This window comes from Macrobrachium nipponense, chromosome 1 (assembly GCF_015104395.2).
Source record: "Macrobrachium nipponense isolate FS-2020 chromosome 1, ASM1510439v2, whole genome shotgun sequence".
In the NCBI taxonomy this organism is placed as follows: domain Eukaryota; kingdom Metazoa; phylum Arthropoda; class Malacostraca; order Decapoda; family Palaemonidae; genus Macrobrachium; species Macrobrachium nipponense.
In genome coordinates this window covers 115,755,527-115,860,526 of record NC_087200.1, presented here as the reverse complement: position 1 = coordinate 115,860,526, position 105,000 = coordinate 115,755,527, and the positions used below count along the sequence as shown (strand labels likewise).

General features: G+C 39.1%; 2 protein-coding genes across 3 annotated transcripts; both read right to left on the bottom strand.

Annotated features, from left to right (window-relative positions):
- Nucleotides 1-4,029: 4,029 nt before the first annotated feature.
- LOC135218917 (uncharacterized) lies at nucleotides 4,030-6,540 on the bottom strand. Its single transcript, XM_064255360.1, has 3 exons — nucleotides 6,462-6,540; nucleotides 4,480-5,815; nucleotides 4,030-4,381 (listed from the first exon to the last, which is right to left on the bottom strand). Exons 2-3 carry the CDS (start codon nucleotides 5,805-5,807, stop codon nucleotides 4,030-4,032), a joined length of 1,680 nt encoding a protein of 559 aa, XP_064111430.1. The 5' UTR covers nucleotides 5,808-5,815; nucleotides 6,462-6,540.
- An 11,141-nt stretch (nucleotides 6,541-17,681) lies between these two features.
- LOC135219571 (sialin-like) lies at nucleotides 17,682-81,796 on the bottom strand. 2 transcript variants are annotated; one of them, XM_064256446.1, is made up of 7 exons: nucleotides 81,334-81,796; nucleotides 79,871-80,079; nucleotides 53,981-54,220; nucleotides 38,721-38,870; nucleotides 35,883-36,015; nucleotides 35,433-35,674; nucleotides 17,682-18,070 (listed from the first exon to the last, which is right to left on the bottom strand). In XM_064256446.1, exons 1-7 carry the CDS (start codon nucleotides 81,533-81,535, stop codon nucleotides 17,879-17,881), a joined length of 1,368 nt encoding a protein of 455 aa, XP_064112516.1. In that variant the 5' UTR covers nucleotides 81,536-81,796; the 3' UTR covers nucleotides 17,682-17,878. The 2 variants fall into 2 exon arrangements, with proteins under 2 accessions (XP_064112516.1, XP_064112517.1); XM_064256447.1 differs by lacking the exon at nucleotides 53,981-54,220.
- Nucleotides 81,797-105,000: the final 23,204 nt, after the last annotated feature.

Below are 105,000 nucleotides of genomic sequence, written 5' to 3'. Positions count from 1 at the left end.
ATCATATCATTATTTATATTATGATAATGATATTTTTTTTATTTCTGATGGTTGCATACTAAACTTCAGGCAATGACAAAAAAATGAGCCAAAAAGAACTCTTAATCTTGAAAACTAAACGCGCTGTGATTTTTTGAAAAAAATATTTTTTCCGCTTAGGTGCTCACTCCGAGACCCCCTCGGCATACGGGAGACAATTTTTATTATACCCCTTCAGCGTAAGAGGGTTAAAGATTTCTTATAGCATATATAAAGAAAGATGGTATCAATATGGCAGCCAAAAACCTTAATCAGATCTCAGGATCCAGTAGGATGGATGGATGGATTTATGAGATGTAGGGCTAAGGTCTGGGACTAGGACCCAAAGGGTCATACAGCCCCATCATGAGTTATGATTATGAGCAATGGTTATAAGTGTATTATATATGGGGCAACTTAAGGCCATTTAGCGCTGAAACGGAAAATTACAGTAAAATTTTTGAAAGGTGTAACGGGAGGTAAACAGCACCTCAGTGGCGTGGTTGGTTTGGTCTTGGCTTGCCACCTTGGTGGCCAAAAGTTCAATTCTTGGGCATTCCATTGAGAGGTCGGAGATGTGTATTTCTGGTGATAGAAGTTCACTCTTGACGTGATTCAGAAGTCACGTAAAGCCATTGGTCCCATTGCTGAATAACCGCTGGTTTCGTGCAATGTAAAAACATCATACAAACAAACAGGAGAAAAACCTCGCAGTTTCACCATGAAACAATTGTTAGGAGAGGGGAGAGGGTGGACAGTAAGATGGATGAAAATATATAAATGGAGATACAGTAAAAGGAATGAAAGTAGTTGCAGCTAGGGGCCGAAGGGATGCTGCACAGAACCTTAATGAAAACTGAAGAGATAAAGAAATATATAATTAGGAAAAATATTGATATCAATTCTTAAAATATTAGATTTATATTAAAATGCTAAAAATCTATTATATCTTATTAAATAAAACTATTTCATTCAAAAACTTTAATACAGCTTCTACATCTGTAGGGTAGTGTGGGGGTGTACCGTACTATTAGTGGAAAAATATTACTGAAAAATCAGATTTAAACCTTTAAGATAAGGCTGTGGGTCAGAAATATTCCCCAAGGTATGGGCTACCTACGACACACAACTAAATTTATCAATACAAAACTAGGGACCTTTTTTGGCCATTTAACCCTTAAACGCAGACTGGACGTATTTTACGTCGACATTTTTTGTCTCTCGGGTGCCGACTGGACGTATTTTACGTCGACATACAAAAGTTTTTTTTAAAATTCACGGAAAAAATACTTTTAGGCCTACCAGCCAAAACTCTTGAATCACGCGCCTTGGGGGATGCTGGGAGTTCACGGATCAAGGTGTTGTTTTGTTTACAATCGTTACGCAGGCGCGCAAGCGCGAATTTCTTTCTTGCCGCACTAAAAAGTATCGGTGACACATCTCGGAAATTATTTCGTCACTTTGACATAATTTTTTTACCATTTTAAATTAGCCGTACATGGACTATTATGATATTTTGAAAATGTGCGCATTTTATGTAGAATACAACAATAAAATACTCATGATTGTAGCTTTTATCAGTTTTGAGATATTTTCATATAAATAACGATAAGTGCCAAAATTTCAACCTTCGGTCAACTTTGACTCTACCGAAATGGTCGAAAAACGTAATTGTAAGCTAAAACTCTTATATTTTAGTAATATTCAATCATTTAACTTAAATTTGCAACTAATTGGAAATCTCTAGCACAATATTTCGATTTATGGTGAATTTATGAAAAAACTTTTTCCTCACGTCCGCGCGGTAACTCTTCCGAAAAATAATCATACATGCGATTGTGGACATGTGCTCCATTTTAAATTAGCCGTTACATAAGTTTTATATATGAAAAATGTGCGGAATTTCATGCACAATACAACTAAAAAACAACCCATGGTTGTAGCTTTTTATCAATTTTGAAATATTTTTCATATAAAAAATTGATAAGTGACAAATTTTCAACCTTCGTCAATTTTGACTCTACCGAATGGTCGAAAAAACGCAAATTGTAAGCTAAAACGCTTATATTCTAGTAATATTCAAGCATTTACCTTCATTTTGCAACAAATTGGAAGTCTCTAGCAAAATATTTCGATTTATGGTGAATTTATGAAAAAAATAACATTTTCTTAACGTCCGCGCGGTAACTCTTCCGAAAAAATCATACGTGCGATTGTGGTAATGTTTGCACCATTTTAAATTAGCCGTTACATAACGTTTTATATATGAAAATGTGCGCAATTTCATGTATAATACAACTAAAAATAGTTGAAGGTTGTAGCTTTTCTCATTTTCGAAATATTTGTATATAAATCACGATAAATAGAAAAAAAAAACCACGTTCGGTCAAATTTGACTCTACCGAAATGGTCGAAAAACGCAATTGTAAGATAAAACTCTTACAGTCTGGTAATATTCAGTCATTTATCTTCATCGTGAAACAAATTCGAAGTCTCTAGCACAATATTTAAATTTATGGTGAATTTTAAAAAAAACTTTCCTTCCCTCCGCGCGCGGATTCTCCGCCACAAATCTCCGAAATGCGTAAGTCCCATTCTCGGAATATTTGCTCCGTTTCGTATTAGGGATTTCATAGAGTTTTATATATGAAAATGTGCGCAATTTCATGTAGAATAAAACGAAAAATATTTGAAAGTTGTAGCTTTTCTTATTTCCGAAATAATTGCATATAAAAAAATATATATAAAAAAAATTCAACATTCGGTCACTTTAACTCGTCAGATATGGTCGAAAACTGCATTTGTAAGCTAATATTCTTACAGTATAGTAATATTCAATCATTTGTCTTCAGTTTTGAAAGAAATTGGAAAGTCTCTAGGACAATATTTTAGATTTATGGTGAAATTTTGAAAAAAAATATGTGTTTACGTCTGCGCGTTACGAATTCATGCATTATTTTGTGATAATATTTTCTCTGTGTTGCTTTTATCGTTTTACAATTTGTTATATACCAAATGATCGCAATTTAGTGTACATTACAACGAAAAAAAAGTAACTTGTTACCTTCAACCGTTTTGCGCACAGCGCGATTTGAATACAATTATATATGAAATTTCGTTTTTGCGCTATCATATATCGCATTATTTATATACGATAATATAATTTTTTTCATTTCTGATGGTTGCATACTAAACTTCAGGCAATTACAAAAAAAGGAGCCAAAAATGAACTCTTAATCTTCAAAACTAAGCGCGCTATGATTTTTTGAAAAAAATATTTTTTCCGCTCCCGTGCTCACTCTGAAACGTCTCCGGCACACGGGAGACATTTTTTTTTTTACCGCTTCGGCGTTTAAGGGTTAACCAAAAATTTCCATTTTGTATGGATCACCCCCATAGTGGGGGTGATCCATACATACTATGGGGGTGTTCCATACATGCTATTTTCACCCCCAAAAAATTCATTACAAATTATAATGAATTAGATATTGCTGTCTAAAATTAAACAAACACATTATCTAAAGTGTTCTATTAATGAACGAGCAACAGAGAGGAGTTTTTTTTGGTCTCATCTTGGCGATCAGTATTACATTTATATTTCATCCCTGCAATACCAATAAGAAGTTTTATGAATGATATTTTGCTGTGTGAAATAAAACAAATAAGCATCCAATATTGTTTATTTAAGAAACCAGTGGAAAAATAAAGTCCTATTATTTAAGAAAACTGGAAAAATAAAGGCCTACCTCATTTCATGTTAAATGAATACAATGGAACATTTAGCTTTACTATATTTGAAAGTCGTTGAGTACGCCCTTGCTGGGGCTTCAACACACCTTTGCAGGATTCTTTGGACACCTTTGCTGTGTCCTCTATTAGAGGGAAACAAAAGTTGTCTGGAATACCAAACTTAGACTTGATCCGGAGAAAACTTACATTATAGCTGGTGTCGTCCTCATAGAGAGGATTTTACCAACATAATGCACCTTTTCCCCAGTATTTCGACTTCCTCTAGTTCCAGCTCCACCAAAATAAGTCCCCTATTTCTGCCTCCTTCTGCACAAATGGATAGGGCTGGTCTTCTGTTTCACCATCCGCTTCATCAGAATATTCAGACGAGTCATCCAAAACCACCTCAGGGTTGTCCTCATCTTCACTGCTGGATAGCTCTTGAGGCCTTTTCTTTGTGGTCTTGCTACTTTTCTTTTTCTTTGCCACACTTTTCTTTTTGCCCTTCTCTCGGAGCTTCTCGATGGCTTCCTCATCTGTGAGGATGCATGCATGGACCCTCTTCCTTCCTTTCCCTCGAGGTCGTGCTGCAGCCTTAGGATAGGGACGAATGTCTTCTGGTGACAGGCCCGCGCTGGAGGTAGATGGAATGGCAGCTGTAGTAATACTACTGTCCCTAGAGGGTAATGGTGGAGGACAGTCAAACGTAGTGGAGGAAGAAGCTATGCTTACTGAAATGACAGGCTCCTCAGTGCATTGCTTGGCTGGTGGCTGGTAGGGCTGGTTGTAGCAGTGTGGTCTTCCCTATCGTTGTCCTGTGGTGGTTCTGGCTGGTCACTGACAGCTGCTCTCATGTAGACCTCATCAGGAAATATGTTTCTATTTACTGGCCAGATGCCAGTAGCTGAAAATCCACTCATCACATTTGAGGGAGTGCAGGCTCTAATCCATGCTTTGGAGGCAAAATCTGGGAGAATGTGCTCTGTAATGTGGGTCTGAGGATGCATGAGGGAATAGTCATTCAATAGTCCTCGCATATGCAACTTAAAGGGCCCAAAGACAGCAACATCCAATGGCTGTAATTTATCAGTGGTATGGGGTGGCAGAGTCACAATCACTATGCCATTGTTCATTGCATATTCAATGACTTTGATGTTCATATGGCATTCTGCATTGTCCATAATTAAAAGGATCTTGTTCTCTGGGCTGCAGAATGTCTTCTCTTGAATATGCTCTAGTGTTTGAAAGAAACATTCCCCATTCATCCAGCCATTGTGATTGAGGACACCTTTAGATCCTGCAAGTGTCCCTCTCATAAAGGAGTCATCCCAGCGCTTTCTTGGAATTATGAATACTGGAGGAAGGAAACTACCTCCAGCACTTATAATTCCTACGAAAGTCATTGATTTTCCTCTTTCACGAGAAATCTGCGATGCTACTGGCTTGCCTTTCTTACAGACAACCTTTAAAGGTTTCATTACAGTATTTAGACTGCTCTCATCAAGATTGAATATCCTGTCAGGACTAAATCTGTATTTTTCCATAGCCTCAATATAAGCATAAAAAAACATGCCCACACTGTGCTTATTGAAGCTTACAGCCCTGGCAATGGACATTCCTTCCGAAGCCTTCAGAGTCAGCTGTGGGTGGCGAGCCATAAATGCATAGTACCAGTCCCTGGTGGCAGACTGTTCCCTCTCCCAGGCTGACGGGATACATGGTGACTTACAGGCAAGTGCATACTCGTAAGCCAGCTTACGGAGCTCCTTGACTGGGAGGCCGTGAAACATCTTTGCAATCTTGATAGCATACTCACAAAGCTTTGTCTCCTCCCCCTCTGTGAAGACCTTGTGGGGACTGCCATGGAGAGGGACAAAGGTCTTACCATCAGATAACTTTCTGGATCTACTGACTGCATCCTGTAAGGTCATCACTTTCACTCCAAACTTCTTGCAAGCTTCCCTGATACTGCATCCTGTTTCCACACGGTACTGAAAAGCCTCCTTCAAAGCTGTTCTATCTGTTTGCCTCTCCCCCTTTGGCACAAACGTCCTCGGCATGTTTTAGTCTGTAAGTGAAATTACAAGTCATCAAATAACTGGTAACTACCAAAATGAACAGGATGTGTCAAGTGTGGGGGTGCATCGTACACCATCGTACGTTGCACCCCCATACCTACAGCTGTTTTTGAAAATAAAAAAAAAATTTATCCAACCACCCTACACGATTATAAACTTCACAACACACGTACAATACCGCAAATGCGCACTAAACATCATTACATGAGTAATATCACATTTCAATTGCATTCAGAAAATATTTATTTTCCCTTACCATTTCAACAATGTAACAGTTTTTTTTGGCGCCTATTATACACCTGGTACTTGCATTTCTTCATATTGAATGTAAGTAAACTATTACATAGGGGTTTTATCTTGATTGAACGTAAAATATAAAGTATGTAGAAATTTGTGTACGCTACACCCCCTCACAACAATGTACGCTACACCCCCTACAAGCCATATTGCCTTCAAACCATTATCACAGCAACAATGTTGGATAAAACCTAGATATATCTTCATATATCACCTACATCTGCCTAATATTCATATTCAATACCTTACCAATAGGATCAGGCTGCATTCAAGATTAGGAAACGATATGATATGGATGTCTCAAATTAAATCGGATGCTACAAAAATAAAAAATCTTACCTCCAATCCATACCCGTCGAGCTAGGAGAAATGAAAGCAGCCATCTTGGTTCACTGATGACGCTTCACATCTCAGTGCTGCCAACAGAACTCTTCTTTAAATTCTCTAATTTTAACAGAGCTTGTACGGTCCAACCCCGTGTACGCTAATCCCCCACATTACCCTATCATCTAAAATCTTAGCTAAGAGCTTGCCTGCAAGCCCATGCTTATGCTGCACAGCAGCATACTGTTGACACTGGACCGAAATGTTCTCAATCAACAAGGGGCTGTTACAATGAGCACACACTGGAACTTCAGAGCCTTCTAACAAAAATTTATGAGTCAGGTGAGAGTGCCCAATTCTCAGCCTGCATGAAACTATCACACTTCAGTTTTTATGGAACGCTGATGACCAGAAGGGTACGTTGAGTCGAATAGCTCTATACTTTGTGTTATTTGCAAGAAATGACCATCGGGTCTGCCACTTCTGCCAGATATAAGAATTAATCTTACATGAGCAGTTTCAATATAATAATTTACAGGTTCAATATAATAGTTTGCAAGTCTATATATATAATTTAGGTGGTGGTATACCTTTAGCTTTAGTTTAAAAGAGTGAATTTCATTGCACATAGAGGGTATTAATTCTTAGTGCTTGCTCTTAAGCACGAACAGGCAAATGCAGTCATTAAGGAAAGTAAAGGTAGGAGATATTTGTGAGAGGCTTCGCTGATAATCCAACCTCATTCTATGAGCCCATTAGGAAGAACAGGCTTGACTTCTCTCAAAATAAGCCTGTTACAGAACCACCAAAACAGGAACAGCTGAAAGATGAATGTCAGCTTTTCTCCTAGCTATTCATTTCCTGTCAAAGCAGGAAATGCGACCTGCAGAGATTCCTTAAGCACAAGGATCAGTTGTTCCCTGCATCTTTGAGTGAGGGTGGAAAGATTTACAGCTGTCAGAAGTCCCAACTCTCCTCCATACTTGAGAAACACATCTCACTTTCAGACCAAAAGCCACCCAAAGATCTAAGACTTTAGCAGACTCTGCAGCCCTTGGTTTTCTGCCAAGAATTAGTGCCTATGCTTATGTATACAAGTCAACACAAGGTCCAAAAGGGGACATGGGGGAAAATGCAACATGACAGAAAAGAACACCATTCCTTCAAACTGGCAAAACTTCTTGAGGCACAATGACAAGAAGTTAGCTGTATCACTTCCTGGAAGTCAAGATTGCTCAGATGTCTGCACCAAACTTTATTGTGACCAAGGGAGCCCAAGCACCTAGCACTCACAAAGCAAGTCTACTTGGACTGGACAAATGTTCTTACAACTGCATTTTTGTCCATGTCAGATATGCTGCATGACAGGGAAGCAAGTCTATCATGGTCCAAGCCAACGACACAGATGTCCTTGTAGCTGAGTGTCCCCAACTCTGCAAAGCATGGGTCTGCAGCAGCTGTGGCTCGCATTTGGCCAAGGAAAGAGCCTTTATGGATCGTCATTCACAACCTGTGCAGTAACAATGTTGGTCAAGAGAAGGCCAAAGGCATGCCATTCTTCCATACATTTACAGGTTGTGATGATGTCTCAGCCTTCAGACATTAAGGAAAGAAAACAGCATGGCAGATATGGGACAATTTTCCATAGGCCACTCCAGTTTTTTCCAAACTTGGCAAGTACTCACCAACCATCAAAGATGGTAATTTGAAGATTTTGGAGAAGTTTGTGGTCCTCTTGTATGACAGGTCAAGCACAGTTAACAATGTGGATGAGGCCAGACTTTACTTGTTTGCCAGAAAGCAGAGACCAGAGCAACTCTGCTTCAACACACCAAACAAAAAGCACATCAGGCCAATTGTTCGTGGGGTTATGCAATTCTGTGCCAGCCAGAAGCACAGAGTTCAACTGACTGGGGTTGGGAAAATGATTGGTGAAGACTGGAAAGTCTCCTGGACAGCCAACTCCCCCATTGCAAAGAGTAATGAATAGCTTACAAAACGTGGCTGCAAGTCTGGTTGCCATGGCAGGTGCAAATGCTACAGGCTTAGGCTTACGTGACAGCTTATGTGTAGCTGTAAAGGTATGGTGTAATCATGTGAGGTTTAACTATAATGTTGGATAGGGAGGGACAAGTACAGATTTAAGGTTACACCCTTTAGCATCACACTGAGAATCTTCATAAAATTAGGAACAATATTTGTCTAATAACCTGGAAAAGAAGGAATTCAACTGGTAGCTATTATTTGGACAGGTAGTTGTTCTGGGGTTCCATCAGTGAAGATTGCTTACAAAACTTGGGAGTGGTAGTCAACAGGCTCCAGTTGAAAGATTTCTTTATAAACGAACAAGCGCCACCTCACACCCAGCAAGCATTTTGCGTGGCTTGAATTTTAGTGGGATACTCTATGTGATAGGTTGTCTCTTCTTACTTTGATTGAAAATAGAACACTGAAGGACCTCAAAAGGTTCCTAGTCTAGTCCAACATTTCCTGATCTGTGGGGTAGATCCTATCATCAAACTCTAAATTTAGGACAGGAACAGTTTATCTCTTGCATGCTTGGAAATGGAAATGGCTTTGCAATAGTCTCCAGGGTGAGATGTTTCTTTGCAGGAGACTTTTGATTTGTACTGTCAAGCATGAAAATGAAGTGCCCTAGATGTTTATCTCCCTGTTTCATGATATCATTCAGAGGCAAACAGTACATCTTTGGATATGTCTTCTCCCCCACCTCATTTGAGACCTCATGAATCATGAAGTCAGGGGCATGGGCTCATCAATCACTATCTTTAAAAACTTCTTGGTTTCCTAGGTAATGAGGGCAGCAGTTTGGTGTAGACAGACTACCTTTACCTCATCCTTTCCAAGGGATTTCACTCACTAGTCCTTGGACATCTTTTCCTTGGCCTGTGATAGCTGCTAAACAAGTTTTGTAATCTCCTGAGCTTTTTTGGTCAGAAAAGTTATTTGTCTGAGTACTTTGTGTGTGTGTTTTTTTCCTCTGCCTTACCTTTTGTTTCAAAGCAATAACTAGGTTGTTGATGCTGAAATGAAGTAGAGTTTTAGGCAAGTTCTATTTAGTCTAGAATGTACCTATCTCAGTCTCCCATTACTTTGTATCTACTTGAATTTTCTTGCTTTCAGGATCTCATTACATACTTAGAAATTCTCAGGGTGTGCTGCTTACCAAAATCATTCCTTATGGAAAATGACCTGGTTCTTCAGGATTCCTCTCCTTTCTTTAAATATTTTTTTTTTTTTTTTGCTTAACTTCAAAAACATTTCCTTAAAAAAAAAGGTCTCCACTTAAAGGCATCACTTTGTATTCTTGTGTTTTTTTTTTCTTCAAAGTAACTTGTTTTCCCTAGGTATACAAACCAAAGCCATATATGTACTAATATATATATCTCATCTCTACCACCCTGCTTAAGCCTTGAAGTGATCCCTTATGTGATGGAAACTTGGCTGGAACCCCTGCTCTTGCACTGGCTTTGCAATTACATTCATTCAACCGTTCAGCTACACACAAATACCTTCTAAGTCTCCACTTCAAAGGCTTAGGTTATATATCTAGGAAAAATACAAATTTTTAAATTGTATATTTTTTATAGCGATAATTCGTAAAATGTATAAAACTGCAACTTTTTTTCTTTTAAATAAATATTATACATGTTATAGTGTTCCTTACCATCCAACCTAGCATGTCTATCAGATCTTCACACTTAACTAAGAATTCTTTCTTTCTTGTATATTTTATGGCTGCCTAATGGCATAAGGCCAGTCAAATTTAGAACAGCTCATATTCACGAGCCTCACGATGAATAGTAATTTATATTCACAGACCATTTTACTCTAATATTGCACCCATATTGATGTATTTACTACACAAAAATAGAATTGTCCATAAAGATTTTTATGTAACATTTGTTTAATAATGTGTTTACATCTTTGTCATTTTGTTAAAATAACTTTTGAGAGAGTTGTACATTATAAAAAATGGCCTAGGCTACACATGTCATTTATTCAGCTTTTAATTTGTACAGTACAGTAATTATTTTTTTTAGTCATACCTTTGGCTGGAAGCAGTAAGAAGAGTAGCTTCAAAAAATGTTCATAGGCATAACAAAAAGTACTGTTTTCCATTTATCCATGAACAGTAGCATTTACAGATTTCGACTTCCTTTAGTATCAATGCAGTGATGGAAGTTTTTTATTGTTATGCAGTTTTTACGTATACAACTTACCTGGTAGTTACATATAGCTATAGTCTCTGATGTCACGGCAGAATTTCAAAATTCGCGGTAGCGCTAGTTGATAGATCAGGTGATCCCTTCCCCCCTGGCCCCTACCGGGGTACTAGGAACTATTCCAGCTAAGCTCAGATTTTTTTTGCCGTGGAGTAGGTAACTCCTGCTCCCTTTCGGTTGAATTTCTTCGTCGGTCATACGATCTTTGTCAGGATTTTTGGTGAAGTATTCTGTATGATTATGCGGTTAACGGTGTTGATTTACAGCTAGTTAGGCATTTTCGCTAGGAATATGTTGGATTCTAGTTTAATTCATTATAGGTTTTGCAGCAAGGGCTGTAAAACAAGGTTGTGTAAGGCTAGTGTGGATCCTCATACCATTTGTGTGTCTTGTAGGGGTCAATCTTGCTGTGCAACCTTAACCTGTGATGAATGCAAGGAGCTAACTGAGAAGGAGTGGAAGGCATTTAACAAGTATGTTAGGAAACTGGAAAGAGACAGAATTAGGAGAGCGTCAGCTAGGACTTCTTCTTTGGTGTCTCAGGAATTAGTTAGTCAGGAAGAATCTGTCACTAACATTCCGATTTCTAACATTTCCCCCAACCCAGACTCTGTAATTCCCGAACCCGACACTGTTGCCAATCTTAAAGTCCAAATGGACTCTAAATTTAGTGTAATTCTCACTGCCATGGAGAAGATAAGCGAGACAGATAAGTCACTGTCGGAGAAGGTGTTAAGTGCAGTGCCTAGTGCGAGTGTTGTGGAGGAGGTGACTGCTCGGCCCTCTCGTTCTCCTAGACCTAAGCCTCTGCCAGACTCCCCAGCCCCTGGGAGGAGACATGCTGACAGTCCAAGGGAGGCGAGAGGGACTTGCTCCTGAGCAGTTGCCCCCTCAAGCAGTTTTGTTGCTATTTCCCAAACTGCTGCTGAGCGCCACCGAAAAGGCGACTCAGGGAAGTGTCTTTCCTCCGTTTCTAGTTCGGAGGACTCTCCACGCAGGGGATGGCGTTTTCCGGACGAATCTTGCCCGTTGAAGAGAACACGCAAGCTTTCTCCGGGATAAGTACCCAAGAAGAAACCTTCTTTCAGGCAACAGGAAGGTCCTTCGTGTAGTTTTTGGGAATCTCCTGAGAGGTTTTCGTCTTCGCAGGAAGAATTTTCCAAGCGCAAGTCTCCCACGCTCAAGGCAAAGTGTAATAAGAGAGCTTCTAGACTAGCTTTGTCTTCGACTGCCAAGTGTCATGATTCACGCTCGGATTCTCCCGTTTTGTCTTCTCCTGCTGCTTTTCGTCGAGAATCAGCACCTCGAGAGGTGTTTAAGGGAGCGCTCAGTTGACGCTTCCGCGTCTATTCCTGCCGCTCCTACTTCTGCCAAGTCGGATGCCGCCGCTTTTTCGTCTGCTCCCTCTGTTTTCCTTCAAGATATGCAGTCTAAGTGCAGACAATATCTTGGGGCTGCTAGGTCAATCGCAAACATTGACGCGTAATGAGACTTCGCTCGCTTTGGCACCAGACTCTCAGCTCGCGCTCAATCCAGTTGGCGTACACTCGTGCGTGACAGCTCACGCTCCCCAACGTCCACCCGCCCCACCCACCCTGCCGCCGACCCTGCCGCCTACTGTACAGCCGGGTACTCAGCAGATGCAACCGCAAGTTTCTTCGTTGCCAAGTGCGGATCCAGTCCACGCTCCCCTTGCTGGAGCAGTGGATAGCAGAGTGGATATTTTGTCAAAGGAGGAAGAACTGGGAGGACATTGTTCTGTCGGCCTTTCCCCAGTCTCTTCTAAAGAGAATCTCTGCGAAGAAGACTTTCCGGAAGCAGAGAAGGAGTCTGTACAGTCTAATTACAAACTCCTACTGAAATTTTTTGCCGACAACCTCTCGGAAGATTTCACTCCTGCCGCCCCTCCTTCTCCAGAATCGCAGTATGCGAGGGATACCAGGACGAGTTCCTCGAATTTCATGAAGCTGGTGCTTTTGATTTCAGCCAGAAAAGCGCTAAAGAAAGTGGATGATTGGCTTAGTGTGAAAAGGGATCAAGGGAGGACAGTTTTTTGTTTTCCTCCCTCCAAACTCTCTTCCAAGAGTAAAGTTTGGTACGAAACTGGGGAAGCCTTCTCTCTGGGAGTCGCTGCCTCCTCCCAAGGGGACTTCTCCAGTCTAGTCGACGCAGCTCGGAGATCCGCCCTTAATTCCGCCAAGATCTTTTTTACCTCGTCGGAAATGGATCATTTTTCCAAGAATGTTTTTAGGGTACTGGAAGTGATCAGTTTCCTTGATTGGGTCCATTGGTGCTCTCGGGAGGAAGGTCAAGAGCTTTGGCCTGTCGGAATTTGCGGGAGTGATGTCCTGTATCGATAAAGCCATCAGGGACAGTGCATTGGAGCTGGCTTTGGTATTTGCGATGGGAGTGCTGAAGAAGCGACAGTTGTGGTGCTCCTTCACTGCGAGAGGAGTATCACGTTCTCAGAAGTCGGCGTTACTGTTCGCTCCTTTAGATAAGCGCTTTCTGTTCCCACAACCCTTAGTAGCGGAGATTGCGGAGTCGCTAGCGCAGAAAGCCACTCAAGACCTTCTGGCACAATCAACTAAGAAGCCAAGGACAGTACAAACTACGGTTTCGCGTCCTGCAACGAATCCGGAACCCGAGAAGCCCTTTCGGAACAGATCTTCCTCACACCCTTTCTCCAAGATGCGAGGAAGGACAAGATTCGTACCCAAAGCAATCAGACCTTCTACAACCAAAAACTGAGTGTGTGTACCTCTGCACACCAGTAGGAGCCAGACTGCAAGAGTTTTGGCAAGTCTGGGAGGAGAAGGGGGCGGAACCATGGACAGTTTCTGCCCTTTTAGAAAAGAAAGCCATAGAGACGGTCGCTCTTCCACCTTCCCCAGGCTTTTACAACCGCCTCTCTATAGTCCCCAAGTCATCGGGGGGTTGGAGATCAGTGCTAGACATAAGTGCCTTGAACAAATTCGTACGCAAGACAAAATTCTCTGTGGAGACCACCCAATCGGTGCTAGCCGCTCTTCGACAGGGGGATTGGATGGTCTCCATAGACTTGCAGGACGCATACTTCCACATCCCCATACATCCAGCTTCAAGGAAGTATCTGCGTTTCATGTTCAACGGAAGAGTGTTCCAGTTCAGGGCGATGTGCTTCGGTCTCTTGACAGCACCGCAGGTGTTTACAAGAGCTCTCACACCTGTGGCCAGATGGCTTCATTTGAGAGGAATTAGGATTTCTTTATACCTCGACAACTGGCTTCTTCGTTCGCAGTCGAAGGAGAAGTGTGCGGAGGATCTTCAAGTCACGCTTCAGTTAGCAAAGGAATTAGGTCTGATCGTGAATAACCAGAAATCACAATTGATCCCGTCCCAAGTCAGGACTTATTTGGGAGTACGGATGGATTCAGTAGTTTTTCGGGCTTTTCCGTCCGATCAGCGGGTCAGTACGGGCCTCAAGAAAATACGAGACTTCATGAGGAAGTCGCAATGCTCAGCCAACGACTGGATGAGCCTGTTAGGGACGCTGGCTTCGTTGGAGCAGTTCGTTTTTCTGGGAAGATTGCACATGAGACCTCTCCAATTCTATTTGAGAGAGCACTGGGAACGGAAGAAGGTACCAGATTCTATCGTTTTTCCAATCCTGGAAGGAATCAAGCTGCAACTGAATTGGTGGAACTCGGAGGAAAGACTGTTACAAGGGAAATCCCTCCATCTGTTGAGCCCGAACCTCGAACTGTTTGCTGATGCATCAGATCGGGGATGGGGAGTGACGCTACAGGACAAGGAGGTTTCGGGCCTGTAGTCTCCAGAAGAGAGGGATTTGCATATCAACGTAAAGGAACTGAAAGCAATTCATCTAGGTTTGATGAAGTTCGAGTCAGTCGTCCGGAACAAAGTGGTCCTTGTGAACTCGGACAACACCACGGCCCTGTCGTATATAAAAAAGCAGGGGGGGACTCACTCCTTTTTGTTATGCGAAGCGACGAAAGAACTACTGCTGTGGGCGGAAACGATCCACGTAACTCTCCTTACGAAGTTCATCCAGGGAAAGCTAAACGTCAGAGCAGACCAACTTAGCCTGAGGAATCAGGTTTTAGCGACCAAATGGATGTTACACGACCATTTATGCCATCTTCTGTGGTCTCTTTGGGGCCAGCCGATGGTGGATTTATTCGTCACCAACAAGAACTTCCGACTTCCTCTTTACTGCTCTCCGGTATCGGACAGCCAAGCCCTTTCGGTGGATGCGATGATGTTCAGTTGGTCGGACCTGGACCTATACGCTTTCCCACCGTTTAAGTTAATAGGAGCAGTTCTAAACAAGTTCGTGAACCATCGGAACACAAGAATGACTCTGGTGGCCCCATTCTGGCCAGCGAGGGAATGGTTCCCAGGACTCCTACATCTCTTAATAGATTTTTCGAGAAGACTACCCGAACGAGTAGATCTACTCAGACAACCGCACTACAGGAGATTCAACGAAAACCTATCCGCTCTACGGCTGTCTGCATTCAGACTATCCAACGCCTCCTCTGAAACAAAGGATTTTTGAGGGGAGCTGCGAAGTCTATTGCAGCAGCAAGGAGATCCTCGTCATCCAAAGTTTATCAGTCCAAGTGGGCTAATTTTAGAGACTGGTGCAAACGATCTGGAGTCTCTTCTTCTAAAACCACTCTAAGTCAGATCGCGGATTTTCTCCTTTATCTGCATCAAGCGCGCCGTCTTTCTCTTTCAACAATTAAGGGATACCGTTCTATGCTTGCATCAGTGTTTCGCCATACGGGCATTGAGGTTTCAAGCAACCAGGATTTGATGGATTTGCTTAAATCTTTTAATACATCCAAGGCTCAGTCTCCAAAACTAATAGTGTATCATGGAATTTGGATGTGGTCTTAAAGTGGGTGATGTCTTCCAAGTTTGAACCTCTGGGGTCTAGTTCTCTTAGAGACCTTACGAGGAAGACTATTTTTCTGGTTGCGCTCGCTACAGCTAAAAGAGTCAGCGAACTGCAAGCACTAGACAAAAGAATTGGCTTTGCGGAAGGAAAAGCAGTATGTTCCTTCATTTTAAACTTCGTAACGAAGAATGAGGATCCTTCTCAACCATGGCCACGCTCTTTTGATATTCGAAGCCTTACGGATTTAGTGGGAAGGGAACAGGAGAGACTTCTCTGCCCAGTGAGGGCGCTTAAATATTATTTAGAACGCACCAAGACTGTCCGAGGCCCGTCTTGTAATCTCTGGTGCTCGGTCAAGGATTCGTCAAGGCCCCTTTCCAAGAATGCTATGTCGTTTTTTTTTAAGGGACTTAATTACAGAGGCGCACACGCATCTGCAAGAGAGAGAAACAACCATGGCGAGAGTAAAAGCTCATGAAGTGAGAGCAGTGGCGACTTCTCTAGCATATAAAAAGAACCTGTCTCTAGAGGCGATACTCCAGGCCACATACTGGAGGTGTAAATCAGTGTTTGCGTCATTTTACCTCAGTGACGTGCAAACGACTTTTGAAAATTGCAGTACCTTAGGTCCCTTTGTAGTGACTGGCACAGTGTTGGGGGAGGGAACGTAGGAAGTCATTCCTTCCTTACTTTTATTATTGTGGTGGTTTGGTTTTTACGGTTGCCTGAGAGAACGGAGACTATTAGAGTTCTTCTCAGTCAAATTAGGGTAAAGATGAAGTGTGTTCTAAGGTTAGTTTTTAATCGTTTGGGGTTAGGTGATCCCTCCTTATTTCTTCGTTGTGGTACTGCGCCCAGAGAAGGGGCATTTTGGATGTCGTGTCGCACTCCTGTAAGCAACCAGCGACCAGGTCCATACACCCCGCTGTTGCTCTAAGGTTAGCGGATTACAGAGGCAGTAATCGCTAATTCGGCTACCTTAGCAGGTAAGGAACTATTTCAGTCTTCTTATTCAATTCTATTAAGCAGTAGTTAGCTGTCACTGACCCACCTCCTAAAGGTGTCAATCAGCTATATGTAACTACCAGGTAAGTTATATACATAAAAATGACATTTTTATGTCAAAATAATGTTTTACGTATACTTACCAGGTAGTTACATAACAAAAGCCCACCCTCCTCCCCTTTGTAGACAGGTAGGCATAAAAAATCTGAGCTTAGCTGGAATAGTAACTAGTACCCCGGTAGGGGACAGGGGGGAAGGGATCACCTGACCTATCAACTAGCGCTACCGCGAATTTTGAAATTCTGCTGTGACATCAGAGACTATAGCTATATGTAACTACCAGGTAAATATACGTAAAACATTATTTTAACATAAAAATGTCATTTTAATTTCTTAGCAGAAAACAACTGTCATGTCCATTTTTGCATTTTTAATTCCTGGCAGGTCCAGTTTTTGCATTTTTAATTCCTGGGAAGTCCAGTTTTTGCATTTTTAATTACAATTTACAGATAGAAGATCCATTCAAGTCACAGATTTTCTCTGGATATTTTCCTTGTGTATTTTTATGTTATGTTTGAATGAACACTTTCTTAAAAGTGACATCTTTACCTTTCAGAATGTTTTTGCAGACAATGCATATAACTTCAACATTCCCTTTACTTATAGCAAAAATAAATAAATAGATAAATTTTTATAGGTTACATGTCATATTTGCTAATCACATTTCCAGTACAACATAATCATTCCAGTTTTAGACTGGGTTAAGGAAACTTCTTTCATAAGATATTTTTGTAGGAGTTAAATGGTTTCATATCTGATAAATAATGTAAGATCTCTGCCACCAAGACTACTAGATCGCCACTTAAACTGGTTTTATACTTGCCAAAAAACTTGCCTATGCAGTGACTTGCCATACAGCATATATGTTCAAGTACGCTACACTTCATTGGTGACTCCTTATGGCCTAAACAACCTTTTTAGTTCTAATGCATGATGTTTGTCAAGAAATTATTCTCTAGATTCTACATGGCCAAGTGGATATTCTCCTGACATATGTAGTCTTAAGTTTCTAAAAATAAAACCTGAGATAATGGGAAAATTCTATAATAATTTTTTATTATCATTGATTTTTCATTTATTTTTCTGATTATTCCTACACTTACTTTTCTTAAACCATGTACATATGCAGTAAAAAAACAAAACGGGTTTTCTTTATAGCTTGCAATATTATATTTACAGTTGCTTTCATTATTATTGTTTTATCTTCAGATTTTTTAATATTTCTGTAGTACTGTATCTGCTTTTCCACCCGGTGCCTCTGAATCTTGTTTCTTGCGTGTAGAATTATAGTCAACTGCATTCCAAGGTTGGATTTGGTTTGTTGCAAAAACCACGTAGAATGTTGTGCTGACGAATAAAACAGCAGACGAAATAAGGAAAACAAGTCTCCATGCATCCAGGTTTTGCTGCAAGACAGGGACAGACTATGATTATTATAATTCTGTTATGATTACTATTACAGTATTACAGTTGCCATTATTATTCTTATCCCTGACATCATCATCATTATGTGCATCACTGTTATCATTACTGAGTCAGTTTTGCAAATCATTATAAACAGTAAAATCAGCTAAGCCAAAACTATACTAACTCGGGTGCTTTAAAGCTTCATTAAAGGAAATAAGTATACATCACCATGAAATACATTTTCATATAAGTAACTTGCCAAGTAATGACTTAGCTATATTCTACCCCTAAACACAGCAGCTTTTAGAATTTAAAATCTTGGTAATGCACTATTGTTTAAGTGTACTACTGGTATGGATAGGTATAATGCTGCTGACATGCTTAATTCACTTCTGCCACTCAGCGATTGAACATTGCTTGTGTTCTGTGCAGCTTTGGTTTGGATTTGTATGCTAGCTGGTTGTTCTGTCTCCATTCAGTGACGTACTAATTCATTAATATTATTAGCGTGCACGCTATTTTCATTTTAGTTATTAGAGTGCGCATTATTTTCATTTTATTTGTTTTGATTTTGATTGGCAGCTGGTTACGTATTGGTTAGGATGGATTTATTTGACCCTAGGCTACATTATTTTAGATTTGAATTATGATCACGGCTTTCTCGACATGTCTGACAAAAGTAGCTCTAGTATACATTACTGCAGGAAAGGCTGCAAGACTAGGATAATGATTGTAGAGAACAGACTTGTTCGATTGACCTGAACTGTGGTGAATTTAGGGACTGGGATAAGGGGAAGTGGAAACATTAAATCATATCTGGATAAGTTAGAGAGACAGGAAAAGGAAGGCTACTGCTGGGGCAGAAGCTAGGAATGTAGTTAGCCTGCAATGTTCTCTTACCTGTTATTCCTCAGACTCCTTTTACTCTTTTCCCTATAACCTATCATCCCTGTACCTTTACCCAGCCCATGTTTGAACCGTGCGTTGATCAAAGAGTTAATCTTATGGTGAGTACTATGGACCAGTTAGGTGCTTCATTTAGTCCTGATGGACAATATGATTAAGAGTGCAAGTTCAAGTCAAAGTGCAGTGCTAGTGGAGGACGTACGTATATGGAAAGGCTTCGCTGTCATTGAGCTCTCCTAATTCCACCTTTGTCATTTCTATGAGACGTCCTGTCCTTTAAAGAGACGCATAGTAGTTGCTGACCACTCTTCTCCACCTCCTTGCAAGTGTCTCAGGGAACTGGAGACTAGTCCATGTCCATCTTGTAGCTTTTGGGTAAGCCCAGAGGGTCTTTCCCCCATCCAAGTTTTGGAAGAGCCCTTCATTGTTGTGTAGGAGTGTCCAAGTGGTCGGCTCCTCTCCCAGTATTCTCAGCACCATATGACAGGCACGTCACCATGTCTGGCACCCCTTAGGTGCCCTGCCTCCCCTGGGTACCAGGCATCCTCTGAGCGCCTGCTGCCACCCGTGATCCTGGCGGCCACTGAGTACCCAGAATTACATAACAGAGTATTACCCGATTCTTCACTGGATCCCCAGAGTCATCTGGATGTAATTACGGGCCTTCATAGAGTTCCTGTGGAATCAGAGGACCCTGTAGACACACTTCATTTGCCGATTTATTCAGATGATGAGGTTTTGGATAAGACACCCACTTCTTCACCTTAAAACAGTTTCCTTGATATTTTTTGAGCTATTTTTTGTATGTTTTTCTCTCTTACTGCCCCAGCTTCTCCTGCATCTGCGTTCTTCGTGAGGAACCAGCCTGTCGAGAGTTCCAGGCCTCCAAAGATGGTTCTGTCCTCTTCGTCCAGGAAAGCCTTAATGAGATTGATTGTTTGCTCTCAGACAAAAGAGAGCAGGGCAAGGCAACCCTTCAACCCTCCTACATGCCTTTCAAGCCAAAGATATCACTTAGACTACAGGAGAAGCTCCTAGCTTTTTGGACTGGACCGTGGGGGCGGGGGGGGGGGGCCGCTAGCAAAGAAAGTCGAAGACTGCAGTGATCTAGCACAGGACGAGTCTGTGGACTGGCTGGGGGTTCTTTCTTGTGCAGATAAAGCCATTAGAGATGGCTCACTAGAATTAGCTTTGTTGTTCTCCATGGGGGTGTTGAAGAAGAGAGAACTTTGGTGTTCTTTCACCTCCAAAGGCATCATTCCTCATTAGTCTGCAGTCCTTTTCATCTTTAGATCACTCTCATCTGTTCCCACTATCCACGGTGTGAGATAGCATCAGAGGTTCAAAAGAAATCAATAAGATCTGCTGGTGCTGTCCTCCAAATGCCCCAAGGATCCACTCCTTTCCTTTCAAGACTGTCTCCCCTCTTCGGCAACATCCCTTTCAGGGCAGTAAAATAAAGTTCCAGTCCAGACCTTGCTCCAATGTATGTATGACCCGTCCAGTCAAGAAAGCTCCCTCAAGACTGTCCTCTCGTAAATGAAAGTCATGTCCTCTGTGTGCCTGTTGGAGCCAGGCTTCTCCACTTTTGAGAGAAATGGGAAGCCAGGATTGTAGAGCAATGGGTCTCTCTGGTTCTAAAAGAGGGAGAATCCTCCCTTAGTGTCAACACCCATTGTATTGACAGCCTGCTCAGCAGGTTCTTCTCCAGAAGAGAGTTGTGGAGATGGTCGAGGATGTCAACTCCCGGGGTTTTACATCCATTTTTTTGTGGTCCTTAAGTCTTCCAGATGTTAGATACCAATCCTTGACATTGGTGTCCTGAATTTCTAAGTTCAGAAAACAAAATTCTCCATGGTAATGAACCAATCAGTCCTGTCCTCCATCTGCCAGGGCAACTGGATGGTGATGATCGACATGCAAGACACATTTCACATCCCAGTACATCAGGGTTCCAGGAAATACCTCAGGTTCATATTTCAGGGCAGAAATTTTTCAATTTTGAGCTCTGTGCTTAGGCCTCTCCACATTTCCAAAAGTATTCACTCGTGTTCTCGCTCCTCTAGCTAAGTGGCTTCTCCTTATGGACATCAATGTCTCCCTTTACCTAGACAATTGGCTTCTATGCTCCACATTGAAGACAAAGTGCATGGAGGACCTACAGAAGAATCTCTTTCTAACTCAGGAGCTGGGCCTACTTATCAGCGTTGAGAAATCTCTAATGTTCAGCCAACAGTTGGATAAGCCTTCTAGGAACCCTCTCATCCATCGTGATGGCGCGAGGGTTTGTATTACAATTCTTCCTGAAAGTAAGTTGGAACAGGAAGATGAATCCAGACTCATTTGTCTTCCCGATAACTCCAGAAATAAAGGAGGATCTGTTATGGTGACTTTCCGAAAAAAAGACTTATGGAAGTGAAGTCTCTCCTTCCTCTTGAGCCCCTAACATTTTACTCAGATGTCTCGGATTTGAGTTGGGGAGTTCTCCTGGAATACAAGGAAGTTTCTGGGACTTGGATCCCATAAGAGAAGAATCTCCATATAAATGTGAAGGAATTGAAGGAGATTCATCTGGGCCTGCTATTCTTTGCAAAAGAAACTTTCAACAAGACATTAGCAGCCCATTTGGACACCACCACCACTCTATCTTACATAAAGAACCAAGGGGGCACTCCTCTTCCATTACAAGGCAACAAAGAACCTCTTCTGGGCAAAAGGAAACAAGACCCTACTGACTACAAGGTTCATCCAGGCTAAGCCAAACATCTGGGCAGACAAGCTAAGTTGTTGCAGACAGATCTTACCCACAGAATGGTCTCTAGTACATCTACAGGTTTGCAATGGCCTGTGGAAACTGTGGGGAAAGCCTTTAATAGATCTCTGCAACGTCCTAGAACCATCACCTCCTGCATTATGCTCTCCTGTCCTGGACCGACTGGTATGGGCAAGGGCTGCCATGCTTCAGGAGTGGACAAACCTAAATGCCTCCCTGCCATTCAACATGGTCTGGGAAATTTTAAACAATTCATGACTCACCACAACTCTTCAATGACTCTAGTGGCACCAGTGTTGCCAAAGCGCGGAGAAACGACCAAAAGTGCGGAGAAGATTCGAGGGGGAGTCATTGAATGCAGAGATGAGGTCTGCACTCCTCACGTATGCGGCGCTGTAGGTCCGCATATATATTTATGCTTTTAAAATTTTTTTTCATTAATAAAAATGATTGAAATTATATAATATTTTTGAAAATACTAATATTTTTGAAAAATGAACCATTTTCACTAGTCTCGAGTGTTCACGCGCCAATATCATATACGAACATACGATTGTCAATTAAGAACCGATTTTGACAACAGTAGATGATGCAACCCAAACGTGATGCCTTACAATGCATTCATTCTTTAGGTCCAGCAATCTTCAATTTGCCTTTGTAATTATATATATATATATATATATATATATATATATATATATATATATATATATATATATAATATATATATATATATATATATATATATATATATATATATATATATATATATATATATATATATATATATATATATATATGTATATATATAGGTTAGTAAAATTTGGTTAATTTGTGAATTAATCTTAGGGTGAAGACTGACTTACATAATTGTGAAACTTAGTCATGTTTAATGAGTTTTTGATTTGATTTTATTTTTATTTATTTTTTTTTTTTTAGAAAACAACTGCAAATATGTATTAGGTAATTGCATTAGTTGAAGTGATTCAACTGATTATAACCGAATAAAAGTTTCGATATCAGTATGCTAGGAAGTGGTGCGTTATAATCGTGGATTTTCTTTATATTAATGTAGCTTATTGATAAAAAAAGGACCAATTATGATGTGCTTTTCCAATTTTTCTAAACTTATAGCCCTGAATAGGGCATTCGTTTGGCTTAGGATTGCAACATGTATATCATAAATCATGCATAATATGCTGTCCATTCTCTGGGGGCAATATCTCATTTCAAAATATCCGGATCACAAAAGGTGGTATATAGACCTATATGTTTCATATCGTTTTTGTCAGTTTACAATGTTTATGACATTGATTTTAAGCCTAGACCTAGTTATATATTAGGTTGTTTATTATCATTAATACTTCAGCAAACGTTTGATTTAAATTATTTATGAATATCGAAGGATTTATGGAGCTTGTCAACTTACTCTGTGGGAAACGCAAAGAAATGAATGCAAAACCAACCGTTTTTAGTAAAGAAATACATTTTAGTGCAGTTTTTTGTAACTTCCCGCTTTTTGCTGAAAACTTTATGAATAAATTTACTTGCCCCTGTTCACTTTGTAGCCTAATTTACGCATCAAATCATATACAACAATCATAACTATAAAACAGTAATCACACACACACACACACAACTCACACACACACACACACACACACATATATATATATATATATATATATATATATATCGAATGTAATAAACCAGTTTCAAGATCGAACATTGTCCGCGTTCTCGTTCGATTCTAAATTTTACTATCATTAGAGTTACGTCATGTTTCAAAATATATGAAGCACCTGCATTTCGGAAAGGGGTAAATTTAACTCTAAAAAGGTTTAATAAGTAAACCCAACTCATATACTGATAAAGATACGGTTATTATAATATAAACGGGGTGACTATTTCGTCTAGTTAGTGTAGCAACATAACATTGCTTGGCAATTAACACTACACCTCACGGTGCGGAGCTAGTTTCTCGGTGATGTGCGGACTTCGCGGCAACCCTGAGTGGCACCGTTCTGGCCTCTGAACTTTCCCAGACTCATTCTGCAAAGGACAAGTCTTCTCAGACAGTCACACTTCCAACATTTTTATCAAGGCTTGTCCGCTCTTGCTCTGCCAAGATTTAGACTGTCATCAACGGACTCATCAGAGTGAAAGGATTTTCAAGACTGGCTGCAGAAACTATTGCAAGATGTAGACACCGGTCTTCTAGAGTCTGCCAAGCTAAACGGGCAGTCTTCTGCAACTGGTGTAGAAGGCATAATATTTCTTCTACTGAAACCTCTGTGACACAGATAGCAGACTTTCTCCTATTTTTAAGAGCTTCTAGAGGCTTATCTTCATTGACCATCAAGAGACATAGGGTTATGTTGGGCTCTGTTTTTTGACATAGAGGTCTAGATCTGGGATCAAATCAAGACAATAGCGACTTGCTTAAATCCTTTGATATGACCAAGAAAGCTAAGTTGAACTCAGTTGCCTGGAACTTAGATGTCGTCCTCAACTGGCTGTCAGGCCCTCCTTTTGAACCTTTTTGGCTGTCAGGCCCTCCTTTTGAACCTTTTTGGCTGTCAGGCCCTCCTTTTGAACCTTTTTGGCTGTCAGCCCTGGAACCTGTTTTTTGGCTGTCAGGCCTCCTTTTTGAACCTTTTTGGCTGTCGGCCTCCTTTTGAACCTTTTTGGCTGTCAGGCCCTCCTCCTTTTTGACCCTTTTTGCTGTCAGGCCCCCTTTTGAACCTTTTTGCTGTCGGCCCTCCTTTTGAACCTTTTTGGCTGTCAGGCCCATCCTTTTGAACCTTTTTGGCCCTGTTCCAGGCCCTTTTCCTTTTGAACCTTTTTGGCTGTCAGGCCCTCCTTTTGAACCTTTTTGGCTGTCAGGCCCTCCTTTTGAACCTTTTTGGCTGTCAGGCCCTCCTTTTGAACCTTTTTAGCTGTCAGGCCCTCCTTTGAACCTTTTTGGGTGTTAGGCCCTCCTTTTGAACCTTTTTGGCTGTTAGGCCCTCCTTTTGAAACATTTGGTTGTCAGGCCCTCTTTTTGACCACCTGTTTCATTTGATTTCCTTAAGGGATTTGACAAGGAAAACTCTCTTTCTTGTTTCCTTAGCAACAGCCAAGAGTGTCACTAAGCTTCAGGCCATTGATACGGGAATTGGCTTCTCCCTGGGAGATGCAGTCTGCTCATTCCTTTTGGGGTTTCTGGCCAAGAACAAGAATCCATGTAAGCCCTGGCCACATTCTCTCAACATCAAGAATTTGATGGAAATTCTCAGGCCAGAATAAGAGGAGTGAACGCTTTGCCCTGTAAGGGTGCTGAGGTATTACCTAGATAGACCCTGTAGGATTGGAGGCCACTCTAGTAAACTCTTGTGTTCTGTGAAGAATCCATCCCAGCTGTTTTCTAAGAATGGTGTGTCGGTCTTTTTGAGACATAATCTTGGAGTCACACTCAAGAATTCGAGAAGACCTTTTACCCATTGTTAAAAATAGAGCCCATGAAGTTTTTAAACATAATACGTATGTCTGTGTCATCAATCCTCCAATCAATGTTTTGGAAATGTAAATCGGTGTTTGTAATCTTTTATTTGAAATTTGATTTGTTTAGTTGAGAATAGTTATCTTTCAATTTGAAAAACAACTACTGTATCCGAATTCTTAATTCACATGCGATTGTAACTATCACATTTAACTTGTGTCTGTTCCTACAGGAATAAAAGCAAGCCTAATCTTTTTAAATGGAGAACATCTTTTGTGCACAGCTAAACGACTTGATGAACACAGTTACTAGAAGGTGAACCAAATAGTGACACTAGTGAGAGAGCAGGGTTCCAGGAAAGTGCCCCAGCATGCAAGGTGTCACTTACTCTTTCAAAATTGTGTAAAGTGCTACTGTTCTCACATCTCCTTAGTTTACATTCCTTTGTTTCTTTGGTTTTTATGCTTGTTTATTATTGTATTTGTTTTTTTGTGGTCTCTGTTGCTGTTTTTCCTAATGAAGAATAAATGATAGTAACTGATGTGAAGGTCTAGGGTGACCTCAGGGCTGCTTCATTTCTCCCATACCTGTAAACCCCATTTTGTCCACATTGGTGAGATAAGGTCTGTGCCTGTTTCCTCCAATGTCTGGATTGGGCTTTTCTTCAGTGAAAAATGTTTACGAAGAGGAAGAACAAGAGGCATTCACCTTCCATGTCAGATTACTTAACCAGTAAAGTTGGTGGATTATGTAGGACCCTTTCTTTTGTCATGTTTGCTTACCAAGTCTAAGTGTGCAACTAGCATGCCATGGCTTAGCTCTCCCTTACCCAAGATTTTACGCCATTCTTTGTCTGATACTGTAGCCTCTTCAGGAGTTGATGGTTCCCACTGATGTCTTCCTCCTGGCCCCTCTGATAATGGTGATGAGTTACTTTCTTTATATATAGAAAATTTTACCTAGACCGAATGTTCCAGGTAGCCCATCCTTTACTCCTCTTGGTTGTTTGGTGAAGAACATAGAACCATCATCTCCCAAAATCATCTGTGGTGGTAGTTTTGTGATGGGATCATGCAAAGCAACAAAGCAAGCAATCTTCCTACAGTTACCGTAGTCATACGGGCTGCCAAATAGTTCCCCCAGCCACACTTCCCCCTTTACGTTACTAATTACGTGTAGGACAATTGGTTTACCGAACACAGAACACACAAAACACAAACACATGTACTCACCTCAGACTCTAGATACTCAGGGCTAGGCTGTGCAGTCCGCTGGACATAGGCTAGTCAAGACACAACTACTGCCGAGATTTTCATTAACCAAGACAGACAAACACCAAAACCGTACAACTCAAACAACCACCCCAATCACCATGCAAACAACCACCAACAGCTCGAAAAAAACACGACAAATCATATGCCAACTCCAACACTGTCCCCAACCTCAAACTCAAAGACACCAAAATGCACAACCAACCTCTTCAACTTAACAATCACCAGACAGACACACACACACAGCACTTTACAATATCAAAATCAATCCAATCACATAATATCAACTGACTATCAATGGAAAAGACTGCTGACAAACCAATTCTATGACTTCACAGACTTTCTCACTTCTTCCCACTCTTGTAACACTGCCAAACCAATTCTATGACTTTACAGACTTTCTCACTTCTTCCCACTCTTGTAACAGACGCTCGCCGCTGATATACTGGGCAATCGCCACAACAGACAGTGCCTATGCGCTTACGCCCGCCATCAAACCACTCCCATTCATCCCTTCACCAATTTTGCTCTCTCTCTCTCTTTCACGCAATCCTCGAAGATGTCAAATTTAATCTACCATTATCTCTCCTCCATATTACCTCCTCCGTTACATTTGACAACGTCTCCTTACAAGTACTTGCAACACCCACACTAAATTGTTTTCCGCAACACCCAAGGCTGCTTGGATGCAGGCCCCCTGGATCTTGTTTAAGGACCCTCGTACATTCTCTCAGTTACATCGCCATTCACTTCTTCCAAACCACTTTCATTCAAATTCCCATTATCTCCCTCACTACTATCATCCAAATCTCATTCACTACTTCATCGACATCTTCTAGCTCTGGTCCTAATATCTCCCCTGTTTCTGCTACCAAACCACTCAGTTCATTCATACTTCTGTCAAACTCTTGCAAAGATTTATCCATCCTATCAACTACCTCCTTACTACTCGGTTTCCTTACCACTGAGGTCTCACTTATCCCTGTTAACTCAAACCCACATACACTATAAGTATCATTTATTCCCTCAAAGTCATCAGTATACACGCTTTATCAACCGTTTGCACCCTACCATTAACATCCTTATCATGCCGTTCACGCTTCTTCCTTCCACTTCATTTCTCTACACTTCGGCTATCTTCCATACTTAACCAACACTAACTGTCGATCTCCCAGACCCATCTGTTCATTGACACTTGGCTCATACTTATGCACCCTCAACCATTCACTCATCGCATTCTCCCGAACATACTGTGGTACTTCCCTCCACTTCGGAGCTGTTTATGGTGTGCCCTAACCTGATCCATCCTCCCCCCCACCTACATGCAATTTCCCCAAAACATAACTCAATCTACTTGGTCCCACTTCCAAAATCTCAGAAGGCCCTTCAAATTTCTCCCTTACCTTATTCACATTCATTCTTCCTATCTCAACCACCTCTTTCAACATTTCCCCAATCTTAAAACTTTCAAACCTTTCACTCGCTTTCTTCCACAAATCTCCACAATCTTAAAACTTTCAAACCTTTCACTCGCTTTCTTCCACAAATCCCGATCACTCTCTTTGAGACCCAACCGTGGCCTAACAATCCTTTCAAAATTCAACACATTTACAAAGGATACATACCCATACTCTTCTGCAGTGTTACAAGGATACATACCTATACTATTCTGCAGTGTTGTATTACATATACACACTGCATGTCCTACATACATATCCCAATCATTGTCGCATTTACTCATCATTCACAAAATCTCAGTCATCGTTCTAACAGTCCTTTCATCCAAACCATTCGCACTGGGCATATAAGGAGTAGAATACACATGCACAATACCCCATTCCTTCAAATACCCATCTCACAAACTCAGGTCCATTATCACTCAACATTTTTGCTGGCTTACACACACACACATAGGCAACATCACTTGACCCACCATTTGCACAACAGTTACACTCCTCTTATCTTTGTTGGGAACCACATAGGCAAATTTACTCATGTGATCCACCATCACAATCATCCCCAAGTGTCCTCTGTCATTCCTAGGCAAAGAAACACAATCAATCACAATTTCAAACGGCTCTTTCATTTGCAATTGCAACACAGGTGGACTCGCATCCACACTGGTACTTTCCCTCTGATAGTCTTCACATGTGACAGCTACATCCATACAAATCTTATTCAACCTAGGCACATACAATCTCTCTCTTATGCATTCCCACAACTTATTTTTCCCCATATGCCCAAACCAATCATGCACCAACAAACACATGCTCACAGCTGACTCAACATAAAATGCCGGCACATACACTTCCCTGTCATACACCCCTTTCCTAATGTCAAAAGTACACCATGTTTTTGCACACTACAAACCATTTAGCAACCCTCTTATACACATCTAACTCACATGGCCAATCTTCCACGCACTCCTCTCAAAACACACTTGTTTCAACATACTTGTCTCCAGGGACTTATCTTGCATTTCCTCAATCTCTTCCTCACTCAACAAATTCTCACTCCTAGCAATATCAATCATACCCACAAAGTTTGCTACAAATACATTACTATCTTGAATCCTAGTTATTTTTTAATTCCGTTTCCTATATCTACGTTTACATCATGCATCCTCAAAAAAATCTATCCCTATCAAAAAGCAAGCTGGCATATCATTTTTTCTCCTATAATTATAAAGTTATGTATCTGGCATATCATTTTCTCCTATAACTATAAAGTTATGTATTACTTCAAGATCTAACCATTAACTGTACCTCTTCTCATACTAAAACACTTCCTCCTAACCCATGTACAGTGGACCCCCATATTCGCAGACTCACACATTCACAGATTTCTCTCTGGAACATTTCCCTGCAATATTCGCGGAAAATTCACCTATTCGCGGTATTTTTCTATGAGAAATATCCACAAATTCCTGGGTTTTTTTATCATATTCATCAGAAAATGCACTTTGTGATAAAACTATTAAAAAAACCAGGTATAAAAATTATTAGTGGTTTTTTCTTGAGTTTTAACTAACAAAATAGGAGGTTTTAAGCAATTTTATAGGGGTTCCAACTATTCGCTGGTTCTAACTATTCACAGGGGTCTGGTACGTATCCCCTGCGAAAACGGGGGGACCACTGTATTCTTACACTTGTACACTGCCTTTTCATTTCCCAATTGCATCTCTCAAGTTCACTAACTACTGACCCACCCACTAAAGATACTTGTGCCCCCATGTCAACTAAACTACAATACTCACTATCATTTATTCTGACAAATGTCCCCATTTTTACTTGAGTCCCATGCATACACAAATAAACTGCTACGTTCACCTGGTTATCCATATCACAATCATCCTCAGTTATTTCCCCATTTCTGCAACTCTGACTCAAATCCTCTTCACAGTCCCTTTTTGCAACCAACCAATTACAACCATGTTCCACACAATGAATCATCAAAACCCCATGCTCACTACCTGTGCTTAACCTCCCTCAATACTCAACCGGTTGTACCATCCAAAATACAAAAACACTTTCATTCAAAACAACTCGGCTACTACTGACAACAATTTACGCAACATCTCCTCTTCCCCACCTTGTTCTTCTGTATTTGCCACTTCCTTCTGCACATCACTCATCAACTTCACTAGCAACTCATTCGCACTACTGGGTACCTCTCCAACCAGACCCTTACCTTCCAAGTCTTTCAATGCTGAAAACAAACATTTACGTACTGTCACCGCCTTCACACCTCTCTTTTACAACTAAACCCTCAGGTACCATATTCGGATCCCAGTCACTTTTCAATATACCATTGCCCTTACCATGCATCCCAGACATCGTATCAGCAATCACATATTCTAATCTAAAATCAAACTCCCTCAAATCCTCAATCATCTTCGTGATCTGAGAATTCACACTTTCCTTCTTGATTATATACACTAATGGCGGTGGTCCATCCTTATGACAAATTTTACCCTATACAAAAACACTTTCAACGCTTTCACACAAAACCTTATTGCTGTAAGCTCCTTCTCAACCACTGAATACTTCAGCTCTGCTTTATTAAAAGCTTTACTCACATTCACAATTACTCTCAATTGTCCCTCCCCATTCACCTCTTGCATTTGGACCAAGCATCCTCCCATACTAAACTAACTCGCATCAGTATATACAATTCAAGCTTACTCGCATCCTCACTATAATCTGGAAAAGCCAAGGTGACATCTCTAGCAGCCTCATCTTTCAATCTCTCAAATGCTCCCACCATTTGCTCATACGAGGTGAGATCTGGTCAAAGACCGCGTCTATCCCCATTATACCCAGTCTTTTCCTAACTGCCTTGGAGCGTAGATGCTTACGCTTTGCTCTCCTCCCAAGTCGCTTTTGTTTTGCCTGTGTTCTTTCTTTCCAGTGTGACTGAGTGTTTGTGTTTTGGATTATGGCTTCCTCTGAAACTACTCATCCTCGCCAGCGTATGTGTCCAGCCATCTGAGGATTTCCTTGCTCAAGGTTTTTAGTGTCTTTGGTAACGGAACTGCACACCACTTGCAGTAGGTGCACAGCTAACTGTTGTACTGTAACGAATCCTTGTCCGAAGTGTTTTGCCTGGCCTCAGGATCAGTGGAAGCTGTTTTACAGAAAGAGGGAGCATTGGAGAGTTCTACTCTTCCTACTTGGGAAGGCTTAGGCTTTGCTTCTCTACGTGTAACAAGTCGTCGGCTCCTTCTCCTTTGTTTGTAGCTAATTCTGTTGTTTCTGTGTCTGCTTCCTTTTCTTGCACTGATTCGTTGATGGAAGTGTCGGTAGTGCCACAGGCTGATGTTTTGTGTAATGTTACCTCTTCTCCTTCGGGCTCCAATGCTTGTCCCGAAGATGGGGAGGCTTCCTCATCATGCTCTTGCCTTTCAGATTTGGAGTCTTCCAAATTGGCAGCGGTTTAGGTATTGCTTGGGCTACGGGGCGCTCCCTCCTTGGAAGGCTTACTGACATTTCATGGAGTCCCATTCCCACCCCCCTCCCCAAGCTCCCGCTGTTCTCTTGCCTACTCCTGGCCTCTTCTGTGCTGGGTCGCGCAGGCAGCCATCTTGAGAGTCAACTCCGCTAGCGAGGCCATTGATTAGCTCTGGTCATATGGAGAGTGTGACATCACTCCCAGGATCCTCTTGGTCCATGACATCAGTAGTAGCAGCCACTCACCATCCCGTCCCTGGGACGTCATCGTTGCCTGTTATGACGCCATTGTCTACTCTTGCTGATCAGTCATAGGCCTTTTTTCAGGTGGCCTTCAAGTGGCTGGACTCTGTTTTGAACGATAAGTTATTGGTGTTCACCGTGAAGGAGACTGCAGAAGCAGAAGGTCTCACCTTCTCCCCCTGCCATGAAGAGATCTCTAGGAGAAGAAGTCTCCTCTTCTTTATCTTCATCATCTTCATCTTTGTCTCACACTTCATCAATTCATTGTCATCGCATCAGACGGAGAGTTAAGGACTTTGCAATTTCTCCTTCTCCAAGCAGAGGGAGTGGTTCGCCTTCTTCTCCTCGAGTCCGTGTTTCTCCTCTTGTCTGTGATTGTCCTGCCAAAAGATTTTCTCCTGCCCCTACATCTCGGACCAATGTTCAAGATTCTGGTAGGAGTTCCTGCAGGATGTAGTCTCCCTCATCGTGTCTGCTCGACAAAGTAGCCTCTGTTCAGGCTAGTATCCCAACATCGTTGTCTATTCACGCTCGCGTACCTACACTTGAATGTGTTTGTGACTGTAGGAGTCTTGAGCCTTCGTCGTCTGTACACAATTGAAGCTCTGGCCTACTTATACGTGCAGATGTGGTTGAAATTCCTCTCACATCATTCTTCCCCGGTTCCTGTGCGGCGTCGTGAGGATGATAAGGCTCCAATCAAGAAGTCTAAGATTGCAGAAGTCAGGTGCTACAGGACAATGAAGTAATCCAAGGACAGGTTACTCGTTCTCTTGGGTGGATGCTTGTCCCTGAGGCTTGTTCTCCAAAGAACTCTGTTTATTCTCGTTCACTGTCTCGTGACAGGGCACGATCGATGTCTCACGGACACGTGCTGTCACAAGATAGTGTACGCTGTCCCTCACATGAACGAATACACGTTTTGCCTGAAGTACATGTATGTCATCACTTCACTGATGGTGTTCCTGGATCGTTACACGAATCTGGAAGGAGTTTGAGTAGGCATCGGTCCTTAGTGTGTCTGTTGGTCCAAGGGCAACCTAACAATCTTTGGTAGCTGGTTCTTCTATTGTGAGAGATGTCTCTCCGGCCCTGGAAGTTAGACCCTTTAGAAAATGTTGATCAAACCAACTTCTTCTCGTCATTGGTCTCAGGAGGAGGGAGAAAGTCAGGAGTTTATGTCTTCCTTTTTCGGAAGTTGCTGAACTCATTCGTGGGTTCAATAACCTGGAATGTAGGACTCAGACTCAGTTGTCTATTACAGCTACATGTTTGGAGGTCTTACAGTGATCCAGCCATGACCCAAGATCCTTTGAACTTCCTCTGTCAGGCCATGCTCAGGCCATCTTACAGCATGTGAATGCGTTGGTGTTGGATCAGGATGGCTCTCTTCGTTCGAGGGGGTCATCTAAGTTTCTTCCTCCACCTCTCACGCGGCATAGGAAATATTATTCAATAAATTCAGTCCATCTGATGCCTCATCACCTTAACCCAAACATCATTCATCTCGGACCTGGTTAAACCTTGGAGCAGGTTGGATCTGTAACCCCTTCTCTGTTGTCTCAGGAAACTCTGGCTATGGAATCTACAGCGGCTTCCATTTTTCACACAGTCTCCTGCTTAGACTTGTGGTCAACAGCAATATCCAGGATCACGTGTGATAAGTCGGCGGAGGGGTTAGTGAGTGCATCTTCCCTTGCTAGGGTATTGCAGCCTCCCCGGGGGTAAGGCATTCTCCTATTTGTCCCAATTTATCGGGGCTGATAATCAAGTACGTATTACCACCAATACATACCTAATAGAGGCACCGATAACCAAAAATTGGGGATTTTATGTGCTTATTGGTGCCAAAAAGCCCCCCAAATCACAGATTTTTGGTTATTGTCACGCCATCAGAACAAAACCCCCCGCTAATAACCGGGGACTGCCTGTAGAATACACATTATTTGTGGAAAATTCGCCTGTTTACGATATTTTACACTGAGAAATATTCACTAATTACTGTATTTTCATATACGAGGGTTGTCAGTAAAAGAAGGTTCCCAAAGATTTTTCACAATGAAAAACATGATTATTGGCGTTGAATAATACATTTTTGGAAAGCTTAGACTTTTTCCTATTTTTCGACATAATCTCCGTTGAGATCAATGCATTTTTGAATGTGGTGTACCATCTTCTTTGTGCCTGAACCGTAGAACTCTCCTGCCGCTCCGGGAAGGTAGCTTAAAACCTCTTCTTTCAGCTCCTCTCCGGTTCTGAAATGCGTTATGGACGTCTGTATGTCCGTCTTTGAATTCTCTGCACCATTTGCGCATGTGTTGTACGCTCTTACACTTTTCTCCGTAGACTTCACACAGTTGAGAATGAATGTCCACTAGTGCAGTGTTTTTTTCACACAAAAAACGAATCACAGAGTGTAATTCGCACCTGGCAGGAGAAGCGAGTGGGAGCTCCATCTCTATCGGCTGCCAAGCCAAGGCTGAGCGTCGCAGACAGCTCGCCGGGATGGGGGACTGGGAGAGGGGGAACCAAGCTACACGCCAGTGTCGTTGGATCCCACGAAAGAGTGTTTCTCATGACTGCAGTTCCCTGGGAACCTTATTATACGGACAACCCAAATAATTTTCATGACTAAATGCACTTTTTTGTGATAAAACTATTAAAATAGTAAGGTTTTGTCATGAAACTATGAAACTATTCAGGCATAAGCGTTTTTTGTGCTTGAGCTATCAAAATATCTAAGCAATTTTAGAGAGGTTTAAATATTTGGGGGTTTGCTGTATACTGATCTATTATTGTAATATGTGTAATAAAAACAATTGACCCGACATTTTAATTGTTTAACCAATGTAAACATAACTCGTTGAACCCTCTCTCTCTCTCTCTCTCTCTCTCTCTCTCTCTCTCTCTCTCTCTCTCTCTCTCTCATGAAATGTGAATTACTGGATCTTAAACATAATAAAGCCATCAAATGAGCACATGCATACATATGTACGTTACAATTTTTTTATTTGCTTTGACTCGGGCTTCATGATGGCACACTATTGGATGGAAGGGTTGGAAGTAGCTAATCACACAGCAGGGCACCAGCTTTCCTGGTTGCTGATTGGCTTGTAGCTCAAATGCTTCGTGTACTATTGTCACTAGTGTATAGTTGCATTTTTGCTCTCTCTCTCTCTCTCTCTCTCTCTCTCTCTCTCTCTCTCTCTCTCTCTCTCTCTCTCTCTCTCTCTCTCTCTCAATGAAAAATTAGAAATATTAATTACTGTACCATAAATATAAAAATACAAAACTAAAACTTAAAACTGTGTGAGAGAAATTGGCTGCACCTGAATAGTTTTCACACGTAGTTATAAGCCATATATTTTTAAGGGTATGTAATGTTGTAAGATGATTGAGATGATATGAAAGTGTTTTAGGTTGATAGTATAAGGTATATTTGGTGTTTGAACTAGTAAAATATCCAATTATAAGCATCTTATTCTAAGGTATATTTGGTGTTTGAACTTATTGCGGGTGGTTGTGGTCCCTAACCCCCATGAAACTGGGGATCAACTGTATACTTAGATTTTCTTTGGTGTGTAATATCTATTTTATACTACATTTATGGATTATTTTTTATTTTATCTTTTCAAAATTAAGTCATGGTAGAGACAAATCTAATAAACTCATTATTAAACTATTCACTGGTAAAAAGGTGGAAAGTAAACATATATAACAATGAATGTCAGCACCTACGTTTCCTTGAGTGATAAGACCCATGATTCCTGGAGCCAAGAATCCAGTGGATGCTCCTACGGTGTTTGTCAATCCCACCAGTGTCCCTGACAGATTTGGGGCGATGTCTTGGTTAGAGACTGGGTAACCACAGAAACTCGTGCCTGAAAGGATCACTGCCATGCATAAAATCCCAAGTGCTGATAAGGTGTCTTGTCCCACGAAGTACATGGTGACGAGTCCTATCATAGGTCCATAACCACCTGAAAGTTGTATAATTTCAAGCTCTTGAAAATATAAAACTAGTTGTTAAAATTTTTCAAAATTACAAAATGATGGTTTCTCAATTTAAAAGAAATGGTTTGCGTACTGAACCTATCCATAAGGCAGTCACAAGTGACTAAGTTTTTCAAAGAAAATATACAGGGTGTTTTACAATGTTAAATACTTAAGTGATGGACGAATACTGACCTACTCCTGTTGATAGCTTTCTGGTGGCTTTAATAGAGATTATACTTCTCTGTGTGCATAAGTCCATCAAGATTCCCCATAAGAAAATCATGATGGTCATACTAGCATAAGGCAAAGCTGATAATAATCCATTCTGTAAGGAAAGTCTGTTATAACTCTACATCTACAAATTAAATTTTAAAAATGTACACAAAAAATACACATTGTATGTCGAGTAAGAACATCCAAATACCAAGTGCCTTTTTATTTCGGCTTTCCTTCAGCAGAAGTACATATGGAGTGAGAATTTTCGAGTGCTTTTAAATGTAGAGGATAGAGAGGCCACAGTGAAAGAGGTTACTGTAAATTCAAGTATCTGGTGCTTCACATACCTACACAGGGCTTATCAGGACCTTGTAGACATCATGCACAAATTCTGTCACTCTGTCTTGCAACAACTTTTGTTCTGTTCAAAAGCCTTTCCATTTCAATAGCCCTTTTATTCTATCTAGCTACTGCTGTAAGGCTTCAAAAGCTTTGCTGCTGCAATTGGGCTTAGCCACAGCCTGTCACTAGTTTTTTGTCTACATGCCTTGTGAAAACATTCCAATTTCAAAGAATAAATCAGTTTTGCTTTACTACCCCTTTGTGTCCCTTTCCTTCCCACTAGTGACATCTGATTAACTGGTAGACCACCTAGCCTAACAGAGTAAATACTTCTCTCAGGTTGTGATTTCACTGTCCCTTGAGAGCTCAAGGTTGTTCTCCACTAAAATGGTAGACCCAAATGGTATTTGCACCAAACCCCTGCCATTCATGCCTGCCTCTCCAGAAAGCTACTAACAAACTCACACATTTTGGTTCACCACATCTCTGCTGTGTGGTATTTTTGTCAGATCCACAATATGTATATACAGATGTATTACAGCAATTTTTCCTTATCTGTCCATACTTACTACAGTTTTTGCAAAGTAGTGTTTCAGTTCTCAGCCTTGACCGATGATTTTAATTTTTAAGGGTAATTCATGGCCTTCAAATTTTATCTTTACTATTTTCAGTGTTGTCCCATTACTCTGTTTACTAGTTATGTGATATATTTAGCAATCTTGTAGACTGTTGTAACTTTTTTTAAGAGTATCCAGCAATATGCTCCTTTCTATTGTTGTACATCATTATCAGGGAGTACAGTACTATGGTACACTGTACACTGTCAATATGTTCATGTGGTTTTTTCATATACCTTTATATAATCAATATTTTTTATAGTTAATTAATTTTCCGATTGATTTTTTGTGGTTTTTATCAACCACATCTGGTCTTTTATTTGTCTAAATGACATTTCAGTAGTTGAATGTCGATTCAACACGAAGTTTAATTATTTCAAAGCTGACATTTTATTTTCAGTTTCTAAGATCAGGAATCTTGACCAGCTTCCATTCAAAAAGAGGGAGTCGAAGTGAATCAAGGTTGGGTCAAGATATTTGCTTTTTTTTTTTTGCTTGCTTTTTACTGGAGCATACATTTCCAGTGTAATTCCATTAACATTTTTATTTGATTTTTCTAGAGAAGGTTGTCAGAGGAGTTTCCAGCAGTTGTCAACTGTTCCGAGTTGCTAACATCAAAGGGCCTAGGGTTACTTGAATTTTTAAAACTACTTGACGAAGATTGAAGTATGAAGAAAAATATAAACAAACAAACCTGAAAACCTTAAAGTGATATAATCAGCTTTTCATGGAGTTTATTCTTCCACCAATGGCATAAGTGAGAACCAACTCCAAAATGTCTGCGTCCCTATCCTGCCCCATAAGGGATTGCACAAAATGGTTAGAGTGGCCAAAGTGTAAGCAAAACCTGCTTGCTAGGACTGAGAGTATTAAAGAATACAATCATCCCCACCCTAATCATGTTATGGGCGAACTGGATAGAATGCCGAAAGTTCTATCCCCCAAAACCAAGCTATGATATCTCTTTCTCTTTATCAGGTCCAATATATTTTAGCAAAAGTGGAAAATTTCACAAAAATTAATCCAATTAAATATTTAATGAAATATGGGACCCTTGGGTTTGAACCCACAAACAAATTTTTGGGGTTCAAGAGGACCCTTCACCACGTCAAAGTGGTCCCGAGTTGAGGGGGAGTTCAGGCTAGGACTATTATATACAGGCAGTGCCCGGGTTATGTCGTTCCAGAGTTATGGCACTTGCCTTGTGGCGCTGTTAACCACAATTTCCATCGCTGTAAATGGATTAATGGCGCCGATACCTACTTTACGGCGTTACAACCTGGACTTAGGCACTGTAATAGCACTTAAGTGCTATTTATTCCCATTATAATTATGATGATTCGGGTTATGGCGATTATGGCTTACAGAGCCCTGCCAGGAATGGAACCTCTGCTTTAACCCGGGGACTGCCAGTATATTATACATAATTGCTACACTTAAAAATGACAGTGAATTTATCTATTTTATGAGAATGGAAAGTAGAAAATTATTTATAAAACCTCGGTAGCACGAGTCTTCAAAGGGAGAAACAAATCCACAGTTTGGTAATTGTACATATATTTAAATTTAAAACTTTAGGGATTGATTCACAAAAGCTATCCTTAAATGTTTGAATATAAATAATGTACAATTACATAACTGTGAATTTGTTTCTCCATAAAAATTGTTATTATTGTCTTGACATGTTAACACCAGGGTAATCCTACAATAAAAATTTTTGTTTTTCTTAGAGTAAAAATTAAAATGGTTCATAGCCTCAAAAAATATATTAAATTTTCTTCTTTTCAACGGTACTGAGATTAATTATAAAATGTCTGCAGAAAAGCATAATTAATTTTGTAGGATTGAAACTTACCTCTTTTAAGTCAAATAAGAGTATATTAGAAAAGTACAAAGGGAGACCACTTAGTAGAGTATAGAAACCAAAGCTGTATCCAAAACTTGCTGCAACAATCGACCAAAAAGGCAGAGACTTTGCTATGTCTTTCCAAGGTATTGAACGTACCTGAAAATTAAAAACAATACAAATAGGTAGTCAGAAAGGAATATGAAAATGAATCGGGTAAACAGCAAAATGAAAGACAAAATAACACAGTTATATTCAAGTTAATTAAAGAAGAGCAGCAATGACATCAAAGAATAAAAACTAAAGCATACAATATAATAAACAAAAATAAGAGATGACGATGAAGAATGTAACAAAGTAAGACGTGGTTCGGAAGTCACGTAAAGCCGTTGGTCCCATTGCTGAATAACCACTGGTTCCAAGCAACGTAAAAACACCATAAAAGCAAGCAATAACAAATTACGTAGTATATGTAAATCAGAAGAAGAATAGTCAACAAACACATCAGAAATGTAGGAATTCTACACTTTACTTTCATAACAAATAGTTTAAATGAAAATTTGTTTAACAGCCATATCTTGGAGTAAAAACAAAACTAGGAAGACGTCCATTTTATAACCAAGATTGAGTTAGCACTCTTGAAGTCACGGAAAAATTACACTTTTATAATGAAATAAAATTGTATACTTACCAAGTAATTACATTGCCTAAAGTTTCACTCGCTGGCAGCTTAAATTTTGAAATTCGTGGTAATGACAGTTTGTTTTAGGTTAATTGGCCCCTCCCACTTTCAGTGTAAGGAACGAACAGCGCAGCTGAGTCATTATTTTCTGTCTTTACGTCCATATGAGGGAAGGAGGGAGGGCTTGGATTCAAAATTACTTGGTAAGTATTATAAAAATATAATTTTTGGGTATGTAACTTATCAATAATTACATATACCCTTTAGTGGCAAATGAGCACCACTGCTCCCGTTTCTTTGCAATATTGCAAAAAAAAAAAAAAAAAGAGGCAATCTCGTCTGACCTGTCTGTAACATCAGTGCATGACAGGACACTAAACCAGTCTGCAGCAATGTCCTCTGGACCACACTTTAAGAAACACTGAGCTTATCAAAGCTAAACTAAACTAAAAGCAAAGTAAAATAAAACACACACACACACAAGAAATAAGTATTTTACTAAATACTTGGAGAGCGAAACAACCACCCAACTAGATGAAGAGAAAAATGGTCTGCACAAACCACTGATGTTACTCAGGAGCCGACAGAAGACTAATTGGAAATACCTGGCCAGTGGCCAGTCATACCTGTTACTCCCGAAAGTGGGCGGATCCCGTCACCTGTACTAGTGATGGGAGTGCCACCGTGAAGTTTGAATTTTGGTCTGCCGCGTAGGAAACCTACAGCTGTGTAATTTTTTGGTAAGACACTGAAATAAAATAAGTCAATTCTGGTAATAAAGTCTTTTTACCAAAGAATCTACCGGAAAACTTCACAAAATACTAAGGCAAAGCTACCAATACATCACCAAAGGGGGAAAATCACTGATGGAGAAATAGACGAAAATCAAAATCAAGCTGACCATTCACAACTGAACTTCAGTTGAGAGCCGGCAGAAAACTTTATTATTTTCAGCTGTGTTGTTCCTTCCTTACCCTGAATTCAACTGCTTTGTTCCTTCCTTACCCTGAATTCAGCTGCGTTGTTCCTTCCTTACCCTGAATTCAGCTGCGTTGTATCTTATTTACCCTGAATTCAGCTTTGTTGTCCCTTCCTTACCCTGAAAGTGGTCGGGGCCAATTAACCTACACATACTAGCATTACCGCGAATTTCAAAATTTATGCTGCCGGTGAGTGAAACTTTAGGCAATATAATTACTTGGTAAGTTACATACATAAAATCTGACATTTCCATAGCAGAGACTAGATTTTGTTTATGGGACAAGAAACTATATAAAAAAAAACTATATTCATTTAATCAAAAGTGTGATCTTGAACCGTGGATTTAATTAAAGACTTGATGATTCATATAAACATTATCAGGTCGCTGTGATAAATTTTCATTCATCCAGCATGAAAGAAATGCGTTTGTTGGTAATAAATTAATTTTTCTATTACTATGGTACCTATCTTATCTTGGTAAATTTAAAATTTTTATATTTATTGTACTACAAGTTATTCACCCCATAACCATTCAAGTCGAATAAGAGCTGATTTTCTTCATTCTGCAACGATACATATGGTCTTTAAATCGCTGCAAGTTGCTGCAAACAGTGGCTATAAGGGCACACAGTCAAACTAAAAAATTCAAAGGTAATCTGCGAAGATGCAACGGCTGTCAGATGTTAGCTCTTTTGAAGATTTGTCTGACTACTATAGCACTATGGACTAACAAAAACCAAGGAATTCCACATACAAGGCCCAAAATACCAGATATGTAGAAAATAGATGGCCACCCTCCAAAGAGACTTGAGCTACACAACCATCCACCACATGCCATTGCCATAACTGTCCCCAGATTGCTGCCTGAAAGAATTATGAGGTACTGAAAAGTGCAGATTGAGCATTTGAATATGTATATTTCAAAGAATAATTTTCAAGTTTGTTTGAATTAAATCTACATTTTCATTACAACAGTTTAAATAAATAAACTTTTACTAGAGCCAATTTATGTACTACATAGGTGAAATTCAACTAGAATTTCAATTTCGTCTAGTATAGATTCTTAATCTTCTGAATTTAAATATTGTGGACAATATTAGTTGATTATCTTCTGGTTGTTTAATCCTACAGAAGGTACGGTTTTATACTTTCCAAACTTAAGCATAACAATCTAGAAAAAACATTTGTCCAGGAATGTAGGGGAAATGATTCCTTTGTACCATTTTCCCAATGTTAATGATTCCTTTTCAAAGCTAAGTACTGAAGTTTTCAAAAGGGAAATAACAGGAGTTTCATCAAGATACAAGTAGCCTTACCTGCATAAATGAAACTTGTGAATTTTGACCGCTCTTTTGGTACCACCCAAGTACTTATAAGAACAACTAAACCTGGAATTGTTCCACCCTGCAAAAAGGAAAACTGCCTAGTCATCTTGATACACATCTTATTTTGAAGAAGAATTTACTTAGTGCCTTACACATTCATGAATGTAAGTGCTAACAATTAAATCACTTAACATAATTTGCAAAGATGTCTTAGCACTGAAAGGCCTTAGCTGTGTGACATTTTAAAATATTACCTTTATTATTCTGTACATCTCCAGTGCATCTTGTAAGTCTGATTTTCCATACTAACTGGAACATTGCAAGAGGCTGGTCCATAATAAACCATTTTTGACAATTTTAACCTCCATTCTTTAGAGAAAATCAACCACATACTGTGGAAATTTTAGTAAATTTTTTCATAATAAAAAGAATTGAATTGTGATTAATGGAACAAGTAGTGAACAATTCTATTTAAAGTGAATTACTAAAATTTAGTTGAAATTGTCTTAAACTAGAATTCACAGCGTAGCTGAGGGGAACTATGAAAACAATAATGATCTAAGATTACAACAAAAAATAACTGACCCATCTTTGGTGGACCTCTTTGGGCCCAGCATACTTAACACCCATCCTTTCTCAGTGATAACACTACGATGACTGTCCAACTATACTGTAATTAGATACTAATATGATGCTTTGAAAATTATCTGATTAGTATAATGATTTTTTTGGATGAGACTGTAAGTGATGTCACAGTGGACAAGGACAGTTTTGCACATGTACTGGATACCTTGAAACAAAGCAATATACATGTATAGCAGCAAAAGGGCGGTTAAGGGAGAACATTTGGCAAGCAATGATGACATGAACTAGTTCATGATTCATTGTGACTGTTACAATGGTTGGTCAGCTATTGGATTGAACAGTGTTATTTGTAGGGTGAAATTTGGTAGCATGCATGCAGTATGTTGTAGCTGCTATTGTCAACCAATAATGCATAAGAGACAGTATTAGGCAAAAATCCATGTCAGAGGACTGCTATGAAGGTTCCATAAACATTAATGACTGAATCAAAAGTCACTTAATTGTTCTTTACTTCTTTGCTTATTTCACCTACCATAGTAATATTTTAGCAATTAAATATTACATAGAAAATTTTCTTCTTTTTTTTCTTTATCTTTGTGACATATTAGTTATTTAGCTAAACCTTTTCCTTGTAAATGATGGACAAGAATACACAGGATATGTTAACATCTGAATCTGGAATAAATTTTTTATTCTTAGCCTCAGCATTCTAATTTCGCCACTGACATTATCATCCAAAGATGTACAACCAAGGGGCCACTGTAATTTATTATAAGTATAACATCTTTGAAAGGAATATTATTTATTGAATATTAAATAATCTGGCACCTACATATGGTAATATTTCCATAAGGAATAGTTTATGGGACAACTGTATATCAACATTACTAGATTGAGGCATTACAGTCTGGCTTTAGCAGCCACCTTTCTCTTTCAGTCTCTGTAATTTAGTTAAAATGACATTTTTATAATAAAGTTTTATATATACATACTTACCCAGTAATTAAATAGCTATTAGTTTTCCACATATGGCAGCCTAAATTCAAATTTTGCGGGTAGCGCCTGATTGCTCGGTTTGGGTGGTCTACAGTGCTGCCCCCTAACAGCAATATTTGGAATGACTTGGCTAACCAACTCATTCTGCTTTATGCCTAATGTCCATCAGAGGAGAGGAGGTAAGGCTCTGATCATGTAGTTACTGGGTAAGTGTATATGGTATTTATATTTTATTATAAAAATGTCATTTTGACTTACCAAGTACAGGCAGTCTCCGGTTTACGACAGGTTCAGTTTATGACGTTCTGAGGTCATGACGCTTTTCAATTATGTATATTTATCAGAAATTATTTTTGGGTTTACAATGCCAATCTAGTGGAATAAATATGACTCCAAAAATGCAAAATAATCAATATTTGAAGATTATTTTATGAAAAATGCAGTTTTCAAAATTCTTAATACAACCAAAGCATAAAAGTAAGGTTTCCTTAGGATTTATGACGATATTCCGACTTACAGCGATTTTCGACAGAACCCCCATTGTAAGCTGGGGACTGCCTGTAATTACAAAGTTGATTCCAAACTGATATGCCAGCAAATCTTTACAAAGTCATAGTTATTGATGTTACTAGGGCTAAGTTCAACTTGGAACAGTTGTAGGCCTATGTCTACAAAGTTCACACATATGAAGAAGATGAAACATAGATTGTGAAGGCGTTTGGAGATGAAGATATTAAAACATAAGAATGGTGATGACCTTTGAATTAATATAGGAACATCCTTTAATTAGTAATATCAGAAAAACCTTGGTTTAAGGGAAATTGCAGGTAATTTCTCTGAAGCACCAGTGGTGTCCGAGTTGTTTCAAGCGCTTTCAACTAAGTTGCCAAATAGCACCAGATATCACTATTTAGCAGTTGTCTGAAAAGTTTGGAAGCATGTTGCAAAATATTGTTGAGTGACTTTACTTCTTCTGAAGGATATCTAATACCGGGTCCTGGCAATGTTGTTATCAAGTCCAGGGATTCGACAGAGAAACCTTCTTCCAAGCACCAGCAGTAGGAGAATGTCTGTTACGAGCATTCTTTCCTATCTCCTTCCTTCTGCCCACTTCCTAACTAGAGAGAAGGTTGAAAGAGATGTGTATGTGCACTCTCTCACATGAAAAAGAAGGCTAAGCACCAACCTGATGAGAGCGGAAAGTTCATTTGAACAGAGCTGTGCATTTGAATCGGCAGATTGATCTAAGTAGGTTGAGCTGAATCAAGGAAGCCGAGCAGATCCCTTAAAACCAATCGGAACTAAGAGGCAAAGGAGCCAAGCCAGCTGAGCTGATCACGTGAAAGCAACTGAGCTGAGCCAAGACAAGCGAGCTGAGAGCTACGCCAGCTGATCGCGCAAATGCAATCAGGGTCCTAGCTTGGTGAGCAAGAGGAGACATGAGCAGTACTCATCTGCTAAGAATGATTGCTTTCCTCACAAATGCTCTAGTGTCCTTAAAGGCCGAAGCCCCTCGAGAACAAAACTCACAGGGAAATTCTGTGCCTGCTATTCTACAGGCTTGAACACTAAGGTTCAAGACACGAAGGATGGGACCTGACCAGGCAGAGCCATCAGGTGTTGTCGAAACACCTGACATGTCTCAGCAACTACTCTCGTTCTGTGCCTAAACCAGACCAAAGAGTAAACTCTGTGGCACTGGTTTGGAAAGTGCTTGAGATTCTACAGAATCCCTGGCACTCAAAAACCTGCCAGTCGAGCGCTTGTGATTCTTGGAATCCTAGGGCCTGGTGAAACTCCCGAATCTTGTAAGAATAATCATCGGGCGCAGTCTCCTCTTGGCTTCCTAAGAAACTGAGAAGGGACAAGCACAGAACCAGTCTTGTAGACATAGAATACTAAAACTGGGACCGAGAGCGTGGCCTCAGGAGGTCATGCCCTTGGCTCTCAAAATGCAGGACTCCAGAGGAGAATGCAAACCTATTTTTGCCTTACAAGTAGGAAGAGCCAACGATAGAACCCTGCCTCCTTGAAGAGAGGCAGTTCCCTAGAAGCCCTGTAGGACTTGTGAAGGGAATCTGCTTCCTGCTTCTCCAGGTGCTCGGTAGGAGACCAAGGCACCTGGCTGTGCTCTGGCCAAGAACTGATGCAGTACTGGCAGGGTGGGCCTAGACATATGCATGTCTTGGTTCTATCTCTCACCCTGTGGCTGAACCGGGAAGGTGAGAGTTCACTCCGACACCTGTTTGGGATGCTTGAGATTCCATAGAAAATCAAGCACTTAGAGTGCCTCAACTAGGCCCTGACACATGACCATTCTTTGAGGTGGACTTCATAGAACTGGCCATGGAAGACCAAACCAAAGTCTGCATGCTCAATGGCTCTCGAAAATGCAAGGCCCTGTGAATGTGATTCGGTTCCTGAGCCCCAAAGGCCTGGAAGAGCAAACAAGAGAACCCACTGCCTCCTTGAAAGGAGGCAGCCCCTTAGTAATCCCATGAAGGAACTTCTTGATGGGGGGAGAAGCAGCCTCATTCTTCCTTGACCAATGAGCCTTGGAAAGAAAAGGGGTATAGGCAGCAGAAAACACAGGTAAGGGTAAGTTTGAAGAAGGTGTTCATCTCACAGGACTTCTTCGAACTCCTCCCTGAAATTTTCTACAGGAGGAAGCACAAGCATTGCCAAGGCAGTTAGGGCAGGAGCACAAAAGGAGTGGCCCTATCAACACGAATATCAAAAATAACAACAGGAGCAACCAGGGCAGCTGCAGCAGAGACTGGTCGCCAGGAAGACATGAGCAATCAAGACAGGAGGCACAGCAGGATTAGATGGACAACAGGTAAAACAAGGCAGTGCCACGCCATACAGGAGTGCCAAAGTTGAAAATCCTAAAGGAATGGAAAATAAAAAATGGCAATCCAGCCATCTACTTCTGTGCCTATGATGCTCGCAAACATGATTAGTAAAGAAGAATTCCTCTTGCTTCGAGGGTAATTATCTTATGAAACCAGAGGAGGCCCTTGTGAAGAGGATGCCCGACCACCCAACACCTGCCCCCACAATCTTTGCCTGACAAGTGAGTGAAGGGGATAAAGGAGAGATCTGTCCCTGAGGAGAGAACACCATAGGAAAGATTACCAAGAGAGGGAAATGAGGGTGAAGGGGCGGCTACTGAGGGGGACGTCCAAAGCGAAAAAACCTCCGACAACACTTGGCAATCTTCCTCCTGGCAAATTTGCCCAAAGTGCATGCAACAAAGAGCAACACTCAAAATAGTTATAAAAGATTTATGTACAGTTGACCCCTTGTATTTGTGTTGTTGAGATTCACAGACTCGCCTATTTGCGTATTTCTCTTTGGACCCTATCTACCCATTATTTGCAGGAAATTAGCATATTCACAGTATTTGTCATTGAGAGGTATTCACTAATTGCTGTATTTTCATATCAATTTCATGACTAAATGCACTTTTTGTGATAAAACTATTAAAATATTCTGGTATAAGCATTTTTAGAGGGGTTTTCTTGTGCTTGAACAAACAAAATATAAATTTTCATAATAAAATTCATTGTTTGGATACTTAACTACTGTTAAAGTTAGCTTATATCTCTGCGCCGATTAGACGAATCTGCATTCAAACAAAAAATCGAATGGCTACCCAGATGACTGTCTAGTTCATCTGTTCTCCACCAGGCATGTTTCGGATATTTTAGCTTATCAGAATTCTCCTTGACAGGTCACTAAGTTGTGGGTGGGTGGGATCTACTCTAACAGTAGGCTAAGTATCCAAATAATCATTTGAGGTGAATCTTGCCTACCTACTGTTAAAGTTAGCTGATTCCCACTTTAAGAAGAGGACATTGGGCAGTGCAGCTAGACAAAATTCCAAAATATTCTTACCTGATCCAGAATCCTTTCTGGATTTTAGTACCATCAGAAGTTGGGTTCCATTCAGGGAGCAAGGCTCTCATACGTATACAGCAACGAGAAGCCTTGTGGAGAAAACCACTTAGATTCAGTCAGAATGAGATAGTGGCGTGAGAGGACCCCTGTGCCTGGGTCCAAAAACCCTATAAAACAACAGTCACTTAAAATAAATACCTTTATGATATAAAGTTCCACTAATATACAAAGTTTGTACCTTCACACTCCCCAAAATATTAAAACCCAAGATTTAAACAAAAGAGCCCAAAGGATTGCTCTTTCTTCAGTTCAGGAAGACTACCCACTACTAGTAGCAGACTGATGGCTTTTGCTGTTTTCAAACATGATTCTGCATATTTAAGGTAGTGAGCAGGTAAAACCAAATTGCACTTCTACTGCATAACATTAATCCTATCCTGAAGCGACAAATTGACAGAACACTAAAAGTTACAACTGCTGCTCACATTATGAATATTAACCTTCAATAAAGGTAAAAGGTATGGAGCTAGTTCTTGTACACTATCCTTATCAAATACATCACAGAGGACCTTGTGTTCTTTGACAAAGACGTTCTAGGTTTCTGAAAACACGAAAAGAAAAGGTTAACTTTGCCTCCTCCAGGCTTAACTTTTGACAAAGACATTCTAGGTTTTCTAAAACCACAAAGCAAAAAGTTAACTTTGCCTTCTCCAAGCTTGACTATTGACAAAGACAGATAGGTTTTCTAAAACCACAAACAAAAGGTTAATTTTGCCTCTTCCAGGATTAACCTTTGCCAAAGATGTTCTAAGTTTCTAAAAGGATAACTACAGGCAGTCCCAAAGTTATGACAGGTTCAGGTTATGTTGTTCCAGTCTTATAGTCTTACCGTAAGCGGATTTACGGTTCCGTTACCTGCTTTATGGCACTGTAACCAGGACTTATGTCGCTGTAAGCGCTATGTATTCCCATTATAATTATAATGGTTTGGGTTAAGGTGATTTTCGGCTTACAGCACTCTGCCAGGAACGGAACCCATGCTGTAACCCAGGGACTGCCTGTGCCTCTTCCAGGCTTAAGCTATCTGATTAAGTTTTAATTGTCCAAACAGGACAGAGAAGTGTTTCCTCTTCTTCCCCGCTAAGGAGGTAACATTGGAATTCATACAGTTCTCTGAAAAATGTAGCCTTAACATCACCCTCAGCTTGAAGGGATAAAGATAAAATAGAATTCCCTTTACAACAGCTTAAACGGTGCTTGCAATAAAAGGTTTCATAGTATTTTTGAAGGGTGATATTAAGGAATATCCATGCAAATCGTTTATCCTCTTTGCCAATGCTAGAGTAAGACGAGATGTGGTCGTGAGAGACAAAATCTCTGTCTGATGATACTCTCAAGGGTGTGTACGAAGCATGGGATAGGAACCTTAAACGAGAGTCAAATGCTAACTAGAGACCTGGGGTCCCTGTGATGACAAGAAAGAGAGAAGTTTCTCATCAGTAGTCGAATTCCAAATGACAAGAAACAATACTACTCCCTGTGATAAACTAGGCTAGTGTGGACCTACGACTTCACAGTTGAACTGGCAATAAACAACTCTCGCGATTCTGACTAGAGGAAAAGTCCTGTCAATTACACCAACCAGTGAAGATGGTTCCAATTCCTGGAATTACATAGGGCTGAAAGAAGTATCCAGCGTATTTCCGTTGGTACTTGGTGAAAATGTCTATCCTTGCAAGGAAAGCTGAATAAGTCTTCTAGCCTTGAAGAGACATGGATTGTACTGACTGAAGAACTGCTCCTGTGTCACTGATACTGAAAGTTGGTTCAGAGAGGAACTCCTCCCATACCTTGGAAGGAGACCTGGCAGGTCGGGTGACAGGCTAAGACTTCCGCGGGAGGTAAACAGATAGATGATAGGGAGTCTTCCAGGATATATATCTCTGTCTCATGATTCCTGCAAGGGCGCATGTAGAGGATGAGGCAAGAAGCCTAAGTGATAGTCAAATGCCACTCAAAGACCTTGGGTCTCTGTGATGGGAAGACAGAGTTCCTTATTAGTAGTTAAACCTCAACTGAGGAGAAACAATACCAAGACGAGCAATCTCTGTGAGGAAAGCAGCACTCTACCCAACACTGAAATTCAGAGGCCAAGTTGCCAGCCAGTACATTTCATTCGGAAATGTGTCTGGCTGATAAGAGCTATCGAGTGCAGTAAAATTACACTCGAGTACCTGCATGTTAACCAAAATAGGAGGAAAATGAAACCCTCTTGTTTGGTGATAAATGCCAATACTGTGATGTTGTTGCTCATTTAACACCACTGGGTGTCTCAAAATAAAATCCTGAAACTCTCTGGGGGCCCAAAAGGTTGTCCTGAGTTTCAGGATGTTAATGTGAAGGTACTTATCGTCTTGTTCACACACTTTAAGACAATCTTTCTACAGGTATGTGACTATTGGTACTCAGTCAGTGCATATGGTAACAGATGTATGTCGTGAGGAGAATATACAAGTATGTATATTCAAAAGGTTCCTGTTGACTGAGTACCAGCCTAATTCCTCCCTCATCATTTGAAAAAGGAAATGATTAAAGCCTGATAGCAGACCACCTTTGTCCTCTAATGAAAAGAGCAAAGGAGAAGCCATGCCAAAGGGAGGCTTCTATGGCAACAACAGGACACTGAAGACGACTAGCTCTTAGCCGAACTGGCCGTTCCCAAAACCATAACACAGGAGAGGTGGAAGTTCAATGGAAGATGACAGACGCCCAGAACGGAGCAGCTACTTCCTGAATGATATCTGCTTACCAGGCCTCGGTTATGTTGCTGATAAGTTCAGAGACTCAAACAAGCAACCCTTCTTTGAGGTACCAGCAAAAGATGAACACCCATTACGAGTGTTATCTTTCCTTCTGCCCTCTTTCCAGGAGAGAAAAAGAAAAAGGCTGAGTGTTTCTGCAATCGTCCTTCAAAGTTTGAGACTCCTTAGCAGACTGAAGAAGGGCTGGCTGACCATAAGGTCGAATCAATTAGTTATGAAGACCCAAAAGTCTTGACCCATACCTGAAGGACAAGGCTGTCGCCCTGTCACAACCCTAGACTACCGTGAACTACTGCGGTATCTGTTAATTCCCTGAAAAGAGAGAGGCATAACCGAGTAAAGGACTGTTCCTTAGGGTCAAGATGACTCAGGACTTGTGAATCTAGGGATCCCAATTACGACAAAGAGCCACCTCAGATTGGGAAAGTCTCTATAAGACAGAATTTCTTCAGGAATGATTGCATTGAAGGAAGTCGAGCCTTACAGAAAGTGAAGGAGACTGCCTGGAGAGACAACATTGTGATATTCTCCAAGTTTGCTGTTCCTTGTAGCAAGAGGAACGTCGTTTGAAGCAAGCAAAACAGCGAGAGACCCAAGGCCAGATTAAGCAGAGACAGAACCATCTGCAGTTGGCACAGGACACCTCCAAGGTAAAGAAGAATCACTCCTGTCATGGCAGCATAGGGGAAGAGAGCTTGATTGGGTGTCTCAAAACTCTGAACAAACTGCTTGTCCAGAGAAAAGGTACTTATTCATTCTCACAAGCAAGGAATGCAGTGCCCCTACGAAAACCCTTGTCTCTCCTGAAAGAGCAAGGGCCTCGAGCAGTGAGGGTATTCAATGGGGGAAACAGCGGTCCTATTCCTAAGATCAATGTGCTGATGAATCGGCGCAAAGATCTTGGCCAGATGAAAACTGAGGGTATCTATATCCGAAGGAAAAACCCTTGAGTTTTCAAGAGGCGTGAAACTCCCAATTTTCTCTCCTTGAGGGAGCTACAACAGGACTCAATTAAACTTTTCCTCGACTACTCGAGTGTATGACTAGACAATCTGAGGATTGATCTCGAGATACTAACCCTTGTAGCTGAATTCCGAAAAAGAGGCAAACACATTGGAATTCTCTATCCACCTTGGAACAACTGAGAGGGTCAAGAGAACAGGTTAGGACTACGGGCATTCCTACCTGTCCTGCTAGAAGAACCAGCAGGAGTGGCAGATTGTGGTCCATTACCAACTTTGATGACTGCAGCATGGGGAGGGAGGGTACTTATGCTAGGGCAAAGCACCAACCTGGGGAGAGCATAAAGTTCACTTGGGCAGAGCTGAGCACTCGATTCGACTGACCCAAGTAGGTTGAACCGAATTGAGTGAGCTGAGCAGATCATGTCAATGCAGTACTCACCTGCTAAGAACTGTCACTTTCCGCCAATATGCACTATTCTCCTTCAAGGCCGAAGCCCCTTGAGAAAAAAAGCTCAAAGAGAGATTCTATGTTTACTATCCTATGTACTTGGACCCAAAGGTTCAAGACATAAGAATGGTACCTGACTAAGCACTTAAAAAAGTGCTGGCAAGCAGTTTCAAAATACTTAAGTGTCTTGGCACTTCTCTCATTCTGTGCCTAAACTAGACTGGAGAGCACAGTCCCCCGTACTGATTGAGAAACACCCAAGATTCCATAAAATCCCAGGCAGTTGATAATACACCAGCCGAGCGCTCATGATTAAGAAAAATCTGAGGGTTTGGCGAGTTCTCAAAGTTCAGATAAATTCGAGCACTTGGTGAGACTTCCGAATCTTATAAAAATGATCATCGAGAGCAGTCTTCTATCGACTTGCAAGCACCAGAAATTCTAAAGAATTCAAGCACTCGGCAAGACTCCTCAATGACGTCAGGACAATCACAGGGAGTGATCTCACCTGAGAGCACATGATTCCAAAGAATATGAGTGCTCAGCGAGTGCCAAAAATTCTAATGAACTCATGCTCTCGGCAAGACTTCTGATTCTTGTCCAAACAATCATCGGAAGTGATCCCTTTCTCACATTCTGAGTGCTTGTGATTCCAAAGAATCCAAGTGTTCAGTGGGCACTCGAAATTTAAGGAATTCAAGAGCTCAGCAAGACTCCTGAATTTCATAAGAATGATCACTGGGAGTGGTGTTCTCTCGAATTCCGATGAAATTGAGCAGGAACAGGCACAGAGCCAGTCTTAGATGCAGACTTCTAAGAACTGGATCAATAGAGTGAATTGAAGGATCGTGGACTCGAGGTCCCCCAAAATGCAAGGCCCCATAGAAGAATGCAAATCATATACCGTCTCAAGGGCGGGAAGGGCTAATGAGAGAACCACTGCCTCCCGAAAATTCCGGAGAACTTTCAAAAGGAACCTCCTCCCTGACTCTCCAGATGTTTGAATCCTCAGAATCAAGACACCAGGCGAGACGCTGCTGAGCCCTGGCAAGCACTCAGCAGGCGCTAACGGTAGTGCTGGTAGGAAGAGACGAGACACATGAATATCTCGTCCTTTCTCTAGCTGTGCCTGAACTGGGTCGGAGAGAGGACTCTCTGTCAGCAGCTCGGGATGCTCATGATTCGTTAGATACATGAGCACTTGAAGTGACTCGTGAATGAGCGCCTGACACAGCACCAGTCTAGAGGCTGAATCTCTAGAACTTAAGATGGGAATGCCAACTGAAGCTTGTGCTCCCAGACTTCCAGAAACACATCCCCAAGGGCATGCAAATTGGTTCCCAAGTCTGAAGGTTGGGAAGAGCCAACAAGAGATCACACTGCCTCCTCAGGAGGAGGCAGGCCCTTAGAAATCCTGCAGAAGGATTTCTTAGGGCGAAGGAGGCCTATCCTGTTTCTTGGAACCTCCTTGAGACTCAGAAAAAGAAGGAAAGGGCAGTGGAGGATGACACCTCTTTCACAGAACTTCCTCTACAGGATGTTGATTAGGAAACATCAATAGCAGTGGCGGATCATCAGGGTAACAGTAGGAATCTAACAGAAGGCACAGCAGGATAACTACCACACAAGAGGCAATGCCACAGCATACGAGTATCACAAGTACACTCATGAGGGTTAGGATAACCAACAGTGAGATATCTAACCAACTACTGCTGTGTCCTATGGAGACGAAATTAAAGAGAAAATTAATAATAGGAAACTTCTCTCATGCCGAAGGGCAAGACGAGACCCCTAAGAATACATCACCCAATTGGCAACAACAGGCGCCCCCTTTCTCCATGCCCGACAAGTGAGCAAAGAGGAGAAGGAAAGAATACATGGAGAGAAAACTGAGGGTGGAGGCTCTGAAGTTTTCCTCCCGGCAAACTCTCCGACAGTGCAAGCATCAGGAGTAGCATCTCATAACAAATATACACTCACACCTTTATGAAAGGGAAGGAGTGATAGGGGGCTACACCCCAGGCTGCTGACCCCAGGACACACTCACACTGGAGGAAGGTGGTCAGCAAGGCTATAACAAATCGTGGGTTTGTAATTAAAATATCAAACACAGTACATTCAAAATATACTCAGAAATAGTAAAAGAAAAGATCACACCAGGAAGAAAAAAGAAAATTTGACAGTCGGGTAAGAGCTCACAAAAACACATCTGCATCACATGATGAACAAAGCAAAAGTGGAATGGTTACATCCGGACAGGCAGGTCTCCCCACTTACCGGACGGTAGTTACTGCCTAACCACCTTGTTCGAGAGTTTTAATGGCTGTGTTCCAGCTTCACTGTAAGCAATTTATAATGTAAAGGACAAGGGTCTGTATATTGTGTAGGAACAAATGAACCATCTATTGGCCCATCCCTTTTGTGAGGCTCAAGTGTCTATTGTTTACCATTCAGTTCGTCTCTGACCACATGAGTGGGGTGGGGATGGGAGGAGGTGGGGAGGGGGTTTATACATAACAGATAAGTAAAAAAAAAAAAAGTAAATTCCAAATTGTTTTTTACCTGAGCTGCTCCACTCAACAACCTCACGACAACCAGGAGTACTGTAGAGGTGCGGGCACAAAAAGGAGTCAAAATATTAATGACAGAGCAGATGACAAGGCTCCAGCCAAATATAAGACGACCACCATAACGTTCTGCTGTTCGACCTGCTATCAGGAGGGTGGCTGTGTACCCCCAGTAGAATGCTCCCAATAAAATACCCTGCATTTTCTCATCCCAGTTGAATTCCATGCTAGCAAGCTAAAATAGAAAAAAAAAATGTAGGATGAGTGTCTGTAAACAGCATTATTCTTCATCCTTTAGAAACCATTGTCACACCCAAATTTGCAAGTGCTGTAGACTGAATAATTAGGAATGTAACTTAGAAGCTTCTTCCCCTGAGCTCTCTCTTGGGATGGCTCTAAAACTGTATATGTAATAACTTTTAACATGTCTAGGTACAATATTCTGAAAAGGAAAAGTGATAAGTAACCTCAAAAGAATGATTAAGGTCTCACAATATATAAATTTTCACGATAAAATTTATTATGTGGATACTTACCTACTGTTAAAGTTAGCTCATATCTCCATGCCGATAGGCGAGTCTGCATTCAAACAAGAGAAAAACGATTGCTTGGCTGACCCAGACAACTGTCTAGTTCACCTGTTCTCCACCAGGTGTGTTCGAATGTTTTAGCTCTAGTCAGAATTCTCCTTGACAGCCCACTAAATGTGGAGAGGCTAGGTGGGGTCTACTTAACAGTAGGTAAGTATCCAAATAATAAATTTTATCATGAAAATTTACATTATTTGAGATGAATCTTACCTACTGTTAAAGTTAGCTGATTCCCACATTGAGATAAAGGATGGTGGGTAGTGCAGCTAGATAAATTCCGCTTAGCCAAACGAGCTAAGAGCTTCTTGTATGAAACTCAAAACATTCTTACCTGATCAGGAATCCTTCCTGGATAATACTGCTGCCAGGGAGGTGGACTCCCATCAGGGTGCAAGGGTCTTATATGTGTGCAGTCAAGAGCAACCTTGCGGAGAAAACCACTTCATTTTCAGTCAGAATGAATAGCAGTGGCGTGGTGGGACCCCTGTGACTGGGTCCTAGCCCCAAAAAACGACAGTCAAATACAAAATAAATACCTATGATACAAAGGTACGCTCCTGTACAACAAATGTACCTTCATGCTCACCAAAAAACCAACACCTGGGATTAAAATAAAGAGCCTAAAAGATTGCTTTCTTTCAGTTCAGGAAAAGACTTTACCCAATATTACTAGAGAGTCAAGGGCTTTACAGTTTTCAAATGCAATTCCTATATCTTTAAGATAATGAGCAGAAAAAACCGAATTACAATTCCACTGAGCTGCATTAATTACATCCTCAAGAGACGAATTGGAGCCTGGTAAGGACCTATGAAAGGGTTTGGCAGGTGAAGACTGGCCATGAGATGAGGAAGGACGAATTATCACTGAAGGGCCAGAAGGCAAAGGAGAAGCAGGTCTTTTATTCCCTACTTTATAAGATTGTCTGATAAATTCCCTATTTTCCTGTATGGAAATATCCTCCCTTATTGCCTTAGAGATGGATTCAGAAGGCAGTCCAAAGGAGAACCCAAAACTGCAGCCATCTTCTGAGAAGGAGAGACATTAGTTGAAAGATAAGGGCACAATTGTTCTCTCTTCTTCAAGACCGAATTAGTGAAAGCATGAGAACATTCGCCTGCCTCATCTGAATAGCCTTATCCAGGCAAGACAAAAAATTTAATGACTCCTCCCAAGTTTTGATACTCGCTGGCGTCAGAAAGTCTTTAAGCTGGCGCAGAGAAGCGGCAATAGTACTTAGTAAAATTTCCACAAAAGACAATACCTCAATAATTTTAAACAAAGACTTGGGCAAAGCCTCTGCCTCTGCATTAGACCAAAGCACCTTACCAATCTCAAGAGCGTGTCTTTTCATAGGATCAAGACATGCTAGGAAATCAGCATCGTTGACCGAGGACAGTTTCAGCGCCAGTAACGAGCCTGTGTCATAATAATTGACTCTCCACAATTTCAAAAACCCCACAATACTAGAGCTGGCAGACTTAAAAGAAGCTTTGTGTGCCAGAAGACGAGATATTGCATCAAAACGTCCTCTAATCGGAGGCAAATCGTAGGTTTCTTCAAAGACTTAATGGGAGTCGAAATGCTGGAAGATAATAAAGACCTAGTCTCTACAGAATTTATTTCTTCTATCAAATGAGGATAAAGAGATGAGCAACGTTCCAGCAAGTACCGAAAGACCGAAGGAGACTCTTCCGACCCAAGCTCTTCTGCCAGTTGCGGATTTGAGACGACAGGAGCCGACTCCTCACAACAAAAATTTGACTCGATAGGCGTAGAGCCTCTGGGAGTAGTAGTCTGCAGTTGTCTACTAAAGTCGACACAAGTCGGCCAAGCAGAAGCAGAGGGGATACTCGTCGGCAAAGAAACGGGACTTGTAAGAGAGGTGGAGAAGATTCGTCGATGCTGTACTGCTCCACTTTGTACGAATGCGTTTCAACCGGCTTTGGAACAATCTCAGACAGCATGTCTTTAGAGATTAAAACAGATAGAATAGCATTTAGTGTGGAAACAACAATAGAATCTGTAACCATAGAAGTAGGAGACGGCTTTTTGTGGGATAAGTGAAGCCACTCAGGTCACTGGCCGCCATGTTGGTGTCACTCTTTTTATTTTTGATGAGCTATGTTATGTTAATTCGTTCTTTTAGTTTTCTTGTGTGTGTACTCTTCTGCTTTTGATATACATAATTTCGTACTCCGTTTTTATCCTAAGACAATTAACACTTTTACTGAAACTATACTGCCTTGATGAAAAAATAAGTGAATTTGAGGGAAATGAAACTACTATTGAATTCATTATGGTATTCAACACCTTATTTGGCATATTAAATTCTCGAAATCTAAATGCCAAAGGATTTAAAAGCCCAATTCGGAGGAAAAATGCAAGTGATATTAAGGATTTTCCAATAAAAACAGAAACATATATCAGATCTTTGAGACTTCAGGATGGTAAAGACATCTTAAAATCAAATAGAAAAACTGGTTTCATTGGCTTTCTATATTGCATACGAAGTCTTCAGATTCTGTATGAAACCTGTACTTCATCAGGTTTCGTACAGAAACCTGATGAAAATCAAATTCAATCAGGATCTTATTGAACTACATATTCTTTGTCAAGTAAGAAGTATGGGAGGCCATAATGATAATCCAACAACGAGACAATTCTCTGCTGCTTACAAAAGGCTACTTGTACATAATGACTTAATGGATACCATTCGTGGCAACTGCTTGCCATTAGTGTCGGCGCCCATATTAACTGCATCATGCAGCATAAAAGAGCAGGTTGCAGTAAGGAATATAAATGCTTCTGTTTCAAAACATCGAATTTTAGAACTTCAAGAAGCATATTCAGATGACAAGGATGATTATGATTATATTCCAAACCATTACCACTTGTCAAAATGTTCAAATAAAATAGAAGCTTATATTAGAGGCTTTGTTGTTTTTAAGTTAAAAAAGTCTTTACAGTGTGAGGTCTGCATTGATACATTAACATTAACGATACATTAACATTAACAGACGCTAATTTTATTTACACCCGCATCAAATTAGAAACCAAAGGAAAATTGGTGTATCCATCAAATCATGTTATTGATATAGGCAATACATGTGAAAAAAAATATGAAGGAAATGTTTTCCTGCAACAAAACACGGGAGAGTTAACTTCCATAAATTAGTTAGTTCAGTATTGGCAGCTCACAGAGGCAAAACAATATTTTCAGAGTTCGATTATCACATGTATGATACACAACCATTGGACAATCCACTTGCACTCATTGATTAAAGCAATAACTGAAAAATATTTATAAGTGAGATATAATTAGGGATGCTGGTAAGCAGATTACTGCTAAACTTCAATCGCAGGTCGCAGGAAAGAGTCGCCAGATATATACTAAGCTAATTCATTTTATGTTTCGATGATTCCTAATAGTAGGCGATAACAAACAGTATGGACTAAGGAATTGGCAGACATAAAGAGAATAGATTTAAATTTGGGCCAGTAATAGGCTATATGTATATAAGATAATGAAAAAGTTTGTATCGCATCTCTGAGTAATAAAGAAAGGTATTACTCTCTTTAGAAGAATGATATAATGTCTATCACTTTTCGCCTCCATTTGTGCCATGAAAAGACGCATTATGAAAATAAAAGATGGGAAAAATAACTGGAGCATTTCTATTAATCCTTATAGTTTGGTCTCTCTTTTGCCTTTCCTGGGCGTGGCTGCCACGCGGTAAACTGGTTTCACTTTACTGAATGGTCTGACCCATGCGGAACGTCTCCTAACCATTATTCCTCCAAGGGTAAGATTCATCTCAAATAATGATGGCTAATATGCTCTCCTCAAATGATGAGGTGTGTATCTCCACTAAACTTACATGCAACATTATATATTCATAAGACTAATACTTTCCAAGGTTTTCTTGTGTCTCAACATCCTTATTAAGACACTTACCTCTTGCTGAACTGATGGGAGCCATGTGACAACACTTAGGGTCTTGTATAATTTTTGGTTTTGATTAAAGAATCGCCTTGCTTATGGTGAACTTTGACTAAATGTATTCCTTGAAGACTATATGCTAATTGATTTGCCTCATTTTTAACAGAATTATAGATTAACTGTGATATGGATGCAACATTTCCCAGAGAGTTACAGCCATCAAAGAGTCAGCACTCAGCAAGGATGAAGAAGAAGAATAATAGCAACCCAACCGAGTATGTGTGTGCTTTGTGACGTCATATTCAGAATTGAGGCACTCGAGTTTTCAAGTAGGCATAATCCTGGGCAAAACTAACGTTCTGCATATACTTTATATGCAACTGGCACAATATAATCAGGATCTCTATTTGATTTCTGAGTAATGATACTCATTGCTTGGAAATATAACTTGTAACCCTGAAAAGTTTGCTGACATTGCTTGAAAATATAATTTGTAACCCTGAAAAGTTTGCTGACATGAGAATACAGGCAGTCCCCAGTTATTGGCGGACTCGATTAATGGTGATTTGGTTTAATAATGGGCCAAGTTTCGGTTGTCAATACCATAAGGCGCCGATAATAGAGTTATGACGCCATGACATTCCTTAAAGAGGCGCCGTTAACTGGTTATTGATATCATTAACCGAAACTTGGGGCCATAAATGGCAGTTTCGGTCAATGGTGGGTTTCGGCTATCAGCACCCCACCGATAACAGAACCAACCCCCCACCCAAAAAAAAAAGCCGGGGACTGCCTGTAGTATTTCTGAATGCTGACCAAGGTTCCAGTATGTTGTTGGTCAAAGTTGACAGTGAAAGTTGTAAATATTTCCGCAGGTTAAGTGCTGCCAACATGCATCAGAAGCGCTTCAGTGGCGTGGTTGGTATGGTATTAGCGTTCCACTTTGGTGGTCGCGGGTTCGATTCTCAGCCATTCCATTGAGGAGTGAGAGGTGTGTACTTCTGGTGATAGAAGTTCACTCTCGACGTGGTTCGGAAGTCACGTAAAGCCGTTGGTCCCATTGCTGAATAACCACTGGTTCCATGCAACATAAAAGCACCATACAAACAAACAAAAACATGCATCAGAAACATACCTTTTGACCATGAACTTTGAAAGCCACTCTGAACCATTCAACCAGAAGGGAAGTAGTTTGGCGAATTCAGTATATGGAAGATGTTTCAGAATGAGATTCCAATGATTATTTCCACTCTTGACATATTTGAAGTTGACTGAGATACCAGTGATCCACAAGGTTCTTCCTGAACACTGGAATATCTTTGATGTTATTGCCAATGAAAATACTCTTGGTAGATACAGAATCAGCCAGTAACAGCTGTAATGCAATCTAATCCGAGAATAAACAGCAATTGTAACATCTTGAAATTCGACTATGAAAAAGTCTAGAGCTGCAGGAAGGATTTTAATACTAAATACACCCCCAAACAGCTCCAGCATAGGTAGTGTTTTAGACTCACTGGTAGCAAATTGGGATTTCCCAACATTAACTGTAAACTGCAATTGCAGACATAAATGTCAAAGCCATAGCTTGATTTGGAAGAACAACAAAGGATGCACATTGAGTTAGTACTTGGATCTTCACTGATATATGCACGTAGAGTTAGTACTTGGATCTTCAACGATATAAGATGAGGTAAAGGTAAGAAAGATAATAACGATAGATCTGAGCAGTTTTTATTGTATTCTTTTCTTGTAACTTCTACAGTGCAATTTCATCCCAAAAGACCTTTAAACCCCACAATTCTCTCACAAGTAATTTCCTCTTAAAAAGACCCAGAGGGTGCAAATATGTTTATATGTTTGAGATGATACTGATCTTTGTATTAGCTGAGGGATCCATCACACTGTCAAACAACTGAATGGAGACACTTTCCATGAAATATTTGAGACCTAGGATTTTGTCATAATTATTGCTCTGAGTAGCAAGACTACCATCCTTTATCAAGAAAAACCTAAGCTCTTCATTATTAGAGTTCCAGAAACAGACAATTCAGTAGTTACCCTGCAAATACAGGGGAACACTTTAGAGCTAATAACCACAGGGCAGCTGCGTAGATGCTGTCCAGTGACGAAATTCCAGGATAACAGGAGCAAATTTATATGATTTTCAGCAGGGTAACAGTACATGCACTCAAGGGCCAGTGTCACAGCATGCTAATGAGTCACAGGTACAACTCCTCGGGTAAGGACAGCAAACACAAAGAGATATCCAACCATCTACTGCTATAATCTACTATAGTTAATGGTTAGCCTGCAGAATAAGGGAAAAATGATTAAAAAGAAGGATACTCCTCTCATACCAAAGGGCACTGCCCTCTGAACTTAGAGGAGATCCCCAAACATCAACACCACACGCACACCCCTCCCCCGTCTTCATCTGATAAGTGAGCAAAGAGGGCGAAGGAGAAGGAAGAATACTTCTAAGGCGTAAGCGCAAATGTAAAATAAATAAATATACTACCAAGCCCTTACTATTAAAGGGTGAGAGTAAGTGATAAGGGTGTCAACACACCCTTGCCACTGGCCCCCGTATACATGAAAGGGAAAGGCAGCTAGCAAGGCTTAAAACAAAAAGTGGGCGAGTATATTAATCATTAATATCAAAGATCATATATTTCAAACATATTAAGAACAACAAAAGAAAGATCCCACGGGAAACTGTGATTAACGGGTAGTCCATAAATAAAAAACATACAGTTCGTCTTCATTGGAAGATGGCCGAAAGCAAAGTGGATTGTTTACATTCGGGCAAGTGGGTCTCCCTGCCTACCAGACAGTAGTTACTGTCTAACCACACTGTTCAAAAGTTTTAATGGCCGTGTTCCAGCCTCACTGTAAAGTAATTCCTCATGTAAAGGACCAAGGGTGTGTATATCGTGTAGGAACAAATCTCCCATCGTTCGCTCATGCATAAGCAGCTTCATTTTGAGAATGGGCATTATTAGTTTTGTGAGAATAGTTAAATACATGATGAATCTTAGTGGTGATATTGGGTCTCGTCCTTTATGGCAGGCCTATGCGGAATCCAAACATACTTCTCAAAATCCTAAAGATTATCATTTATTTTCTCCATAACTCCATTATCTATCTGTTTAAGTTAGACCTTTATAAGCAGTAAACAAAACAATCCCTTCTGTTCAAAATTACTGACTACTCAGTTTAAAACAGAGTGGTATTTATGACTACCATTAGGTCATCTCTCGAAAGGAAATTGATATATATTACTTATTGTCTTTAGAAGTGATGCTCTTATCAAATTCTCCAATTTGGCAATATCATGCTGAGATGATTGATGAGAATCTTTTCGATAATTTAACGGGTCTAGCTCAACATTTTTTTGAGACCTTATTCAATAGAACAAGGACTCTAGTAAAAAATATTTCTTGGGAAAGAACACAAAATTGTCCTAGGTAGAGGGAATGCCTTCCCAATGGGGGAGCACCTCCCAATATTCTAGTCCAAGACATTTTGATACTTGATCATGTGAGCTGACAGGTTTCATTTGATTTGGGTAAAGAAAATATATTGCACATTTAAAAAAAGAACAAGGCCCAAAGGCATTTTCCAACACAAGCCTGCCTAACATGAACTTGGCAATGTGAAGTTGGCTCAGCTGCAGAGTGGCCTTCTTGATTGTTGTAGCTGACAGGCACATCCAACTGTGAAACATTCAAGTGAATGTCAACATAATGATCAGCAAGTATGGTAATTGATTGTTTCCTATCCCCAGGACACTCCACATTGAGACTTGGATGCTCCTAGGAAATTGTTTAGAGCATAACAGATGCAATTGGCAAAGACAAATAGATCTTCTGACTCCCTCTGTCCAACAAGCACCTAACAGTGATAGATAACACAGGAAGCTGAAAGGACTTAAAACTGGTTTTCATTCGCTATATGTATACACAAAGGCTCACCGAAGACCGTACACCACTGGTGTTAGGACACAAAACTGAGAATAAGAAAAATTGCAATTTTTAAAAGTAGATTCTATTTTTTCTAACTATACAAACCTGAGGTCCTTACATAAGAAATTACTTTCAGCATGGGCTGGAATATGGCCGTTAAATTCTTGAACAAGGTGGTTAGGCAGTAGCTACCATTTGGTAGGCAGGTAGGCCTGCCTGCCCAGATATAAACACCCCCACTTTGCCTTTCAGCCCAGGTTTCAGACTGAGGGGTGGCATGAGGTGCGCATTAATGTAAAGGACCTCAGGTTTGTATAGTTAGGAAAAATACAATTTATTTTCAAAAATTGTGATTTGTTCCTACACGATAGACAAACCCTCAGTAATTTACACAAGGAAGGAAGACTCACTGATTGGTGGGAGGAATGTGAGTCTCATAATTGACTGGAGTATAGGAGCTAAATGATCAAGAGTCAGACTTCTGGGTCTTTTTGAAATGAATGAGAAATCGTAACTCATCTGAAAAAGGGTTGGGAAGAATATTTAAAGTTGGAGGCATTAATGCAAAGTTCTGGGAAGGGTTTGCATTATTGCCAGTATTCTTCCTCCCCTTGCTAGAGGAAGGATTGGGGTTGCTTCTATGATTCTGATAAGAAAAATAGAAAGGAAGCTCGATGTGCAAGCTTACTGCATCAATCGCCCAACCAGCAAGAGTAAGTTCAAGTCCCATCCTCAACCTGAACAGGAAGAGGATTAGAAGGACGAGGAGAGGAAGGTGGAGAGGCCAGTCACTCTCGCATCCATCTTACCTCTAGAACCGCAACTCATCCTCTTGAAGGAGCCACTGCCGAGCCAGGTAAGCAAACACAACCTGTAAACATCCACCACTGGTCCAAGGAAAAGAAGTTCCAAGGACCTGTGGGAAGACCCGAAGGAAGAAAGATATAAATATGGTCGCAATGAGACTTCATCTATCTTCCGGTCTGACATATTCTTTGGAGTGATAAAATGTACCCAGCCACAAGACGTAACCAACTGCAGAGAAGTCTCTCACCATCTTGTAAGACTCGGAGAAAGACGTGTCATTAGACACTTCTGCATTGGCAGTCTGCAGTGGATAAAGGCATCGGCACTCAGTGAAGGGTGTCGATCCTTCATAAGTACAGCAACACACACCAATAGGACAAAGTAGTGACTGATCTGGATCAAACAATACAAAGTCCACAGGGCAAGAGATCATGAAGATTCGGACTCGTCAACAGATGCCGACTGATTCGCCGTTGTGCATTCGAGACACAGTCAAAACATGACACCTGCCTTTTGAAGGGTGATGCTGAGAACAACCATACAAATCGTCTATCTTGTTCGCCAACGATGTTGAGAGACGAGATGATGATTCTCACAAGGCATGTGCACATTAAACAAGATTCAAATGCCTTCTAGAGACCGAGGTCCCTGTGATGGCAAGAGAGAAGTTTCTCATCAGTGGTTGAATCTCAACCAAGGAGAAACAATACTATATTACTTAGCAAATGACTAAGGTGAATGTGGACCTATGTCTTCACAGTTGAATCGAGGGAAAAAGTCCCGATAATGACGACACCCAGTGAAGACGACTCTAATCCTTGGGTGTCCGGTAATTTCATTGCAGTAATTACATCATGTTAATTTCATTGTGGTAATTTCATTGCATGGTAATTACATCTCATACATTTTTACAGCATTGTAATTACATTGCAATATATCACATCGTCAGTAATTTCATCGTAAAGTTTCTTTCACCACACTATGCCAAAAAATAAATGAACAATAAAATATAATTAACTTTTTTACAGAAGTAAAATGTCCAGGTATTACTGTTATAGTTATTGATGAGATCAAAGTATCTAACTTTTTAACTATTACCAAATGGCCTGCTTGTTGACTTTTCCTATATTAGAAATTGTTCATAATAATTTTCGGTTTTTTGTTATCAACTTGTTTTCCGAGTGGTAAACATTTTCGGTTTTTGTAAATAATTAAAACTAAACCCATCAAGATGCCTCTGCAGTACGTTGCAAGCATAAGGAGGGCTGGAAAAGTTATTGTTATTTCATTGCTGCTCAGCGAGAAAGTCAGAGCTTCCATTGAAGGTGGAGGGTCTTCAGAAATGGAAACACAGGGATTGTACTGCCTAAAGAACTGCTTCTTATGGATTGGATCAGGGAGGAATTTTCTATATACTTTGGAAGCAGAGCTAGTTGGGCGGGGAACAGGCGAAGTCCTCCATCATTCATTTACAATTCGGGGTGAACCAAGAATAATTGAACACCTTACGAATCAGGAAATGTATATTAGAAGATAAAACTCAAATTGTCTGTGGCAGGTGCAATGGAACAGAAGACTAGGCTACAGACTTCTGTTATACCGTGGGGTAAACAGAAAGATGATAACGAGTCTAATGAGTTATATCACTGTCTGAAAATTCTTGCGGTGGCAAATGTGGAGCGCGAGATATGAGTCTCGTGTAAGAATTCTGAGCCAACCGGAGACCTAAGTCTGTGATTGCCGGGCAGAGAGATTCGAATTGGTAGTTAATCTTCGACAGAGGAGAAACAATACCAAACCGAAAAGAATCACACAGAGAGCAGTACCGAGAGTACCATTCGCTCAACTCCTTATACTGAATTGCCTGGTAGTGCATTCCATGATGGAATGTGTTTGGCTAGAACCATCGAACGGGAAAAAGATACTCTCGAGCATCTGCATTTTAACTGAAATGGGAGGGAAGAAAACCCTCTTGTTCGATGATAATGCAAATGCTGTGGTGTTGTTGGGAAACAATACCACTAATTATCTCAAAATCAAAACCAGTAACTTTTGGGAGGCCCAAAAGGCTGTCCTGAGTTTCAGGTTAATTAAGAAAAGGTACTATTCATCTCAGTCACATACCAGAATAATATAAATTTTCATAATAAAATTTGTTATTTGGACACTTACCTGCTGTTAAATTTAGCTATATCTCCCTGCCAATTGGGCGAGTCAGCATTCAAAGAAAAAATCGAATGGGTGCCTAGATGACTGTCTAGTTTACCTGTTCTCCACCAGGTGTGTTTCGAATGTTTTAGCTCTTGTCAGAATTCTCCTTTACACCAGCTTAAAGAAAGGTGCTGACAATAAATTTACTTATTAACCACTGCTAGTGCTAAATGAAAGGTTTTACAGCAAATTCAGAAAAGGTTTAGACCCGCATCTAAACTCCAGAGAGAGACTGATATAGAGATGAAGGGGGCTTCAATCTCAACACCTTACAGTGCTGATCCTCAGCAAGATCTAAAAGGACTTGATGTGATACCGAGGAGAGTACGTATGGAACAATAACTTTGGAAGTAGACAGTGAAACGTCTTATCTCCTCTAAACAGAAAATATTGACGACTACAAGGATCCAGGTGCTGAAAATTCCTCTAGAATGGCACCCTCAGCAATACACAGACCACTGCTTCTGACCCCAGGCCATGGCAGTTTTAAATTAAGGACAGATCCTATAATAACTTGAAAATCTTATTATTGGGAGGGGACATTCTAACATCTCCAAGAAGTTAAGGAGATGCCTAAGTTAATGGAACTGTATGGAATTGTGTAGCAGAGTTGATTGCTTCTCAACGGAAGAATGAGACATCTACCGAGAGCATTGGAAATTCTGAAAATCATTTGCCCTGAGGCTACAAGGGCTCTACAGGAGACACTAAGCTATTCTTGAACTTGAAATTGCTCAATAGTATTCAGAGTAGATACGAGAGGCAGGCCTATGAGTCTGAATTAGGCAAAATTTAGGGAAATATCCACTGCTCAAGCCTGAGGGCCATCAAAGTAGTAGTAATGATTCGGATATCCCTGTTCATCTACATGCTAGGAAGTCTAAATGAGTGCTCCTTAAATCCACACCAAGTGCCAAACTTACGGATGTAAGGGCCCTTGTAGTCAGTTGTTCTTTCTGAATCCCCAACTGCTGTCCTTCCACAGAATGAATGGTCAAATCAATATGTTGTTTCACTTTACTCAAAGCAGCAAACTTCCCACAAAGACTTTGTTTCTGACCGGGAATAAACTTGCTAAGCATCCTGATGTCTTTCCACTGCCCTGACATTTAAAATGTTTTACCAGAGTGTTGACCATTTTATGTTGCATAAAAGTGTAATGTCACTAGTTAAACTCTGTGTTGCATGACAGAGGGAAAAGACCAAAACCTGGACTTAGGTTTAAGAACAAAATGGACAATCCTTGGTTACAGAGTCCCTCCTACAGTCCTGGAGAAAAAGTTGGTTCTGGATTACTTACAGATTTAATGAACTTTAAGTCGTAATCCTTAGATTGAAGCTGTACATTAATTGAGCATGATTATCTGAAAATATCCCGTGAGGCCATGTTTCCTAATGAGGAAAAGCCCTTACCATAAGGAAGTTTCCTTCAGGCCTAAAATTCTTAAAGCAGCACATGCCAATTCATGTTGACCGACAAGCATGCATAATTAACTATCATCCTCACATCACTAGATAAGAATGGGGATATAGAGAAATAACAATATAATGCATAGAAATTGGGCCAGAAGAAGCAACAGGTCCTTGGCCTTTGGAATACTGTTGACAGAGTTGGCCAACTTGAATCACTGATTCAGTAGAAGTGTCTTGCTCCTAAAGTCGACACCATCCACCAATGGGCGACAAGTCCCTGTCATAATATTTATAGAGGGCTGCACACTAACCAAAACAAAGTGGACAGAACAGCAATACCATCTAGTAAAAACATCTTGAAGGAACTTGCATGACTGTGAATGTATTGGTAAGTGGAATACATTCTGCGTGTGTACCACAAGTCTGACTGTTCTTTGGAAAGGCACTAAAACCATTCTAGAAAACCAACAAGTATGTGGGCAGGCATTTCCTGTTATTCAGTCTCCAAACATCCAAGAATATCTCTAATTACTTATGGAGCTCGTCCGAAAAACTTACCCTTGAACCATCATTCCCTCTATATACAATCTCCTACTAAAAAGAGACTTATGAGAGATTTCTGCTGAAGACAATGGAAGCTATAAGAGGGAGATTGAACCAGTGGAGGACAACCAAAAAAGAATCGCAACTACCCTTCACTGACTCCACCATGTGACGTACTGGTCTCAAGTCTCTCCATGCATGTTAGGAGGTTGTAACTGTCCATATCCCAGAACATGAGTCTGCACTTATCCCCGAAAGGTATAAAACAAGACTACCAATAGATAATCCCTTATCGCCTTAACCCAAGCTGCATAATTAGACAGGAAGTGAAAGAGTTCTCACTTCTTCCAAACCGAGAGAGTATAAGTATAAGGACATTTCCCTGCAGCATCAGAAATGAGTTACTTGTTTTCCTCGCTAAAAACTCCCGCTGGCGACAAACCTAAAACTGGCTACACAAACTCGCTGGGTTGGCGTCTCCACCTCTCTAAGCAGTCGCAGAGACGAGGCAACATAACTAAAAGGTAATCACTCAAGCTAGACTGAAAATCCATCAGCATGTTTGTCAGTCTCGAGTTCATTTCCCCACAGGAAAGAGAAAGAAAGGGAACCTCCTACTAAAGACGGTTAAAGGACCAATAAGCTTTTGTACAGCAAGAGGCGGCCTTCGGCTCTCTGCGACTTTAAATGACACAAGACGACAAGCCAAGGTAGACCCAAAGGGAGATTTGTGTGTCCGATGACGAGAAAAGTTACGAAATGCTCTGTAATTGGAGAAAGTGTTGGTTCTCTTCCCCAATATTTAGAGGGCGCCAAAATATGCTAAGACAATTAAGACATATTCTCTATGTGGCCTCTTTCCTCAACAAAATGAGGATACAGCAAGGCATAGTGTTGCAACAAACGCCAACCAGCCCAAATATGTTCCTCAGAATGCATTCAAACTCTTCTTCTGTCAGCGGGTGACGGGATGAGACAGCTGGCTACAGGAGGTAAACAAAGAGCTTAAAGGATTGCTCTTTCTCCGCAACCCATGGCAACAAAAAGCGACACTATTCGATAAGAGGTGACAGCAGCTGAGTGCTGTATCGCATCCACCATGACTCAATGAGAGGAAGACTGCTTTAAGCGACTCAGGACTCGGCCAAGTCCGCACAAGTCAACTGCATTCCCACGAGTCAACAACGTCTGCAGTCCGCACGAGTCGATTGAGGGAAAGAGCGAGGCACCAGAAGTGGAAGGCGGTGGGAGAGGAGTTACAACCTCTCTCCCGCCTAGTCCAAAAGTGATCATACATACTTGAAAGAATTCCTATATGAAAGTTAGAAATCTCTGAAGCTAGAATATCTAACTTGGTAAGAACTTTAGATACTACAGATAGTGTAGACTTGAAAGATAAATATTAAATGAGGCAGTAGTAAGAGATTTGCCGATAGCTGAAGAGGAAGCAAGCAAAGAACGAACACAAGCATTATGGAGAGAAAGGAATATGCTAGCAGACGAGAATTTAGAATAACCCAAACATGAGAGAGATAAACAGTCGACTGAGTCAACATATCTAAATGTGTAAAACTTGCTACAGATACATTATAATCTCAATAAAATATCTATACCTATATTATATATTTTTAAACCTATGCATGCTAAAACTGCAAACTAGGTGTTGACGACAACAAAATGCGCCTATGGAGTGAGCATTAACGCTTACCGAAATGGTCCTTATGCAAATGCTTTAATGGTCCTAGGCAATTGCTTTAACGGTCCTTTGGCAAATGCTTTAAACGAGATTCAGACCATGAAAAGGGCGAAGTAGTTGTTGGAGGGCACAGAATCCCAGCGTCCCGAGAACCAACCCAGTTTCCTTGCAGCAGACACTACCAACTGTCACAGGCCAGTCCTAGGCTCGGGCTACGTACAGACGAGGGCACCAACACCTTACTTCTAACAAGGAATGCAGAAAAAACACACACTACGGAGGGATTTAGAACGTTCCCATCACGAACTCAGTTCAACTGGTATTAGAACTAAAAATAGGTTTAATGTTCTAACTTCTCGTTACGCTTTTCCTGTACCGAGTGGGGAGCAGAGGGCGGAGCTACAAAGGAAGTCAATACTAGATTACTAAAATGCCTTGTCTGAGTAGGTTTAAGTCCTGACCTAACTAATTACTTTTGCAATCTGTTAGTTTCCCGTCTTTCCTATATATGACATATTCAAGGCATAAATTCCTCAGAACAATTCCCTACATTCTTCACATCTAGTAGTTCCAAGATCACACTCTGTACCCTTGCAAGTACAAAGGAATGTTGATCAACTTCCAATTTCAACATCCTGATTACACCAAAAACATTCCTACATAGCCTGATGTTATTGGTTTGCTTCCGGTGGAAGATGTCCTAGGAAAATGAAATTACAATACTGTAAACAGGTGTAAAACAGCCAAACTTCATAGCATACCAACAATCACCTAGCCGCAATGGCGGCAACGAGAATTCTGTCAAAAGCTAAAACATTCAAAACACACCTGGTGGAGAACAGGTAAACTAGACAGTCATCCAGGCAGCCATTCAATTTTTTTTTTAATGCCGACTCACTTAATTGGTGGGGAGATATAGCTAAATTTAACAGTAGGTAAGATTCATCTCAAATAATTAACTTACAGATATGCGCCTACTACTCAGACAATGCAACTGATAACAGAAGCATGTTGAGAGAGAAATATACTAGTACATTTGTAGGTTCCTGTAAATTGCACTCCAGCCTAATTGTTCTTCATTCGAGAGACAAGAATAAAGACTGGAAGCAGACCTCCTTCATTCTCTAATGAAGAGAGCTAATGTGAAGTTGTCCCAAAGGGAGGCTTCTATGGTGATAACAGGATACAGAAGACGACTAGTTCAAGCCGAACTGGTTGTTCCCAAAACATAAGCACTGGAGAGGCATTCAAACCTCTTGGTGCTATCCATCCTGATATCACCAAAACATTAGCACAGGAGAGGCGTTCAAACTCTTGGTGCTATTCATCCTGAGGTCCCTTGTTGGCCGAGTGGATTTTGCGCTCGGAAGTTCGATTCTTGGCTTGGCCAACATTGAACCAGAGAAATTTATTTCTGGTGATAGAAATTCATTTCTCGATATAATGTGGTTCAGATACCACAATAAGCTTTAGGTCCCATTGCTGGGTAACTAATTTGTTCCTAGCTACGTAAAATATCTAATCCTTCGGGCCAGCCCTAGGATGGCTGTTAATCAGCTCAGTGGTCTGGTAAAACTAAGATATACTTAACTTTGAACCAAAAACATAGTCTCTCAGGTTCCAACTCTGAGGAGTTGACTCCATAGAATTCATTGTTCATTCTGGCATAACCAGGCAGTAGAGGGAAAAAAGAGAGGAGGATTGACTGTTCTTGCCTGCTCTTCTCTGAACTTGCGATGTTCTCGCTCTGTTAAATAAAGTATCCATTTCCTAGAACCGTTTCGTTCGCGTGCACGTAAGCAAAAGTTGACTGGAGTTAAATGCAGTAAAACCTGGTGAAAACTTGCCACGTCTTGCTATGCATCTATCTTCTCCGTGATCAAACCTCACGAAGAGGACTACACAGAGGACTTCCTCCTATCTCCTTCAGATGCCTTGTCCCAAGAAACAGTGACATTGATCCTGGCACCTGAAGACTAGCCATTCCTGGCTTTCACAGGTGGGTCCAAGCCACCAATGCGGGCTCAGTCCCTTCTCTCGCCTTGCGCCACTATCATGATGGAGAGAAGACTACTTATCACTGACTGTGGATGTATGACCCCCCTTGGGGGTTGTGCACTGAGAGAGACCCGTGCATGAGTACCCGACGCAGCCCCGGTTCCATGAGTAGCGCCCTTGGAACCAGAGACAGGAGAGCAAACCTGGGTTTGAACTCCTGGGGCTCCCGAGACACTATATTTTGGGGATAGCATCCAGGTACCCGCCCAGGAAGAAGCTGGTGAGCTGAAGAGACAGCCAATTACTTCCTCCCCAAGGAAAGGATGCAGACCCTTAGAAGTCTCGAGGTGAGATTTCTTAAGGGGCGAAGAATTACCTTCCCCTTCTTAGTACGTGGAAGCCTTTGAAGAGGGAGGTTAGAAGGTGTCAGATGACAAAGGTGAAAGATGATGACCCCGTGAAAACTCGCTGCAACACAGGATGGGAGGGTGCTATATCATGGCAATGAACTGCACTGATCAAGAGCAGAGAGTTCGTTTGTCAGAGCCGTGCACTCGGCTCGGCAGAACTGTCTGGTCAATCCAAGATAAGTGAGCTGAGCAGATCACCACTACATAATTATGAGTGGTAATTGTCAATGAAGAACTATCACTTCTTCCCAATTAACTGTTCTCCTTCGAGGCCGAAGCTCCAAGAAGAAGAAAAGTAAAGAGGGATTCTGCATCTGCTGTCCTACGTATTCGGACCCTAAGGCCCAATACACGAGGATGGTACTTGACCATTCGTGAGGCTGCAAACGTAAAGAGAGGTCATCAACAAATATGGAAAACATTATATCTTTAGGAATCACAGAGGCAACGCCATTAATGGACAAAACAAACAGTGTCACACTAAGGACACTTTCCTGTGGAACTCCTTCTTGGCTGTAAAGAGATGAAAATGAGTTTCCAGCTTTAACCCCAAACCTTCGATTTTTTAGGAAAGCTTGGATGAATAATAGTAATTCTCCTCGGAATTCATAATGATAGAGTGTCTTCAAAATACCATATCTCCAGGTTGTATCATGAGCTTTCTCCAGGTCAATGAAAACTGGTACATGATATTTCCTGGAAGTGGAAGCCTTGCACATTCAATTTTCTAGACGCACTAAGATATCAGTACAAGAGCGCATTTAACGAAAGCCACATTGGCTAGAGTTACAAGGCCCTTCTTTTCCAAGATCCATATAAGTCGCATATTGACCATTTTTTCCATCTACTTACACATGCATGATGTTAGAGCAATATGACAATAACTATATGGAATAGTACCATCCTTCTATGGTTTCAAAAAAGCTAGTAATATAGCTATGTCCCACAAAGGTCTGAGCAAAAACTTTTGTTCCCACTGGCAAATTTTTTATCATTTGAATAGGTTATGTCATCTGCACCAGGAGCAGATTCATTACATGATGACAAGGAAGATGAAAATTCTTGAAAGGTAAATGGCTGGTTATATGATTAATTCTGCATGGACGTTAAGTCGAGATTTTATTTTCCTTTTGAATACGTTCTTCGTGGTAAGGTGAACTTGGGTTTTTAGATGAAACATTATCAAAATGGTCAGCAAAAACTTTACTAACATCCTCCGGATTCGCAACCATGTTTCCATTTACTAATAACACAGGTGGAGGTGTTGGTACATATTTACCACTAATTTTTCTTATTTTATTCCAGGCTTCGGGTAAAGAGGTTTTCTATTTATTTTTGAGATAAAATCTACTCACGACTGACATTTGGGTTGGTTTACTTGGTATCGAAATCTGGCTTGTGCATTCTTAAAGGAGATTAAATAATAGGAACATTTATTTCTGCAGATTAGTGCTTCTTTTGTTTTTGGGTAAGAGACACGGGAAGAATAGGTACAAAGTTAAGTATATCTTAGTTTTACCAGACACTGAGCTGATTAACAGCTCTCCTAGGGCTAGCCCAAAGGATTAGATATTTTTACGTGACTAGGAACCAATTGGTTACCTAGCAACAGGACCTACAGCTTATTGTGGGATCCGACCCACAATATATTGAGAAATAAATTTCTATCACCAGAAGTAAATTTCTCTGATTCCGCGTTGGCAGAGCGGGAGTCGAACTTTGGAAGGATAGGTGCAACACAGCTGAATAGCTCGAATTGTTTATGCCAAATGCTCATCAGAGGGGAAGGGGGAGGGCTTCTGTAATTAATTGGTATGTTTATAAAGCTTTTATTATAAAAATTTCATTTTTGTAAATGAAACCTACAAAGTAATTACACAGCTGAATCCCAAATTAAGAGGAGATGGAATTCTTGGGCATAACTCAAATAATTAGAGAAATCAATAACCTGTCCAATCCAAAAAACTAAGGACTTTGAAAGTCTTGAAAATACTCTTAACTAAATGATCTTCGGAAGTCTTGAAAATAATCTTATCTAAGTGATCCACCTCCGTAGTCGAAGACATCACCTTCACCGAAGAGAATGCTGGGCGTTGAGATGAGTCTACCAAGCAAGAGAAGTCTCCTTGGGAAGATGCAGCTACTCCTAGGGAAGGAGCCTCTACTGTAACATAACGAGAAGGCTAGTTGCAAAAAGTTACTTTACCTTGCTCTCTCTTGTCTGAGAGCCAACTATCCAAATCCCTGAAAGCTTTCTTCAAAGAGGAGGAAAGCACTATGTTAGGGAGCTTAGAAGATTCCATCTGCCGATGCCTCATGTAGAACGCCAAAGCAGGAAAAACTGGAATCGCAGGGATGAAGAAAGTTGGAGAGGCTACTAAGAAATATCTTAGTAGACTAGCAAAAGGCATAGTGGGTTGTTGATCCAAGACCTCTTCATCTGATGAGGTTCTTGCGAAGTAGTAGAGGAATTCGTCTTTACTAAAGCCATAAACTCATCTGAGCGACGACTAATGGGATCTTGGGGCAAGTCATGAGGAAGCGAACCTGATGTCGGAGAACTTACATTCATATCCGGGCACCGGGCGCCTGGCACCACTTGCTCATCTTCTGGCGTCAAATTTAACTGGGCTGTAGATGGGCACTCGGGGACAGGTGCTGGGCGCTTATGGTGCGCTGCGTGTTCATCAGGAATTTCCTCTTGTGGCGAATGAGGGCGCTTGAAATCCAAGGAACGCTTGACAGCTGAATGAGGGTGCCTCTTAGAAGAGGACGAATGCTTAGCCTTAGGAGATAAAAACTGATGATCAGAAGAAGGCTTCTCTGGGCTTCTCCAGATACTACAAGAAGGAACCGGGACTCGATCCACTACTTTATTATGTTAGTAGGGAGGAGGAGAATCACTCCTATGAGTTTTAGCTCGCCTCTTCAAGGGACGAGAACTTCCAACGTAGCGCCTACAACGCCTCACTTCTAAATCTGAACTACACAATCAAGAGGAAAGGTCGTGCACTGACTTCCGGAAGCCTTTTCCCATGGCTGTCTGCTGCATCCTGGGACATTATAACAGGATCAGCTGAGGGGGCACCTACCCTTGGGTAAACCCCACCAACCTCCCTTGGACTGTTGGTATGCCTCCTCCCTGGTGCATGGGAGTCTGACAGGGACCTAGGTCTAGGAGCGTCAGCAGGCCGGATACACACCTCCTCAACACAGGATCTGATCATTATAATCTACTTGCTGGGTAATTTCCTTTAATTTTCTACTGTCTTCTTCACTAACATCCTTAACTAAAAATTAGTCTAAAATTTGTTCATTTGCAATATGAATCTTTTGTTGATACCCTCAAAGTGTTTACTTATGAGACAATAAACTTCAATTGAAGTCATCATCAGAAAGTTTTCCTGAGGCAGCTATTGCAAGACAACGTCCTGCACTATTTTTATTTCACGACAACGACTTGTTAAGTTCCAATTTATATCATTTCACGTAGAATTCTCTGGCCTTTCCGCCAATAAAATGATCATGTATGTGCGCAGACTGCGTCTGTAATTATTTATGTATACGTGTTGGTAAAGAAACACAAACCGTTTGGGTCCGAGTCAGTTTTCTCCCGCTGCAGGTAGGGTACTACATATCCGTCCGCAGCCATGTTTATAAGCCTTGTTTATCTGTGCTAACCTCACTTCTTAACGAGATATTACATGATCCTGTAAATCAGTCTTTGGGCAAAATGTGCAAACTCAAAGAGGCCTATAGATTAGAAAAACAAATCACAAAGGACCTCTAAAATGCTTTGCTCCCTATTAGTAAAGAAAACACAAAACTTCATGTAAGAATAAAAATTCATGTAGTTCAAAATATATGGCTTATACTTCAGAAACCTCTACATAGGCCAATTACAGTTCAAGAAAAATACGAATTTTGGATGAAAAAAAAAATAGAAGAATAAAACACAAATGGAGAAACTTCATCATTAAGAAAATAACAATCCAATTGCAGCGGCAGCAAAAATATTCATTTAGGAAAACACATGCGATGGTCTGGTTTACTACTTTACCTAATTCTTGAAGAATAACCAGCAATTCTGTTCATAACTAAGGTAACAACAAACCTGAATGACTCAATTGGGCCGAGACAATAAAGGCTATCAGTTGAACAGATCTAGAAATCCCGCAGTAACTAACCTAGCTTATGGTACATTTGAAGGCAATCCTATAGGTAGTTTAGGGGTTCAAATTCACTTCATCACGTAAAGTCAAGAACAGCACGCAGGTTTATCAACTATTTCTTGAATCGTCAAAAACAATGAAAAAAGAAGTATATCTACTTACAGACGCAGAGATTGTAAAAAAAAAAAAAAAAAAAAAAAAAAAAAGCGAAGGGAATAAAGGGGTAACGTAAAAATAAACAAAAACAAGTCGCAGGAAATACGGATCCATTGAATTTCAAGAAAATTGTAAATTTCTGTTACTGTAAGTTGATAAAGAGGTAACATTTTTTTTTTTTATTTATCGAAATGGGTCTGTCGTAACCGTGCAAAGAGCTTGTGCCAAGTTCCTGGTTCCTAGGCGGTATCTCCACAAAACAGTTGCACTGTTGCAACCACACTACACTCATGGTATCCTTACCCACCTTTACACTCAAGTCATAACGTGAGGTGAAGAGCATTAGGTTAGCTATTACCTTTGTGTTTTTTTTTAAATCTCTGCTTCTGTAATCAGATAAAGCGCCCAACTTTTATCAAATAATTACCTAGAGGGTAAAATACAGAAAGATGCCTGGCGGCCACCTCTACCAAAGCGCGATCACCTTCCCGAAAATCGGAAATTATGGCCTTATTTTGTGACTTGGGAGAAAAAACTTTCTTCGAGAGGAAAGTAGATTCAGGCGTTGCTTCGACGGACGCTGGTTTTTACTCCTGGGTTGCAGGACGTGTTAAAGTACTTTTTCGTGAAGGTGGTCGCGCTACGGTAGAGGCCGGCCATTTGGTATTTTACCCTAGTAACTGTTGCAGGTTTCTCGGAAGAAGGAACTGAAAATAGGACAGAAAACTTAAAAACACACACTAGGGAGCAGTGAAATCGGACCCCTAACCTGTAGGATTACCCATTTGGAATGGTCTACTTACCAATTGAAAAAAATTAGCCTAGCCTAGTTCACAACCAGTTCAACAAAATAGGCTAAGATGCGTTCATTCTAACTATATACACATAGAAGCACGAAGCATCAGCTACACAACTACTAGGTATATACTAACTTAATATAACTTGATTTTCTAGCGTTAATAAAGCACTAAACGAACAAGAAAACTCCAAAGGTATATATATATATATATATATATATATATATATATATATATATATATATATATATAATATATATATATATTATATATATATATATATATATATATATATATATATAGTCTATAACAAATAATTTCATCGATCTGTTAACCTGCTAACCTGATGTACCGTAAGACGAATGGTTTTCGCGGTTTTCTTACGGCTCGACTCCTTATCAGGGTACTATATATAAGAAAAAAAAAAGTCGATTCACATGAACCGTGCATTTGATGTAAAGGCCCGTACCTTGCACTCTCCTGATTGGCTGCTGATAAGCCAATCACAGGGCTGGAAACTCTGTCTCTCTCTCGAGAGTTTACATATGCGGGATGTATGTTCCACCTCTCCTGAGGGATACTTTTCAAAGACTTATCCCTTAGAAGAGGTGGAGCGAACATCCCGCCTATGTGAACTCTCTCGAGAAACTGAGTTTCCAGCCCTGTGATTGGCTTATCAACAGACAATCAGGAGCGTCGTAAGGGACTGGCCTAGACATCAGATGCACGGTTGATGTGAATCTACTATAGTAACTGTAACTTCTTCCTGATTGGATGGGGCACCATAGGACAACACTTCTAGTCTTGTATCGTTTGGCGATAACATTCGTTTTACAGCCCTTAGAGCGTGGAAGAGTTATAGCAAATGTGGGCGCCTTCCTCTTGTGATGTCAAATTCAGATTTGATACACTCGTCTTTTTAGAACAAATAGCATAATTAGAGGGATCTGAATTAGCACAATGAAAAGAGCAAAATTAATTAGTGACTAAACGACATGACAAGTAAATTTTCCACAGCCAAGCACTGAGCATTTTTGGCTATCAAGCACTTTATTACATTGAAAAGCGGGAGTTGGATTGGTTGGGCAATGAAACCGAGGAAAAGAAGCGGGAATGGAAGTAAACCAAAACGGTTAAAAGTAGGTGCAGTTGGAGTGTATTCTCCATTAATCGTGGGCGCAGCTAGGAGCCCATGGGAACCTGCAAAGCAATATCCCATTGAGACGTAGTTATTGGTGGGGGGTGGGGGATTGGAACTTCCTAGGTTAGGTTCTATTAAGTAAGGTTAATATAGGATGTATTCCTTTATGCAAGGTTAAAGGAGAGTTTAAACGTGGGGCACTCTGCCTTTCAGGCTTAGGTCTGAAATTTTTGTCTTTTGTCTTGGAAAAAGGAATTTTGAGAAAAAGAAGCATTTACAATAGAAAGGAAGGTAATAATAATAAAAGAATAAGACTTACATAAAAAATTATCAGAGACAATATATGATAAATGTTAAATCATACTACAGCGAGCCACTTAATGATACAGACCCAAACCCACTTTCCAGTAAAGCATGTGCAAATTAGCGGTTTACCCCTCCAATATCCTGGTTGGTGTTCCTGTAGAAGGGTACGTAGTGTTGCCCGTGCGCCTCACCCGTGGTGTTAAGTAAACATTACTAAAGGGTGTTTGCAGGATCCCTTATGCCCTTTGCTGCACCCGCTTTTTGACCCTTTACTTCCTTTCATTTCCTCTTCCTTCTTCACTCTTACTGTCCGTCACTTCTCTCCTTTCGAGACATTATAATCTCATCATTGGGGTCGCAAAAAGACACAAAACTTTCAATTTAGAGCCGACTCAGTAAGATAGTATGGACATGAAATATGTATAGGGTAAAATAATGCAAATCGTAAAATAATAAAGAAACAGAGAAACTAGAAAAGGGACCAGCAGCACCTACTGTGAGTGACGTGTATTTTCGCTGGAAACATATCGTCCTACCCTACACACGAAGTGGAATTGTTTAACAGATACGGATACCAGAATGAAGAGAGCGTGGTCACTGGGTGCTTTAGTAACAGTGTCATAATAATCATGAGAGAAAAACAGTACTATATACAGTGATTGAGTGCTGTCGTATATAAGGAAATTCTCAGATTTTTAAAGGGCATCCTATGCCATGTTCCAAGACTGGATTCTTTGAAGAATATTTTATTGTCTTAACACATTTCCCAAATTTAAGCTTTGGGTCAGTAATATAATAGAGAATAGACCGCAAAAGATCACATCATGATAGGAAGCTTATTTATATGTTAGAATAATAGATTCAGCATTTTTAAAATCTTGAAATAATCTACTCATTTTATCCTCCACCCTAAAAATAAGTTTAATAGTTAGACTCCCTATTTCCGAAAACTTCGAGATATCCTTTAAAAACTTCTTCCAGTTTCTACTCATGCTATACTCGTTCGCACTTATTTATAAATACATTCTGTGCCCTTTCTTTAATTTAGTATTGTTTTGTTTGTATGGTGTTTTTACGTTGCATGGAACCAGTGGTTATTTCTGGTGAACTTCTATCACCAGAAATACACATCTCTCACTCCTCAATGGAATGGCCGAGAATCGAACCCGCGACCGCCGAGGTGGGACGCCAGCACCATACCAACCATGCCACTGGTATGACAGTCTTAGTTCATTGTTGAACAGTTGGTGATTATGTCTAATGGGAAGAGGAGGTCTGCTGTCTAGTCAGTTAAAAAACCTGTGTTTGACTATTCTAACTATGGCCTGTCAAAAAAAATTTTCATCGCCACTGAGATTAGGGTTGTTTACCAAATTTTAAAACCAGTCTTTAGGGCTTTTTATTTATGCATTGAAATGCTTTTGCAACGACTAAAGTCGTTACAGGTACCACATGACGACTAATGAAGTTTACAAAGGGTTAACCTATAGGTTAACCATTAATCTAGCTAATATAAGATGCAATGGATATCCCGCCTTGTGTTTTCACATTCTCATGAAAATAGCCGAGGTTAAACTCTCCCATTGTCTTCAGGAGTTTGACCACCTCAATAAAAATAATAAAAAATCGACCTACTTACACCAACCATCCTTGATTGCGTTAGCCGATACAGTATTTTTAAAGGAAGAAACAATTTTATAAAACAATAGAGGCTGAAAAACATACAGATTGCTTACAGTTTGCTGATTGTCTTTCAACTCTTGATTCTGTGGGTCTGGGAAACCTTCGCTGTGATTGTGATGAACGAAAGAGGTGACATTTTTGGCCCTGGTGCCCACCATGGCAACGATGGCGATGGAGAAGTTGACTCGCATGATGTACGAAACGAGTAACCCGAGGAAGCTCATTGCAGCTAAAGTGTGACGGCAACCCCACCTTTCTTGTTCTGAAAGAAGGAAGTAGGCCTAATGGTCATTTAGGATTTGAGAATCACGCCGTTGACTCTGTAAGAGAAGCTAAGCTCTGAATGAGAGTGTATGATGATGAACTATAAACCTTTAGGAAATAAATTCATTATTGAGGTCCAGAGAATATTCTAGACCTTGGCCATTATAATCACCACCACCGCCTCCAACGACCTGTGACGCAGAATACAAAATTTAGTGTAGTGGTCGTTATAATATTCTCTAGAAAATGAAGCGCAGTTTTCTTTTTGATAATCATGTCAAGGAAATAATACCTTGCAATGCAGTCAGACAACTTGACATGGTAAACGAATATAATTGCTAAAATTAGAACTCGTTTGGTAACAATGGTGAATCTGAACAGTTTCACGATGTAAGTCACCAGGCTTTGAAATTTGCATATAAGTCTTATACTGCTAGCATGTACAGATACGATATTTAATACTGCACCACTTTACGAAATAGTATATCTTTCGAATCCTACTTCTTTTTTATGGTCCGTATGTGAATTAGTTTGAGAAATGTTTTCATAATAAGAAAAGGAGAATCAATTAAAGCAAGTACAGAATAAAATTGCAAGAAAATTTCTTGTTTTGTGCAGGGTCATAAGTATTTCATCCGAATCATTATTATGCAATATTTCATTAAGTTCAGATATGAATAGCCCCACCAACCAATGTTAATGCAGAACCTTTACTTTCAAGATAGTCACGATCCTCAACCAATTTCCAAGCATTTTAGATCAAAACTTGGCTTCGAGTTATGAGTACTAAATTATTAGAAACAAATAAAGGAAAGGATGCATCTAAAGATGCAATAAAGCCTCTGTAGATTGTTGTTTCAATGGATGACTAAATGTCACTCAGTATTATTCTGACGATGGCATCTTAGTCATTTTAAAGGACCGGATGTTTAGGTGCCGGTGGAAAAATGAGCTAATTGATTTTTTTTTTGAAGTCCAGTTTAAAAACTGATTTTCTTCACAGAACGCGAATGAATTCGTTGAGAATACTAGGCCAGTTGGTATATTTTCCTCGGAAGCCCTTGTTTTTAACATCCACTTGACTGAACATTTGGGAATGTTTAACTACCCGAACTCAAGAGAAGAATCTGTTAGCTGGTATATTCCCTGAGTTCCTAAGAATGGAGGCTTCTTATGTTGCATGGAATCATTATTAAGGAGTCTTCATCGAATCGTAACGTTATGAAAAATTATTTAGAATGTTTATACATACCTTTTTCATTTATAGTTGACGCATTTCCACACCGGAGGTTTTCATTATTTGGAAGCGTTATCGCAATATTTCTTTTGACATTTTCCAAAGAGACAGGAGAATCATTATCGGGTCTCCCTTCATCATTCTCAAATCCGGCGTTTGTGAGTCCCAACCCTATTTCCTTCAAAGCAGCTGTAGAGTTTTTTAACTCCGGTTCCATCTGAAAGACGCTTTCTGTGTTACTTATTCGCTCCACTATCTTGATGTTTTCTTGCAGTTGATTATTATTTTTAGGGTTCTTTCTTTAGTCCCATGTTTTTCAAGTGCATTTCCTTAAAGAGTCTTGATCGTAAAGGCGCAGAGAAGCGTGAAACTCAGCTTTGGTCATCTAAGGGGATCTGTATACGGATCAGGGCGAACTGCCTGGAAGCCACTTACGTCTGAAGGTATAGCAACGAATACTAGCCACAGATATCAAATTACTCCCTCTATCGTTGCCTAGGCTCGCCTCTTTATGCGATTAGGACTTTCAGCTGCAGTTATAATTACAAATGTTGTATGTAGCAGCATGCTCACAAATTCAACAAATTTAGGGTCATGATTTGAAGTCACTTGTTCAATTGTTTCCACGGGAGGTTTTCCTTTTGCTAGCAAAATTGTCTAAGAAAATTGCAGATAATATGAGAGAGAGAGAGAGAGAGAGAGAGAGAGAGAGAGAGAGAGAGAGAGAGAGAGAGAGAGAGAGAGACAAAAAATTCTTATCTTTAAAAATAATGATTAAATTTCGAACTCTTTATCTTTCGCATAAAGATATGACCTATTACATAACGAAGGATAAAAGCTCATACAAATCCACTGAACGCTTCTAACGGCCGAACAACGTTGATCCGCATGGGTGAAAATAATACATTACAGTGAAAGACATCATATGTTTAAAAAAAGGTCTCAGACAAACAAACCACTGTCATTCATTCAAAGTGAATAGAGTAGTTTAACTAACTCCAAAAGGTAGTTGACTAGTTTCCTAATTTTCGGCAGACTCGAAAGACTGCGCTGTGCCACATTCACGAGTAACCCAGACCACTTCTTTCGGTGTCAAACTGTGATTCCTTTAAATGCGTTTGCATAAATGTAGTATGCAGAAAAACGGAAATCCTAGTTTTCGTATGTCCATTAGCAGTTGCATACTTAGCAGGGACATGATGGCTCCCAGTACATCTAGTATATTCATCTTGCAATTATTAAATAAGAAGATTGGTCATTCTCATTCAAAAGAAAAAGGGAAATGGTCACAGATGGTGGGTTCAATGGTTAATACGGAATCGGTCCAGAACGAAAACCTAGAGAGCTTTGGTACTAATGTCTGATCATTTAGCCGCTCATGTTGACGTAGAACTTCAACCAACTTTTTAGTTTGTTTGACTTAAAATCGATGTTTCCGCCGAGGCATTTTCCATCGAGCGCGGTGTACTGCAGGTATTACATAAGGGTTTTCGCAGCGGCCCTTAAGTTACTTGCTGCAACCTCTCTCATTCCTTCTGCCGTACCTCCGTTTGCATTCATTCTTCCATCTTGCTTCCCACCCTCGCCTAACATTTGTTTCATAGCGCACAACTGGGTCCGTTTCCTCTTGTTGGAATTTTCAAACATTTTTACTCTCAAATACCCTTTTACCCTTGAATAACCTCATAGGTCCCAGCGCATGTCCTTTGGCCTAAATCTGACATTTTCATCCCATTCCAACGTCAGGATGTAGTGACGTCACAGTGCCATTATGGTGTATGCAGCTAAGGCAGCCGTGTCCATGGACACAGCGTACATTTCCATGCGTTTGATTTCGCTGCAAACACAACCTCGAACTGAATGAAATCTTGACTGCAGTCACCGGCAGCAAATCTTTTTCGGTTTAAAATAATCCCCATAGAGACTGGTGTCATAATCACATGATAACTTTTATGTGGACGATATTCGGCGTCGTCATGTTTATATGGATAACAATACTCTTAGAACCTCCAGGTCAAATGAATTAAGCGGTAATTATTCTCATCACGACGGCCATCCATACCGACACCATTGCAAGTGCAGGAGCATGCACCGTAAGAGTCGTCTGCACTACTCAGGATATTTTGAAACGTACAACAAAGGAGAGGACATTATCTGGAGATATCTTTTAAAGCTATTAATTCTTGACACAAGCCCTTAAATCCTAGTCACTGCTTTGTTGTCAACTTCTCACATTGATGAGTCCATTCTTTTTTCATTTAAGAGGGAACTTACGAACAAAGCATCGCGAGAGGTGAAGAACGCAGGCTTTCTGTAACTCGAGATTGACAAGAAAAAATGAATAGAAAATAAAAAAAAAATCTTCAGATAATCACACGAAGTCGTGAGGTGTGATTTCAGTTTACCTCTATCCTTTAACGTTTATATTGCTGAAATAACGATTCTTTATCTTTTGTGATGTTTTGTCGAGGGGATAAGTGAACTACATGAAGCAGCCACAGTTTACTACTACTACTACTGCTACCAATAATAATAATAATAATAATAATAATAATAATAATAATAATAATAATAATAATAATAATAATAATAATAATAATAGGGGAATCGAAGGCTTTCTGTACAGATTTATCTTTAAATATTTGCAGATATACACTACTGCGGATTTGTTTCTCCATTTCAAGGCTACTACTGAGTATCTTTCAATAATAATAATAATAATAATAATAATAATAATAATAATAATAACAATAATATTAGTAGAATAAGTATTACCACTACGGATACTACTATACCTACCAATATTTTTGCTATGAACATCAGAATAACACCGTCACCACCCTATTACTGGCAGTTATTCTCCACAAAATTTGTATTATTGCATCTCCTAGTGCTGTTACTGCATATAACGACAAAGCTTTTCCATTCAAAGTGATATTCAAGAATGTTACTGGTGTAAAATCAAGAGACTCAGTATTCTATTCAATTAAGTGACTTACATTTGAAGGAATCTGTCTTTCGGTAAGTCTATAGTGTGCAACTGCTTCGTCTTAATTCATTGTTGTATTGCGACAATAATTTCTAAGTCAGAATCTTCTTTTAGTATATAGGCGGAGATGTTTTCAAACACATGATGATAACTTAACAACGGTATATTTGCAAAACTACATCTCTTAGGTAGAAGGCAAGAAGGTAGTTAGGAGAACCTGATTCTAGGAGGGAAAGTAGAGTTCTAAGTTACAAATGCATTTACAAGAGTATAGGAGAGCACAGCTTAGCTCAGCATACATAACATACAGACAGACGAACATGTGAGAGGATGTCACATAGACGTCTGGGCTATAGGTCAATAGGTTCTCAGGCGAAGCACTGTGATCTCTTTGACACAATCATGGATTTGATTATCACAGGCAAATGCAAACCAGGGCGTTGCTGATTCAATACATCCAGCCTAGCTTGCGTCCTGTTTATCAACTCTTATCACACTCCTTGTTATCTCAACAGTGACCTCTGAGGTCATTGGAGTATTTATACATATGGAATATGTATTTGAAATGAATCCTTACATTAATTGCTCGGTCAGCTACAAAACTAAACATTGAGTTTTAAAGTTTGACTTGCATATGATTCAAAGGAGTGTGATAGAGAAATTAATGTGAATATATAGAAATACTCATAAGTAACCCTGCTCTGTGAAAGGAGAGACGAATAAGAAATTCAAAGGCAGAATAAATCAACATAATTATTCCGTGATTTTTAAAGTGGTGAAAAAATAATGGGCCAAGAGAGAGAGGCCTGATCTACATCACTATCATCACGTTAGTGGTTAACTTGTAACGTTGAACCATTACCATGTAGCTATGTCAATAAGACGATAAAGACAACATATATATAACGGCGAAAAAATAACTAAACAATATTGATAACGATAACGAAATAGTGTACTGCCTGAGTGGAAAAAAAATGACCAACAGAATCTATGAAAAAAGTTAAACTGTCAGGAATAACTGGTTAGCGTGTTGGACCCAACGAACCACGCAGGTTATAGTATCCTTCATGACTGTTCCGATGATTTTTTTAGATGAAGCTCAAAGATGCAGGCAAAGAAAAAAAGGCTATGCCAGCCTCTTCGTAAGCCACCGGGCATCCTGGGCCCTTCTGTTGAGCTTACTTAGCACACAGATTCGAAAAAACCAGGGAAGGAGAAACTTAGCAGAAAAAGTTTTCGTAGAGCGACTTCAAGCAGAATCTCCAATCCAAGACAGCGGAAGCCCACGGTACTGAGGCTAAGGCGCTTCCAAAATGAGAAAACATTTGTTGAACCCTCTCATAGAAGAACTGTAGCATGACGAAAGAGTCTACTAAATATGAGAAATTGAAAGGTATATCTCTGTCTTGTCAGATGTTGGAAAAAGGAAGAGGATGTGTAAAGAACATGCATGGCTGTTCAGTGCGTGTGTCAGTAAAGAAAAGGGACCGTACGTACAAAGAAATCCAATATCAGACTGTTTGGTCTGGCCTGTCTGCGAAAATCCCTCATTTTTTAGTGGTAGTATCTCAACGAGTGGTTGGAGCACTTTAGCCAGTCTACTAATGATACTCATATTAAATTCAAAAAGGAATTTGAGCCTTGTTTCCTAACTCGGAGGCACTCTTGCTTTTCGATGCAGTTCAAATATTTAGGAATTATGATTTCTAGCACAGATCCTCTTGAGCTAGAATTCATTGTAAGCTATGAAACACCAATCAAGCGACTGGGCAGATTGAAGAAGAAGATCTGGGAATCAAACAATCTCCACGTAAAAGATTATACGAAAGTCTAGTTCTGCCTGTATTACTGAACAGGCATGAACCTTGTTACGAATATGAAAATATTTCTCGTCAATTTAAGACTAGAGTTTTAAGAGGAATAAGAAGAGGCAGATGGCAGGATAGAGTTGGCAGTGATACCTCACTGGAAGGAACTTCAATTCCATATATGTGCAAATGTTGAAAAGGGGATGGAAATGACTTGAACACTTCCTCCACGTAACCCTCGGGAGAATAGTTCGTGACAGCGTCAGCTGGGCTCCTGTGGGCACCAGTCGAGTTGAGGACTCAGGTCTAATTGGATAAGAACCATGTTGACGGGGATGAGTGGCGTTTTGTGGAAGATAAAACCCAAGAGAGTCGTGAGTGGCGGAATTTCATAGACGCCCATTGTGTCAAACGGGATGATGATGATGATCGCTGAGAATATACCACAACGGGACCAATCAAATCTATGTGGTTTCACGCTAAGTGAACCATCCTGAGAAGACGAATCCAAAAACGTTACCTTTTGTCAGCTTTCATTCTCCCTCCCATCTACTCAACCCACAGTCAAAATCAAGGAACCAGAAGAATAGAGATATCATTCTAAATTTTAATTGTTCTTCAATTGTTTCTGCTCGCGCTCTCTCATTTTTTTCAAGTTTATGCCATCTTTTGTAACTAATGTTCTGTGTGGTTGCTGCAAGAGTAACAGATAAAAGGAAGAATAGAGTTATTTATAAACCATTGTTTGCTATAAATATTTTCTGAAACCCAGACATTCAACGACAATTCAATTGAAGAGGAAAACTGTGTGTTTTTTTTTATCTTTTTTTTTTACCAAGATGAAAAAGACTCCCTAAAGAAGAGACAAAGGTATTCCATACACAGACAGAGCTCTTATTAGCAGACGAGCAAATTTCCATCCTAATCAATTGAAAAAGATCTCAGTCAAGTGTAAGAAGTCCTATTCATGAGAGAAAAATAATTTTTACAACGTTCACAAGGAAAGAGACTAAATTCCTTATCACAGAACGGTGACGGAGCTACTGAGGGTACAGAAAGTGCAATGCACCGAGGCTCATTTCTTGTGACCTGGGGGCCATAATTTTGCCATGATCAAACATTTATATATATATATATATATATATATATTATATATATATATATATATATATATATGTATATATATATATATATATATATATATATATATATATATATATATATATATCTGTATATTATATATATATTATATATATATATATATATATATATATATATGATATATATTATATATATATATTATATATATAAATGTTTGATCATGGCAAAATTATGGCCCCCAGGTCACGAGAAATGAGCCTCGGTGCATTGCACTTTTCTGTACCCTCAGTAGCTCCGTCACCGTTCTGTGATAAGGAATTTAGTCTCTTTCCTTGTGAACGTTGTGAAAATTATTTTTCTCTCATGAATAGGACTTCGTACACTTGATATATATATCTATATATATATATATATATATATATATATATATATATTATATATAATTATATTATTATTATATGTTGCTACTTTTGTAACACATATTTCCTCTCTAACAATGAAATGTTATATAAAAGAATGTTTGCAACATTTTCAGATTCCTTACTTAGCTTAGAGTAATAGGATGTCTAAAAATGTGTGTTCAGATTTCGCATAACATAATTTTAAAAGTTAATATCATGTAGAATGTAAAAAGAGAGAGATTAACTTTGTCCGTTCCAAGATAGAAATTGTTTACATAAATTGTCAACGGCTCGAGATAAGAGACCCCGAAGTCTCTGTATTGTTTCCACAACTTGTCATCACCTCAGATTAAGAGATCTCGAGATCTCCGTTGCGTTTTGAATACATATCATCGCGTCTGATAAGGAACCTCTGTTTCGATCGAGTATGTGTCTTTGTTGAGCATACAATGTACATGACTGGTTTCATACTTGTATGTCTTTGCCGATAGCCACGTGGAGATTGCACCATCTTTCACGTGGAGATTGCAACATCTTTCACGTGGAGATTGCAACATCTTTCGTGTGTCCAAAACATTTTGAGCCTATCAGTCTCCTGAAGTTGCCCATACAAGGAGAGAGCGAAAGCGTTCATTACAGACTTTGATTCCCTGTCATACAGATCTCTCTCTCTCTCTCTCTCTCTACCCCACGTCACTTTTGATTTCATATCAACGTAATGTAAAGATTTATACTTAGACATTGGTCACTCGTAACTTTTAGATTTTGGATTTCTTAGAGTTATTTAGTATTATTTAGTGTTTTTTGTGGAATCTGAACAAACATTGTACAAGTGTGCAACGGCGCCTTTTTCTTTTGTGAAATATGGTGAATTGGTGAAATTTTTTGAACAAGCTGCAGCAGAAAGAAACAATTGGTATCAAGGTAAAGTGTTACTATAAATTTATTAGTTGGAACTAATAGTTATAGTGGTTTCATGAAACATGTTTAATTTTTTACACATTGCAAATTTTTATGTTTATTTCATTTGAGGTGATTTTTTGTGCATTTATCCATGTTTCTTATTGAAGTGATTTTTTTTGTCATTAATCCATTTTTCTTATTGAAGTGATTTTTTTTGTCATTAATCCATTTTTCTTATTGAAGTGATTTTTTGTGCATTTATCCATTTTCTTTTTGAAGTTTGTGTTTTTATTTCATGTTCTGTGTGATTGATGCCTTTTGCAGCTTTGGTATTTTCCACATTTTGATTAACTTTATTGTTTTCATTAATTAATCCTTGCACATGTAATTGAATTTAACACTTGTGAATTAATTTACATTTACTTGGAATTCTTTTTAAATTTTATTGTTGTTTAGCACTTGAGAATTAATTTCCAAATTTTAATTATTGCCGAACACTTCTGAATTTTGATTGAATTAATTTTCTTGAGTTTTGTGATAAATTAATTTTGATTTAATTTTACTTAATTCAAGAATTAATCAAACTTTGCTTTGTTTTCAAGTAACAGTACATTTCCCTGATATTGTTTGTTTCACTTATAAATTTTGAGTTTGATAATAAATTTTTGTATTTGAAATTTTTATAAGTGATTTTTTTTCACCAGTATAAATAAATAATTATATGATTTGTTAGGTAGAAAGTGGTAATTGAGCTATTTTCCTTCAATTTACTTGAAGTGAGTTAGAACCAGGGAAGTACTTAGACTTTTGAAATCAGGGAAATACTTAAACTTTTAAAGTTGTTGATGGAGTAATGCCCTTTAATTAATTTAATTACATATAGAATTACCTCACACCTGTTTTGATGAACTTAGTCTGATTTTCTGCAATACTGGTAAGTTGTTTAAGGGATCACTACTGCCTTTAGAGTATTCAGTCGTTTAGTACCTGTGATGAAGGTTCGGGTGTCTGGCTGTTGTGAGGTAACAATTAATGATATATATATATATATATATATATATATATATATTATATATATATATATATATATATATATATATCTTAAACGAGTTTTTAGAACCAAATGATACTCGTTTAGACCAATTAAAGAAACTACTAACAAGCAACTGCCTACATCTATGTGGCTGAAACTGAAATAGAAGACTAGGCTAATAAACCCTCGTAGATACAAAAATATACTTTTTATTTCCCAAACTAGCTAACATTTACATAGAACAAATGAATACATTAAAGTGGAATCAAATGAATAAAGTCTAAGCCACCAAAAAACCATAAACTATCATTTTCCTCTCCTGAACCAGGTTTAAGTAAATATCCCCCATTAATCCCACTGTCTGATTAACTACGCCATTTTCAATAGTCAATTAAGTCTTAGAGAACCCATTCTCTTATATGGCGACATGAACCCATCTGAAATAAAGAGACATATTTATTACACCACTCCACATGTGAAAGTTGATCAAAAAGAGTGTGTACGCACCACACTTCTCTTTCTCTTTCCACTTCAAAGGTTAACTTTTCCAAAGTCTCATCTTACGTTACCTTATTCGATGGGCGTTCTCAAACCTCCTCCAGGTGTGTTCTGCACACTGACACAAGCAATCAAAGGGTGTCCTCTCTTCTTTTCATTACCTATCACCAAGCCCATACATCATACGCTACGAACACACACACAGACACGCCTTTCGGAGTGCCTAGCAATGATGGGTCCCAAGCATGTGATCTCTGAGGTATTGCTGACCTCAGATTGCATTGGTCATTATTCCTGGCTGTTTATCATTTCAGCATCCTTCAAGGAGTCTAGCGCTTGTCGCTAAGCTCCCTATCTCTAACTGGAAAGAGCTGAGATTAACAATTCACTACCATACTTTTTTTAAGATATATTATATATAATAATAATTATAATGTATATGTATATATATTATATATTATATATATATATATATTATTCTATATATAATTTCTTTAATTTTTTATCACATTGCTGTGCGATTCATATAAGTACATTTAGCTACAAATGGTCCTTTATATTAAATTTTGCTTTAATATTTAATTTGCTCTACCTTGGAATTAATATATTTTCATATACATTAACCGAAAGCGAATTTTTAGTTGATAATAATTTCGTCCTCTCGTGGATTTGAACCAGCTCACAGAGGAGAAATCAGGACTTCAGTGAAGTTACAGACTCAGCCAACAAGTGAGGCCGAGTCAGTAACAACACTGAAGTCCTGATTCCTCCTCTGTGCGCTGGACCGAATCTACGAGAGTACGAAATTATTATCAACTAAAAAATTCTCCTTCGGTTATCATATATGAAAATATATTAATTCTGAGGTAGAGCGAATTAGATATTGAAGGACATTTGCCGCTTAATGCATACACACACACACACACTCATATGTATATATATATATATATATACATATATATCATATATATATATATATATACTATATATATATAGTATATATATATATATATATATATATATATATATACATATATATATATATATATATATATATATATATATATATATATGCTATTAATGAGCATTAGCTACATTATAGTGAACACACACACACACACACACACACACACACACACACATATATATATATATATATATATATATATATATAGTATATATATATATATATCATATATATATAATATATATATTGTGTGTGTGTTTGTGTGATTCACTATAATGTAGCTAATGCTCATTTAATAGCATATATATATATATATATATATATATATATATATATATATATATATATATATATATAGGTATATATATATATATATATATATATATATATATATATATATATATATATATATATGCTATTTAATGAGCATTAGCTACATTATAGTGAATCACACAAAACACACACACAATATATATATATATATATATATATATATATATATATAATATATATATATTTTATATGTTGCTACTTTTATAATGCATATATCTTCTCTTGACTGTATAATATGTTAGAAAAGAGTTTTGCAACATTTACAGATTCCTTAGTTAGCTTAGAGTTATAGGATGTCTTAAAACGTGTGTTCAGATTTCGCATAACATAGTAAAAGTTAATATAACGTAGAATGTAAAGAGAGAGAGAGATTAACTTTGTCCGTTCCAAGATAGAAATTGTTTCCAATACCTGTCATTGCCTCGAGATTAAGGGAGCTTGTGGTCTCCGTGTTGTTTTCATAACATTTCAATCATACTTCCTTGCTCGAGTCTGTTTCAGACGCATACTTCTTTGTCAATAACCACATGCAGATTTCACGATTTTTCTGTAAAGTTACGTCATATTTAGAAGCTTCTAGAAAGATTGCATCATCTTTCGAAGCATGCCCAAACGTTTTGGTGTGATATCCACTGTCCAGTTTCCGTACGAAGGAAAGATTCATTCAGACTTGGAACCTCATTGCGTTTAGATCTCTCCTCTTTCTCTCTTTCTCTCTCCCTCGCCATACCTGATATTACAGTAACATAAGATTTAAGGGGGCCGGCCAGAACCTTATATATGGGGGTGGGGGTAGGGTGATAAATGCAAGGAGCTTCATATGGCAATTGAGAATATGTATTGAAATATTTCGTCAAAATTCCTCTTACTTTTGTAGTTACAGGGTAATTAGTAAACGTAACTCAATAAGCCAAAAACATTGATCCATACAAGAAAATGCAATATTTCTTCTGTTATCGTAAATTTTAATAATCATTGTCAAAGATATTGTGACCAATGGCATCTGTAGAGATTCCATGAGTCGCAGTAGGGAACACCAGTCAAGTAACCACGATTCAGTGCGAGCACAAACCCTAAGTAGTCTACATGTTCGAGTTTCACCTCTGACATTCGCTTGCTTTTACGTATGTTTATCTTTGTTTCAACAAGAATTTAATCATGCCAATGAGGAAAAGACAAGCAAAACATCTTGCTAACATACAGATGAAGAAAATTTGCTCTAATATGATTACAGAATATCATAATATACACGATATTAGCGTAGTTAGTGACGAGAGAGAGGAGAGGTTTCGTAGTAAGTAACGCCCCTGTCTTGCCTGACGCACACGTCACACTGTGCCCCAGGCTACGATCTTTGAGCAAAAGAGATCTTCATTTATGATAAATAACATGGTTTTGGTTTATTAATACCCAAAAAGGAATATGAAATTCATAGTAATCATGATTTATTAACATTGTCTTTGTAAAAAGAGAGTACACCTTCGAGTTTCACCTCCGACATTTCTTGCATTTACGTTTGTTTTTCTTTGTTTCGGCAACGAATTTCATCATGCAAATAGGAAAATACAAGGAAAGCATCTCGCTAACATACAGAAGAAGAAAATTCGCTGTAAAATAAGCTGAGTTAGTTAAGGACAGAGAGCGAGAGTTGCTTTAGGAAGGAGTGCCCCGTCTTGCCTGACACAGTGCCCCAGGCTACGATATATGAGCAAAGGGATCATCATTTATGATTAAATTATGTCAAATAACATAGTTTTTGTTTATTAATACACAAAAAAGAAATATACATTCATAATAATCATTATTTATTAACATTGTCTTTATAAAAATACGAAGTAAAACTTTGAACCCCATATCTCAAAACTATACTTATTGGCCTTCAAAATCTAATCTTCTCACTTAGTTTTAAAGCTATAACATTGGAATTTGGTATATAACTCGGAAAGACATTATAGAACAACCAAATCAAGCCCTTTTTCCCAATTTTTGTTTCGTCTTTTTTTTTATATTTTTTTTCCTGATTTATAGGGTTTATTTTTTTACCATAATGAAAAATTCATATCTAGCGAAAAAATGACTTTTAGAAAAAAAACCCTCATTTGATTGGAGGTCTACATCAGGTCTATATATGGTAGTAATCCCAGGTCTTAATATTAAATATCAAGGGAGGAGATAGAATTTGAAAAATGTTTATTTTCGGGATAAATTGCCCTGGCGTCACAAAACCGAAGGTCAGAGACGAAAATCATATGCAGTTTGGAGATGTCCCAAGTCACCTTATTAAGTGGTAGGAATATTAAAGTCCTGTCCTTAAAAATGGCATTAGCCGCCCCCGGCCCCCTTAATTTACTTACTGAATGGTCACTCATAACTTTTAGATTTCGGAATTCTTGGAGTTATTTAGTAGTATTATTTAGTGCTTTTTGTGGAATCTGAACAAACATTGTACTAGTGTGTAACGGCGCCTTATCTTTTGTGAAATATTGTGAATTGGTGAATTTTTTGAACTAGCTGCAGCAGAAAGAAAATTGATACCAAGGTAATGTGTGTTATATTTTTATAGTTGCAACTAATAGTTACAGTGTTTCATGAAAACCGGGTTAAATTTTTACACATTGCAAATTTTTTTGTGTTTTGCGTTTGTTTCATTTGAAGTGATTTTTTTTTGTGTATTTGTTATTTTTCTTGTTAGGTGATTCTTGTGCATTTATCTATTTTCTTCTTGAAGTGTGTGTTTTTATTTTCATATTCTGTCTGATTAGTGTTTTTTTTTTTGCAATTTTGGTGTTTTCCACATTTTTCTGTGTTTTCATTCGCATTCACAATTTGATTAACTTAGTTGTTCTCATTAATTAATCGGTTGAACATTTAATTGAATTTAACACTTGTGAATTAATTTGCATTTACTTAGAATTCTTTTCAAGTTTCATTGTTGTTTAGCATTTGTGAATTCATTTCCAAATTTTAATTATTACCTAACACTTCTGAATTTTGATTGAATTAATTTTCTTGAATTTTGTAATAATTAGTTTTGATTTAATTTCGCTTAACTAATTCAAAAATTAAATTAATAGGACTTTGCTTTGTTTTCAAGTAACAGTAAATTTTCCCTGATATGTGAATTTCACTTTATAATTTTGAGTTTGATAATAAATTTTTGTATTTAAATTTATAAGTGTTTTCTTTTTCACCAGTATAAGTAAATAATCGTATGATTTGTTATAGGCAGAAAACATAGAGTGGTAACTGAGCTGTTTTCCTTCAATTTACTTGAAGTGAGTTAGAACCAGGGAAGTACTTAGACTTCTGAAATCAGGGAAATACTTATATTTTACTTTTAAAGTTGTTGATGGAGTGATGCCCTTTAATTAATTTAATTACACATAAGATTACTTCACACCGGTTTTAATGAACTTAGTCTGATTTTCTGCAATACTGGTAACTTGTTTAAGGGATCACTGTTGCCTTTAGAGTATTCAGTCGTTTAGTACCTGTGATGAAGGTTCAGGTGTCTGGCTGTTGTGAGGTATCATTAATGACTGGTAAGTGTAGTAACCAGATACTTGGCACTTTATCACAAATATATATATATATATATATATATATATATATATATATATATATATATATATACATATATATATATATTATTCAACAGGTGTTTCGAAATTAGAGCCCTCTCCACAGAACAAATGGAAAGTTATGAAGTTTTCTACTATAGGCTATCTCCAAGTACATTATCTTGTTTCTCTATGATGCTATTTTTCCTCTTACATATCTCGTAATTTCAGACTGAGTGACAGAATTAGTTACACCCATGGCAAACGACTCGGAGGAAATCAGATGGATTGACCGAATCAGGGCTATAACCTTCAGAGAGGGCAGGGATGCTGGCATATCCTTCATTTCACGTTCCTGGATAGCCAAATACATTAAAAGAGATGAATCCTATGTTAAAAGAAACAGGAACAAAAATCCATATGAATGTCATCGTGAAAAGAGTGAGAATCTTGGAAGGTGTGAAGTCATTCTTAGGAGTCAAAAGACATCATAGCTGAGGCAGTTGGTAGACCAAGAAAATCTTTATGTAAATTGGTGCTTGAATTAGAAACAAAAAGGGGAAAGAAGATAGGTTACAGTGCTGTATATTGTGAGTTGAAAAAATCTGGTATCAAGCATTTTGTTACGAAGCCAACATCATCAGCAACAGAGAGAAAACCGTGCATGGTTTTGTGGTTCATTTCTTAAAGATTGGGATAAAGCTGACTTTCTCCATGTTGCCATTTTTGCCACATCAGATGAACTCTTCATTTACACGTCAGGAAGCCAAATCATAAAATGACATCATTTGGGCTGCAAATTTGGATGGTATCAGTGATGACATGCGCTATCGCCAGGTGTGAAATTTCCTGAATGTTTGTTTTTTGGGTTTTTTTCTGGTTTCACAGCCAAAACGGTTAATGTGGATCATCAAAGAAAAAGGATAGTCATGGAATGGCGAATACTTCAGAGAAACTGTGCTTACTGGTGGAGTATTTCCTTCCTTAGAGATCATGAAAATGTGTTATCTGTTGAAGAAGTCACATTTTACATGATAAGGCACCATGTTTCATGGCTCTTCAGACACAGGAGCTGCTTCAAAACAATGGTATCGATTTCTTCGTCAAGTGAATTTCCAGGTAGCTCCCCTGACCTTAATGTGTGTGAAGACATTGGTAGTATCTTAAAAGATCATGTTGAAGCACGCACATTGAACTATGATGGTATACAAAGCTTCGACGACCTGCGAATAGATGGTGACCAAAGTGCTCAGGGAAATGGAGTTTTGAGTCTCAGCTTTTTTGCGATTTGCTGAAATCATACCCCTCAAGAATGCAGGCTGTGGTACAGGCAGATGGAGGCCACACAAAATATTAAATATTCAGAGAGAAGCTTGAATAAATACCCGTTCTGAATTACTTTTGTTTATATCCAATATCAATTTTAGTTTATGCTCTAGAAGGGGGAGGGGGGCCGTTTGACTCTAATTTCGAAGCACCCTGTATATGTGATAATTATTCATGATATGGCTACGTGCATCAAACATTCGAATTGGCTAACATGGTAGAGGGGGTTTCATATCGATTCTAATTACGAAAATACTGAGTTCGACGGTGATTTGCAAGGTCAGAATAAATCGATATAAACTTATAGCCTCACTGCTAGCCGAATTGGTATGTCACTGTCGGTCCTGATTTCGTGCCTGTTTCGCAGGACGATGGTTCGATCTCATGAGGGGACGAAATTATTATCAACTAAAAATTCCCCTTCGGTACATATATGAAAATATATCAATTCCGAGGTAGAGCGAATTAGATATTAAAGGACATTTGTAGCTCGATATGATATATATATATATATATATATATATATATATATATATATATATATATAAAAATCACTTAGGACAAACGACCGTGTTATAAAAAAATATTTATTTGCAATACAGAAACTAATCTGTAGATTCATTTTGATTTATAATATGTAGTTGGTTGTCAGTTGATGCTAGTTCTCACTTGGAGTAGTTAACTGCTTCTGGTCAGCAAACCTAAAAGCATTGGCAGATATACTCCTGTCCCAAGCTTCCCACTCCACCTTGAGCCAGCCCTAAAAGATAGATAAGTCTTTAACCACCCAATTCAAATTGGAAACTAGAATTTGTATAGAATTGTTTTAATGAAAATATAAATATAATTTTTTGACTACACTAAAATTTTGTTCAATATATAAGGCAAATCAACAAATTAAATTCACCTCCAAAAAACTAATCTCAATTTAATATTAATTTCTAAAATTGCAAATCAAAAGCCAACAATTTCAATCATATTTTGACCTAATTAACAAATTAAATATATGTGATGAAGGCATCACTTAGAATATATGTTTTAAAAGGCCGAATTTCAATAAATAAGCAATTTATGGTCGACAATTGATAATTTTTAATTAGAGTAGCCTATAAACAAACCTAGTTTCACGAGCGATTTTCAATTACTGTGTTCAAGGCTTTATTTATTTTTGGAATTGAGGATGATGAAACAGTCCACCAAGAAATGCCACTACTATTGTGCCAATCAATACAATGACCCACATTATAGTGACTTCATAGGATGAAATAGAGAATGGATATGATAATTCCATAGCCATCACTGAGGTCGCCTCCATATTCATCAGACGAGGTGTAGAGATAATTTAATTCTTCATGGTATTACACTCAGTATTCATAGCACTGAACACAATGAGTCCCATCGTTGTGTTGTCCTGAAAAAATGTCCAGCACTACGACGAAGAATATAAATCCATAAAATATCCAAAGGGAAGGTGAGGCGAGGGAGAGTCTTCATCCTTGACGGTTGGTGTTGGGACTGCTTTTTTTTTCCGACGTGACTTCGAGGTTCTTCGTAGAGTTGTTTGGCTCGAATATCAGAAAATTAGGTAGTTAAGTTATTTAGTCTTTTAACTCCTCTTTACTTTGGTTTGCACAACGAAGGTTGAGGTCAGTTAATTAGCACAATTTTATTCACGGTGATATTAGGAAAAATAAAGCCTCAAACATTAATTGAACAAACCGGAATTAAATTAAAACAACAAATTAAAGGAAACAAATTCAAAGAAATTATAAAGTAAACTACGGAGATAATTACAATTCCAAGGAATGTTTCTCCATGTAAGGTAATTAGCGGTCATAAAGAAATTTTCTCAATCACCTCCAAAATAGCAATAAACTTTTTACAAAATGTTATAGGAATATATATTTAGATATATTTTATACACTCCGAGGGGAGGGATTGAATTTTCATCTGAAAAATCAATGGAAAATAATTTAAAACAAAAACTTAACTAGTAATATATACAGATTAAAGGTCTTCCCGTGAAAGAATTTCCTTAGTTTTAGCCATGCTGTCAATGATCACTTGACATTAAAGGAATCAGGCTTGTCACATGACGCTTGACAAATCTTCGACTTTTGTTACCTAGCATTACTTTACGCCCCAGTAACTTCATCGTAAATATTCTTAGTGAGCTCTTTAACAATTCCTATGGGGTAATCAATGGCTTTGGTCATATTTTCCTTAACTAGAACTAGATCTCCTACCTTTAACTGCTTATGTGGTACAGGTTTATACCTATCCTTTTACTTGTTGCTTGATATACAAGATGGTTTAAAAATTCATTATTATAGATGTCTATCAGCTTAGATTGTAACTTTAACAAGTTTTCATAGGAGTTCCTTATCAAATCCACTGGACAACTGACCAATCCGGATCTAAAGTAGTACTTGCAACTGTGGAATGATATTCAATTTTACAAGATCGCGGCCATATAAACAACTTCTCCGGAGTTATGACTTCAGGCAATTCCTCCAGATATTCTCTCAATGAGTCTTTAAAGGCTATAGGCCTGCGATTAATAAGGTGAACTGTTTTAGATACAATAAACTCAAAACTCCTTGTATGGTAAAATGTTTTTACCAATAGCTCCTTGATCAGTCTTTTAGACAGCTTAACACAGATTTCAATTCAACTAATCCCCCAAGTTCACTGTTACCCTTATAATAGTGGTCAAATTTGATCTCATTCATATTATGCCTTCTCAGAAAATCTTTAGTTTCAAAATCAGAAAGAAAAGTCTCTATAATATTGGATCCAGCAGTCATTTTGAGTGTTTCCCAAATCAGAGACAATATACTCAGTCATTCCTAAATTGATAAATGTGGAGCTGCAAGGCTCTTAGCAAATCCTCAACCGAGAGACTATCACACAGCTTTAGATTTACCGCTCTTGACCACATGCAACTAATTACAAGGATCCATACCTTTTCTTGGAATTGTTCACTTTAACATAAAAGGGTCCCATATGATCAATGTAAATATTACGGAATGGGACATTTGATGGATCAATTCTAACCTCACGATAAGAACTTTGATTTAATTTAATAGGTCTCCCTGACTTTGCATCAATACAGGCCCTTATATACTTCTTTACTAAAGAAAATATATGGGGAATCCAAACAGTTTTCCTAATTTCTTGTATAACAGAATAACACCCTGCATGATGTAAGCTAAGATGTGTGTGCCTAATTAACAAAGGAACTAATGGGCTACACTTTGACATCAGCAGTGAAAACCATACTCCCTGTATTCCTAATTTTCTTGATTCTGTCACACTTACTTTTTACTCTCAGCAACCCTTTGTTATCTTGGTATACATTTAGCTGAGAAACCAAAGGTGGAATGTCACTTAATTTCTTTGAAGCAGAATTAAAGTACTCAAAAATCTCAGGAAACAGACTTCTCTGGTCCAACAGAATTACTCTATGATATGCCTCCCTGTAATAGTTAAAATCAGCAGAGTGAAGAAACAAATGAGAATACTTGTCTGGATGTTTGCGAACTAAGGAGGTTTTCAGACAATTTACAAATTTTAACACTAAAGCATTAATATTAACCAGCTTACCAAAACTAGATACCTTTTCAGGAGGAATTAATTGATAATGATCTGGCCTTGAATTTCAACATAACCTGCAAATTTTCTACCCTTTCAGAATAATCTGGGTCTGGAACCAGTACTGTAAGAATATCTCTACTAATAGTGTTATCTGATGCTTCAGTCAAAAAATTCTGGTCCCGTGATAAAATTAGTCTTAGTTAACTGATTATGAGAAATAGGTCTGGTTACACAGTCTGCTGGGTTCTGCACACCTGAAACAAAAGAAAACTCCACCTGATGTGCCTCACACAAGTTAGCAATGTTGTTCTAGTCTATTAAGAACAAACACTGGAGCGTTTTTGCATTTTATCAAGCTTATGTACATACGAGTTGACCCAGCTAACCGTAACCAGACTGTCAGAGTACATTCGCAGTTTATTAATCTTTATAGCTTCAATGCACCGATCTCCAGCAATATCTTGATATATATCAATTAAGCACTCTGTACCCAAAGACAATGCTTGTAGCTCAAGAGACGGAATGGATTTTGACTCCAATTGTTTGTTGACAATCTTCGATTTTTGACATTACGAAAGAAACAACATTTGTATTCAAGTTAAGAAGGTAAATGACGCAACCAAACATGACCTTACTACTGTCGGCAAATCCTACAAGATCATATAATCCTCCCTATTCCAACAGTTTCTGTCCAACTTAACTGGTGGAGCAGAGTTTGCCTGCCTGGCAATACAACGCCACTCCCTTACTTGAGAGTCTGTCAAGGTATCATCCCATCCCAAATTTCTTTGAACTTGCAAATCGTGCAAAAATAGCTTTGCTCTGTTCAGAATGGGGAGCATTAAATTGTGCACATCAAAATGGCTAGCAATAGACTCAAAATAAGTCTCTTAGTGTTTGCTGAAATATCTAAAATGATTGCCTTGGTAGAAATCTTATCAGTGGAACGATGCCACTGAAGACCTAGCAGTTAATAGGGTCTCAGAGGTCACTTTATCAAAATCATCATCAATATTCTCTTGTAGAGATGAACAATTTGTTGCAAACTGTTGCAAGTTAAATCTATAAGTTTTGAATATATCAGGAAGCACAGAATATGCCCACTTAAGATCAGCTTCTTCATCTGTAGTGTATGCCCCATTGTCCATATATATTAGTTGATATACAAGAGACTTCATCCTGTTTATTTTGGAGTCCAGCGCTTCATCCAATATCAAAATTTTAAAGAGGGCCAAACATGAGAATTGTGGGACTACATCTTAATCCGAAACTCAACCTAGAACATTTATACCCTACTAATGAATAATCTGCTTTCTCAATATTTCTATACCAAGAAACAGTAGTCTATTTTTGATCATTTTCTGTCAAAGCAATTTGATTGAATGCTTTTTCAAGATCAAAGCATAATAAAAACTTACCAAATCTTAACTGTAGGAGAGCGGAGGCTAACTTTTGGTTTAATGAAGGCCCAGGAAATATTGCCATGTTGTGACTAACTGCAGTTGGGGATTTAGAAACTTTTTTTCATACAAATTAGGAAAGAAAAACTACACGGATTTAGTGGTGTCCCTCTCTGGTTTAAAGACCCCCATGAAAGGCATGAAACTATGCTCAGGATGAGTATCCATAAAAATCCTTCAAGATTATCAATTCTTTCTATGATGCCTAATGTCTCCTGAGTCTTAAAGGTGTCATTTACTAAGGCTAACTTATCAGGTAATTTTTCTAATTTAGATGTAAGGGTTTTCAACACTGATTTGGCTAATTTGTAGTTGCGGCCTAGTAGATGACTAACTTTTGGGTTCCATAACAGTGGCATACACAATCTTCCATCAACAGTCCTATGGGTTTCTCTAAAGCATACTCTATAAGCCTGTCATTTTCAGTTCTACATTATCCTTCATGATATTGACCTCTGTCTTCCCCCAACATAATATTTACCAGAGAGTTCTAAGCATTCATTTGTAGCCCTATTCAACTCAGAATTCTATTATCTGACCATCATCATCAAACAACTCATATGTATTAGAAGTCTCCAAGTCATTTACAGCTGAAGATTCTACTGAAACGTTTTCTTTAGTCCTGTTGGAAGTACATTTACAGCTTTTAACATATGTTGCATATTTGACTTCATGGAAGAACAAGGCTTCAAGAATCTTAAATTGCTCTTTAATTTATTTATGTCTCCCTTTAGTAATATACCCAAGCATGTATCAGAATAAATGGAGTCATTTGATTTCCCAAAATACTATATCCTTTTCAGGGATACAATGCAAGGACTGTGACCCTAATATAAATTTAATATTGTCTATTCCTATCTGTAGAATTTAACAATCCCCGATCTGCTAGCTTGTATCCCCTCTGAAACAAACCCACTGACTACTTCATTTAGCCCAGGTAACTGCAATGAAAACATCAATTGAGGGAAGACAAAATGCACATACAATGTAAACTATTGCTACCAATTGGCAAATCAATTTCAACTTGTTTAGTCTTATAACTCTTAGAGGAATTAATACCATTAATGGTTAAAGAAAATAAACTGCATTATTTAAAACTTTCAAATTTAAATCTTGAGCCAAATTTTCTTCAATGTAATTTGCTTGACATCCAGTGTCTTTAAGGACCCTGAGATTGGTACCTTTAATTGAAATATTAAAAGTTGGCAAAATTGTATATCCCTCAACCTCACAATTTAAAACTTCAGTTATAGCAGCAACACTACTGCTTGAACTACCAGCTACACCTCCATTACCACTCTCAGAGTTTCTAACTCTATCTGTACTGTTACTGGCTTTACTTTCTTTTTTCTTTTCGGAATTTGGATTCTTTTCTTTAATACTGGTAGCACCTTTTTCATCGGGACACAAAAATGACATATGCCAGCCTTTGCAGCTTTTACATCTGGAATTAAATCTGAATCTGCATTCTGATAATATGTGACTTGGATAGCCACACTTTGAGCAAGCACCCAATTCCTCCAATTTTTTTCTTTTATCTTTGCTGGATACAAAGTTAGGACATTTACTCAAAAAATGGCTGGGGTCTTTGCCTAATTTACTGCAAATGCTGCATTTACCTACTTTAGAGTCAAAAGAAACCTTGGCAGCCAAGCTAGTAGTGTCAGACTTTTGTTTCTCTACTTTCTTACCTTTTTTACCTTGTAAATATCTCTCACTAGCATCAAAGAAATTATCCCTAATTTCTGCAAGAGATGGCCTAATTTTGTTAGTTATGGCAGTCATATGACACTTAAATTTCTCATTTAAGCCATTCCAGAAGAAGAACTGAAGAAACATGTCAACATCAATATTTAAGGTCTTAACGCTTGCTACTAAATTGCTTACTTCCCGATATATTCAAAAGGATCATCATCATCTGAAAGTTTTATTGAAGAGATTTGCTTTATGGTATTAAAAATTTGAATTTCTCTTGAGCCTAAAGCCTTCTCTAACAAAGCTTTTGCATCAGCATAACTCTGACTTTGAACATCCAAAGTGTTAATTAATGTGAGAGCTCTTCCCTTTACCTGTTGTTTTAACAACAATAACTTATCATATTCTGGGAACTTAAACTTTGAAAGGGTTTGTTCAAATTCTACAAAAAACTTCCCAAGATCTTCACCTTCAGTACTATTGAAGGTTGGTAAAGGAGCATGAGGACTCTTTAACAAGGACTGATGTGACTGATTATCTATAGGCAGATGCCGAACCTGAGGTAAATTTTGTAAAATAGAGATGCTCTCTTGTTGAATTTTAGTTTTTGTACTGTTCACATTGCATCAAGCTCAACTTCCAAAGCAGCTTCATCACAGTCCGTAGAAAACTTTGAAGTTTGTATTTTAGAATCTAAGTCAGATAATTTCGTGAAATGCTCTTCAAGCCTCAGTTTCAGTGTAGAACGTTCAATATCACTATATGATGAAAACTGATCCCTCTTATTGTAAATTTCAGTAACTGACTTTCTAACATATTTTCGAGATTTAATCAATAACTCAGTCATCTTGGTACAGTTTCAGCAAGAATATAAAGCTAAATAAAGTCAAAACGGTAATGGAAATATACGTAATCTTAAAATTTAACCAAGGAAATATAAAAGTTAAATTACACATCGTCTGACTAGCTTGGATGCGAACCAGCAGCAATTCTTAACAACCAAACATCCTCAATCCTGTCACGGTCGCCATGAGCAGAAAAAATCACTTAGGACAAACGACCCGTGTTATAAAAAATATTTATTTGCAATACAGAAACTAACATCTGTAGATTCATTTTGAGAAATTTATAATATGTAGTTGGTTGTCAGTTGATGCTAGTTCACTTGGAGTAGTAACTGCTTCTGGTCAGCAAACCTAAAAGCATTGGCAGATATACTCCTGTCCCAAGCTTCCCACTCCACCTTGAGCCAGCCCTAAAAGATAGATAAGTCTTTAACCACCCAATTCAAATTGGAAACTAGAATTTGTATAGAATTGTTTAAATGAAAATATAAATATAATTTTTGACTACACTAAAATTTTGTTCAATATATAAAGGCAAATCAACAAATTAAATTCACCTCCAAAAAACTAATCTCAATTTAATATTAATTCTAAAATTGCAAATCAAAAGCCAACAACAATTTCAATCATATTTTGACCTAATTAACAAATTAAATATATGTGATGAAGGCATCACTTAGAATATATGTTAAAAGGCCCGAATTTCAATAAATAATAAGCAATTTATGGTCGACAATTGATAATTTTAATTAGAGTAGCCTATAAACAAACCTAGTTTCACGAGCGATTTTCAATTACTGTGTTCAAGGCTTTATTTATTTTTGGAATTGAGGATGATAAAAGTCACCAAGAAATGCCACTACTATTGTGCCAATCAATACAATGACCCACCTTATAGTGACTTCATAGGATGAAATAGAGAATGGATATGATAATTCCATAGCCATCACTGAGGTCGCCTCCATATTCATCAGACGAGGTGTAGAGATAATTTAATTCTTCATGGTATTACACTCAGTATTCATAGCACTGAACACAATGAGTCCCATCGTTGTGTTTGTCCTGAAAAATAAAAAAATGTCCAGCACTACGACGAAGAATATAAATCCATAAAATATCCAAAGGGAAGGTGAGGCGAGGGAGAGTCTTCACTCCTTGACGGTTGG

What these genes read in the sequence shown, in the direction of transcription:
- LOC135218917 (XM_064255360.1), bottom strand. Translation starts at nt 5,807, where the DNA reads ATGCCGAGGACGTTTGTGCCAAAGGGGGAGAGGCAAACAGATAGAACA. An exon ending in CTGAGGAGCCTGTCATTTCA is followed by an intron (nt 4,382 to 4,479) that starts GTAAGCATAGCT and finishes ATCTACCTCCAG; the next exon opens with CGCGGGCCTGTCACCAGAAG.
- LOC135219571 (XM_064256446.1), bottom strand. Translation starts at nt 81,535, where the DNA reads ATGGAACCGGAGTTAAAAAACTCTACAGCTGCTTTGAAGGAAATAGGG. An exon ending in TGTTGAGTGGAGCAGCTCAG is followed by an intron (nt 38,871 to 53,980) that starts GTAAAAAACAAT and finishes TTTAATTTTCAG; the next exon opens with GTACGTTCAATACCTTGGAA. An exon ending in TCTTATTTGACTTAAAAGAG is followed by an intron (nt 36,016 to 38,720) that starts GTAAGTTTCAAT and finishes CTTTCCTTACAG; the next exon opens with AATGGATTATTATCAGCTTT.